General features: G+C 38.0%; 6 protein-coding genes and 1 long non-coding RNA gene across 15 annotated transcripts; 4 read left to right on the forward strand and 3 right to left on the reverse strand.

Annotated features, from left to right (window-relative positions):
* Positions 1-7,998: 7,998 nt before the first annotated feature.
* Positions 7,999-41,649, reverse strand: LOC136244223 (tyrosine-protein kinase receptor Tie-1-like). 4 transcript variants are annotated; one of them, XM_066035779.1, is made up of 5 exons: positions 40,764-41,649; positions 19,432-21,118; positions 19,109-19,383; positions 19,010-19,060; positions 7,999-8,398 (listed from the first exon to the last, which is right to left on the reverse strand). In XM_066035779.1, exons 2-5 carry the CDS (start codon positions 19,761-19,763, stop codon positions 8,103-8,105), a joined length of 954 nt encoding a protein of 317 aa, XP_065891851.1. In that variant the 5' UTR covers positions 19,764-21,118; positions 40,764-41,649; the 3' UTR covers positions 7,999-8,102. The 4 variants fall into 4 exon arrangements, with proteins under 4 accessions (XP_065891851.1, XP_065891849.1, XP_065891852.1 ...); XM_066035777.1 differs by having other exon boundaries at positions 19,010-19,383; XM_066035780.1 differs by lacking the exons at positions 19,010-19,060; positions 19,109-19,383; positions 19,432-21,118.
* Positions 41,650-45,695: 4,046 nt separating this feature from the next.
* On the reverse strand, positions 45,696-60,840 carry LOC136244224 (peroxisomal sarcosine oxidase-like). 2 transcript variants are annotated; one of them, XM_066035781.1, is made up of 8 exons: positions 56,632-56,883; positions 56,429-56,577; positions 50,213-50,426; positions 48,524-48,656; positions 48,270-48,478; positions 47,389-47,538; positions 45,949-46,024; positions 45,696-45,889 (listed from the first exon to the last, which is right to left on the reverse strand). In XM_066035781.1, exons 1-8 carry the CDS (start codon positions 56,737-56,739, stop codon positions 45,759-45,761), a joined length of 1,170 nt encoding a protein of 389 aa, XP_065891853.1. In that variant the 5' UTR covers positions 56,740-56,883; the 3' UTR covers positions 45,696-45,758. The 2 variants fall into 2 exon arrangements, with proteins under 2 accessions (XP_065891853.1, XP_065891854.1); XM_066035782.1 differs by lacking the exons at positions 56,429-56,577; positions 56,632-56,883 and adding an exon at positions 60,651-60,840.
* Positions 60,841-61,948: 1,108 nt separating this feature from the next.
* On the reverse strand, positions 61,949-70,259 carry LOC136244332 (macrophage receptor MARCO-like). Of its 2 annotated transcripts, XM_066035906.1 has the most exons (4): positions 64,930-65,595; positions 63,746-63,998; positions 62,890-63,436; positions 61,949-62,148 (listed from the first exon to the last, which is right to left on the reverse strand). In XM_066035906.1, the coding sequence occupies exons 2-4, from the start codon at positions 63,917-63,919 to the stop codon at positions 62,039-62,041; spliced, it is 831 nt and encodes a 276-aa protein (XP_065891978.1). In that variant the 5' UTR covers positions 63,920-63,998; positions 64,930-65,595; the 3' UTR covers positions 61,949-62,038. The 2 variants fall into 2 exon arrangements, with proteins under 2 accessions (XP_065891978.1, XP_065891979.1); XM_066035907.1 differs by lacking the exons at positions 63,746-63,998; positions 64,930-65,595 and adding an exon at positions 70,194-70,259.
* Positions 70,260-70,397: 138 nt separating this feature from the next.
* On the forward strand, positions 70,398-72,579 carry LOC136244672 (uncharacterized). 2 transcript variants are annotated; one of them, XM_066036219.1, is made up of 3 exons: positions 70,398-70,435; positions 70,665-71,340; positions 71,396-72,579. In XM_066036219.1, the coding sequence occupies exons 2-3, from the start codon at positions 70,670-70,672 to the stop codon at positions 72,423-72,425; spliced, it is 1,701 nt and encodes a 566-aa protein (XP_065892291.1). In that variant the 5' UTR covers positions 70,398-70,435; positions 70,665-70,669; the 3' UTR covers positions 72,426-72,579. The 2 variants fall into 2 exon arrangements, with proteins under 2 accessions (XP_065892291.1, XP_065892292.1); XM_066036220.1 differs by having other exon boundaries at positions 70,402-70,498.
* A 924-nt stretch (positions 72,580-73,503) lies between these two features.
* On the forward strand, positions 73,504-82,136 carry LOC136244333 (major facilitator superfamily domain-containing protein 8-like). 2 transcript variants are annotated; one of them, XM_066035908.1, is made up of 11 exons: positions 73,504-73,749; positions 74,301-74,398; positions 74,571-74,614; positions 75,029-75,269; positions 75,388-75,501; positions 76,082-76,348; positions 77,630-77,747; positions 78,222-78,356; positions 80,473-80,576; positions 81,460-81,668; positions 81,880-82,136. In XM_066035908.1, exons 1-11 carry the CDS (start codon positions 73,682-73,684, stop codon positions 82,111-82,113), a joined length of 1,632 nt encoding a protein of 543 aa, XP_065891980.1. In that variant the 5' UTR covers positions 73,504-73,681; the 3' UTR covers positions 82,114-82,136. The 2 variants fall into 2 exon arrangements, with proteins under 2 accessions (XP_065891980.1, XP_065891982.1); XM_066035910.1 differs by having other exon boundaries at positions 73,708-73,839.
* A 2,737-nt stretch (positions 82,137-84,873) lies between these two features.
* LOC136244335 (uncharacterized) lies at positions 84,874-86,678 on the forward strand. Its single transcript, XR_010695154.1, has 3 exons — positions 84,874-86,188; positions 86,257-86,383; positions 86,460-86,678. It is a non-coding gene; the product is annotated as an uncharacterized lncRNA (long non-coding RNA).
* A 1,173-nt stretch (positions 86,679-87,851) lies between these two features.
* On the forward strand, positions 87,852-100,210 carry LOC136244334 (major facilitator superfamily domain-containing protein 8-like). 2 transcript variants are annotated; one of them, XM_066035911.1, is made up of 11 exons: positions 87,852-87,971; positions 93,680-93,813; positions 93,987-94,030; positions 94,265-94,505; positions 94,732-94,845; positions 95,220-95,474; positions 95,720-95,834; positions 96,062-96,196; positions 96,950-97,053; positions 98,753-98,961; positions 99,060-100,210. In XM_066035911.1, the coding sequence occupies exons 2-11, from the start codon at positions 93,732-93,734 to the stop codon at positions 99,348-99,350; spliced, it is 1,590 nt and encodes a 529-aa protein (XP_065891983.1). In that variant the 5' UTR covers positions 87,852-87,971; positions 93,680-93,731; the 3' UTR covers positions 99,351-100,210. The 2 variants fall into 2 exon arrangements, with proteins under 2 accessions (XP_065891983.1, XP_065891984.1); XM_066035912.1 differs by lacking the exons at positions 87,852-87,971; positions 93,680-93,813 and having other exon boundaries at positions 94,000-94,030; positions 94,207-94,505.
* Positions 100,211-101,563: the final 1,353 nt, after the last annotated feature.

The following is a 101,563-nucleotide window of genomic DNA, read 5'->3' on the forward strand; positions in this document are numbered from 1 at the left end:
AGGATTTCACCTCTAGTTGGGTCTTTGGAATGGGAAAAGTTAGGAACTTAAAGACATTCTCAGATGCAATTTTGATCAAAAATTCATAATTTTTGGAACAGATTTTAATCACATAGCTACAGTAAGGGATTATATTGCATAATGTATACATAGCTATTATATATGTAGCTAACGTCTTTGAGCAGGCTGTAGGACCAGGTGTCCTACAGACCTTCAGCACTTGCACTTAATAAAAATATATATAATTCATTATTTGCTGCTGTACATGTGTGCCCTAGGTTGATGTTGCTTTCTTCGCAGACTTGAGCACTGCTGCTGCAGGACTGCATTTATGACAAGGCTCTGTTTTTTGATTATAACAGTTAATGACCTTAATACATACAATATATACAGTATGGAAATGACTTGGTATAATTGCATGTTAAAAAATAATGTGAAGTCAGTTAGCTAGCTATAAGGTGTGCAATGAGTTCAATAATGGCAAGGGAGACGGCTTTCTGTTTACATGGCTTCTGTTGATGGTTGGTGGCTGAACAACCCTAACATATATAATTACACTCATGAATACAGGCTGCTTTGGTTCGAGATTAACATTAATATGCATGAGTCAGAGAGATCAATGCATGAGTTTAGAGGTGTTGTGAGTAAGAGAGTGACATTTTGCTTCAATGCGTGAGAGTTGAGAGCTCTAGATCTGCATGCCTGCCTTTCAAACTAAATGTAATATGTCAGTAATTCTTGAGTAATAAACCGATTTTGGACTTAACTGGCATATCAAAGTGATATAGCTCTATATGGCTCAAAAAACGGGGGGGGGGGGGGATTGCCCCAAATCCACCATGCTGGATCCGCCATCGAGATGCTCTGCTGCTTCATTGTAACCATCCCATTCCATGTTAGTTGGGGCCTTCTAGTTGGCTATAGTACAAGTTAACTTTCTCTCTGCTCCATTCAACAATAATTAACTTGCAAGTCAAACTTCTTCAGAAACCATTGAAGTTGAGTTGTATGCAAGATTTATTGACCAGAATAGTACAGGCCAAAACCAAATTCCTCCATTAACATCATTTTTGTTATTTGCCTTTGGGTTGTGCATTTATCTTTAAGCAGCATACAGAGTCTCTTTGTTTATCATGCTGCTGTGTCCAGTGACCACCTCGTCTCTGCATGTCATTAATTCCTTTTATGTAGTGCTTCTGCTGCCTAGGGCTGAGCAATTGTGAAATATTGTTACTTTCACGATTGCATGATGCAACATATCACAATTGATAACTATCACGATGTTTTAACTTTGCATGCATCGTATATGTAGCTACAACTTTGTATGAAATATTTATTTTCAGTAAGGTAAAACTGTTCAACACAATTAAGGCCATAGGCAGTTACATTTCAATACAAACAGTATAATACAAACAAACAGTTACAGTTCAATACAAACAGTATAATACAAACAAACAGTTACAGTTCAAACAGTTACAGTTCAATACAAACAGTATAATACAAACAAACAGTTACATTTCAATACAAACAGTATAATACAAACAAACAGTTACAGTTCAATACAAACAGTATAATACAAACAAACAGTTACAGTTCAATACAAACAGTATAATACAAACAAACAGTTACAGTTCAATACAAACAGTATAATACAAACAAACAGTTACATTTCAATACAAACAGTATAATACAAACAGACAGTTACATTTCAATACAAACAGTATAATACAAACAAACAGTTACAGTTCAATACAAACAGTATAATACAAACAAACAGTTACAGTTCAATACAAACAGTATAATACAAACAAACAGTTACATTTCAATACAAACAGTATAATACAAACAGACAGTTACATTTCAATACAAACAGTATAATACAAACAAACAGTTACAGTTCAATACAAACAGTATAATACAAACAAACAGTTACAGTTCAATACAAACAGTATAATACAAACAAACAGTTACATGTCAATACAAACAGTATAATACAAACAAACAGTTACAGTTCAATACAAACAGTATAATACAAACAAACAGTTACAGTTCAATACAAACAGTATAATACAAACAAACAGTTACATGTCAATACAAACAGTATAAATACAAACAAACAGTTACAGTTCAATACAAACAGTATAATACAAACAAACAGTTACAGTTCAATACAAACAGTATAATACAAACAAACAGTTACAGTTCAATACAAACAGTATAATACAAACAAACAGTTACAGTTCAATACAAACGGTATAATGTATCCTTAGAAACTTAATTGTTTCTAACAGGTATGCTTTTAACTAGTAAGATTTATTTACACAATGAGCTGTCTCAAAACTCCATAGGCTGCAGGTTGAGTTGCAACAAGTTCTCCCAAAACAGTATGTGCCAACATTTTGAATTTACTAAGACACATTTGCGTGTGATGTTCAATATAATCTACCAGTCCTACATTCCTCATATACAACTAGTACATAGATAATATCTCCTAATGCATCTGAATCTCACTCTTTGGGATTTTAGACTTCTGTAATACTTATTTGGTGAGTGGACTTGTAAAAATCATTTTTAAAGCCCTCATGAAACTGACACACGTATAAAGTTGTTGTTGAGAGGAGCTTTCAAAGAAGTATTAATTTTGCTCAACATTTGGCTGCTATGCAGGAGGTGAAGGAATTGAAACTGCCCAATTGAGCAATTCATTTTCTTTCTCAACAACATTATATAATTATAGCACATTTCAAAAGTACCATTAACACTGCGAATACACACTAAACAAAAATGTACCAGTCTGTCTCCTTAACATTAAGCAAACACTTTTGTTGCATGAAGAGTAGGTACCAGATTACCAGCAATATATGGAACTAGTGACTAAGCAATCCACCTTTTGCTCCTTCAGAATGGAGATAAGAGACTGAGAGCTATGACAACCTTTCACTTTGGTCAAACAGTCATGAGAATGCATGGTTGCCATAGGCTTAGTATTTGTAAAAATGGTATATAAGATGCCAATTGCCAGAGGGTAATTTATAAATTAAAACAATCAATCAATTAATTGACAACAACTGGAGTTAACACAATTCGCATGACCAATTTTGTAATATATAGGTTACATAAACAGAGCAAGTTCTGTTTGTTTCTAACATAAGAATTTTAATAATCTAAAGAGAACCTTCAGTCTGAGAGATTTCTGAAAATGAGATTTTTACTGAGAGAATTTAATATGAGAGATCTTTAATATAAGAGGCGCATTTAATGTGAGAGATTTTTTCAAGATGAAAGATTTTCTGAAGGAGTTTAATGTGATGGGTCATTAAAAATCTCTCACAGTAAAATCTCTCACATTGAAAATCTCTCATGAAATTTCAACGATATAAAATCACTGAACAGAAGAGAATGAAATTCTTACTGGTCTTTTGTATGTACTAAGTCACAAAAGTTTAAAATGGCTAAAGCTGAAGCTGAATGTGAGCTACTGACTAAGAACAAAGTGAAGAAGAATGTTACCTTTAACAATGAGGACAGTATTGAACAGTACACATCACCATATTGTGACCCATCCTTCATGTCTAGTGAGTCACTTTCCAGTAGAAGTGTCAATAAGTACCAACATGTCTACCTCAACCACAAAGAGAGGATAGTTGTGGAGACATTTTATAACTATTTTGAAGTATCATTTGACCCAACTACAAGTGTAACACATGAACAAATCCACAATTGGTTAAACAGTGAACTGGAGAGACATGGAGAGAAAAAATGGAGTAAGCATGGGAAGAAATGGACATATGTTGTGAAGAGATTGAACCTTAGCTTGTCATTATGGAAACGTCGTGATCAGCCTCTGGTGGCCTCACCAATTACATCATCACCATCATCATCATCATCATAATCATCATCATCATCATAATCATCATCATCATCAGTTAGTAGAATACAAAAGAAACTATTCTGACTCGACTTTTATACACATTTAACATTAGAGCAATAGTGAACTGTATTTGTCTTGTACATTGGTCTTATTATGATAACATTTGTGTTACTTTAATAGAATAGTCATATGCATATGCTAGTTATAATAGCAGATTGTTTCACTTCTCTATTAAACAGCATACACAAATGAATCACATAGACACCATGCAGCCTATATTTTGCTTTTCTTAGTACCTATTGCACTAAGCTGTAATGCTCAAACTTTTTCCTACCATGCTCAATATGTATGATTCAATTCAATGTTTTGGTAAATAATTCACACTTTGTGAATCGATAATAATAACATTTGGCTTGTGAAAATAAGAGTTGTTCTTATCTGCCTTATAAAAAGTAAAAAAGCATTCATGTCTTAATGACTACCTGACTGCTCTATTAGAGTATGTTTATGACATCCATATTTACTATATATATATTCACTAGTATATATATATAATGTATTATACATATTATGCTAGCATTATGCTTAATGCTTCCGGGCAGCATAATCAGCAGGTGTTTACATGACATATCAGAAGTTAATTTTAATCTAACCCATATATCATGCACAACTCACAATGGCTACAATTGTTCTATTGTACCAAGATAGAGATACTCTAATAGAGCAGTCACTCTAATAAAGCAGTCACAGTATTAGAGCGGTGTGTACGGCGAGCTATGTAAGGATTTTTTGTGCTTGGGATTTTTATGTACTTTATGCATAGTTGGTGAGGTGGACAGCTGGTTGTGACTTTTTTTGGTCTCACCTTACCAAACCAGACAATGCAGTGCCTCAGTTCATTTTGACCCCCTTTCCATAAGTCTGGATCCACCCCTGTACTGTATATGGTTACACACAACAAAAGGCAAAATAGTACAAAAATATTTGCTAACAATATTGCTGAATGGTATTAGTCTGCTGGCCACTCTAGTAAGGCATAACTTTTCAGTTGTATACAATGACTGCAAACATATCTAATTCTTGTAGTATGGTGCGTGGGCAGATAAAAGGCTGCCGCCAGTGTTACAAATCAGTTGTAAACTGGTTTACAAATAATTGTAGCATGGCTAAGTACCCCCTTTTAGCCACACAGTCTGGCCACTAATTAGTTCAAAGACTTCAAACGAAACCAAACACCAGACCAACACAGGAAGTCACAATGCAAGACCAATAATGTCCAGGACTGACAAGGAGGTAAACCTCTCTGGATTGAATGAACACACAACACTGCACTCGTCTGAATGAATGGGAAGCAGTACAACCACTGGGCTGAGCCTGGTAATCTACCACACGCTCGTTCACCAATAAATTAAGCTAACCAACTGTACCACTCAACAATGAATATCAGACACTTCAGTTACACCAGTCTAAATGATTCGGAAGCTGGCAATGGCTGGAATGATTGGCATCGATGATGGCACCTCGCGCTTGTGCATAACAAACATGCTACCAATGAATAAACTAGCTAACAATGAATTAACTAACCATCGTTCCTTGTACACAGCGCTCAGTGGTAGCCAATATTAACCTTGCATTCATGCTCCTTCCGCATTACAAATGGGCACCTTTGATCTGCGCACGCCCCATACCACAAATCAGTTAGAACACGCCCATTTGGTTTTCATCTGATTTGTAAACACTCCACCCTCGGGCCTGTAAACACTCCACCCTCGGGTGTCGTGTTTACAAATCAGATACAAACCTCATGGGTGTGTTACAACTATTACATGTAACCACTAACCAAATAATATTGTTGTACTAATGGAATTTTGCTGATACCTACATTCTGAACATATATGCATAGCCAATCTGATAAAGTAAAACACAACTGTGATGCATTGTTGTATGATGTAATATTGTAATTGCATTAACTGTATGATGTGCTTGTATGTTGCACTGCCATTGCAATTATTGAGTTGTAATTTTGCTCTTTAAGTTACTGCGGTTATTATTGCAGTGATTAAGATTATTAATCTATCCCGTGTGAACTGAATAGATGTTCCCAAACGTGACAGCAATGATGACCGGACAAGTATTACTACTAATAGACAGCAACACATTTCAGCAACAATAAAATGAGGTGTAAGAAATAGCGTTCATTTGGAGGGGTACATAGAATGCATCTGTCTGGAAAAATACTTTCAGATTAATTTTGGTTCAACCTACTATCTGCGTAGGTGGATATTCTGGCACAGTGTACTGATGCAATGCAACCAATATAATTATCCTGTTAGCTGATCTGACCATAATTACAACACTATAGTAAATTATGCTATAATCTTTTTGTCACTTCAAGTAAACAAGATATTCAAAAGAAATAAATATACACATGTACGCACAGTATTTTATTGTGCGATTGATATTTAAATAAAAAAACCACACACATTAATTTATAACTTATCACATGTACCTGCCTTTATCAAACTGATCAAGTTTAAAAGGTTCAAGGGTATATTTATTACAAAACCCTTGGGGGTATCACACTAATATACAATTATAGTAAATTACATAAGTAAGTCTCTGTGTCAATCTCATGTAAATCAGAATAGGGTACAAAATTCCATTTGAGGATTGTCTTGGGGGAAAAAGGAGTTGAGATATATTTCTGTTCTGGCTTGATAATGGGAGAATTGATGATTAGCTCTAGTATTTGGAAATATGCTGATGGCAGGTAGTTGTTAATATTTTACCAATAGCTGGAGTCAATTTAAAATGATTGGCTGTGTGTTTATACTCTTTCCGTGAGTTCTACACAATACTACCTGGCAGACTCCTGTAAGCATTCAAGCGTAAATCAGATGGCTGCAAATTTGAGGCTACCCAGGTACAGTCCTGGATTTTTCTCCAACTTTCAAACATACTTATCATACAGTGCAATTAGGGATCATGAAGGTTTGGGCTTTTCTGGCCAAGAATATCACCATAAAACCAGCCTCACAATACCTTCATAGTACCTTGGCAGTATTGGTTAGGTATAACCAAGCCAAAAAGTGCCTTTGGTACACTCAGGTGTTGATTCACGGTAGCTAAATGGCTTTCCTACATTTGTAAATGGGAATTGTACATAGAGAATGGAGAGGCACTTCTCTTACTGTTCCTTGTTTGTAATGCTGTGTAACAGACTGAACATAGTTCAAAGCAAAGTATAATGGCCACTTCCACTTTCGAATCAGTATAATTGATAGTTGGGGCACATGAATCATCTGTATTCTTCATCGTAATTGGATTGATTGCAGAGGTGCTTCTTCTACTGTCCTTCATTTGTAGTACTGTGTAATGGGTTGAACATACATGTAGTTGAAAGCGAAGCATAACAGATACTTCACGTTTGAGTCAATAATTGATAGTTTAGGGCACGCGTTCAGACAAATCATTAACTCCGCCCCATTCTTTCTTTTGATGCAGCATGCGCACTGCTTCACCAATCATAATAATGTTACAAAAAAGTAAACAAATGGAAAATTAGAAATTTAAGTTTGATTAGGAATCATAGAAAAAATGTAGCCATAGGGAAACAAAGGAGGTTGCCTACTCCTGCAGATATACTAGTGGCCATTTAATTCCATAAGTATAGACTGAATTAGGGATTAAATGTCCACTAGTGTATCTGCAGGTGTAGGCGACCTCCCTTGTTTCTTTATTTTTTATGATCCTTAATTGAACTTATAAAATTCCTAATTTTTCCTTATACTTGTATAACATCTTAAACAGGCTGTAGGACACCAGGCCTAGTTATCTTACAGACCTTCAGCATTTGTGCTGTAATAAATCAATAAAATTCATAAATAAATAGCAGTAACATAACAATTTTTTGATGACCTGTAGAGATGAGATGCTCAGTTAATCCCTCCCACACACTACCACTGCAGACTATATACCAGAAAATTCTTAATTTTGCCTTGACTGTACTTGTGTATTATGTATACAATTAGAAGTGCTCTTGAAGTGTTCTATCAGAAGCACATAAATACCACAAGGAACGCTTTGTGAAGCTTATGACCTCTAGGAATAAAATTCAAGACTGTATCTAAACAATCAAAACTTAATTCATTGACTACGTTAATACACGTGCTTTATGCACAACTTCATTGGAAGTAACTAGTTGCATATTACATTCATGTAGTGTGTTTTGTCATAGCTCCTCTCTTATTTGATCAGCTAGCTCTGAACAGGACACATCTCCATGTTGCTCCATGATGGATAGTAAGTTGTCAAAACTTTTGGTCTGACCAGCTTTAAGGGAACTAGCTATCTTCCTCAAAACCGAAGATGATCCTTCTGATGATCTTGCCATTTGTTGGATAGCCTCCTCGTCTTCAAAATTTATCACTCCTCCACTGATGAAGTGACTACTGAGATTCTTGATGGGTAGTGTACTAGTCAAACTGGCATAGTATTTAGTGAACACTTCCAACTTCTTCTCAGCTCCTACAAACAGTTATATATACAGTATGATAGTACTGTATAGTACGGACCACAAAGGTGTAGGCATGGCCCATGAAAAAACATCACCCAAAAACCAGCCTCACTTTCCCCTAATGATGATGAAGCAGTATTAGTTAGGTAAAACTAAGCCCAAACAAGCCTTCAGATTGACCCGAAATGCTTTCAACAAGTTGCTATGAAATTAAATATATTAAACGGAATTTTCTAGTGACTGACTGACTGCCTGACTGACTGATGCCTTCAGACAAGCGTAACTCAATAATGGCTACGGCTACAAGCTTGATATTTTCATCGTTTGATGTCACTTCGACCCGAGAGGTGCATTTTGGCATACCACAGTACATACAATGCATTCTTCATGGACTTACCAGAGTCCTCCTTTGTGTCCCATTCATCTTTGCTGACAGCGAAAAGTGTCAATTTGGCGGTAGCACGTGATGGCTTCCCATCGTAACAGAAATTGTCTGTACTTTTCATAGTGGCTACTTTGATTGCAGAGGTTCTTTTCGAACAGTTCTTGATTTGTAATGCTGTGTAATGGGTTGAACATAGCTGACAATGAAGCATAATGGATACTTCACAGGGGTGGATCCAGGAGCTGGCAAGGGGAGGGGCACAAACAGGCTAAGTTGTAGGTGGTTGGGGAGAGCAGTTAGTTGCTGTATTTTTGAAGCAGCAGATAATCACCTCTTAATAGTGTCTCACTATTGATTTTAGCCATTTTGGCTTTTGCAGATGGTTCTGAAATCATAAAAACCAACAGCACGGCAATAGGCACTTAGTATGCATGAAGTTGCTGGATGACAGCTTGACTCGCAGCTTAACAGCTGCTTTGACTTTGATTTCAGGTGAGTTTGTAATGAATGTAGTAATACTCATGTTTTTCAAATGATTTTAACCCAACAAGGTTTAGCATTTTGATTAAAAGAAGTTGGGTATGGTTCCTTCACAAATTAGGAAGAGTGGGTGGGGGGCACTTACCACAAATGCCCCATCCTGAATCTGCCATTGCTTCACCTTTCAGATGATAATTGATAGCTGGGGCACAAGGCACCATTTCTTTCATTTGATGCAGTATGTGTGGGTTCACCAGTCACAATAATTTTATTTTACAAAAAGTTAACAAACAAGTACACAGATTTTTTTTGGAATTTTCAACTAGAGTAGGGACCATAGCACGTCAATAAAAAGTACTGAAACAAGCTGGAGTAGTGCACGGTATTAAATCACAGTAAAACAATAAGAAGTGATGTATCCCTACTGTGCATGGTATCTTGAGCACAGTAGGGATATAAAATTTCTTATTGTTTTACTGTGATTTAATATTGTGCACTATTCCAGCTTGTTTCAGTACTATTATTAATGTGCTATGGTCTCTTTGCTAGTAGAAAATTCCAAAATTTTTTGTGTGCTTGTACATTTTATAGTTGTAACATGGGCACGAGTGATTTGCTTGATGTGTATGCCCAAAGCTCGAGGGCTGCAGGCATACATATCAGGCAAATCACAAGAGCCCATGTTACAGCTAACATGTAACACTTCCGTTCAGGCTGATAGCCTTGATGCCATACAAGTGTAACCACTGGATTTATTTTATATGGATGCCAGAAAGATTCGATTATGGTTAGGCAACAAGTAACAATGTAGCTACGATTGTTATAATAAACGGATGAGTCCTATGGATATCAAGGAAAAGTTGAGTAGGGAAAATTTCGGGGAATTTACAAGTGTTTTAATGCTTCTCGTTGTTTAAAGACTAATCACAATGTATACTAAAGACCTAAAGGGGTAAGCTTTGTTATAGAGTGGTTAACTCATGTCGTCCGTAATGTGGGCATGTCTACGTACATTCAAAAACATGTCGAAACACTTGTGAATGCACTGTAAGACTAGTTCTCACTTTTAAGTAACATTTCCCAACTTGTAGAATGGCAAGGTTACTGAAACACCTTCATTTGAGTGCTTCTTGTGACAACTCTTCAATTTGTGGTAATCAAGACGTCAGCATTAATTTATTCCCACAATTAATTTTGGTCTGAGCTTGTATAAAACAAACAGAGGGCGGTATCACTACCTCATCCACATCAAGGCTAGTGTTGTTCCAGTTCTCAGTACTGGAACTAAAAGTAATTCCAGTACCAGCAATTTTATTTTAGTTCCAGTTCTAGAACTAGAACTGGAACAATAATTTTACTTTCCTCAATACTGGAACTGGAACTAGAACAATAATTAATTTTCCTAAATACTGGAACTAGAACTGGAACTAAAATGAAAATTTATCAAGTACTGGAACTAATACTGGAACTGAAATTGGTCATAATCATCTAGTTATTATCAATAAAAATAGCAAATACGATGCTCAACACACGACTACAGTTAGTGTGCTGATAAAGGCAAGAACTGATAAGTATTCAATGATGCAAAAGGTTATATAACTAGAAACACTGGGCTGAACTGGAGGATTGGACAACTGGACTCTTGCCTTATATAAATATTCAGGCTTGGAGAAACCATTACCATTTTTAGAGTTAATTCTTTCTTGTTTCTGAGGACAATTTTGGCTTTTAATTTCCATGCTTTTGAGATATTGAACTTAGCTAGCTATACTGCTATAAAAGAAATGATATTTCTACACATGTATAGAATATGCAAATAAACCTATCAACTTTTCCCACCTACATTACTTGTTCATTTTTCTAGAGTTGTTTACAAATAACAACTTGTGTTAATGTTTTGAGCAGGAATTGAAACACGTACAGAATAGCTGTTAAAAATTGTGTTACGATGGCGGCCTCAACTCTCGCAACCTCACTATGCGACACGTGGTAATCAGACTCTTATTAATTCTGCTCATGCGACTACACATACCATACACGTGACACTCCTCCTCTACAAAAAAAAACAGAAAAAAAAAAACCTTAACACCAATGGGGGAATAACAATTGTGTGGCCTAATACAAGACTCAAAATGTAATGTTCATGTGTATATGTCACTGTTCAATCACTCTGTTAAGGTGTTCAAGTTCTAGATTCTAGATAGAGCGTCCGCAATTACATTGTCTTTTCCATGAACATGGTGGATCTGGAGGTTGTACTCTTGAAACAATAAACTCCATCTCAGAAGCCGTTGATTGTTGTTTTTCATTTTATTAACAAAAACGAGAGGGTTGTGATCGGTAAAGACAGCAATAGGGGATACAGTGGTATTCAAATAAACATCGAAATGTTGTAGAGCTAGCAATAAAGCTGATGCCTCTTTCTCAATAGTTGAGTAATTTTTCTGATGTTGATCAAACTTCCGAGAAAAATAACACACAGGGTGTTCTATGTCCTTGTCGTCACTCTGCAAAAAGAACTGCTCCTGCTCCTATGTCACAAGCATCAACCATTAACTGAAACAGTTGTTGGAAAACTGGAGCTCGTAAAACCAGCTTAGAAGAAAGCATCATCTTCATGCTTTGAAATGCAGTTTGACAGCCTTCTGTCCACTGATAGTCTTGGCACTTCCTTAACAAGTTTGTAAGGGGTGCAACAATCACAGAAAAGTTTTTACAGAAACGATGATAATATCCTGCCATTCCCAGGAATCTCATTAGCTGCTGTTTGTTAGTTGGCACTGGATAGCTCAAGAGAGCCTTGATTTTGACATCTACTGGCTTCACCTGGCCATTACCAACACTGTGTCCGAGAAAAGTGACTTCTGCATATCCAAATTTGCTTTTGTTCAAGTTAACGGTCAAATTTGCCTTAGATAGTCGTTCAAAGACAGCCTGTAGTCACATCAGGTGTTCCTCCCATGAGTCAGCATAAATTATAAGATCATCAATATAAGCATCGCAGCCATGTAGTCCATCCACTATTCGGTTCACCATTCTCTGAAACGTTGCCGGGGCATTTTTCATGCCGAATGGCATCACGCGGTATTGGTACAAGCCTTGTGGTGTCACGAATGCCGATAGTTCTTTTGCTCTATCAGTAAGGGGAACTTGCCAATACCCTTTTAAGAGATCTAGTGTAGTCACATATTTGGCTCTGCCAATCTTGGCAATGCAATCCTCTATTCTTGGTAAAGGAAAAGAATCAGCCTTTGTGACTGCATTCAACTTCCTGAAGTTGGTGCAGAAGCGGTATGTTCCATCAGATTTTGGCACTAAAATACATGGACTACTCCAATTACTGCTGCTGGGCTCGATTATCTTATTTCGCAACATATAGTCTATCTCTTTCTTTAGATGCTGTGCCTTAATGGGGTTAACCCGGTATGGATGCTGTTTGTAGGGTCTCGCTGTCCCAACATCGACATCATGGGAAGTACAAGTAGTACAACCAGGTACATCTGGAAATAGCTGATAAAAGGTCAATAATAATTGCTCTATATCCTTCTGTTTACTTGGTGGTAAGTGTTCCAGCTTAGGTGTCAAATTCTGGAGTATCTGTGAATTCATTAGCTTGGGGCTAGCTTCAATAGTAGTTTCACTGGCTTCCGCCACTACAGTACAAACAGTTTTGCTTGGAACCTCTCCTTGTTTTGCCTGGTACAGTTTGTTAATGTGACACAGCCGTTTCTCTTTACGTCTGCCCGGTGTCTTCACAATATAGTCAACATCATTTATCTTCTTGTCAATAGTATATGGCCCACTGTACCGGGCTTGTAGTGGCTGTCCCTGAAGTGGGAGCAAAATCAACACCTCATCACCAACTTTGAACGATCTCTTACAGGCTTTTCTGTCATACCATGCTTTCATTTTCGTCTGTGCAGCTTTCAGATTGTCTCTAGCCATCTCTCTGGCTCTCATCATTCGTTGACGAAGTTGTGTCACCTGCTCTAGCAAACTAACTTGATTTTCTTCATCCAACCAACTTTCCTTCAACAGTTTGAGTGGTCCTCGCACTTCTCTTCCGAACAACAATTCAATGGGGCTGAAACCAAGTGACTCCTGTACAGCCTCACAAGCAGCAAATAAAAGTAAGTGGACACCTTCGTCCCAATCTTTATCCTGCTCATAGCAATATGCACAAAGCATGCTCTTTAGCGTTTGATGGAATCTTTCTAGTGCTCCCTGGGATTGAGGGTGGTAAGCACTTGAAGTATATTGTTTAATTCCAAGCTCATACATAATCTGCTGAAATACACCTGATAAAAAATTTGATCCTTGATCCGATTGAATGGATTAGGAAGTCCCACTAACTTAAAGAACTTGATCAACCCTTTGACAATGTTAGGAGCTTTAATGTTCCGTAAAGGAATTGCCTCCGGGAACCTGGTTGATGTACACATGACGGTCAATAGGTATTTGTTTCCATTCCTTGTTTTGGGAAGGGGTCTCACACAATCTACTATTACCCTGCTGAAAGGTTCATTCATTACAGGTATAGGGACTAATGGGGCTACTTGGGGGACTTGGTTTAGTTTTCCAGTCATCTGGCACACATGACAAGACTTACAAAACATTGCCACATCAGCTCTCAAACCAAGCCAGTAAAAATGTTGTAGTACTCTCTGCCTGTTTTATTGATTCCTAAATGCCCTGCCAAAGGACCTTCATGTGCAAGCCTAAGAACCTGTCCTCTTAATAGTTTTGGCATCACTACTTGATTAACAACTCTCCACTTTTCGTCGCATTGAGCACCTGGTGGCCTCCACCTTCGCATCAGCATTCCTGACTTTTGATAATAGCTAACTGGCTCCTGTGAAGCTTCCGACTCACTTACCACCTGGTCTTGAAGGGCAGCCAAGTCACCATCTTCGTGTTGAAGTTCTATTAACTGATCTCGGTTAACTATCTGAAATGGTTCTTCACAGGCAGTACCATCTCCAGGCTCATGGTTATCATTTAGCTCTCTGCCATGGCTCAGAATGGTGTCAGCCAATTCAACTTGGGGTTCCATCTCATTTCCTTTGCCAGTACTATTAGCACCTGAGGTGGCAGACTCTGTACCATCAGCATCATCTAGTTGAGTTCCTGTAGGCTCACAATCATGGGAAATGCTAGATTGGGCCCGCTTAGCCATGGCTCTTGTCACAGCACAAGATGGGTAAACTACATTGGTGTCACAATCCACAGAGGAATCACTCATACCATCTGGAGTATTGATCATACAGGGTAAGGCCTGCACCTTATCTCCCGCAAGGTCATTTCCCAAAATAAAATCCACTCCCTGGACGGGTAGGGAATGTCGGACCCCTACAATGACTGGGCCTGAAACAAGATTACTCTGTATCTGTATCCGGTGGAGGGGTATGCTCATTACCTCAAGGTCCACCCCTTGTATAAGGACACCAGAACCTGTATAAGTATTGGCTTCCTGTGGTAACTTATCCTTCAGTAGCAAAGATTGACTAGCTCCAGTATCCCGCAGGACAACAACAGGGGTCTGGGCACCCACTAAGCCTGGGATAGACACAGTTGCCTTGGAAATAAATGGTGTATATTCATCAGCGGGTCTACTGGGAATAGTTGTCTTCACCGGTGGCTCTAAATTTGTAACTTGTGAGGGCTGGGCATTTGCCACTAACATGTTGGCTCTGGCAACACTAGCATTTTGACCCGAGCCCTTTAAGTACCAACAATCAGCCATTACATGGCCCTTCTTCCTACAGTGGTAACATTCTGGGCCAGATGGGAAGGAAGCCATCCTGTTTCCATTATGAGGGTTCTGTGGAACATTTCTGTGGGTCCCTTTAAAACTGTAATTATTTGGTCTTGCATGACCATCTGATTTGTGAGAGAAACCTGCTGGCCTATGGTTAAAGGAATTCTTATGAGTAAGAACATAATCATCTGCTAGCACGGCTGCTGACTAAGGGTATCAGCCTTTCTCTCATCTAAATAGGTTCTCACTTCGCTAGGCACACAGTTTTTAAACTCCTCAACTAAAATTAATTGTCGAAGCTTTTCATAATTGTTTTCAACTGTGTTTGACATGCACCACCTGTCAAAAAGATTCTCTTTATGTCTTGCAAATTCCACGTGAGTCTGGTTAGAGGGTTTAACTGTGCTACGGAACTTCTGCTGGTAGGCCTCCGGCACCAATTCGTAAGCCTTTAAAATGGCATTCTTAACAATTTCATATTGTGAGCTATCATCAACTGACAAGGCTGAATACACCTCTCTTGCCTTGCCTACTAGGGAGCTTTGTAACAACAATACCCAATTATCCTCGGGCCATTTAAGGTTTTTGGCAACCTTCTCAAAATGGTGAAAATATTTATCGACCTCTGTTTCACGAAAATCTGGCACAAATTTAATATGTTCGCTAACATCAAAGGGTATCACCGCCCCTGTTTCTGCTGCTCCCGTAGTTCTATCTACCTTAGTTTCTAATTTCTTAAGTTTTACCTGAAAATTCAACTCTTTTTCTCTTAGCTCTAGCTCTTTCGATCGATACTGGGCCTCCCTTTCTTTATCTCCCTCTTCCATTTCTAAACGTTTAAGCTGTAGTAGCTCTTCGCCCGTCATGCTAGGTTTGTCACAAGTTATTTCTTCTGTTACCTCCAACGATGGAATTATCTCTTCATCTACTAGGTGAGTTAACACAGTTCGTTTAATTTGTGATTTTCCCATAGAAGTAGACGTCGCTAAGGCGTAGTGATCCGCTAGCTGCAACAATTCCGTTTTCTTCAATGAGTTCAGCATTTCCACACTTGGGGATGTAGTAAATGTTTCGACACTAAATAACATCGTCGCGTATTGATCACTGCTGATTTTTAATCACAAGTCCGGAGAATTACTAAAGATTACCAACTCCCACGGGTCACCTACAAAATGAAGCACACCACAGCAACAAAGTTCGTGATTGATGAATATACAACCTTCTCAGGTACCGTTCGCGATTGAAAAATGGACGGAACTATCGCACCATGGTACCAGGTCGAACGTGTAGGGTTAGAAGGCCAATCACTGACGACTCGATCGTTATCTCCTCCAGGCTTGAATGTGTGGCGTCGTCCTCCTGTTCCGTTTCTCCTCTCTTCTTTCTCTCTCCCGGACAAGCCCCCAGTTTGTTACGATGGCGGCCTCAACTCTCGCAACCTCACTATGCGACACGCGGTAATCAGACTCTTATTAATTCTGCTCACACGACCACACATACCATACACGTGACAATTGAAGTATTAAATACTTCCATTTACAGTTAAACTCTTAGCTGTGTGTGTGTGTGCGTCCACCATCCTTCTTGTTCTTAACATTTAATATTATTATGCATCCTCTAACACAAGTTATGGGCATTCGAGTAAGCAAAATTAAGTAGCTGTAGTTTATCTGTCGATCTTGCTTTTCTGTATACAAACTGTAGGTTGACAGGTCCACCTACATGTTAGTCTAAATTTAGTGCCGCTGTGGAAAAAATACTGTAGTTACAACCAGTTTCCTAAATACTTGCAATAAAAAGAAAGAAGCTTGTCCAGTCCATGGTCTATCCACTAGTCCAGTCCATGGCTGTCCACTGGTCCAGTTCATGTGGTCTGTCCACTGGTCTAGTCCACGATCCAGTCCAGTGATTGTATACACCCAACGCAACACTGAAGTGAAACCAATAATTCTCACTACCTAGGTGTTTCTGTCATTCTGAAATGTGTTCATATCTAGTTTAATGTTTGATAAATAACTTCAAATCATCCCTCATAATCAAAGCCTTGGATCAATGCCTTGCATGTATAGTTGGTTTTGTAGTAGTTGCTCTGCCTAGATACATAACACAATCAAATCAAAACCCATAGTTTAGTGCACACTGTGCATTGTTTTAGAAATGGAGCACTAAACTAATTATGCAGAACTAAAAACTGCAACTGTAATCTTAAAGGTTGTAGTCCTAGAACTAGAACTGGAACTGTAATTCTAAAAGCTATGGTTCCAGAACTGGAACTGGAACTATAATTCTAAAGGTTATGGTTCCAGAACTGGAACTGGAACTATAATTCTAAAGGTTACGGTTCCAGAACTGGAATTGGAACTGTAATTCTAACAGTTATAGTTCTAGACTGGAACTGGAACTGTAATTCCAAAGGTTTATGATTCTAGAACTGGAACTGGAACTGAAATAACAAGCTGGTACTGGAACAACACTAATCAAGGCCATGCTTGCTTTGATAAAATTGGCTTGCTCTTTTAGAAGTGCAATCACTATCCCAGGATACATTTCAATGTACACCGGTGTATATTTAGATGTCTCCCTGTAAAGAGGCATACATGGCAAATGTATCCTCTGGAATTTCTTTGATCTGAGATGTCAAAGTGTTGCATATATATGTCATACAGTACGATAGTACTGTTATAGTAGGGACGATGAAGGTGCGGGCGTGGTCCACGAAGAAAAATCTACCAAAAATCATCTTCAGAAATCCTCCACGGCCACTTCACAGCATTGGTCAGGTATAAACAAGCCCAAGTGTGTCTTCAGAACGACCCGAAACGTTTCCGACGAGGTGCTACGAAATTTAAAAATATATATATTTTAGCAAATTTTCTACTGACTGCCTGCCTGCCCTGCCTGCGCTGCCCTGCCTGCCTGCCTGCCTGATGCATTCAGTAAAGCATAGGCTATAGATACAGCCTTGTTTCTTTGGCAGAAACACTTCAATTTTGTTGCGAAAAAACCTTTACGATATTAAATACCTATGATGTATACGCTACTATCTTACTGTTTTATCTTTGATCCTTCTTTATCGTGGCCATCGCTCATGAGTACGGCTTCCATCAAAGCACACACACCACAGCACTCCAACATATTGGAATAAATGTGTAGCATAATTGTAGCAAGCACGTGATTTTAACGTTAGGGATATACCTCGGGATATGCTGCTGCCTGTTCAACATTGTTGAGAAACTACATGCGTAAGGATTAGAGTGTTTGCTTTGGTTCGAAAGTGGTTTCTTTTCCGAGTTTAAAAACTGGGTGTATATAGCGCCTCTCTACAGACTTTATGGGTAGCTTTCCCAGAGCACTTTTCAGGCGTACTACAACTGAAAAACACCATAGTAGGCGTCATAGGCTCACGTATCTCGTCGTCTAGAAAGTGGGCGTGACCCATACTTACGCGAACTAAAAGTAAGAGCAGCCCTAAGGCTTTGTTGAGAGAATTAGTGGAAAATAATACTGTAGACACACTATAAAACAGTTGAAAAGACACTTCTGTGAGTAAAGTGTTGTTTACATGTGTTGTTTAAAGCAGTTTGTTAAAAATACACATCCTTAGGAACGTTTAGCTGCGTATTTCGGGAATTGCAGGTTATTCATGAATTACTAAATACAGTTATTCAATAAAGTTTACAAAAAAAGTACACAAACAAGTGTAAGAAAAAATTAGGAATTTTCTATATGAGTAGGGACTGCAGCAATAAAAAGCACTGAAACAAGCCGCAGAGACAAAACACAACTGAATGATTACATTTTAATCCCTACTTTAGCCTGCTATGATGTATGGCTAAAGTAGGGATTAAAATGCAATGATTCAGTCGTGTTTTGTCTCAGCAGCTTGTTTCAGTGCTTTTTATTGCTGCAGTCCCTACTCATATGGAAAATTCCAAATTTTTTCTTACACTTGTATATATATATATATATATACGTATACATTACACAACTGGTATTCACCTGATGGAGAAGGTAGATCACCTGATCCACTGAACAAGTCACCATAGTAACCTGGTGGAAGGTCAGCATCACCAGATGCTGTACAGAAGATGGTATTACCTCTACACACTGCATCAAGAGTGATATGAAGGGTAGAACACTTTGGACAGGGAACCAACAAAGCCGGTCTCTTTGCTGCAGGCATGAACACCTTCATGATATCACCCAGTAATGTAGTAATGTCATCAATTAGTTTCCTCCTTTCTTCACAACAATTCACATCATTTTTCACTGGCATAGTGATGGTCAACTGAATGCTCTTTTTCTCCTCACATCGGCTGATGTAATATTTCTGGTGTGCTCCCAATTGTAGTCCCACCTTGTCATGTCTCATCCTATGATAAACTATTCAACTTATATACACGCACTAACGCTACGCTCACCACAAAAGTTGACTATTCTTTTCCACATTACGACAGATACAATCTGCTATCAACTGATTTAAGAGGCTAACTGGAATAAAGCCATTATCAAACTTGAAGTAGATGATTCTTTCCTGCTTGGTATTAGGAGGGTTCCTACCATCAATGTGAGGAACAAGAGAAGGAACAATGAAGGTGTCACCACTATCTGGTAGGGATGGATAGCCTTCTTCACTGAACCAAGCTTCTCTAGTGATACGAGCTATCAGGTGAAAGCACAGCAAAATATCTACCACCTGTTGTTTAGTAACCTTCACCACACCTGGGTGGTCTGTGTGGAACTTGTCCAACATGTGTTGGAGAAGACTCCCATGGAGAATACCGTATTTTGCAAGTCGTTGCTGAGCTTCATCAAAACCTTTACCTCTTTTGTAAGAACGAGCAGTGATGACATAACTGAAGAGTTTAGCCAACCACCTTGGTGACAAGATCACAAGATTCTCCAAAGACTTCACTCAGCTGAAGTACAAGATGACACGTCTATCATGGAAGTACTTTAACACACCTTCAAGCTGTGAGCTGTTTTCAGCTATGGGAAAAGTGTTTTCTGCAATGATTTCAACCATTGTGGACTTAAATATCACTTGCTCCTTGTACTGTAAAAGTGCTCACTCAATTTTTAGAAAATAGACTGGTTGTTTTTTGTTTAATGAGTGTGCAGCTTTAATAGTGATACTTTTCAAGCATTCTATCTCTTCATCCCTACACCTGTTACTGAGAAAGAAACAGTATTGCTCCAGGCCAGCCTAAATACCTTCACCCATTCCAGCTAAATGTTGAGCATAAGGCTTATCAGAAAGCTCTTCTATAAGTGTAGGCAAGATCAATTCTTTGGCAATCTTCCGAGCTACCTTGATGTCAGGATGAAGCAAATCAATGTGAGTACCAGCAAGTATTACTGTTGGCTGTAATGGAGACAGGTCTCCCTCCCTTCCTTCTACTGAGCAGACTGAATCAACTACCTGAAGCCAGTAGTGGATACTGGAGATGATGGTACCACATTCTGGAGGTAGCAGGAAACCTTTACGTGGAACAACCTTACCCATCAATTTCATGGAGGCATTAAAAGTGATTGTTACGACTCCACTCTCTGAAATGAAAACTGAGTGAGTGTTATGGAAGACTACCTGACCTGGGAAATCCCAGAGAGTAAGATTCAGACTATCAGGATCATAATGGAAAGCACTAGTAGAAATTTCTTGTATGTCTTGCAGATGTGGCTCAGGAGTGTGTTCAACAGAAGTACCATTACTAAAACGAGGAGTAAGCATAGATGACGCAGTATGGTGATCAGAAGACTCTACTGTTAAGGAATACGCAACATTATCAGTGCCATTCAGTGGTATCATTTCTTTTACAACCTCCTCCCTTAGCTGATCAACAAATTGATAATGGAGGAAATCAGTCTTGTCAGCGGGGCTAATTCTTGTCCAATTTTTGCAATAAATTTTGCACACGTCAACTTCAATTGCTTCTGTAGCAGCTTGACTTTCAACATACTCCTCATCAAGGAAAGATGAGATGAGACAAGTCTTACCAGTATTCTCTGCCCCTACTAGCAACACCTGTAGGTCCCTGGGCTCAGCTACTCCTTCTTTCATGGCCAGTGAGTAGGCCAACCTGATACTGTCATCATTAGAATAGTGGTCTATAATATATAGCAACAAGCTTTAAGACACTATAATACATGCTGCTAATGAAATTTCAGGATGGTAGTACTGTTCAGTAGCTAAAGTGATGGGTGCTGTCCAAAGTATACTGCCATTAAATACCATCACAGAAACATACTATGCGATGAAAATCACTTATACGATATAGCCTTAATGTGTAGCTTCAAATCCAGCGTTAAAAACAAGAAAACACCACAGAAGTCAGGATATTGAATTTTAAAATGCCAAAACCCAATTTCTATTCCGCCTGCCTCTGATGCCTGCCAGCTTTCCTGACCGCAATCACAAGGCTATAGGCCAAACAAAACAGCACACAGCCACCAATGCAAGCCACAATAACAAACTCACTGGTGGCATGTGCCTTTTCTGGTTCTGATGAGTATCTGCCTTCTGCACTTTGCCCTTCCTTTTATTTTCAATTACATGCTTGTCTTCTTCATTTAAGGAAACCATACTGAAGTGTTAATTATCTGCATTGACACTTTCCTTAGAGGAGTACATTTAGATGCTACAAAACTATTTGAAGTACATAAGCCACTGTAGGTGGAATTGATTGGTTAGACGTGTAGCTGCACTTATAAAAAGATTACTGATCTGACCACATCTCTAAATGATCAGAACACACTAGAGTTGCAATGATACACTGTGTAGACGCATCGATATATTGCCTCTGGTGTATCACGATACAGTGATATATTACGCGATACAAAGTGGAGTCTAAGTAATGGTCTATGTTTTTGTTTTTTTTGTTTTTAAGAGAAATAAGTGAGCAAATTTTTCTTTGAGAGGCATTACATACTATTCAGTTTCACTACAATGTATAATAATTTGATTGCCAGACATGTTAACAAGCCACAATATGTCGATATATCACGATACGCGATATATTGATATGGTTTGACTTTGTATCGGCACAACGATATTGTCTTTAAATGATACGATACACAATATATCAATATATTGTTGTATCTTTAGAATACACTGTCTCACACAATCAGTGACTTTTTTCTTATTGACCTAGCTGCAGTCAGTTGCAGTTTTGCTTTAAAAACTAACCATGGCAAACCATGTCCTTAATCTATGCATACAGACAAGCAAACAGGATACTCTTTTTTAAGCAGTCATTGACACACATCTATATTTATAACATAGTTATGTTATAACAAAATAAACTAGTTCTATTAATTTTTAAAATTGCAACAATAAAAAGTGATGGTAACTATTACAACAGGGCTATAAAATCCCTACTGCAGATGGCAGTAACATGCCAGTTAGAGCTGAAATGGATAGCAACTTTTAGTATCCAGATATCCTACGGATAGTGACATCATCATTAAAATTTACTGTTAAAGCATGACATATTTTATCATGAACCTGTTTGCTATGCTCATAATTTAGATAAGAAGCAAACATAGTATATTTACAATGGTTGGGATTTAAGTAGTGCAAAAGCATTGTATCAAAGAAAATTAATATGAAATTATTAGCTAAAGGCTTCAAATTACTATCCGGATATCTGGATAATAGTGCTGGGCGATATAGATTTTTCTTATGTCATATGTCATGGCAAAATAATTCACGATATGAATACATATCACGATACAAAGAATACCCATAACAATTAATAGTTTACAAGTTAAAATACTTGGTCTTAAGGTTGAATCTGCGATACCTTTGTCATCTTTATCTATTACAAGTGTAATTGCATTGGCTCTTTGAATTACTGTTTTTATTGCCTACTGCATTGCATTAGCCGTTGTAAACATATCTGTGTATTTACCTAGCACCTTTCAAAATGGTAGAAAGGATACTACATTGGATGTACATGTTACCAGAATATCCAATGGTATAACTACACTCTCAATGAGGGTGCAGTGCAAGGCTTGGCAAAACTAGAGAAACGCCATTTTACAAGCTTAAATAGCACTGGGTAGGTCACATGAGTTCTATCATGATAATAATTTCTAGCTATCATATCACGACATATATATATAGCAACCATCATCAAAATCTTCAAGTGTGTCTATAAATTAAATTCAGTGGTTTTGCTCTTACTGCTTGGGTTGACTGGTCAGCCAGCACAGTTCAGGCTATCAGCCTGCAAAATAGACCTGGCAGTTCTATAACTACCTGATATAGCTGTGGTCTATTAAAGTGTTCTTAACTGCCCAATATAGAACATGTGTACTTGTATGGCAAATATAGAACACTTTTTTTTGCTTTGATCCTCCCACGCAAAGTTCTTTATCATACACTACTACCATAGTAGGGACCACAAAGGAGTAGGCGTGGCCCACGAAATAACATCACCTAAAAAATAGCCTCAATTTTCCCAGACGACGACGAGGCAGTATTGGTTAGGTAAAACTAAACCCAAACAAGCTTTCAGATCGACCCGAAACGCTTTCAACAAGTTGCCACGGAATTTAAACTTTTTTTTACTCAACGGAATTTTCTACTGACTGCCTGACTGACTGACTGATGCCTTCAGACAAACATAACTTGATAACGGTTAAAGCTACGGGCTTGATTTTTTTCACTGTACGATGTCGCTACAGCCAGAGAGGTGCCTTTTGGCATACCGCAGTACATACAATGCATTCTTCATGGACTTACCAGTGTCCTCCATTCATCCTTGCTGACAGCGAAAAGTGTCGATTTGGTGGTAGCACGTGATGGCTTCCCTTCGTAACGAAAATAGTCTGTATTGTTCATAGTGGCTAGTTTGATTTCAGAGGTGTTTTTAAAACAGTTTTTGATTTGTACTGCTGTGTAACGGGTTGAACATAGCCAACAACGAAGCATAATGGCTACTTCACTTTTCAGACAATAATTTATATAACTGGGGCGCGCGGTACCAACCCTTTCGGTATGCGTGGGTTGTAGAGATGCTTTTCGAACAGCTCTTGATTCGTACTGCTGTGTAACAGGTTGAACATAGCTGACAACGAAGCGTAATGGATACTTCACTTTTCAGACGATATAGCTAGAGTGCACGGAATGTAGTATGCATAACCAATGTAGTATGCATAACCAATCAAATGTAGTATGCATAACCAATCATAATAATATTATTTACAAAAAAAGTTAACAAACAAGTATTTCATAAAATTTGGTATTTATAACTAGAGTAGGGACCATAGCACACTGATAAAAAGTACTGAAACAAGCTGGAGTAGTGCACGGTATTAAATCACAGTAAAACAATAAGAAGTGTTATATCCCTACTGTGCATTTCCATTATGGTATCTTGGAGCACAGTAGGGATATAACACTTCTTACTGTTTTACTGTGATTTAATATCATGCACTACTCCAGCTTGTTTCAGTACTTTTTATTGATGTGCTATGGTCCCTTCTCTAGTTATAAATTCCAATTTTTTTGAAATACTTGTATAATATCTATACCAAAACAGCCAAGCTGTAAAAAAGAGTGCGGTCCCCAAAAAGGCCAGAGTGAAAAAATCTGTGAAATCCAAGGTGGCAGCCAAGAAATGGCTGTGATGGTAGGTTAATAGCAAAAATCTTAATTACAGGTGAACTTGCATTGCCTCCTCCAAATTTCACTCTAGGATTCGGCACCAAATTCACCTGAATTGTCATAATTAGAATTTATGCCATTAACCTACCATCACAGCCATTTTTTGGCCACCACCTTTAATTTCACATCTTTATTCACTCTGGCTTTTTGGGGGCCGCACTCCTTTTTTTTACAGCTTGGCTGTTTTAGTTTAGATATCACTTCTTTTTGTAAGCCACAAACCGGCCTTGGTACTTCCTTTTAACTTGTTTTTTTTCTTTACTGCAGGAATTGTCGAACAAAAGAAGCAATTGTGTGTATAGCTTTTTGTCTGATTAAATATTTATACATTTAACACTGGATGATTATCACATACTGTAGGTAATAAAGTGACTTCTTATATTACTAAACTGTAGCTGAAACTCTCATTGTTTGTAGCTAAACTCTTTTCAAGGTGACTTGTTTCTAGCTGAACTCTCTACGTGGTGATTTGTTTCCAGCACATATTTCTACAGTGTGATTTGTTTGCAGTTGATTCTCTATAGGGTAACTTGTTTCTAGCTGATATCTCTACAGGTGACATGTTTCCAGCTGATCTTTCTACAGGGTGATTTGTTTGTAGTTGATCTTTCTACAGGGTGATTTGTTTGTAGCTGATCTTTCTACAGCGTAACTTGTTTCTAGCTGATTATCTCTACAGGGTGACTTGTGTCTAGCTGAACTATCTGCAGAGTGATTTGTTATTGCTGAACTCTCCACAAGGTGATCCTTCTAGCTAATCTCTCCACAGGATGACTTATTTCTAGCTGAACTTTCTACAGGGTGATCTGTTCGTAGCTGAACTTTGTACAGGGTGATTTGTTTGTAGCTAAACTCTCTACATGATATTTCTTTGTAGTTGAACTCTCTACAAGGTAACTTCTTCTAGCTGATCTCTCTACAGGATGACTTGTTTCTAGCTGAACTCTCTACAGGGTGACTTGTTTGTAGCTGAACTCTCTACATGGTGATCTGTTCATAGCCGAACTGTCTACAGGGTGATTTGTTTGCAGCTGAACTCTCTACATGATGGTTTCTTTGGAGCTGAACTATCTACAAGGTAACTTCTTCTAGCTGATCTGTCTACACTCTACAGGGTGACTTGTTTCTAGATGATCTCTCTACAGGGTGATTGGTTTGTAGCTGAACTCTCTACAGGATGATTTGTGTGCAGTTGAACTTTACATTGTGGTTTCTTTGTAGCTAAACTCTCTTCAAGGTGACTTCTTATAGCTGATCTCTCTACAGTATGATTTGTTTGTCTCTACAGGATGATCTTTCGTAGCTGAACTCTCTACATGTACATGATGGTTTCCTTGTAGCTGAACTCTCTACAAGGTAATATCTTCTAGCTGATCTCTCTACAGGGTAACTTGTTTCTAGCTGATCTCTCTACAGGGTGATTTGTTTGCAGCTTAACTCTCTCCATGGTGGTTTCTTTGTAGCTGAACCTGCTACAAGGTGATTTGTTTGCAGCTGAACTTTGTACAGGGTGATCTGTTCGTAGCTGAATTTTGTACAGGGTGATTTGTTTGTAGCTAAACTCTCTACATGATATTTCTTTGTAGTTGAACTCTCTACAAGGTAACTTCTTCTAGCTGATCTCTCTACAGGATGACTTGTTTCTAGCTGAACTCTCTACAGGGTGACTTGTTTGCAGCTGAACTCTCTACATGGTGGTTTCTTTGTAGTTGAACTACAAGGTGACTTCTTCTAGCTGATCTCTCCACAGGATGACTTGTTTCTAGCTGAACTCTCTACATGGTGATCTGTTCATAGCCGAACTGTCTACAGGGTGATTTGTTTGCAGCTGAACTCTCTACATGATGGTTTCTTTGGAGCTGAACTATCTACAAGGTAACTTCTTCTAGCTGTTCTGTCTACACTCTACAGGGTGACTTGTTTCTAGATGATCTCTCTACAGGGTGATTGGTTTGTAGCTGAACTCTCTACAGGGTGATCTTTTCATAGCTGAACTCTCTACAGGATGATTTGTGTGCAGTTGAACTTTACATTGTGGTTTCTTTGTAGCTAAACTCTCTTCAAGGTGACTTCTTATAGCTGATCTCTCTACAGTGTGATTTGTTTATCTCTACAGGATGATCTTTCGTAGCTGAACTCTCTACATGTACATGATGGTTTCCTTGTAGCTGAACTCTCTACAAGGTAATATCTTCTAGCTGATCTCTCTACAGGGTAACTTGTTTCTAGCTGATCTCTCTACAGGGTGATTTGTTTGCAGCTTAACTCTCTCCATGGTGGTTTCTTTGTAGCTGAACCTGCTACAAGGTGATTTGTTTGCAGCTGAACTCTCTACATGATGGTTTCTTTGTAGTTGAACTCCCTACAAGGTGACTTCTTCTAGCTGATCTCTCTAAAGGGTGATTTGTTTGTAGCTGAACTCTCTATAGGGTGATCTTTTCGTAGCTGAACTCTCTACAGGATGACTACAAGGTAAGCTGATCTGTCTACAGGGTGACATGTTTCTAGCTGATCTTTCTACAGGGTGACTTGTTTCTAGCTGAACTCTCTACAGTGTGATCTGTTAAGTTTGTACATGAGCTCTCTCTTGTTTCTAGTTGATCTCTCTATAGAGTTATAGCTAACATGTTTTTATAGCTGAACTCTTTACAGTGTGGTTTTTTGATTGGTTTCTGAACTCTCTACACGGTGACTTGTTTGTACTACAGACTGACTTGTTTGTAGCTAACTCTCTACAGAGTGACTTACTTGTAGCTGAACATTGACTTGTTTGTAGCTGATCTCTATAGGGTAGCTAACTTGTATATGTAGATGAACTCTCTACTTGGTAGTTTCTTTGTAGCTGAACTCTCTACACATGCAGTGACTTGTTTGTAGCTGAATTCTCTACAGAGTGACTTATTGTAGCTGAACTCTCTACAGGGTGACTTGTTTAGGCCCCTATTTGGTGATTATTAGTTTCTCATCCACCGCCCACATCCTTCTTAGGCTACCGCATGGTAAGCCATTATCTACTCTGTGCATGCTCAGAAGAACACGTGATACCAAACTGTCATAATTTGTATTGAATACGATGACATTTTTAAATTAACGCTACAGTGCGCCAGGAGTACTGTTATTTCCTTGGCAAATTACTGCAGTGGATTCTATTTTTGACTGTTTTTCAAGTCAACTGAAATTCTACTAGCTCGATAGAGCACAATTGCAACTAAAAACCAATGTTAATTTGTGGGAGGAAAGAAGGAGAATTTAGACAAGGTCTGTACATCAGTGTATTAATATTATAATGGCCTAATGGTAATGCCCTCCTGCCCGCATCATAATAATTAGAAAGACTGGATGAGAAACTAATAATCGCCAAATAGGGGCCTTATAGCTGAACTCTCTTCAGTGTGTCTTGTAATGTTCTGAATCTCTACAGCGATATATTTGTAGCTGAACTCTCTACAGGGTGACTTGCTTGTAGCTGAATTATCTATAAGATTAACTGTTTGTAGATGAACTCCCTAACAGAATAACTTTCAATGTAATGTAATTCTATAATGGAGAAAGTTATAACAGGAGCTTATAAGCGCCAAAGGTGCGAAGGAGCATGATACTAGTGGTTCCAACATTTGACTAATTACTTAAACCTCAGTCCATGTAGGGCATTCATCCTATATTCACTGCTACTTAGTGGTTTATTGCATCATCACTGTCAAGCTGTTTATCTTCAAAGGAAGCCATGATGAGTCTAAGTAATTGTGTGCTATTTGTAAACTAAAAGAGACTGAACAACTCTTAACAATGAACTAAGTAGCCATATGTTTAAAGCTCTCTGTGCTGTACTGAGGACCAGAAACAGAGCTGTGTTAAAATAATTCTTTTAATTACCCTACCAGTATTACTGACACTCTATGGCCGCATATTAACTGCTAGCACCTGTTAACATAACCAAGCACAGCCCAGGAAATTACTGCTCTCTTTATAAGGACATGCATGTTTCATTAACAAAAGATAAAACACAGCTATACCCTGAGTGTTACACTCTTTCGCACCTTCGGCGCTTATAAGCTCCTGGTTATAAACATAGCTGAATGCTCAATTAGGGTGACTGTTCTATTAGAGTATCTCGATCTCGCATTTGCTACAGGCTTTTGAATCATAACTCAGTGGTTTGTAATCCAATTCTTCTGTACTACTGCACCAGGCAAACCACTTAGAGCAATGAGCTGAAAATCAGTATGTAGCTAGAATAATCATCATAGAAAGTCCTTAGGTGTAAAAATTAATAGTTTTTTCATAAGAATCGATCATGTAATTGTGACACAGGTTGGGTTTTGTGTCATATCTCGATGACTTTTATCTGGATTCCTTTCAAACCACAACAAGGCACTCCTACAATAGTTACTCCATCAACATAGCAATTTTCAGCTTATTCCTTCAAGGGGTTTACCCTGTGGGCGTGACAGACCTTCAACCTAATTTTACGTGAATATTCAGTCATAAATTCGTGAATGTTCATTGGATTCCTACCAAACTTAGTACTGAGATCCACTGTCTTGAGTCCTGTAAGTGTGCCAAATTGCATTCCACTTGGAGCATGCATTTGTGTTTTATGGCAGAGTTTGCAAAGTGTGCAAAATTAAAATGAAATTTTGATTGCTCGTATCTCGGAAATGTCTGGAGCGATCTTCACCACGTTTGGTATGTAGACTCCCCTACCTGGCTGGCACTTCTGTAGCAAATTTGGTTTCAATGAGATAAGGGATCATAGAGCTACATAGGTGTGAAAATCGCATTTTCTTTCTTTCTTTCTGTTAATATACTCACATGTGGCGCGTCGGCTTCTTGGGCCGCACAACACACTGTGTGTCTTGATATAATTATATGCCCAGCACTACTGGATATTATGGATTTCTGTTTCAGCCCTAATGCCAATGTAGGGAGACGTGCACCCACAGCTGGCCAAAGGCCAGTGTGGGTGCACGCCTGGTTTACTTGAAATTGGTTTCATAAAAACATGTGTATCTATCTATCTATCCATCTACCCATATTTGTCTGTACACATCCAAATGCAAATCGTATTAGTGGTAAAAGCAGTCAACCTATGAGAAATAAACTCTAAAAGATGTCCACATTAAACTTCAGCAAATAAGCTTTGCACTAAAATGGTTTCTTTTTGTCGGTTTGAAATATGAGTGTAGTCAAACTTCATGAGCTACCTTTCCATTGGGCTATTCAGGTACTTGACTACTGAGACACACCACAGCAGGACAGCACTAGGAAAAGCATATCTCTTCAATTTCAATGGAGGCATGTCTTCTATACATATGTGAAAAAAAATGAAGGGCAGCCCTGAGGGTTTGTAGAAAGAATTTGTGGGAAAAACATGATAGACAAACTATAAAAGAGCTACTTCTGCATTTAACAATTATAATAATAATGTTGTTTGTTCTGAAGGCACTTCCTTAGCAACATAATTAGAACAATTTACTAATTACAAAATATGAAATTACAATAATTTCCTTAGTTTGATAATTCTCATATCACAACATATCATTGGGATTGGCAAAGTTAGAATAAAAATTACAAAGTTACTGCCAGTAATCATTTTATTAGTAATACTGTGCATTACCAGTTTTTTTTTTTTTTTTGTCCTTAGATCATGAAATGGACTGATTAAATGGTGATTGTCTGAATGGTCTCAGGCTGGATGGACCACTTCTTCGATTTCTCCAATACAAACTCCATACATTTTATATCACTTTGTATTTTCAGTTTTTGCAAGCACTAGACATGATCAAATATCATAAACTTTAGTACCATTTAACTCCTTATGAATTGCTCTATCTGATTCCGCCTGAACAAAATTTGTAATCAGCACGGTTACAGTGTGATGCTGTTATTTAATTAGAATGTGGACTTTGTGACTGACTCTCCATTGGATTTTGTATTGCATAAGTTGCTACTTACTACCATTTATTGTAAATTTGCAACCAGTAAACACTTTGACATCAAGTTAATTTTGATATCATTGGATACAGGAGGCTTATGCATGTGCAGTGGCGGCCAAACACAATTGATACCACCTCTAGAACAAAAGTTATGATAAACAATCTAACTTATCTCCATAGGCTGCTGTACATTAATTTTACGCAAAATAATATCGAAACCAAAACAGCCAAGCTGTAAAAAAAGAGTGCAGCCCCCAAAAAGGTCAGGATGAAAAAAGATGTGAAATCACAGGTTGCGGCCAAGAAATGGCTGTGATGGTAGATTAATGGCAAAAATTTTAATAATGACAATTCAGGTGAGTTTGCGTTGCCTCCTCCAAGGATTCGGCACCAAATTTACCTGAATTGTCATTATTAAAATTTTTTCCATTAATCTACCACCACAGCCATTTCTTGGCCACAACCTTTGATTTCACATCTTTCTTTACCCTGGCCTTTTTGGGGGCTGCACTCTTTTTTTACAACTTGGCTGTTTTGGTTTAGATATCACTTCTTTTTGTATTGCAAGCCACAAAGCCGGCAGTGTTGGAAGTAACGCGCTACTTATGTAACGCGTTACGTAATATTATTACTTTTGTGGTAACAAAGTAATATAACGAAATACGCTATAAAAACAGGTAATATAACTCAAGTTACTTTACTTTCAAATGTAACGCGTTATCTAAGTAATATAGTTACTGTAACGAATCTAATATTGCATAATATTATTACTAAAAGTAACGAAGTTACTAATCTCGTTAGTAACCCACTGAGTAACGCCTAGCCACAAGGAAGTAATGAAGCCTACTAAATGAGGCTTATTCACCAGCTACTTACTTATATCAAGACTTGCACATTGTCCAACAACGCAATCGTGTCACGTGATAAGGTGGTAGTTTCACACGTGACAGCTTAAGGCTATGGACACAAAGTAATATAATATGTAATATTATTACAGTTACTTTATTTTATGGGTAATATGTAACTGTAACTAAATAGTTCAGCTGCAAGTAATATGTAATATGTAACTAGTTACTTTTAAAAAGTAACTTGCCCAACACTGAAAGCCGGCCATAAACTGGCTTTGGTGTTTCCTTTTTAACTTGTTTTTGTTTTCTTTACTGCAGGAATTGTGGAACAAAGGAAGCAATTGTGTGTATAGCGTTTTGTCTGATTAAATATTTGTATGTTTAACACTGAATAAATTGAATGATTCACATAAGTAATATTTAACTGTAGCTGAAACTCTCATTATTTGTAGTTAAACTCTTTTTCAGGGTGACTTGTTACTAGCTGAACTCTCTACATGGTGATTTTGTTTCCAGCACATATTTCTACAGGGTGATTTGTTTGTAGCTGATCTCTCTCTACAGGGTAACTTGTTTCTAGCTGATATCTCTCTCTACAGGGTGACTTGTTTCCAGCTGATCTTTCTACAGGGTTTTGTTTGTAGCTGATCTCACAAAGTGTCTTGTTTCTAGCTGAACTCTCTACTGGGTGACTTGTTCCTAACTAATCTCTCTACATGGTGATTTGTTTCCAGCACATATTTCTACTGGGTGATTTGTTTGTAGCGGATCTCTATATGGGTTACTTGTTTCTAGCTGATCTTTTGAATTCTCTTCAGGGTGACTGCTCTATTAGGATGACTGCTCTATTAGGGTATCTCTATCTCGCACTTGCCACACCAAGTTGGATTTCGTGATATAACTCTGTGGTTTTAAGTCTGATTCTTCTATGCCATTGAAGAGCCCTTCTAAGATGATTACTCCACAGTACAGCAATTTTCAAAGCATTACTCCAAGTGGTTTTTCTGGTAGGTGTGGCAAGTAGTCATTTTTTATTATATCATCTCAATTGCATAATTATTTTACACTGTTGGTTTTTTTGTTGTATCTTTGTGGTTTTTAGCTCAATTTCTTTCAAACCACAAAAAGTTTGAGGTTCAATAATTAATCTATTCACCCACCGATTTTCACCTTCTTCCCGTAAGCGGTTTACCCTGTAGGTGTGACAACATATTGGTGTTATTTTTTGTGAATAACCGCTAATACCTCCTTAACTGTTTATCGTATTTCAGCCGAACTTGGTACCAAGATGTGCCTTTATACCCCCCTTTCTGTGTGTCAAATTTCAAGGCAAATGGGTATGGTGTTTGCGTTTTATGGCAGTTTTAGTAAGTGTGCAAAAAGAGGAAGAAAATATGAAAAAAAACCCAAGAAACTAAGCCAATTTTTGAAGTTGCATATCTCGGGAATGCTTGAAGCGATTTCGCTCAAATTTGATATGTGGAGCACTGAAGTTGGCGGGCATGTCCACAGCAAACATTGTCTTGTTTCATCTTGGCAGCACAGAGCTACAGAGGTGCAAAATCGCATTTTCTTTCTTCCTGTCAATATACTCATGGGTGTTGCACGCCGGCTTCTTGGGCCGCACGACACACTTGATTTTACAGAAAATTTCAATGCAAGACATATGTTTTGATACATTTATGTATAATAGCATTATTACAAAACAGTAGCGTTGTGAACCAGTATGGAAAACCGGTTATTAACCAGCATTGTCTAGGTCAAGCCAATAATTGGCTAAGTGCTTTAAACCAACCACTTGGTAAACCATAAATTACACCCTACATAATTTCAAAGCATGTGTAAATATGTGATTGTACTGTTATTGTAAGGCAGGATGTTGATGGTCACTTTCACACTTTGGTACCACCCTAAGGCTTCCAACAGGCATGTTTAATACTGTAATGTCTAATAATTTACAGCCAGTCAAAATTCAATTCAATTATATTCCCCTTCCAATAACCGGTTATTGCAGTACAAAACAGAATCCTATTAGTTGAAATAAATGTAATATTACATCGTTGATTAATTCCAGCCAGCTATATAAGGCCACTCCAAATTAATTCTCTGTTTCCTGTCTTCTTCTTCTATGCAGGAGGGTGTTATATGATTGGTAACTTTTCAAGCAATAAATTATTTGCCAGAACACAGCCATAGCAACCTAGGTTGATTTTTGATTTCTGGTTGGCAAAAATAAATTTCTATTTTGTATCAATTTGAGAAAGCTAGCTTAAGGTTTTGGCTGGACAAAGCTATATGTATACTCTGTTAGTATTCACCTGAGCTCTTGTGTCTTGTTAACAACTCTTGTTACATGAGCCAATTGCCCAAACATTTAGTAGCCAGTGTTGGGGCAATTACTTTTTGAAAGCAACACATTACATATTACTTGCAACTAAAACTATTACATATTACTCATAGCTCAGGCTACGGGCTTGATTTTTTCACTGTTCGACGTCTCTTCATTCCGATAGGTGCCTTTTGGCATACTGTAGTATGTACAATGCATTCTTCATGGACTTACCAGTGTCCTCCAGTGTCTTCCTATCCCCAGCTTGTTTATTCATCTCTGGAGAGGTTTTAATGTCTGAAGAAGGTACTACACAGGGTGACTCCTTAGCTATGCCTTTGTATTACCTGGAAACCATTCCATTGATACAGCAACTTGCATCAGGAGTTGAACAAATTTAGTATGCTGATGATGCTTAATTGTACATGTGCTTGTGGGAAACTAGGTGCTTTGCGTAAATGGTGGGACCGCCTTTGTGAGTTAGGTCATTCTTTTGGGTACTTTGTCAATGTGGTGAATACTTGGCTGGTTACGAAGGATCACTTGTTTCAGGACTCTATTTCTTCCTTCAGTGGGTCTGGAATCAGAGTTACCAGTGATGGCCGTCCTTATTTAGGGGCTGCCATAGGTTCAGAGAGTTGCATACAATCCTTTGTTGCTGACAAGGTCAAGGGCTGGTCTGAAGAGATTACTGTTTTGGCTAGATTTGTGGAGAGTCAGCCCCATGCTGCTTACTGTACTTTTACACATGGTTTGTCAAGCTGTTGGATATTTGTTTCTCGGACTGTCCCCTTTGACAGTGTGATATCTCTTGAGGACGTAATTTCCCACCTTATCAGGCTGTCCACCGCCTTGTGATAATTTAAGGCAATTTTTTGCTCTTCCTGCTCGTTGGGGAGGCCTGGGTATTTTTATTCCAACTATCACAAGTAACAATGAGTTATCTGCTTCCCGTCAGATTGTTGAGCTTCTTTGTTTCTGCATTCGTGACCATTCTAAGAGCTTTATTGAGGCTATTTCTTTACAACAGTCTAGAAAATCTTCTGTGCGCAAAGCAAAGTTAGAAACCTACTCTAAGACTTCTTCTGAATTGCATCAGCAGTTGGAACCCACACTATAGCATGCAGTGGAGATAGCATCTGTGAAAGGGGCTTCGAATTGGCTTACAACTCTCCCCTTGAATGAGCATGGTTTTGCTCTACACAAGTCTGCCTTTCAGGATGCCTTGGCCTTGTGTTACGGTTGGCTTCCCCTCCGTACTGCAACCCTTTGTGCTTGTGGGGCTTCATTTTCTGTGGATCATGTGCTTTCTTGTCTGAAGGAGGACTACCTTCCCTTCACTACAATGAGATAAGGGACCTCACTGCTACTCTTTTGACAGAGGTGTGCTCCCAGGTGTGTACTGAACCAGAACTGCAGCCTGTCCACAATCCTGATGAGTTCCATCTTTCCACCTCAAATACTCAAAAAGGGGCTCATTTGGACATTGCCATGAATGGTTTATGGGGTAGTCGTTCTGAGAGATGTTTTATTGATGTTCGTATTTTTAATCCACTTGCCCCATCTAACAGTTCTTCATCACTTTCTTCTACCTTAAAGAAGCATGAGAATATCAAGTGTCGAGCTTACGGCCAGAGAATTCGTGGGGTTGAGCATGCTTCTTTTATACCTATCATCATGTCAGCAACAGGGGGATTGGCTCACAAGGCCAAAGTTTTCTACAAGCGTCTAGCTTCCCTCCTATCGGCCAAGTGGGGTGATGAATACTCCATGGTCCTGGGTTGGCTTCAGTGTTGTGTTGGTTTTTCTCTGCTCCGTTCAGCTATTCATCCATTCAAGGTGCACGTTCATCCATTAGTGCTTACACTAGGTCTCCACCACCAATGGATGGATCTAGAGTCCCGCTTGTCAGATTAACATGCTGACTGCGTTATTCTACTTTTTTCTTGTCTTGTTCAGTTGTCCAGCACATGCCTTTCTTTGTGCTGGGGGTGGTAGGCAAGGGCAGTCCATCAAGCCCAGTTTTTAAAAAAATGTCCTTTGTGTCCCATTCATCTTTGCTGACAGCGAAAAGTGTCGATTTGGCGATAGCACATGATGGCTTCCCTTCATAGCAGAAATTGTCCATAATTGTGATAGTGGCTATTTGATAGCAGAGGCACTCTTCAAACAGTTCTTGATTCGTACTGCTGTGTAACGGGTTGAACATAGCCAATAACAAAGCGCAATGGATACTTCACTCAGTTTTCAGACGATAATTATATAACTGGGGCGTGCGGCACCATTTCTTCCAGTATATGTGGATTGCAGAGGTGCTTTTCGAACAGTTTTTGATTTGAAATGCTGTGTAATGGGTTGAACATAGCTGACAACGAAGCGTAATGAATACTTCGCTTTTCAGACGGTAATTGGGGTGTGCGGCACCATTTCAGATGCGGTATGCGTGGGTTCACCATTCATAATAATTAGTTATAAAAAAGTTAACAAACAAGAACACAAAAAATTGGAATTTTCAACTAGAGTAGGGACCACAACACATCGATAAAAAGTACTGAAACAAGCAGAGTAGTGCACAATATTAAATCACAGTAAAACAATACTGTGCCAAAAACAGCCCAGTTGTAAAAAAAGGCGAGGCCAAGAATGCACAAGTTCATGTTCATGGAGTAACTACAACCAAAAGACATGATATCAAAATCTGGCCAAGAAAGCATTTACAGTATAGGCACTTTTATGCATTCGTTTTCTATTCTTCACATTATCACATCCAGCCAGCTGTACATGTGTGCTTGCAATATAAACAATACTACTGAGATGATAAAAGATGATTACACTGCATTGTTACCAAAATTAATATAACTAAAAATTTACAATTGGTTTCTACTTGGCCATATTTTTGCACTGTATATTAAAATAAAAAGATGGCCAAGTAGAAACCAATTGTAAATTTTTAATTTTGGTAACAATGCAGTGTAATCATCTTTTATCGCCTCAGTAGTATTGTTTATATTGCAAGCACACATGTACAGCTAGCTGGATGTGATAATGTGAAGCATATAGAAAACGAATGCATAAAAGTGCCTATACTGTAAATGCTTTCTTGGCCAGATTTTGATATCATGTCTTTTGGTTGTAGTTACTCCATGAACATGAACTTGTGCATTCTTGGCCTCGCCTTTTTTACAGCTGGGCTGTTTTTGGCACAGGATATCACTACTTTTTGTTGAATGGAGAACACACAGTTACTGAAGATTGGCTATTATATTACATAGGAGACACTGCATGCATGCTTGCATGCATAATAACAGCTTCAGTATCAGATTAGCTAGCTAAATCAGTAGCAAAAGCTTCAAGTTCAGTGTTTAGAAATGCTACTAAAAGTGACTTGCTAAGAGAAAACTCGTTCAAACCATTCAATTTCGCTCAAGGACTCACATGATATTTTGCGTGATGTTTCACGTGAAAATAAGAACCGGGGATAGTGACAAAGTCGAGGCTACCATCTTAATGGTTCTTCCTGAAGTGGTGGATTGGTGATATAACTAGTCTCTGTGCGTAAACAAGTGGAGGCGAATCGGCTGCAAGTTGTTGCTGAATGTATGCCTCGGAATGGACATGAAGGCACTGAATGCATCACACTATTCTCCCAGCAAATTGCCGAGTAAGTTCGTGTATAAGTCATTGTAAATGGATATATAACTACCGTCGTAATTTTAGACAGGAATCCCCCACGCCATAGTAGCTTCCTGGGATTATGCTTTTGTAGGCCAGATCCTTGCAGCTGGCTTGTTCTAGCAGCTGTTTGGGTCAGACTGCGAACAAGTTGAGCTGAACCCTAGTGAGAAAACAGCTAAAAATGAAAGATTTTTTCTCAACATTTCAACCAACCAGATGGTTGGTGATGACAACGAAGTTGACAAATGCTTCCATCAAAGGCTACAAGGCTATATACTTTTATGGCTTCCTCTAATGTATGGTGAAATCTTTGGCTAGAAATAATGTGTCAGGTATTTGAATGATTAGCAAGTAAGTCAATACTACAAAACTAATAAGTTAATATTTTTGAGGGCTCAGCTCAATGCGTACATACAGTATACCATAATTACTATGCATCAATCGATTGATGTGATGATAATATGAGCAGTTCTGAGACAACCATGGACCCTACTATATAGTAACTGGGCAGATATATAGAGTTATGTATATACTCTGATAATTGTTGAGTGTTGTAGTTTGCCAATGGTCAAAGCTAAATTAACCATTTTAGATAGCTTTTTGTGATGTTGAAGGTGTCAGGCAAACTCCAGTTAGGAGCAGGCAATAAAAGATTATGAGAGGAACATGCTTAGGCCCGCAAGGTACAGGCTTAGTCTACTTACCCCAGTAGATGCACCATATTATATATAATGCACATATCAACGTATTAGGCATATATAGGGCTATAGTGGGCACAACCGAATGTTAAATGCCCCACGGTAGGACAAACCTATTGTGTCAAATCCCCACCATTGGCTCCAGTTGCAACGTGGGGGATTTGACAGCGTAGAAAAAATACTTGGGTGCTTAATGAATGATTGTCAAATACCCCATAGTGAAGCAGCAGTTTCATGTCAATTTGCCTTGTAAAGCCCCACTTACATCCAAGGGGGGTGGTAGGGTAACACATTGGTAGGTGCATAATGAGTTTGCATCATAAACCTTGTGTTGAAATTTAGTCTGTCTTGCTTTTTTCAGCTAATGTACTTATCCTCAAATAAACTATCAGGACTGGAAAAACTACAAATTGTCTTCTACTTTTATCTATCAACTATCCAATCACTGCTAGTTTATTAAATTTCCTTTGCTGTTGTGTAACTTGTTTACCATTATGCTATAACCATTAGACCCTCCTAGATTATATGCCTCCTAGCAACAAAAATTGTTGTGTCAACAATGTAGGTGAGAACCACAAAAGAAGTCAAATAGTATACTCCAAAATTGGTCATCAATTGCTGCGGTATGCTGAATACATCTTGGGAATGACTATGTTGGATGCTCACTTTAACAATAATCATAATAGTGGAAGTAAGTGTTTGTTGACATGTTAGTCTGACTATGATTACATGTTTTTAGTTAGCTGTGCCTTACCATAGTGTATCCCTTTCTGTATATGCAGGGTGGATACTGATGTTGTGACTGTTGGCGGGTGAGTTTATGGTCAATGGACAAATCACACAAATGGTGAAGAAAAAATAATATGTGGTACCAAGACCCCACTACTGTATTATGAACTCTTGGTGGTACTTCATAGCCAAACACTAGTGTATCTGGCTTCTTGTGCTATTGTAGTCATTTTTTAAAAATTTTATGGGATCATCATAATGTAAATGTTTACTATTACAATATATCATGCTATCATTAGGGTCTACAAAGTGCTGTGACTGAAAGGTGATGCACTGATGCTGGCTTTTTAAGTCAACACTGAAGTTTCACAGGCACTGAAGGACTGGGGCGGGATTAGAGACGTGCACGGGTAATGTAGCAGTAAATTACTTCAACTGTATCACTACAGCGGGTATGAAACAGCTGGCTATAGCTACGTACAGCCCTGCATGGGCCGGAGTCACGCTGACGAGTCAGTGGAGGCATACCGTGGCAAAATTAAAACAAATCAGTGACTGCTCACAATTAATCCAAGAGTTGACAGCACAGTGTCTATCAAATCAGCCAGCTCGCTATGGCTAAAGACCTTGCCCACTTCCACACTGTTTGGGTTTGGGAATTAAGGCGGGCGCCTCACACCTCGATGTCATGGTGGCAAGTTTGAATCTTCAAAAAGCACAAAAGCGATCTCATAAACTAACAAACAACTTTTCGTGAAATTAAATGTACAGATACATTATGTAAAAAGCCCCTGATAGCCGCGGCCTTTTTACAATACGACTTCATGGTTGAAAGAAAATCGCTTCAATGGGATGCGATGACGAAGAAAATGAAAAAAAGAACGATGCACATTTGAATAAATAATTTAATTAACGCATGGTAACTGGGTGGGCGATGGAACAAACTACTCCAACAATTTGCCTGACTTTTCGTGTGGTAGTTACTCATTATACAAAGGTTACATGCCCCTGGTTTCGAGGTGGAATCTTTTAGCAAGCCTGAGATTTCGCCATGTGGATTTTAAAAGATTGAGTAGTCGATCCCTCATGTAAATGACTCACAGTAGTGGTCGCGTGTTTATTATTTTGTGGGCGCGCACTTTGTGCTTCTTGGCCTCACGACTCACTACCGTGAGTCTTGATAATAAGAAGTGTTATATCCCTACTGTGCTCAAGATACCATAATGGAAATGCACAGTAGGGATATAACACTTCTTATTGTTTTACTGTGATATAATATTGTGCACTACTCCAGCTTGTTTCAGTACTTTTTATTGATGTGTTGTGGTCCCTACTCTATTTTTCTGTGCATGTACTTGTAAAATTACTTATAGGTAACATTTTATATTCGTAAGTAAAATAACTTGAGTTATAACATATTTCGTTATATTATATACATGTAGTTGCCACAAAAGAATAATATTATGTAACTCGTTACATAAGTAATGCATTACCCCCCAACACTGTTAGTAGCACTATGAAGCCCTTTGAATGCCAGAACTGTCTATCCAAAAAAGCGCTCTGATACAGGTAAGAGCAAGTGAGTTATGAGGCTTAAAAATACCCATACATTTAGTATAGACCATGCAAACATGTTTACAACATGAAAACTACATGAAAATATGCTTGTTCCAGTACAAAACCATTGGGGAGCAAACACATGTTCAACTCTTTGATATACACAAACCAACTAAGTTGCTATTGGAAATCTAAAGTTTGACAATTTGGTAATAAAAGCAAAGCACAATGATCTCTACTACCAAGAGTTAATATCTTTTATTATTAACTCTTGCTACTACTATATGAAGCAACAACACATTTCATCTTACCTAATATCATATTATTTATCTTCTTGCATACTTCTGAGATTGGAGGACGTTTTTGTGAATCATCATTTAAACATGACATTGCCAATTTTTTGAGTGACTCGTTATTAAACTGGGCAAAATATAGATCTTTCTGTTGGATTCTGTCATAATGAGGCAAGGTAGACCTTGGAGATCTTGGAGATTCAATACCATTTAGCTTCAACCACCGATATAGACTTTTTTGGGTGCACACATGGCAGAGTATGTGGCCAAATAAGTAAACATCAGACGGCAATCCATACACAGCATCTCTAAGATCTATAAATCTCTCCTCTACTACAACATAAGATCGATTCACAACTCCAAAGTCACATATTTTGGCTATCAAATTGTTAGTCAATAGAATATTGTCAGAGTATAGATCATAATGTATTACAGGAGGGTTTAGAGTGTGCAGGTAATGGACTCCTCTACTGACATCTTGTAGTACAGACAACTTTACGTACATGGGGACTTCTCTAGTAATGTAGTGAGGTTGTACTCCATCAGTTCCATCACTAGAACTGGCAGGTCATGTACACTAGGATAATACACTCCTAACATCTTCACTATGTTTGGATGATCAAGTCTACTGTGTAAGAGACACTCGTGAAGAAAATTTTGCTTGCGTTGTTCTGGTTTGTTATGTATTTTCTTAGCAGCACAAGTAGTTCCATTGTAATCCACTGCAAACACCGTAGCGAAGTACCCTCTCCCTAATACTTGAGAATCACCAATTCTTACTCCAGTAAGGATCAGATGTTTAACGTCATCATCACTGGCCACCGCACGATCAGGCCCTCGAGCACTATACTGCTGAAAATACCGGTCCTGTAAAGCGCTCCTCATACTATCGATCTAGACAGTAGTTGGGGTTGCAGTCAGGTGATCGGATAATTTTAATTAAATAGTAAGAGGGCCCGCGCCTGTAGTTGTAATGGTATCATTTTTGTTGCGTTTTTCGTGCTTTTTGTAGGTCTATATGTAGGCTTGTACTTTTACCTTATACAGCTACGGTTAAACTAATCGTAGATTATTACAAATAAACACAAAAGATAATAACAACAACATTTCCCTACTTAGGTGGCCTCCCCAAAGTTGGCTCCGAGCGTGGCGCTTGGCCGGAATCTGGGTGGCCTGCGGATCAAGTCACGATGGGGTTGGCTTTTTTTCACCCCTTCTAGGTATTTGTCCCGTTTCACTTTAGGATATTTAGCTCAAAGATTTTCGCTTAGGCTCCTAGGCTATGGGTAAACACCTCGAACAGGCTCTGCCTTCTGTGTACACCCTCCAGTGCCTAACTGGCAAAGTAGATAATAACAATAACAATAACAAAACTAAGGCCAGGTGTTTCACTCATGGGCCCGGTAGCTATAATGGCAACAAGCGAGGCCACAACAGGAGCTGCTAAATAGTAGAAAATTTTCATTGTTTTCATCCCAGATCAGTTTACAGGTGCATATTCGAGTGCATATTAACTGTGACCGCATACACCAAAATTTCCCTACTCAATTTTATTATTATTATTTATTACAGATGCATTTGTAAGGCTAGCCAGTAACACCTGATCAACAGGTAAAAAAGGTACAAGTAAACTAATTACATACATATATACATAGTGTAAGATGAACAATGGACAGTCAATGGTCAATCATGCAATGTTCATTCACAATGATGAATCGATCAGCACTTACAACATAATCTAGTATGTCCAATCATTAATTACTCAGTTCTTAAATGTGTATAATATATAGCTATATAGGACTTTACATTAATTTTTGTCACTCCTTACATATATATTTGAAGTTGTGGTCTCTGCTGCATGGTATAGCTAGTTGTGTAGTTGCATGGAAGAGAAGAAGAATGAAGCATGCATCAACATTAAGTATGGACCATGTAATTACATTACAATCATTATCTCATCGCTTCCTTCTATACTACTCTAGTACAGAGATGGTAATCTGAGGTGTGATATGCACTCAGCATATGGCAATACCGTACCCTTAAGGAAGGTAGCTCTCTTTTGTACTTTATCTAGCATGTAGGGACCATAAATTATCATCTGCATGAGCACCAAGTCGGAGAAGTTGAGGGATGATGATATAATAAAGCACCAAACCAAATGAAGCCAGAAATACGCTGCACAACAAAGTTTCCTTCACATATGCCGCTACACATGTACAGTGATCATTCAAATTACCATAGCAAAGATGTTGTGTTATCCTATCATAGTACTAGTGTGTATTGACCTGCCGGTTCTGTATAGTGATGGAGCTGTTGAAGTATAACTACAACTATCTCACTACACTATACTGGAGGAAATTCCCATGTATGTGAAGTTGTCAATATTACAAGTCTTAGATGTCGGCAGAGTAAAGTAGTCCATTATACCTGTACATATTAACCCTCCGTTATACATGTGAATTGATCTAAAATCTCCCAACTTTGTAGCTATAAATTTGTGACATTAAATTATAACTGCGTGTTCTTGATTAAGATGCTGTGTAAAATTTTGTTTTTCATTAACCAGTATGTGACCAAAAAGGTATACCTTTTCCACACATTTTACATACCAGCAAACAAAATGATGTAACACTTGACTCCTTACACTGATTAACTTGCTCTTGGTTTCAAAATGCATTCAGATACTGTAGTTGCACTCATGGAAAATTTCAGGCAATTATATGAAACAATCAAAACAATATGAAACTTCAAAAAATGGGTCAAATTTTGTGTGAAAAAGGTACCTTTTCACAAATCCGGTCACATATATGCATACATGTATGAGTCACCTTATAGCAGAAGTGTCAAAAGGTACCAGCGTGGCTACCTCAACCACAAAGTATATAACATTATAGCAACAGTAAACTGCATGTGTTTGTCTTGTTACAATGTACAGCCATGTAATGTGTCTACTGAGATATAATTATAATATTTCTCAATGCTTGCGTTACTCTAATAAAGCAGTCACATGCTAGCTATGTATGTAGTAGTGTACTGTGCCCTTTATTGTACCTTATTGTTATAATGTGTAATGCACCTATCAACGTTATCCCCCACCTCCCCCCTCCCGGGCGTAGTGGGGGAAATGGTGGGGATTTGACTTTTTGAAAAATCAAATTCTCCACCCACTGGGGAACAACTACTGGTCAAATCTCCATGTAGTATCGCTGGAATAAACTTTAGGAAACAGATCAATTCTTATAGCTCGCAAGCTAAAGCAAACGCCTAAAATTTCGAACGGTCAAATGCCCCGGCAAAATTTCTGATCAAATCGGCAAAAATCCCCCACTAATCCCTTAGTAAGCCCGGGAGGGGGGTAGTGGGGCTTAACATTGATAGGTGCATAATGCTTAATACTCTACCTGTGACACCACTATGAACGCTCTTTCAATGTTGATGTAAACTGTATATATTCAGGTCATTTTGTAAGTTAATTGTTGTAATCTGTCCTGTACGCCAAACTCTGTGCTATTGTAGTGAGTGGTGATAAGACAACTGTCTAGTAAATCTACTGAGTAGTAACTATAAAGTTCTACAAATGCAGGATCTATAACATGGCACTGATTATGCTTAATGTTTGATGATCAAAATTATGCCAGTTTAATCGGCAGCAGTATCAGTTGTCAACAAGATGCAACAGAATTCAGTTTTAACTGTTTTGGGTTGAAAAATATTAAAATCATTATTAGGGCAATTTGGCCAACCCCCATAGCCACAATGTTTACCTATGAAGGAAGATGTACCTGGACTATAGTTTGGTTAAACACACACAACAGAAGGAAGTGAAACAGGATGGTGTACTTACCATTTCTTGCCAACATGAAAATTAATGGTCTTAAAAATACAAAAATGTTATGATATCTGTAAGAGCCAGACAAATTTAATTAGCTGTATATCATCACTGGCCACATAAAATTACTCCAAAATTTTCATTATTCAGTAATATTTATATCACATAATATATTTAGCAGTACAGATTCACATGCAGTACACAATTTCAAATAACAGAGCTAGAACTGTGAAACTCTTATGCTCACTTCATAAGGTCGGGATACTCTAATATAACAGTCATGCAGACTTTCATTTGGAAACTCTGTGAAATGTTTATAATGTGGTGAAGCCTGTACCAATGGCATAGCTATAATATTATGATCTTTGCATATGGATTAGTGGTACTATATTGACTTCTTGAATACAGCATAATTTCAAAATGTCCATCTGTCCTCATGCTTTTTTTTATAAACTGTGAATTAACTTTGCCTGGTTTAAGTGCAGCCAATCCAATATAGTAGTAAAACATCCAACAAATTAAATTTTTACTTTCGTGAATGTAGTAACAAAATTTAAGTGAGGTGGTTAAATTGCCAGTTGATAAAATTTGCACAGGGTGTAAAGCACACTCTATATGGGGGTACTGAGGGCATGCCCCAACAAGACTTATTTGTACTAAGCCTTCTGAAATTGAATTTGGTAACAACTTTGACTGAATTTTATATTTGAATGTTTTCAGTACATGACTGCCATATTAGGTAGCAAACTGCTCTATTAGAGCATCTCAGTATAAAGGGAACAGGTCCCAAAAGTGGATGCGCTCTAACCCCTGTTGTTGAATTATAAATATGACACATTATTTTGAAGAAGCAATACTACTACAGTTCAATGATGAGGTTAGGAAATAGTGTCTACTTTGTATATATGTATTTCTAAATCAATCTGCAACGGTATTTAGATTTGTAACTGGAGATATTCTGGCACAGTAACTAGTAACTGCATCCACAAATGCAACCAATGTAGGGTTTCCTACCAGTCGATCTGGCTACAAAGCAACACTAGCAAATTATTTATCACAAACTTTTTGGTCACTACAGTACAAGTAAGCTATATACCAAGAAACGTTTTAGTATGTCAACATTCAATAAACAAAATTAATTCAAATAAAAATAAAACACACACTAAATTATTTATCACATACATCTACAACCGACTTCTATGATGTTTATCAAACCGATCCAGTTTGAATGGTTCAAGGTTATATGAAGGTGGAAGATCTAGTACTAACTCAGATAAGATTTTACCGACAACTGGAGCCAACTTGAAGCCATGACCTATAGAGATGAGATGTTCAGTTAGCTCCACCCACAAACTAACACTGCAGGCTATGTACCTGAAAATCCAGCTCCAATGATGATGTTGTGATGCTTGGGATGATGACCCAACAAGAAACTCTTATCTGGAGTTATCTAGTGAATACAAACTATTAACCAACCACATAATCATACTGTATATCAAACAGTATAGTAGTACTGTTTAGTAGGGTTCCATTACAGTGACACATATCATTAAAATGCCACATCTAAAAACTATCACAGAAATATCATACAGGACAAAAATCACCTTTTATGGGCTCTATTCAACATCAAAATTTAATACAAGTTTAAAAACAGGTGCAGGGGCTGATCTAGGATTTCCCAAGGGGGATGCTAAGCTAGGGGCATTTATAGTGGGGACTAAAAATGTGGCATCTGTTTGATACAACTATAGCAGTGCAGTGTGAGAAGAACACTCAGTACAAGGAGCATGCTTTTTATCTAAGCAGTCTTGGAGCATGAAACACAGATTTTTTTTTTTTGCAAATTTAGCTTTCTGAGATTGAATTTGACACAATAATATTGACTGAACCTTTATTAAATAAGCAATTGTGAGTCAAGTAAAATCACTATTTCTAGCAGTGGTAACTAGCTACCATATAAAGGGCACAACATAAATGCTGCAGTATAAGTTCAAAGTGGGAGTTGGTCATAGTTTAGAGTAGTTGACTGTTCTATTAGAGTATTTTGATGTTTAACAGTAGTTTTACCCCATTGTTCCCCTCTTGTTGATTCCTTGAAGAGATTAGCTCTTCTCTTCACACTCTTTCCATGTTTTCATGTTTAGATGTAACTGTACCTGTACTACTATCTTTCTAGCTAGCACATGGTAAAATTTTGGAGGGGATGCTTCAGCCCCCCAAGAACCCCTACCCCCTAAATCTGCCCTCGAGTTGACCAGATACAGAACTTTTAAAAACCATATAAAATGTAGTGAGATTGAGATACTCAAAATTAATACAGCAGATACAACCACACACATTACAGTCCCTGCAGTTGGTGAAAAGACATGCCTCAAGATGAAGCAACAAAACGACAGCCTTAATCATAGTCAAATTATGCTTGGCTGAAATGCATCAGTAACTCAATCAGTTAGTCAATCAGATAATAGAAATATCAGTTGAATAAAAAAGCTAATTTCATAAAAACTTGAAGGAACTGTTTGGGGTTGACACATTTAGATTACATCTAACCAATACTGGTGAGGCTGGTGTGTGGGAAGAAAAGTCCAAACCTTTACTATACATACTGTATGAAATTGTTTACATCATAAGTATCACTAGTATACTATAAACAGACACTGACGAAAAATATTAGTATATTAGTATTGACAATATTTGATATACATAGTACCTTTGTTATAACGAAAAATATAAATAATAATAATTATATATAATTCCATATTCAAGGTACATGATTTACTGCATCAGTAACAATTAGCTCACTACACCACTTACACTGTACATACAGGATTCAACAATACTAGGATCTGTGCTGACTCCCTTAAGGAATTTATCGATGAATTGTGACACTCTCTCAACTGACTGCGGATTGGGCTTGGCATCCCTTGCATCTGGGTCAACAGTACATCCATCATGGAAACAAACCTATAGGACAGCATGACATGATCATTGTGAACTCTAAACTCATAATTTCAATTAAAACACTCCTAAAACCTTAAGAACAAATACATGGGTCACAACAGGTAAGCCATAATACATTATGAAGGTAAATCCAGAGATAAAAACTCTCTTCCAATGTTAATGTGTGTAGTTTATTAACTAAAGGCTCACTTTTACAGGTCTATGACATACTAGCATACAATATGACAATCACACATGGTATTTGGGGTGTTTACATTATACATTACACAACAGCCCATACATTGCTTCTCAACAAGGAATGCTACTTTAGGTTAGAAGTGTTCAACTTATCAGACCATATTATGATCATAACGAGTGCAACATGTGAAGACACGTGAATACACCAAATGAACAATAATAAAACATAATTATGCCAAATACAGCAAATCATAGATAGGAACAGAAGTACTGACAGAAATAAACGTAATTTCAGCAAAATGTTTGACAATGAAAATTCTTTGCTTGTCAAAAGTAATTTTATATGGTCCTCATGGTGGGAACTCTTCTTTCAAATCATAAAGTATCATGACCAGGTAGTATGTGCTTGCGTGTGTAACATGCTAAAGTACTAGCTGTACTTTGTTGTCTATTTTGTGTTATGCAATGCTATACACTAAACGTCATTCATCCCCCCCTCCCCACACACTTTGTCCTTTCTCTTAGAATTCCATCATAAGTATCATTTCACACCTAACCTTGACTAGTCCTGGGTACTCATAAGCAGGTAGTCCATAATAGTGATCAAAGTCATGACAGATAAATGCTCCCATTGAACGGTTGCTATCACCACGGCCTGGTGTAAACACATCTAGTTGGTCCACCTTCCAGTACAACACATCAATTTTTACCACATTGATGGGCAGGTCTAATCCAAGTGGCTTCACCATTTTGGAAGACCAGGGACCTGAAGTGAATATTATGAGCAGTTATGATGTGTATGATTTGTTACCTGCAGTGATGACCAGTTTCTTGGTCTTGTATTCACCCCTTGTGGTTGTCAAGGTGACAAGCTGATCACCAGGTGTTATCTTCGTGACCTGACAACACTCAATAATCTTTCCTCCTCTTTTGGTGAACAATTTCTAAATGGAATAAAAAGAAACACTGCCTACATGCTGTTGTGCATAAAGAAACTCTTTCCTCGCAATTTAAGTTTCCATTCTCTTAAAACCAGGCATGTGCCTATAACTGGCCAAAGGCATGTGTACCTGAAATTAGTTTCAGAAACCGTGTGTCTGCATGCCTGTGTATCAAGTCTGAAACAAGAATTCACTCTATGAATATAAGCTGTGTGAAAGATAGCTTTCATGTGGTTCCTTGAATGCACCTTTCTAAAAACGAGGCACTTTCCTATGTGATATACAGCAGAGTAGGTCTGACTCATAACACAAATTGTTCCACACTAAAATGTGGCCACAGTACTGGCTAAAGAATCCATGTACGAAAATATGATCGAAAATGCATAAAACAGCTGAGAGACACTTTTTGCATTTAACGATTTAAGTTGAACAGAATAAAAAAAGTAGCGAAGCAAGAGAGGTTGTCTATACCTGCAGATATGCTTTATAGGAGGCTCTACCATTTAGAGAACCTCTCCAGAGGTCTCTTAGTGGTTTCAAAGGCCTCATTGTCTCCCAAAGATCAAAGTATTTTATGCATACTATTGACATTAATTTTAATCCCTATACTTCAGTCTATACCCATGACTGAATTAGGGATAAATGTCCACTAGTATATCTGCAGGTGTAGGGGACTTCCCTTGTTTCCATACTATTTTTTCTATGATCTCTATTCAAACTTAAAATTCCTAATTATTTTTCCTTATACTTGTTTGTGTAAGATTGTTATGACTGGTGAACCCATGCATACCACATCAAAAGAAAGGATGGCACCAGAGTTGATGTTCGTATGAACACGTGCCCCAATTATCAATTACTGACTTGAACGTGAAGTAGCCATTACACTTTGCTTTCAGCATTACAAACAAAGAGCAGTAAGAGAAGCACCTTTGCAATTAATCCAGTCTCCGCAGCACAAAAATATAGATGATTCACGGGACCCTGTGCTCTTACCAATATCACCACAATTTGTGATTGGGGGTGATCTCCATAACTCACTACCACATCTGGAAACCACCTTGGAAAAATCCTGGATATACCTATCAATAGGAACCAACGTCACCTGACAACCTTCATGTGATCAAGCACATGGGCAGCTGAAGATGAGACTAGAAGTTGAACTCTTGAATCAAAAAAGTAAAAAAGTAGTGAAATGTCTATATCTGCAGATATAATAATGGACATTTAATCCCTAATTCAGTCATGATTATAGAATGAAGTATAGGGATTAAATGTCCATTAGTACATCTGCAGGTACAGACAGCCTCTCCTGTTTCACTACTTTTTCTTTGATCCCTTAAAATTCCTAGTACTGTAGCTTTTAGACACATTAATACACTATTGCTATTGTGGATAAGGCTTCCAGCATAGTATTCCATATCTGCTAATAGACTTGCTCATAGTCAAGCAATCAAATCAAAATCAAACCAATTCGAAAACTATGATGGACTTTGTGAAAGAAAAAATGGTAATCCTTCTATGCCAACAACAGATACACAATTAGTACAAACTAAACTTACATGAAAAGCATCTAAAGCTTTATTGGATATTAGTATTCCAGCATCCTCCTCTATTGCACACATGTAATGTGAAGGTAGTTTTAAAAAATCAAATCGACTGTTTGCCTCAGCTGCTGACAAAATCTCATGCCTGAGCCCAAGATTTCTCAAGCCACTGATCACCTCCTTGAGGAAAATATTGATCCCAGCACTAAAATGAACCCCACCAGTTTTTCTAGAATTAAAGAAATACTATCGATAACACAGTTAGGTACCACATACAGGAGCTTATGAATGCCTGATTGTTTGTGGCATTCGATTGCTTGTGAATTTAGCCTGCAATATGCTTATCAATACTAGACTTATAATAGGGATTGGAAATGCACTATAAAATTATTATCATACCGTACGGTAGTACTGTATATTAAGGATCATGGAGATTGGGGTTTTTCTGGCCAAAAAAAATTACCCAAAAACCAGCTTCACAATACCATCCTGGCACCTTGGCAATATTGGTTATGTATAACCAAGCCCAAAAGTGCCTTCAGTCCTAAAGAATTCCAATTATTGTTACAATTTTTTTTTGAAAAAAATTATGTAGTGGAATTTTCTACTGGCTAACTGCCTGCCTGCCTGATGCGTTCAGACAAACGTAACTCAATAACAATCTTTTCACTGTTCGGCATTGCTTCGTCCCGAGACATGCCTTTTGGCATACCACAGTGCATACAATGAATGCATCATGGACTTACCTCTGTCCTCCTTTGTGTCCCATTTCTTTTTGCTAACAGCCCAAGGTGTCGATTCAAGGTAGTGCAAAGCATGGCTTCAGCGCAGTACATTTATAAACGGGAATCGTCTGTATTTTCCATTGTGACTGGATTGATTGCAGAGGCAAACCTAACACTTTTCTTCGTTTGTAACACTGTGTAACGGGCTGAACATAGCTGAAAGCAAAGCGTAATGACCACTGCACTTTCGAGGCAGATAGTTGGGGCATGCAAATTGTCATATTTTTGTGGTAACTGGATTGATTGCAGAGGCACTTCTTCTACTGTTTTTCGTTTGTAGTGCTGTGTAACAGGCTGAACAGAGTTGAAAGCGAGGCGTAATAGCCACTGCACTTTCATACGGAACACTAGTAACTTTAGACGGATAAAGCATGGGATGTTCTATTACATCTTGAATGCCAGCAGTATGAACTGGATAATGAATGAATATAACGCACTGTATATCCATATTGTCAGCAGAGTATTGTAGCTGAAACTGTTTAATTGCGGCTGGTAGTTACATTTGGCCTTGGTGACTAAAGCATACTTACTTACTGACTTTTCTTTGACAGGATAGTCTTCGTCTCCAATACTAACAAACATCCATTCCTTCCATCACTAAGGTCATGTTAAAACAATTTACACATCCAGTTTTTATGCTTTTCCAATATTGCTTGTAAATTATCGTGGCTATTAACATGACGAATGGCTTCCCATAAATATTTATGTTGTCTGAAGACCTCTATAGCAACAGATATCCTGCTGCTGTTGCAGTGATTTTGATAATTCAATTTTGTAGACAAAGAAACAAGTAATCCAGTTTGCCTGGCCTAGTTACAACACAAATGCCACCACTATTGTGCAAAACCCTTGGAGCAGTTGCATAAATATATGAATGTAATTCATTGAAGTGCTACCAATTGTTATGAGTATCATACAGTACAATAGTACTGTATAGTAGGGACCACAAAGGAGTAATTGTGGCTCACGAAATAACATCATCCAAAAGCCTAAGCCTCAACTTTCCCAGGTGACGATGAGGCAGTATTGGTTAGGTAAAACTAAGTCCAAACAAGCTTTCAGATAGACCCGAAACACTTTCAACAAGTTGCTACGGAATTTTAAAAAAAAAATTTATTTAACTGAATTTTCTACTGTGAGTAAGTAACTGACTGATGCCTTCAGACAAGCATAACTCGATAACGGCTAAGGGCTTGACCTTTTCACTGTCAATGTTGCTTCGGCCTGACAGGTGCCTTTTGGCATACCACAGTACATACCATGCATTCTTCATGGACTTACCAGTGTCCTCCTTTGTGTCCCATTCATATTTGCTGACAGTGAAAAGTGTCAATTTGGCAGTAGCACATGATGGCTTCCCTTCGAAATGTTTTGATTGTAGAGGTGCTTTTCGAACAGTTCTTGATTCGTAATGCTGTGTGACGGGTTGAACATGGCTGACAACAACACATAATGGATACTCCACTTTTCAGATGATAATTGATATAGCTGGGGCACGATGCGGTATGTGTGGATTCACCAGTTATAATAATTATTTACGAAAAAGTTAACAAACAAATACACAAAAAAATTTGGAATTTTCAACTAGAGTAGGGACCATAGCACATTGATAAAAAGTCCTGAAACAAGCTGGAGTAGCGCATGATATTAAATCACTGTAAAACAATAAGAAGTGTTATATCCCTACTGTGCTCTTTGTGTACTTGAATGCATAGTGTTTATTAGATAAGAAAGTTTAACTTGATTATAGGTGAATATTCAAACAACATAACTACAAAAAGATTACTGAACTATGTTGAGAGAAATACATGCACGCATCACTGAAAGATGACAATAGTCCCAATTCTATCATACCAACATCTGCAACTTGTATGTATGTAGGTGTATGTAGGTATATGTACACTGTAAAGTTCATTATTATTAATAGTGATATATAATATCAATAAAGGGACAAGAATGACTGAATGCTAGCTTTGTAGAGGAATTGGCAACAAGTAGCAGTGGTATAGTAGCAATAGGGTGTGATGCTCCAAACCATAGATAATAAATTAGAGGTTCGAGCCCTGGTTCCGTGAAGGTTTTTCTTATACCTTTTCATTAATCTGTTGCTTCAGAGTGGCGCTTATTGATTAGAGATTATAAGTGCCTTCTCGAAAAAGGGTCTGGTCTGATTCCACATTTCCCAACACAAGTTTTAAAAGTAGAAGACGCATATATATCTCTAACATGTGACTAATCTCTGGACCAACAGATCTCATTGATTGATTGATTTATTATTTTATACTCACAACAATCGGCACAATGCCGTTCCTCCTTGTTGGACTGATACAAAAAAAACCATCAACAACAAACTAAACATACATGCATATATAAACACAAAGCAAGACAATAACAGACATCACACCACACACAAACAACACTGAATTAGATTCATTGGATAGCGTACCACTGTGTATGTGGCTTGTGCCAAGGGGTCCGACACCACTCAAAAATTGCGTGTAAAATCCCATCAGTTTTTTTTGCAAGGATTCCGGATTCCAAGCCAAGATTTCAGATTCCATATAGCTAGCTACACATATATTAACACTTTTTATGCGTGCACTCACCTGGATTCCAGGCTAATTGGATCACTGGCAATGCCTGAAATGGAGGTTAAAGTTGTGCTATGCCTGCACAAATGTGTCGAGACACATGCACAGTGCTCACAAGACTAAACTGATTGCAACACAGCACACGAGATATATACAGTATAGCATGATTTACTAGAAATATATGGAAATAATTGGACTAAAAGAATATTTGCCAAGATTCAGAGATTTCAAATTCTTGCCCAAGATTCCAGATTCCATTTTGGGATTCCAAGTGATTTGTGTTGGATTCCAATTGCCCCTGGCTTGTGCCTACACGTATGATGACGAAAGCTTCATTAACATCCCACTCAAGGTCTGGGATGAGAGAACCAGTTCAACTATTGGAGACCCTTTTTTTTGAGGGGGCACTTATAATCTCTAACTGATAAACACCAAACAGGGTCTGGCCATGTGAGACTAACCTTTCCGTGTATCTCTCTAAGTTTTGTTTTTTTTAAATTGCAAACAGCTAAAATCAAACTGGCATGGCAATATTATGAAATGCACAATTGACTAGAGGTGCATAATTGCGCCAAATTATGACAAGCACTCACTGTAGGTAGATCTGCGACTGTGGTCAAAGTCTAAGTCAGCGACCACAGTCAAAGTCTTGACCCACCAGAATTTTCACTTTGACCTGTGACTAAAGCCTTTTTCAATCTTGGACCAGTGACTTAGCGACAATATTTCAGTACTTTTCGATTGTGGGTTGGAATGTGTTTACTCTTGATCTTTGAGTTGACACAAATTTGGTGGCCTTGACCTTAGATCTATCTACAGTGCATGCCTACGTGCATAGGCGGTTCCCCCCTGCCGAAAAATAAGTTTTGAAAAATCTTGGGGAAAGACCTTCAGTGCTGGCCACTGCAGTGTTAACAAAAGTTGCAGTATAGATTGGCATTTTTACGCATTTTCGAGGGATTGGCACCTCTAGAAACATTGTTGACAGTGGCTGAAAATGTTGAAATTTATTTCAGAAACGTGGAAATTTTTAATTGGAAATCTGGAAATTTGATGGAAATGTGGAAATGTGACTTTCAACTTCAAACAATGGTTCAGTGGTATGAGCCACAAATCACTAATGAACTAGCTAGGTACATAATTGTGTCCTGGGTGAATCCTTTCTAAGGTGAGTTTGTGTGCCAGCAGGCTTGTTCAGCATGACACAGTTTGAATCACACGTACATGATGACTGCCGAGCACACTGGGTACTGTTTGTGGAGTTATCAAAACTGTATGAGGCATTTCTGCTGACAAACCATTCAACCCAATTTCCGTAATCAACAAAACCGCTTGTTCGCCACTTTGAAAAGAGATGAAAGGTCAGAAACAAGCTCAGAAATGTACGGAAATATATTTGGAAAGGTGGAAATTTATTTTTAATTGTGTAGAAATGTGGAAATTTGCATCCTCAGAGTTCAAATTTCAAAATTTTGTCAATGAGATTTAGAGTGAAGGATCCTTAGCATTTTTATTTTTGGCATAAATTTTTAGGCTGTTTTCAAGCCTTCAAATTGAAAATATCCCGCAGCTTCTGAGGTTGCACCCCTATATTATAACCATACAACAATGGTCATGCTGTGCCCTAATTGTGAGGCCCCTAGGTCAGGTCTAGAATCAAGGGGGTGGCACTCCAATACACCGTAGGACAAGAAATTTTTGTTGGATACAAATTTAGTGGATTTTGTGGGCATCTTGTCGTGAAAATTAAATATTTTGTAGTTTCTATACAAGTTGTATGGAGATTGATGTCTAAACCACGAAAATTTGTTCCACAAAAATTACTGATTTTACCACATTTTAGCAATCCACGAAAATTTCTTGCCCTACAGTACCCCTGTACTCCAATCTTTGTCCTTGGTCAAAGTGGTAAAATAAGCCTTGACCCTTGACTTACACTAAACATCCATGCTTGATTCTTGACCAAATTCTTGCATATTTTCATAAAATTCAATCCAAATAAATTTCCTGTTTCCCGTCCACTGCCCACGTCTGGTCACTGTCAGCTCTAAATATTCCATTATTCCATATTCTTCAATTGTTTTTCAGTTATTCTTGCATACTGACAGGCTTAGTAAAAGCTATATTGAAACAACGTCAGCTCACGTGTCAGCAGTGCTATCAAGTCGGCACAAATTTCACATTTGTGTTATTTTCGCAACTTGAAAAGGAAGGAACACACTTTTGTGGGATAGCTTTTTATAGCTGTACCAGGCAAATAATGGCTTGAAAAGCTGCCAATCTCGTAATGAAATAATGGAAATGGATCGCCTGCCTGCATGCAAATATGCCTGAGGTCAGGATGGGAAATAGGGAATTTATTTGGAGTGGCCTTATGTTGCAACTCTAAAAGTATCAATTGTGGTATACACTTTAAAAACGAAACTTGTCTTTTGATCTACTGCAAATTTCTTGCTTGACTTTTGTTTTGACCAAGGATGAATATCAGAGTATAGGATATATTCAAGGGGGTGTCACGTAGGTACACACTGTAGGTAGATCTGTGACTACGGTCAAAGTCTTGACTGGCCGAAATTTCGCTTTGACCTGTGACTAAGAGCCTTTTTTGATCTTTGACCGGTGAATTAGCAACGATATTTCAGTACTTTTCGATTGTGGGTTGGAAATTTTTACCCTTGTCCGTTGACTTGGCATGATTTTGGTAGCCTTGACCTTTGACTTAGACTTTGACTGCAGTCGCAGATCTACCTACAGTGAGTGCCTGTGTGTCACCCCCTTGATATTGGAGTACCACCCCCTCACTGCCTACGTGACACCTCCTTGTATATTTAATTTCGTAATCGATGCAAACTTACATGTACAACTGTGTTCCAACTTCGTGCTCAATCTCCTCCCACATTTTGAACGCTTCAGCCATCATTTCTGCGAAGTGCTGGGCATGGTAGCCACGTCGCGTCATTCTTGAGGCGCCATGTGAACTGCCCCTGGTGTGCCCTAGCTGGAACTACACAACAGCAGTAATCACCAAACTAAAGGACTGTAGGAGATGATGACAGACCTGTTCCAGTAAAGCCACCTTTTTTATGCCCTTGTTTGCGATGTGATACGCGGTTGAGGATCCTTCAATTCCCGCTCCTATCACTATAGCATCGTAAACGTCCATCATGAAATATATCTTCTACGAAGGTCGAGTGATAAGAGTGGTAGCCTGTCTCATGCTCTAGTCTCGTCCTAGCAGACCCATTCTCCGGGGTGGCGTTTATCGATTAGAGATTATAAGCGCCCCTAAGATTTGTGCACCTCGAGCCTACCGTACGGGCATGGTACGGGCTTGATTTTTTCACTGTTTGACGTCGCTTTGTCCCGAGACGTGTCTTTTCTTTTCGAAATTAATCCCTAATTGATATGCATACATATGACACAATAATTAGGCCACTCCAAGTCATACCTTAGTTTCTGGTCACTCCCAAGCCTACAAATGGATGCGGGCGGGCGGATGATCAGGACTATAGACTCTACTGTGACAATATACTGTATGGTATTATTATTTGCTCAATTTAGCAAATTCATGTTGATTTTATACTTAACCAACAACATAAGTAGTTGTGCTTCGGCAAAAAATGCACTAGGAAAGTTGTTGATGGATCATGGCTAGCTATACACTGATGTATAGCATTTAAGTATATATTTATATATTTATTTATTTAGAATATACTATAGGAAATGTTTTGTTCATGTAGCTACTTATGCTTTCCAGTGAAATAAATGTCTCATTAGCTATGTCAGGAAAGTATTACTATGACTTATAGCTAAGTTGTTCAAATGATCATGATACACAATGAAATTTAACTTCTATTTTCACATCAGAAATTCTTCATTCAAATGTAAAGTCTTAGCCCACTAGCTATGTGTTTCCAGCCTTCTATTCAGTAACCTTGAGAAAAGTAACTGTCAAAGTTTTGAGTCATTGAGTGCTCCAGACTACTGTTTTTTAGTGATCATCTGGGAATGTTTAAACTATAAGGGTTTCTACTTGCCAATCTAATTTTAGTTATGGAAAAGTTTAAGTTTAAGTTCACCGAATGTTGCCGGCTTTCCATACCCCTGTAGTGTTCAGTGATAAGGAATTAGACTAATCATTAGAGGACTACATTTGAATTATAAAGTTAAAGCTATGGCCCATCTGCATGGACTAGTAGTTAATGCACCTATCAATGTTAAGCCCCACTACCCCCCTCCCGGGCTTACTAAGGGATTAGTGGGGGATTTCTGCCGATTTGATCAGAAATTTTGCCCCACTAGTGGGGCATTTGACCGTTCGAAATTTTAGGCGTTTGCTTTAGCTTGCGAGCTATGAGAATTGATCTGTTTCCTAAAGTTTATTCCAGCGATACTACATGGAGATTTGACCACTAGTTGTTCCCCAGTGGGTGGAGAATTTGATTTTTCAAAAAGTCAAATCCCCACCATTTCCCCCACTACGCCCGGGAGGGGGGAGGTGGGGGATAACATTGATAGGTGCATAATGCTACTGAAATTACTTTGGTTACAGAAGCATTAGTAACAGTTATAATCTGAACAGCTATATAATCAAGGACAAAACTAGCTATAGTTAGAAACATTTTATTAGTGTGGCATATATACCTAATATATACCTAATATTAGAGTTAAGAGTAGTGTGACTGCTCTATTGGAATCCCTGAATGCTCTATTAGAGTATATCGATCTTTTGCAGTAAAAAATAAGTGTCTTGCTGGGTCACGTGCACTTAAGCACCTGTAATATTAATAATAGTCCTCATAAACTAGGGTTTCAGGTTTACCATGCGGGCGGGTGACCAGAAACTAAGGTTTGACTTAGTGTGGCCTTAGTCATGTAATGGGGAAAGCCTAGTCTCTGCCTGCACCTCTTTTTAGGGGTCGCGGGCGCCGCGACTAGCACCAAGTCAACTGCACCTAATCGGTTCTCACGAGCAAATCTATACCGGCAGAAGAGCGAGAACCACGTAGACATCGGATAGCTGATACTTGATAGTAAAAGCGAAAATGATAAGCAACATCTGATCCAACCCATAACAACAGCATAATGTTTATTCCTCTTCTCTGAAAGAAGGAAAGCTAAAACGTTTCGTTACCAGACATTTAGTACATTTTTTGGTCGTGTGCATTAGTGTAGACCACCTGTGTAAAATATTCTTATAATACAATCACTTTTGAATGCGATGCTTTTAACATCAATTAGAGTGGTAACCACATCAAAGGGATACTTGAAACATGATAACTGTTGATGTGGTATGGTTTAACTTTCTCAGTACATATAAACTGTTTGTTTTGTTTATTTCTTTCATTATTTCATCATTTACAAGTACATGTTCCTTTGTAGCCTGCAGCTCGTCTATACAAACCAGTCCGAGGCATCAGGAAGCCACAAGCCACCAACTAAACTGATGCATGGAGAGACTAACTGTTTACAGTGTGCATGCATGTGTGCATGTTGTTATTGCATTTCTAAGTTAATTGAACTATAATTTAGTAATGTATCACAACGCGAATGCAGTGTGAAGTGTCTTGTCCTGGAGGAAGCTGGTCTATCACATCATACTTCAGTCATTATTCAGTTTGTTGTTATTGCTAGTGTAACTAGTCAAGCAATTTTTGCTCCAAATTTACACCAGATTTAACCTCAGATGGGTGAATTCTCCAAAAATTTCCTGTGAGGGGCATGCCTCCAGACCCCCCTAGATGAGAGCATGCTAACACATGCTCTATTGGTTTTGCACTCTCTCTGTGCTCAAAACCTCTTAGTTTTAAACAACACCCATATATTATAATCTGCTGATTTTATTACAGGCATTTTTCTAGCTCGGTGTATGTGATTTAATTATACCTTGAAAAGTAGACTCTCATTTGGCACCAGTTTCAGCTATAGCTACTACTTTCGAAGTTTACTTGTAGGGGATAACAGAACACCTATAATTAGTTGGATTGAGCTTTCTAAGTAAGGTCAGTGCTGGATTTGCCTATTAATGACGAATGATGTAGTCAATATGTCAGAGAAGCACTTTCTAATTGGGCACATCGCTGGACATTTATGGACGACCTAGAACCACAAGAAGATGGCTGTATTTAGCGTTGACTTAAACCTACATCTTAATGATGAGTTGAAAACTAACAGATTCAACCTACTTCGTAGGGTGAGTGAGTGTATTGTATGTTAAACCCATACATTTGTGCCTACTGAACCATAGTCAGTATTGCCACATGTAGAAAAGGATGCCAATCCTACCAAATGGGTCGTTAATCCTCTATTTATACATATTTCATTACCTTCACTACAAAGCGGACATTGTATAGTGCTATTTGAAATGTATTTCCAATCCAACACTGTATGTCAATTTCATTTTTAAGCAGTAGGCCCATGACCTCAAATATCTGGTATTGAGTCAGTATTGCTACATGTAGAACATGGTCAATCCTACCAAATGGGTCGTTAAGACTCTATTTATACGTGTTTCATTACCTTCACTATGAAGTGGATATTGTCTAGTGCTATTTGAGACATATTTCCAATCCAACACTGTATGTCAATTGCTTGGTCAGCCATCCCACCAGTTGCTGAGAAAACCAGAGGAGTAAAAGTTCCATGCTCCACATCACGAATTCGAGCTTCTTTTTGGTGTTCTCATGATGACGATACATGGCTCTTGGAGCAGAGCCTATATAGAGGTATGCCATGAGATGCAATTTTGCAGCCCATTTCTGGAGAATCTTTTGATCATGCCACCCTAAACACGGAAGATGGGACTCGCTTAGATGTTTCTATGAACGGTTTTTGGGGTGGTAGATGTGAAAAATCATACGTAAATGTTAAAGTGTTTAATCCTCATGCCCCTACTAATCACTCCGGCTTCCATGTTTAGGGTGGCATGATTAAAAGATTCTCCAGAAATCAGTGGGCTGCAAAGTTGGTTCAACTTGCACCTCATGGCATACCTGAAGAGCTGTCAATCACTAATTTAGTTTTGATTCTGCCTTTTCATCAACTGCAGTACGTACAGTGCATGTATCATGGACTTACCTTTGTCCTCCTTTGTGTTCCAGTTCTTTTCGCTGACACAGTGAGGTGTCGATAGCGCGATGCCTCTGGTTGGCTGTGTCATGTTTTTCGCCCGCATTTCCATAGCGACTGGATTCATTGCAGAGACGTTTCTTTGCTTGTAACGAGCGGAGCATAACTACAAACGAAGCGTAATGGCCACAGGCTCACTTTTTTCAGTGCATAATTGATTGTTGGGGCGCGCGTTCACACGCAAATTTATGGAATATCTGGTGATTGTGTTTTTTCGAAAGTTAACAAACAAGTAGAAGGAAAAATTAGGAAGATTTCCACTCAAAATAGGAAGGTGCTTCATTTTTTTTGTTTTTGGAGATTTTCACACATGCAGATTTACCTTTAGGATAAAGTAAACAAGTGCTAATTCGTCATCAGAACGTTTGCAGCAGTTGCTATCAGCACAATTTAATGTATGTAAATATCCAAAAAGTGGTCACGTGACCAAAAATTGCTTTATATGGCTAGGATTTCCACTGCAAAATAAGTTGATACCTCATCCTTTTTCATTCTTTCTGATGATTTTCATGCAGGCTAACTTAAGAAAACCAAACAAGTACATGATATTATTAAACTGTCTATATATTATTTTCAATGTCAGTGGAGTTTTAACTGTAAATCCACAAAAAGTGATCACGTGGCCAACAATCCCATTACAGCTATAAAGGATGTGTTATAGCACTACAAGATGTAGAAGTCTTCAATATAAGGCAAGAAAATACACTAATTCTGAATTCAGTCAACTAAAATACAGTGATTTTCTAATAAGCTGTCCAATTTAACTATTATGATATTTTTGGTCATGTGACCACTATTTGTATGTTTCTGTGTGTTAAACTTATGCTGATACCCAATGCTACAAGCAATCCAATAATAAATTAGCACTCGTTTGCTTTATCTTAAAGGTCAGTCTGTGTGAAAATTACCAGAAACAACAAAAGGAAGCACCTTCCTATTTTGAGCTGGAAACCCTAGATTAGGGATCAAAGAACAAAAAAGCAGGGAAACAAGGGAACAGCTAAAAAGTTATATACCTGCAGATATACTAGTGGACATGCATCTAATCTCTACTCTTCAGTCTATAACTGAATTAGGGATTAGATGCCCACTAGCATATCTGTAGGTATAGGCAACCTCCCTTGTTTCACAACTTTTTAGCTGTTCCCTTGTTTCCCTGCTTTTTTGTTCTTTAATCCCTTAATTTTCCTTCTACTTGTAGATAGCTATAACAATTAAAACTTTGATTACACTTTCATAACTGTCTTTTTAGAGGTTGCAATTTTAATGTTAAATGTACAGAATTCGATCATCTTAATTATATTCTATTTGTTCATGAGCAGCTGTAGCAGTAGCAATTAGAATTCTTGTGGTGGTGGCTGAATGGCACGACCTCCATTTCCTGCTCCTCCTCCACCTCCTATTCGAGGGCCCTGGGGTCCTATTGGTCCCTGTGGTCCTTGACTTCCTGTAATGGTGAAATATTTGTACAAAATTGAAAGATATACTGTATATATATTGTGGTTTAATACAGCTATATATGATTGTATAAAAATGAAGGCTTTCCACCTTTCCTACATGTAGCTATGTTAGAGGCTGCATGCTGGCAGATCCAGGAGCTGGCATGCAGGAGAGGGGCACAAACAGGCTAAGTTGTAGGGAGAGCAGATTCTCTTGCTAATTGCTCTATTTTTTAAGCAGCAAGGATCACTTCTTAGTAGGTTGATTTTTGTCATCATGGCCTTTGCAGATGATTGTTAAGTCTAGTAAGTATAAAGACTTAAACATGATAATTATTTTAGAGGCACTTAGTGCAGTATGAAGGTAGCATTTCAATCAAAAGAAGTAGCTATGGCTCTTCCACAGAGGGGGAATTTGCCCCAAATGCCCCATCCTGGATCCACCATTGTATGCATAGCCAGTGTTAATTGGGGCAATTATTTTTTAAAAGTAACTCGTTACATATTACATTTACTTGCAACTAAAACTGTTTAGTTACAGTTACATATATTACCCATAAAATAAAGTAGCTATAATAATATTGCATATTATATTACTTTGTGTCCACAGCCTTAAGCTGTCATGTGTGCAACTACTGACCACTTTATCACATGACATGATTGCGTTGTTGGAGAATGCGTCAATCTTTTGAAATACAGCAGTAATTCAGTGTTTCGTTGTATAACAAAATAATAATTATATGTTACACCTTTTTGTCCTTTGTCTCCTTTCACTCCTGGTAGTCCCATATCACCAGGCTCTCCTTTAGCTCCAGTTTGTCCTGTCATTCCGGTATCCCCTTTTTGTCCAGGTGGTCCAACTATTCCAGTATCACCTGTTCCTCCTTTCTGCCCTGGTGGTCCAATAGGTCCAGTTTCACCAACTTGACCTACTTGTCCAGGGGGTCCAACGGTTCCAGTTTGACCTGTTTCTCCAGTGTGTCCTGGCGGTCCTGTATTTCCAGTTTGTCCCTTTGGTCCTTGAAGCCCTGTTGATCCAGTCTCTCCTTTTTGTCCCGGTGGTCCTGTATGGCCTTTTGGTCCTGCTAAACCCTTGTTTCCAGTTTGGCCAGTATCTCCTTTCTCTCCAGGTAGCCCAGTCTCCCCTTTCTGTCCCTTCAGTCCCATGCCTCCTTTAATCCCTCTCCTTCCTCTAACTCCTCTCCTTCCTTGTTGACCACGGGGACCAGGTGGACAATAACAATCTACCAAGTCTCTTCTCACAACATCATGAGGGGTGTCTCCTTTATTATATATCTGAATTAATATATTCACAAATTTGTAGTGGTTAGTTTTATACATGTGCGGCTAGATTTTATAATGTATACTTATGCAGTCGTGAACAGTTACTATACCACGACAATAGTTATAATGCATGCACATGTGAAACTAAGTATAATAGTAATTCTATAAAAATAAACCTTATCCATAATGAAATTGTCACGTGTCAAAATATATACTGCACCAAACAAGGCAAATCCATTTTTATACACAATATATACTCGCACAGTTATGCGACATAGTTGCACGTGCAGGCATTACATCCAATACGCATGAAATCTTTACTTTAACTTGTCCTTGTAGTTTCAATAGCAACTTCTTGTCCAGCTCTACTTGTTGTTGTAGTAGGTAAATTGATGACTGGAAATACCAAGTCACCCCAAAGAGCAACACCAAGGTGCCAACTGACAACACTACACTGACCACTAAGCTGACATTTCTCTCAGTAGTACTAGTCATCTTGATGATTGTACGTAGTTGTGTAATGATTGGAATAGCTTTTATAGGTGAAATGCAAGAATCTCCCAAATCATGTCAGCTGCAACAGAAGTTCAATAATCTTTCTGCTACCATATGAATTAGGGCAGTTAAAGATGAAAAGCCATTTGTGTAAAGTTAAACAAATCTAACAACGATTGAGGAATAGCAAATTTATAGTCAATTAAATCATTTTGAGTAGCTATATAGTGATGCACTGATTGATTGTAAAACTAGTTTAGTGGCCAAATTTCTGTTATTGGTTATTGCAGTACTAGTTGTCTTGTCTGATTAATTCTATACTAACCTAAATGGCTGCAGTATAGTTGAGATGAAAATGTGACCAGATTTGCGAAAAAGTATTATACATACAAGCAAACAAAATGATGTAACACTTGACTCCTTATACTGATTAACTTTCTCTCAGTATCAAAATGTAGCCAGATATTGTAGCTGCACTCATGGAAAACTTCAGGCAACTGTACGCCATGATCAAAAGTTATGAAGCTTCAAAGTTCAAAAAATGGGTCACATTTTGTGTGTACAAAAGGTACCTTTTTGCAAATCTAGTCTCAAATATGTTGCAATATTACATAAACCAAGAGTTCATGAATGAACTCTTGATAAAACTTGTAGATATAGCTAACCATCACGCCAGCTATCAGTAATGACCATTATTGTGTAAATTCCATAGATAACCAGATCTCTTATTGGTGTATCGCCAATCATGCAACTATGTATAGTATTGTTTATATTACAGTGTGAAAAACTGCTGTCAATGCCACACAACCTATATAGACATGACCATCATCTTGAGTTTTAGAGCAACTACATAGACAGCTTTGCCATAAATTAAATTTGGTAAATTATGGTAATCGATAATTTTTATCTGAACTGCCAAAAGATAGCTTGATGTGGTTTTGAAGAGTGATCATGAAGTATTGTAAAAGCACACACATACATGCATATCACTACACCATACAACTTTGTACCTTTAAGGCCAGTAACTGTCATCCTTCTTCATGGCTGCTATTTTGTCATAACTGGATGTATAATTGGCTTAGTAGTCATGTAATCAAATTATTGGAAAAACTACAAGCACACAATAAGAATGCAGAATTTCCTTCCATTAGATGGTTCTTTTGAGACCATCTGGCATTGGATAACTTAAAATGCACATTCCCAATGATGTTTGTGAAAAATTTCACACATCTAATCAACACCTTTTATACAGTATGTACATTGATAAACAATCAATTTATTACTCTCCCTGGGGCCACTATAGATCTGCAAGAAGGCTAAAGTCTGTAAAGCAGGAAGTCAGAAACATGACACTAAAAACTCTGTTGAACATTTCCACTCGCCATTTTCTCTCTGAGCATGCACTAATTACAATATGTGCGAGTATACAGAATTATTAACTGACAGCTGCTAACTTTAATTATAGCTTGTTACCACAATGACTGTGTTCCTTTCCTGGCCTACCAATGCCATGCCCTTGGTGCATTTTCTATGTATAACCAGCATAGTAAGTTAACGGGAATTATAAAGAACTCTGCATGTGTTACTTGCTCCCAGACACTCCTATACAAATATAGGAGTAACTATATTTATTACAAATATAGGAGTTCAAATATATAGGAGTTCTTCCAAATCAATTGAACCACACACAATCTACTGAAACACATCACTTTTAGTATAATCCAATAAATGTATAAGTATGTGATAAGCAGACAGTAAATATGATGATAACTTGGGCAGTTCATTTCTAATACCAGTATCTATAATACATAGGCTGCATGTGTAGATGTGTTTCATCATAGTAATATTCATAACCCAATACATTTATGAGCCTTTTAGTGCACTTCAGTGATGCATAACATTTGGTAAGTTCATTGAATAAAAATTGTTCAGTATTTGTTGAATAGGGACATACGTAAATAGATGTATGGCTTATGTGATGCCAGGGCTTACTGACAGTATAGGTCAATTACATCATCTTAGATCCTTCGTGTAATTTAGGCTTTTAGTGAATTTGTACTGCAGATTGTATAACCTTCCTTTTACTTGGCGGTGTAAGTTTTGGTAAACAAATGTGACCTGATCTTGGAAAACCTACCTTTTTGGCACATTGGTCAATTTTCTGTTTTATAGCTTAAATGAGGTACAACAATTCAGTTAATAATGACAATTTAGGTGAATTTGGTGCCACTTGGTCTTGGCACAAAATTCGCCTGAATTGTCGTTATTAAAATTTTTACCATTAACCTACCATCACAGCCATTTCTAGGCTGCCACCTTGGATTTCACATCTTTTTTCATCATGGCCTTTTTGGGACCGCATCTTTTTTACAGCTTGGCTGTTAAATATATATACACATATGTACACACACACGTGAGGCCTTCTGCCACTCAACCACTACACTGTGACTCCAACAGTATTTTATTTGGGTCATAAATGGGCCAACCAAGGAGGGCATTTAGCAGAGTGGTAGAGTGCAAATGTTGCATCATATGTGATACAATTATCAAACTTTCCACATAAATTGTACCAGTCTTGATACATATATTATTAATTGATATAGTGCCATCGTAGATTTTACCTTTCGTGACTTTTGTAGCCATTTTTATACTGAAAATTCATCATTATTGTTTTATTTCCCTGAGGCATTATTTTACACTGTTAAAGCATCGTTCAAATTAAAGGTCTTGCTGAAAGAAACAACCTAGTTTTTATATGAATTCAATAGGTGATTTCATTCCAAAGTTATAATAATTTATATTAGCCATGAAATTCTATAAAGTTTACTATCCATTGGTAATTTACACCCTAAGGGCAGCAATGTTTTATATAAAGTAATCATAACTTTGCAGTGGAGCAAACAAAAGAACAAAAGTCGTATTGTTACATAGAACAATACCTTTAATTTAAAAGCATGGTTTAACATTAGACAGATAACTAACAAAGCTAACAGTATCAAAGGATTTTTACAACGTAACCTTCATAGCTGCCCAATCTCGGTCAAAGTGAGTTGTTACAAGTCACTTATTAAACCAATCTTAGAGTATGCCTGTGTGGTCTGGGACCCCTATACACAAAAGGATATCTTAGCTATTGAATCAGTTCAAAGACGGTGTGCGAGGTTTGTGTATAATAATTATTCTTCATATGCAAGTGTCACAAACATGTTACAAAATTTGAATTGGCCACCTCTGGCTCACTGCAGAAACCAGTTGAAAGCGATCACAATGTTTAAGATCATGCACCAATTAATAGATATACCGGCTGATACCATACTCATGCCAGCTCCATCTAACTACTCTCTACGAGGTCATTCAATGAGGCTGTTACAGCCAAACACAAGAGTAAACTCATACCTTAACTCATTCTTCCCTTCAAGTATAAAGATTTGGAATAACTTACCCACCGACCTCATCACCTGTTCAAGTTTAAAGCAAGGCTAGCTGAACATCAATTAACCACATAATTAATTTTGCTGATTTATTATCTGTGCTTGTATATACTCTTTGTAAGAGGTTTTGCACAGTAAACAATAATAATAATAATAAACAGTGTAAAATAATACCTCAGGGAGACGAAGACAAAAATGATGAATTTTCAATTCAAAAACAACTGTAAAGGTCGCCAAAGGCAAATCTGCAGAGGCATTATATCAAAAATAAATGTCACCAGGAGTACTATTTGTGTGGAAGGTTTTATAATTGTATCACAAAGTGCACAAAATGTTCCCTTTTTGCACTACATATGCCACTCTACTAATATGGGCACTTTTTACGTTGGAAAAATATATAACTAGCTACTTATTGTTGGGAAATTAAATGTACAATAATATTATATAATTTACACAGGTGTTACAGTATAGTACATCAGCACACAGATATACATGGCTGTCAACCTCCATGCAAGCTCTGAAATCTTGATAACTATAGTTTTGAGTTTCATCATATAATTATCAAGACTGTAGTGTGTTGTATGGCCCAAGAAGAGGGCACGTTACACCAGTATATATTTATATGCTATGGACAGGATCACAGGAAGAACAATACTGCAATTTTCATGCATACATATCTCCATGAAAATCGGACAGTTTTTGCTTTGGAAATGCCCTCCACCTTCGTAGACCACATACCAAATTTGAGCAAAATTGCTTCAAGCATTCCCAAGATATGAGCCTTTTAATTTCTTTATTCTTCTTCTGCTCATTTTTCTTCGTCTTTACACACACTTACAAAACCTGCTATAGATTACAAATTCATTGCTTAATTACCTTGAAATTTGGCACACATAAGATGGATTTAAAGGCAAAATCTTGGCACAAGGCTAACACTCATGCTGTAAGTAGCCTCAAGACACTCCCTGAGTGCTGTATTTTTATCATACACACTAGCATAGATGGTGCTTAAGTGTAATTATATTGTGCTTTCTGATAGTCTTGCTTGGAACATTTATCTCAACTATATATCCAAACCACTTCAATTTTCAGTGATATAAGGCTATCAGTAAATGTATTTCTAGTCATAGGTAGAATTAGTTTGGCTATAGTTTTAGCAATTTACAATGCCACGTATGTGACTAGTTGCTGTCTGAGTGGGGTTGTTTTCATAACATTCATTACATAACTGTACAGTCTGTATCTTCTACATATGTGACCGGATGTGCGAAAAGGGGTCTTCCACACACATCCAATTCTATGAAATTGGAAGACCATAACTTAGTGTTCAAGTAACACATAAAGCTGAAGTTTACTCCATCCATTAAAGCTATGTTGATATTCACTGCTGACCAAATTCCAAGTCATTGTGATCTGAAGTTATGGATTGTCAAAGATGGTAAATTGGATTTGTGTGGAAGACCCCTTTTCGCAAATCTGGTCACATAGCTATATGCTCAAGTGTAATGCATATTCCAAATGTCTACATAACCTTTATGACACATACAGTATAGTTTTGTGAATAATTGGCTATACAGTATGCTGGAACATGAAAAAACTTGTGTAATGAAAAATATATAATTTTTTATTACTTGCAGAAGGAAGTGTGATGATGTAGTATGAACTAATAATATTGTGAAAAATTAGAGTTATTATCTACTTTACCAGTTAGGCACTGGAGGGTGTACACAGAAGGCAGAGCCTGTTCGAGGTGTTTACCCATAGCCTAGGAGCCTAAGCAAAAATCTTTGAGCTAAATATCCTTTTTGCTGAAAACATTATTGAAATCCAGTGAAAAAGTCATTGGTTTTTTGCTATTCATGAAAAATGGATATTTCATTATACTTTTACAATATTTTCAATGGTTAGTTCACAATTACTAAAATGTAATTTCATTATTGAATTTAAATAACTTCTTGCAATGAACACAAAATTGATTTTCATTACATCTTCCTTCTACTGGTACTAAAATCTGTAAATTTCAGTTCCTTGTTCATCATATTTTCAAAACAAAATGTTCCAGTATAGAATATACTGCATGGAAAATACACTACTCGGGGGCACTTAATTTGATCCTCCCATGCATGCAAAGTATATAAAATATTTGAGTGAGCATCATGGTAATGATAGTAAGCAGTTTACTATTATTTGCTTTATTTGGTAATTTGTGGAGGACGTATATGGATCGCAACTCAGAGTTATTATTAAGTTTGTTGTGCAGTCGGTTTAGTAACCTGTACTTCCATATAGGGTATGTTATTACATTACGTTAACCAAACTAGCATGCACTAGCCGTTTACACAACAGGTAGAGCAGATTAACAACTAAGGGAATGGCAGGAAGATATTTTTGTGGCAAATCTTGTGGTTAAAATTTCATCATGCAAAGTGTTCCTTTTGATTAGTACAGAATAGTAATACGCGGACATCAACATGTGAGACCTATTTAGAATCGTACGACTAAACTTTTCTTGTATGATTGGAATCTCAAGATTATTGAATAGTCTAGTCTATATCACTTCTTGGAGGCAGGTTCTAAACTTTCAAAATTGCAACAATCTTTTAGCAAAGTTTCACTCTCCACTAAAACATACAAACCCTATAAATATTTGACTGTAACGTAATTCCCTTTGCTGTGACAATTATCACAGGGAATCAGCTCCATTAACAATTAACTGCAGCATCATCAATCATTATATATACCGTAATAAAGTCAGGTTCCATTACATGCCAAACCTTCTCTACAACATATAATATCAATTGCACATTGCACAGCTGTCACACTTATAGTTAAACTAAACTTACTAAGTAAGGAGCAGCAGTAGCAAGGTATAGTATACGAATCATTTATATACCTGAACTTCCTGTATTGTATTTCCAGTAGATAAATTACATAACACAATACACATGTCCATAAGAGTGCATGCAGCATTGCATGCACTTCAACAAGTCACATGCATGCAAGCCATATAAATATACACTACTTATAGCATTTATGTGTACACTTAGCTTGGATTAAACCAGTTGTTTCTTCCAGTTAGCTGCAGGTTAGTAACTACATAGTTTACTATAGTTGTAGACAATTTAGGCAGCAGCTTAGAATATAACAGGTAAATATGAACTTACTAATAATGAGTGTATAGGACAAAGATATAAAGCTTATGAAAATTTAGCCATGACAGGAAACAAATTAATTATCCTCTTGCTGTATGTATCATTGGAACCATTATAAACTCTGCTAGGATTATTTGTTTACTTTCTGGTGTACATTTACAGATGTGATGGACTCTTCAGCACCTAAGTATGGGTACCCTTTACCCGGCAAGCAGAATACTACACCACAAGAGGTGATGACACAAATGTTCTTTGTTCCTGATGATGAGTGGGAAAGAATCTGCCAATCAGGAGAGTTTGACTATGTCGTCATTGGATCTTCTTACTGTGCACTGGGCTTCATTACTAAGGTGGCAGAGAACAATCCTAAGGCAAAAATCCTTGTGCTTGAACAAGGGCAGTATTTCCACCCCACCCATTTTCAAAATCTACCTCCAGCTTATATACACACATGGAGAGGAGCATCAGAGACTTTTCCCTGGAGCATCACAAAGAAGACTCACCAAGGAAAGTACATTAAATGGCAACATGGAATGAACAATTTTCTGGGTGGTCGGTCGCTGTTTTGGAGTGGATGGACTCCTGAACCTACTGATGAAGAGATGGAATACTGGCCTCCAAAAGTTATCGATACTGTCCATAAATACTTTGGTGAAGTCAGAGAGCTACTGGACGTTGTTTCTGCAGATAAAATCTTTATGACAAGCCACCCTGCCAAACCTGTGTATGGGAAATTACAAGAAACACTTCAGCTGGCACTTGGCAAAGTATCAGATAATGTTGACACCATTACCAGAATGATTCCAGGACCACTGGCTGTCAAAAGCAAAAGCCATAGGTAAGGATAGTTATGTACTTTGACAAGTGTATTAAGGAAACGTATTGATTAATAGGTACCAAGACTTTGAGAAGCATGCAGTCCCAGAAAAACTCCTGGATATAATCCTGACAAAATGTAGCTCTGCAGATAAGGCCCCGTTAAAGGTACGCATCAACTGTACTGTAAAGAAAATTCTACATGATGGGAAAAAGGCTACTGCTCTGGAAACCAGTCAGGGTAACTTCAAGCTTAGTAATGCTAAACTGGTCCTAGCAATGGGCACACTACCTCCTACAACACTGATGCTTAACTCATTCCCAGAGAGCCAGTTTCCACAACTTGTCAACATTGGAGAACGTTACACATGTCACTTCATCACTGGTGTTACTGCCCGACTACCACGTAGCATCCTTGATCACAAATCAGAGCTTGGTGACTTAGAAATGGCTGCAATGTATGTGGCAGGAGTGAGCAAGAAATCTAACCACCAGTTCCATCTCCAGATGGCAGCCATGAGTGACACAGATCCCGTCAAAAATGCTAAAGATGCTTTCCAGTTTTATCCTGACATAGCCGCCTTTCCTACTGCAGACCAGCTGTCAGCTTCCACCAAACACGCAATCATTGCATGTGCCACACTTGGACAGCTGGATCACCACAACAAAGAGAACTGGTACCGACTGAATGATGGTGATGATATCACTACCAATGCCACCTTACAGAGTGTTACAAACAAAACTGATGAGGAATTATGGGACGCTATGGACGACGCTACATTCCAAGTAATTGAACAGGAGATAGCATCTGGAGCAAACCATGTAGAGTACTGGCACCCTGAAGGGAGTTCTGGCAGCTGGAAGAAGACCAGGCCAACTGCAGAAATGATACGTGTACCAGCCACTGTCCATGAAGCATCCACAATGTGGATGGGAGGAGATGATGATAAAAAGGCACCAGTTGGTTTAGACTATCGTCCCAGAGGAGTGGAGAATGTGTACATCACTGGTGCATCTCTGTACCCAACTGGTGCATCCTGGAATCCAACTGGTGTAATGGTGGCCTTAGCTATGCACCTAGGAGATATTCTTGAGCCTAAGAAATAACCGACAGATTTGAAGAACAAGACTGCATAATATTATTTGATTTTGAGATTGTATATGAACACAATTATAGCTAGCCAACTACTAGCATTATCATAATTGAATGCATGTGTTTGTAAAGTTATTACCTGATTTTGCTACACCTTATTAACTTTTATTTTTTATCACAGAAAAACTATTGTGGGAAAGTGCTGATCATAGTGGGAAATTGGTGCACGTTCCGGCCCAATGTGGAAAATATTCCAGTAGTGTTGAAACAATTGTTGTGTACTAAACAGCAACTCTAATCATTGTTGTATCCACAAACAACTCCATACTTATATTTTCTGTACCTTCAAATATATTTACTAGCAATGCCGGAGTTATGCACCAATTTCCTGCGACAAGTTTAAATATGATTGCTGTATGTATGGTGGACCCCTAGTCAGCTCAGTAGCTGGCACAGAGGAAATTAAGGGTTGTTGGTGGCTAGCTAGCAAGTTGCTATTACTTATTAGTGAATATTCAAGCACTGGCTGCATTTTTCAGCCTTGCCAGAGCAACACACATCATATACAGCTAGCTAACAAAATTAAAACTAGACTTTTGATTTCATATAATCATCTTCGTAATTTGCCTTAGAGTGTGTTCATGTGTTTGTTTTGGTGAATTCTCAGCAGAAGCTGTAAGTCATGCCCACCGCCCTACAAGCTAGTTTGACACGAGATTAGCAGCCAATTTGCACATGAACTACGTGTGCCGGATAACGGCTAACAGCTGTCATGGAAACTGCATCTAGAGAGTCTGGTCCGGTCAAGCGTGACCTCGCCTATCAGTGCCAAGTGACAGACACTCGGAACAGATCACGCAGCTGATGATTTAAAAAAACATCAACAACTCTTACTTTTTTCACACGACAGAAAAAAACAGCTGCTCAGGCATCAGTCTTCAACAAGTCTGCAGGCAGCGCGGGTATGACACCTCTACAAATCACGCACGCCCTTCAGCTATCATTAATCTCATGCAATTCGCCTACGCAAATAATTAATTCTGCTTGAAAACTAGTTTCGGAAGCATATAATAAACAATACAAGTTTACAGTAATACAATACTAGTTCTTGATCATGAACTAATGTCCTTCAGAACCCAGTACTCGGCAGACAGTCTCACTACCAGTATCATCACCTTTTTATTTAATGCTCGTCGATCAACTGTGATCACGTGGGTGGGCGCAGCTGTCGAGGTGCTAGTCGGCAATTCCAGTAAATCTTGCAGCAATTATGACATCTCGCGCCAGTGGCTACTTACCTATTAATGCAGACGAAGCTTATAGCTTGGAGGCTGACAGGTAAAGATACCACGGCGAGATCTGCAGCCGTTTTAGCTCACCCGAGGGCTCACCGCTGATCAGTAGCGGGAAGCTCGTGAGCTCGTTGCAGTACGTAGCTAGCTACTCAACTTTTTTTCGTGTTGTATGGTGTACGTGATTGTGGCTCTTTTGCACTGAAATAAAGATTAATGTTTTCAACAGCAGCCAGCTGCAATTACTTGTTATGTCACTTGGTTGACATAGGGTTGCTATGATACATAATTCTATTAAATGTGTATCCGAGGTATTTTGTACTTGTGTGTTCATCATCTCAGTGATTAAGTTACATGATTGATTTTCAGTACTGCTGTGATGCATGTGGTATAGTATGAATTCTTACACATGCAAAGCTTATCTAGCACACAAGCTATAGCTTCAATGGGTAGACCTACATCACACAAACCCACTGATGTTCATCTGATCTAATGCTGCTAGCTAGCTATATAATATATATTTACATTAAGGTTTATTTTGTGTGTCCCTGTACAATAACTGACTGGCATTTTAATTGTTCCTTGTTGTTCCTATAGTTTACAAGTTGCAGAGGATAAGGTAGCGAAACAAGAGAGGTATCGCCGGTACCTATCCTTAGCTATCATCATGTTCAGCATGTTAGTCAGCTCAATAGGTAAGGGATCATTAACATTTCTCTGTACATGAAGGCAAATGATGTGCATGTGCCCCTTTGTCAGTAAAGTAGGGGTGAGGTAGCTTTTTAGTTAGCTAAATAGACCATACACATAAGTGTTACTAGTAATGCATATATTGTACTGATTTACATGTAGTATCTGTTGCTGCAGGTTTTTCCATCATATTTGGATCAGTATGGCCCTATTATCAAGAGGTCAGCCCATGGTGATAATTGTTTGTGGTTTGTTGAGGCTGCATAGATACATAAACCACAGCAGCTGAATTTGTGTTACAGACATACTGGGCAGCTGCTAATTGTGTTAACTAATTATAGAACATGGAAGTCCCTTAATCCAAATATGGCAAATATTGTTTTAGTTGGAATTTTCATCTAAAGAATTATATCACTATCTAGAAACTTTTCTAAAAAGAATCCTCTATTAACTTTCACCACAAATGTGTACATATCTGATAATATAACTGTGTCTAAGCAATATGTACACTGTGTGTAGTTTCAAATAGGCCCTCCTCCCCTTTATCCACCTAGCTTTATATATATACACAGAATGAGTACTGTGTCAGTTAATCGTTGCCTGAACAATAATTCACTTCTACTTCCTGTGTACAGATTGATGATGGAGCTACAGAATCCTTCCTCGGTTTCATTGTAGCATCGTTTAGTTTTGGTCAGTTGTTGACATCACCACTGATCGGGATGTGGTCAAATTATCGGCCAATCAAGGAGCCCCTGATCATAACGTTAGTAGTGTCAACTGTTGGGAGCACGATGTATGCTTACGCTCTGGCTTTTGAGGACTTTGGTAAATGGATTCTGATTGCAAGCAGATTTATTATGGGCCTTGGAGCTGGTGAGAAAACCACAATTATAATATACTTTTGCTGAACAAGCAATGTAGTATGTGTTATATAAATTGGCATGTCAATGCCTTTGGGTAAAGGTATTCAACTATTGAAATCATTTTTCAGGAAATATTGCCCTGGCACGCTCCTACATGGCAGCCGCTACCATGGACACTGAGAGGAACACTGCAATGTCCTTGTTGGCCAGTATGCAAGCACTTGGCTTCATTTTAGGTCCAGGTATGTATGCATTGTGTGTGTGTGTGCGTGCGTGCATGCGCGCACATGTGGTGTTATCACATAATGCAGGCATCTATCAGAGCACCACCCTGTTGACCCCTTACTAATACAGGATGACACGTGACCACAATATGTTATAATACAGGTGTACCCAGCTGCATGTTCAATTAGCTGATGTGTAAACAAAAAAAGCCTGCCCACACCATCACAGCTGCCTGTGCTGAATTCTCCTTAAAACTCTTGCCAGCTCAGCAGACAGCATGTCTGTCTGGTCATGCACACACTAAAAGGTGAATGATGAGATATTCAATCCTGACTCATGGCCAATGTGTTTGCTTTTACATGTAGGGCATAAATGGCTGTTGCCAGTACTCCTTACACTTAGCCCTGTACCAACCTTAATAACTGACTTAAGGGAGAAGCCACCAGTTTACATTATTAAAATCCCCATGGTTAACTAGAATTTTCAGTTGCTAATGCACCGGTACCTAGACAGAATTAACAGCATGCTGGATTATAAGTTAAACTAGTTAAATTAATAATCAATTTATTTATTGTCACTTGTTCACTTAATATCCAGCTCTAGGTTTACTGTTCCAGCCACTGGGGGAAGATGGGATAGAGTGGAGCAGTATTAAGCTCTATTTCAACCTCTACACTGGTCCAGGATTTCTTGGTGCCATCTTGAGCATCATCAACATCTTAATGGTCATCTTCCTGTTTAAGGAATACAACTTACAAGGGATCAAGAGGAGGCTACACTTCAAACGATTGTGGCACCTTTTGGTGGACAAGTGTGTCTACATGGAACACAGAGTAGAAGCCAAACAACTTCTAGAGCATGAAGGTAAAAGCCAATATTATGGTAACATGAGCTGGCTAATATCAGAGCTGTTATAATGCATACTAGTGTATTTTATAAAAGTGATGTCACCATCTTTTGTTCAATGCTACAGATAGGGATTTCCCACATAGCTATGTTGTAATGGCTAGTGTTATTCATATAATCTTGTTTCATACTTTGTATCACTAAAACCCTACTTCATAAACTAAACTGCTAAGTTCGCTAACTGTAACTATAATATACACATGTGGCTGTGACTACTTTGGTTAGAGTATCTCTACCTCACTACTTATCTCAAGTGAGCTACAAAAATTAATAGATTAAGGAGTGTGGTTGCCATCTCTGTTTTCTACAGCAAAACTACAGCTGATTGCATTAAAGGATGTGATTGCCTGCTCTGACTTTTAAAGACATGATGGAATGTTCTAATCATTTAAGGGTGTGTGTCACCATGAGACCATGCTATAAGTGCAGCTACAGATGTCTACTTCCTCTTATAGTAGCAGAAGCAGTACAGTAGTTTGTAGCATCTAAGTACACTTCTCTAGGAAAAGTGTCGATACCAAAAATTAACACCTTGCATCTGGTAATTTACTTGCATCAAGAGTTCATAATAAAGGGAGACCCTCCCTCTATATATTATGAACTCTTGCTTGCATGAAGAGGAAGATAGAAGATAAAGGCAAATCAGAAGGCAGACATTCCAGAACCAGAAGACGTGTATACCACCACTACACCAGTAAATTCATTATTGTTGTATGGCCATGCACTGCTTCATTTGGCCTCTAGCCTTGCTACATGTGATCAGGAAGACAGGCTGACCAAAGCAGAAAAAAAATTTTAAAACTCAATATTCATCCTTTGGTAAACGTTCTCTTGCTTTTAAAATGCTAGATGCACTAATACTCTTCCTTTACATTGTGTAAGATATTTCTGTGATGGTATGTTATGGCAGAATTTTGGCAGTCACTACTGTTTGGGCAAACGAATAAACTTGCATATAACTTATTCCAAGTAATGACTGTTTGTACCAACTTAGCAGTCCAACCATAAGTTTGTGCAGTTTAGAAACCAGTACATTTGTGGTTAGTGTATTTGATGTTTGACTGCATTGCATTGGAGGAATACGATGATATTTACATTTGCGATATTTATACCACTGCCTAGATAGCAGCAAAATTTAGCAACCCATGGCTTACTGGATAATCAGCATGCATGTGAATCCTACTGTACCATTTAATCTTAGTAGTTGCTAACTGCTAGGTGATGTTTGCTCCATTACAGGTAGTAAGGATGACACAGATAACACATCGACTGTGATGTACAGATATGACCACATTGCTGCCTGGTCCTCCATTTTGATATTCTTCCTCATCCTGATTGTGTTTGCTGTGCTGGACACGTATGTGCTGGACGTGTACTTTGTAGTATGTGATGTAATAAGGTTTCAACATTACAACAATTAAACACAGATCTGCTCAATAGACTATATTGTTTCAAATACGATATTATAAACCTTTTAAACTATCGTGGTACATACTATGCTTACTTGCTTACCCTAATACAACATACAAAACATGACAAGGACACCAAACAATATACCGCACAGCTTTCTCAATATTACCTTACCAATTTCAATGTACAGTGTAGGGACATTTTTGGTAATCTAACATGCTATATATCAGGTGGCTTAAGCGGGTATTCATGCTGTGTTTCATGTTTTACTGTATTTTTGCCTAAGACAGAACTACTGTACACACAGCTAGTCGCATTGCATTTAATTCTACTGAGCTACTGTAGTAAATAGTAATCTCCCTGAGAATACAATATATGCCCTGTTTATACATATTACTAACAGTCTCCATATGTGCTACAGGTTGCTGACTCCGATGGCAGAGGATGAGTATGCTTGGGATGGGGATAAGGCCACATTTGTTGTGAACTTTTTGTCTGCTGTTAACTCCATTATATCAATTGCCGCCTTCATGGGGACCAGGTACATCCTGAAATGGTGAGTGACTGTCGCACTGTAGTGAAGTGAACATGGACACACATGTACATGACCACTACAGTACCCCAATAGAAGGAAAGGCTGTTGATTAGAATATGTACCACCACCATATGTACCACCACCATATGTACCACCACCATATGTACCACCATGTACCTCCAATCACCACCACAATACTTACCTATTGTCTGAAGACTATTGTAATTGTATGTTGTATTAGAGTGAATTTAAATCTGAATTTGTAATAATACAAATCTACTGGGATACATGTGCATATTACAGCATGTACAGTATATTATTATTATTATTATTTATCTGATTTGTCAAAAGAGACAGGGTGACACCAAAAGGCAGAGCCTGTACAAGGGTGTTTCCCTAGAAGATACAAAACTAAAAACGGAGGGGACAAATACAGAGAAAAACACAGCTACGAAAACCAAGAAAACACATACACATATAAATTAATTACAACAAAACAGTTTATACACAGCTTGGCGAAACTTAGACGAGCTGAGATCAAATACATCACATTGTATGGCTATGTAACACTACTTGACTACAGGTTTTACATTAACGTCATTGTGTCATATGACCTGTAAGTAATAGTACATGTGATTTGGCCAAAACTGGACCAGCCAGAGTGCTTACTACGGCCCTGCTGATATTCCCCATAACATCAACGCTCTAGATGGATTGCCCTTGCCACCACCCCCAGCACCAGTTGGCATGTGCTGGAGAGCTGTGGCTGGACTCAATAGTCCCTGTGCCTATCAATTAAAATGACCCGTCTCTGAAGAGATAACAGTTGACCTGCAGCCACAAATGCACACTGTAACAGTGAGACAGACAGTGTATCCAGGCCAGAGTATGGCTGTACGTAATGAAATACCAGCAGGATAGAAGTTCAGCCAATGTCTAGAGAAAACTTTTCCCCATGTCCCTTGTAATTTTAAACACAAGAAGGGGGTACTACAGGATTGGTGTAGGGATAGAAACTGGTGTTTTTGTGGATGTTGTGTAACATATTTTCACACTGACCATGACAAAACATGCAATGGATTTTCAGCACTAGTAAAATCTGTCAAGTGTGGCACTTGTCATACACATTTTGGCTCTAACTTTTCCCTTGAGCATATATGATACTCAGCGTAGCTTGAACATTTCTCACCAAGAACAGCCATACAAGTACAATAGTCACTTGCTACAACACCAGATTTCTTATGATTGTCCATATATCAAAGGGACAGCACGGCTTAGATTCATTTCACCCTGGCATGCATTGGACAACAGTCTCTAACTCTGTGGAGACTTGCAATATTGTACCTCCTCCAAATGTTTAAAGAAGGAAATACAAGGTGATGCCTCCAAAGCATAATGCTATTAAACATATAGTATCTGATAGTACTGCATAACTACAGTAGAGCCTCAATCCCCAGACACCACTGATCTGGTATTTTACAGAACCAAAAATGCAGCAAACTTTTGTTTGAAAATATTGCAGTACAGTAAATACATTCTCTCTTAGATCCCCTCTAGGCTGCATTGAGTGAACAGCTAATGATAATACCACTTGCCCCCAAGCCATCAATGAGTGACTTGAACACACTTGTATGTTTCTCTTATATATTAAACATCCAACAATTAAAGCAAGTTACATAGAATGAATTTTGTGGTCGGAATCTTGGATAGCTGAGGTTCTGAATCAGATGGCAGGAAAGCAGCTTATAACAAAGATAAACTACAGGAAATAGTTTGCCATAAAGACATGTACAATAACATTGACACATCCTCCTCTACAAGTCATCTGTCTTTAACAGTATAGATTAGTCCTCTCAAGTAACTACAGCTGAGATAAATCTCGTTCCTTTTGCAATTGGTCGCCTTAGACTGGCTTGTTTGGCTGAGCATAGTTACATAGTTGCCTCATATAGAAACAAGCATGTATTATGTGTAACTGAACTAGATCCTTAAGAGCAGCCAGAATTAATGAGGTACACATGTCAACGGTACTAGTGTGACTGCTCTATTAGAATATCTCAGTATTACTACTATCTCTTCATTCTAGTAGTTCACTATTATTTGTGTTGCTTGTTGTATGGTCATTCATTCTTGACAGGATCCCAGAGAGAACAATTTTTATCAGTGGACTGATCTTGATGATCATAGGAACTGGTATATGGCTACCTGTAGGACCTGATAAACCAAGTGTTGAAATAATAGGTATGTTGTTCAAGAGTGAGCTCTATCAGTTTGTAGTGTTCCTTATAACTAATGATAAATTTAATAGTGTAAGGACGACTCAGTATGGTGCTATTGCTATTCTGCATTTTATAAATGACTGGTTGGTGTGCTCTTGCAGGAGAGAATAGCAGACAGGCAAACAATAAAACTAAAAAAATGTGCAACAGTTAATGGTGGGCCTCTGAGGACTTAAAAATAGTTCTTCGAATTTTAAGGAGAAACTAGAAGCCCAGCCTTCTCGTGAGCAATAAAAGTCAGTTTTAAGATAATACAAACTACTGCTGGTCAGGATACAGCCATGTGTACCGATCCTAGTGTTCACTACATGGTCTGGCATATAAAAACTTTTTCCATGAAACAATTTGGAGTAAAATGGACATTGTAGCTATATTGGTGATCTTTTGAAAAGATTATCTTGATGGTCAATGTATGCCTGGTTTATATATACACATCACTTTTATGAAATGAAAGTAATCATAGTATATTGGTAGTGAAAAACTGTTTACACACCAAATACAAAACGTAATTGTATACCTTTACATGTACAAGTACTGCAGTATACTCACTGTACACGACTCTACGTTAATCGGTTGGCCAGACCAAGCTATGGATTTTCTCCCACCTCAAAACTTATACAGCCAGACAAGCCATATACACATGTACATACCGTAATTCACTTTTTTTTGTTGTAAAATAATTTTTGTTTGCAAGGGACTGAAATACTGTAATAGAGCAGTTATTCATGTAAGTCCTACAAAAAATTTTTTTTGCACAAAAATAAAGTGAATTACGCTGTGTTCTATGACTGCTATTGACCACTGTGTCAAGACAATGTGCCCATTACTTATCTCTTTTATTTTAGATGTACTAAGCAACTACACTGGTGATCCAGTAGATAACAGTACTAGTAAACTGGGTTGTAATTACCGCAAACAGTCATGGTGTTTGGACCAGCCAAAGATTTACTTGTTCCAATATGTTGTTGGTCTGTACATCCTCACACCAGGCTACTGTGCCAGCAGTTTGATCTGTTATACCATGTTCTCTAAGATATTGGGACCCCGACCACAGGTAATGTGTGTTGTGTATGAATAGTGTCTGTTATGTGTATGTGTAGCCATGCATAGGATAATACCAGAAACTTTTGGCGTTTGTACAAATATATACCACTCCAAATTGTAAAAATACTGTCCGTTTCAGTCCTAGTGTGTGTGATGTAGTGTCCACGCTACACATCACATTTTACTGGTTGCTAACACATTTTTACTGGTGTCACTTGTAGGGTTTGATGATGGGTTTCATATCAGCAGCTGGTAGTGCAGGTCGTACAGCAGGACCATTACTACTGGCCAATATGTACTACAGTGAAGGACCAAGGACTACATTTATAATGTGTATTGGAATAATCAGTGTAGCTCTAGCCATTCTACTGGTGTCCTACAGGAGGATAGTCCCACATGATGTGTATAGACTGAAAATGATTACAAAGTCAACTAGTATAAATTCTGATGTGTGATAAAACAAATTGTATAAATGTGACTGTATTATTACATTCTTACTGCATGAAGGACAGTATTGTTTTTGTCTTACTATATAAGCCTTTTCTAGGATGCCTTTTCCCAATTTCTGCAATGAAATACTTTATTTTTTGGTTACTTAAAATTTTAATTGTAACTTGGTGGATATCCTAATCTTATTGTTCTCCTCAGTCTGTGGTGACCTTATCTAATGAAAGACATAATTGTTACTAGAGAAATTTCAACAGGTAAAAGGGAAAATTAGGAATTTTAAGCTGGACAAGGAACAAAAAGTAGGGAAACAAGGGAACAGCTGAAAGTTGTGAAACAAGGGAGGTTGCCTATACCTGCAGATATACTATAGTGGACATCTAATCCCTACTCTTCAGTCTATATATAACCATGACTGAATTAGGGATTACATGTCCACTAGTATATCTGCAGGTATAGGCAACCTCCCTTGTTTCACAACTTTCAGCTGTTCCCTTGTTTCCCTGCTTTTTTGTTCTCTGATCCCTAATCCAGCTTAAAATTCTTAATTTTTCTTTCTACTTGTTTGTTTACATTTTTAATAACAAAATTATGACTACTGAATCCACATGTACCACATTAAAGAAAGAATGGCACCAGCCATTCCATAAAATAATTTTGCATCTGAACGCATGCCTCAATAACCAATTATGCACTGAAAAGTGAGGTGGCCATTATGCGGTTTCGTTTGTAGCAATACTCCGCTCGTTACACAGCGTTACAAACAAAGAACTGTACAAGAAATTTCTCTGCAATGAATTGAGTTGCTACAGAAAATGCAGACGAAGAGCATGACACAGCCAGAGGGAAGCCATACTGCGTTATCACAAATTGACACCTTGCGTTGTCAGCGAACACAAAGGAGGACAAAGGTAAGTCCATGATACGTACATTGTACATACTGCAGTTGGTGAAAAGGCACATCTTGGGACGAATCAATGTCAAGCAGTGAAACAATCAAGCCCGTAGCCTTCGAGTTATGCTTTTGGGGTTAGTTCGTTAGTTAGTTCGTCAGAATAAAATAGAAAATTTTAAAATTTCCATAGAAACTTGTTGGAAGGGTTTGAGGTCACTCTGAAGGCAATTTTGGGCTTGGCTATGCCTAACCAATATTGCCAAACTGTTATGAAGAACATTTGAGGCTGGTTTTAGGGTGATATTTTTGGGCAAGAAAACCCAAAACTGCATGATCCCTAATATACAGTACTAACGTACTGTATGATGCAGAGCCACTAAATTTATCTTCAACAACTATACCATAGATTACCTCAACTGAAACTTTTACCACCATTAATGTATGTGCTTCAGCTATACACAATATTCTATTTTTGATAAAATCACTTACAAACGGTTTCTGATTATATCCAGTCATGTTAGTATCAAGTGACCAGGTCACGTCCAACATGCAGTAGGCTATCATTATGTACAACAGGAAATTTTAATGGTTGAAAAATGCAAGCATGATGTTGGAAATCACAAATACATGGATTTAAACACCCACTTCAAGGTTCTACAAATTATAAGCTGGCTGATGAATCATCATCAACCTTTTCTTCTGTCACATTTTTTTCGTATAGTATGCACAGAAATTATAACAATGTAGCTTTTTTGTAGTTCATGGAATGCATTAATTACCAATCATTGACTTAATCAACCCTTTCCTTCCCTATACTATCAACAATAAACTGATACATTAAATATATAATATGTAGCTAAATCATGAAAAAAATTACATGATTTGAAGGTCAGTTGGAATCTATAGCACCAGCTGCCTTAGTTATTTACTAAATAATTAGGGATTTTAGCTTATACTACAGAGACAGAAAAAATGCTAGAGAATTTATTGTTAGTTTCATTTAAATGTCCTACAGAAAATCAATACAGCAAATAACAAATATACAAAAAATTAGGTCAATTACGCGTTGTAGAAAAAAGTAGGGAAACAAGAGAGGTTGCCTACACCTGAAGATATAGTAGTGGGCATTAAATCACTAATATAGTTGTGGAATACTTGTTTACTTTTTTGTAACATCATTATGACTGCATGGTGAACTTGTGCATACTACATCAAAAGAAAGAATAGCACCAGAGTTAGTGCAGCAAAAAGAAAGGAACACAAAGGAGGACAAAGATATGTCCTTGATGCATGCATTGTACGTAATGTGGTATGCCAAAAGGCACTTGTTGGGCTGAAGTAATGTCGAACAGTGAAAAATCAAGCCTGTACATTGTAAATACGATTTTGTCATTTTTGTAGCCTTAGCCATTATGCTTAGGGTTGGAACAAAGGTTCGGAAGCTTTGAAACCTTCAGAGGTTTTGTAACCTTCGAAGGTGGTTTTACCCCTCCAAAGCTTTGTAACCATGAATACTGGAAGCATGCAAATATCATTCATGGTATATTTGTAGTCCAAGCAGTTATAGCTATGGCTGCAACTAAGTGTGAGACTATGCATAATACGGGTATACACCACATTTATGATAATTAAATACCAACATGACATAATTAACAGAGCTTCAAAGATTCAGTGGCTTTCTTGCAAGAAGCCTCAGAGGGCAAAATTTGACCTTCATTCCAACCATTCCAGCCCTAGTCTGAAGGTGTCATAGACAGTAAAAATTTCTATTGAATAAAAAAAATTTAAATTTTATAGCAATCTATTAGTATTGAAGGTATTTTTGGGTTTGGTATATACCCTGCCAAGCTAGGTGACAGGAAGGTATTGTGAAGATTGAATTTTGGCCAGAAAAACCCAAACCTCCTAATATACAACCAAGATACAACACTATACGATAAATTATTGCTTAAACGCCATGGTGTAACTAATTGCAATATGTTAACCACATTTTAACAAGACAAACTGTTCACATGTATAGTCACCAGTTCCAATGATGGTTCTCTTATGATCCATGCCAAGGTTTAGATAATGTCATTTTTAGTCTTATTATTGTCAATACAAAATATAGCTAGTACCCAGTTTTGAATTCTGAACTGATAGTTTTGTCATCTTTAATATTACAACTACAGGTTTACAGCCAGATACCCCAGAACAGCTAACTTACCAATGTCAACCATGAAAGACATCCAGAAGTAGTGCCAGCCACTTGGAACAGCCACAGCACCCAGTTTAAAACTTTATATTATTGGGTGGATCACGTGATCTCACGTGACACAGTTGTATATGACCCAGTCTGAGAAAATCGGTCTTATCGCCCATGTCAGCAGATTTGATTTTTCACCCAGGACACAAAGCTACATGAATAAACTATCTAATTCCACAATCAAAATCAGCTAGACTTGAGTGGTCTGGTTTTGCTGGCTGCTCTTCCCAAGCCCAGTGGTGATCCGTACGTGTGGTGTGGGGCCTTAATGGAGCTCTGGTCAGCCTGGGGATGACTGTATGTGGCTGTACAGCTCTGTGGTGTTGAATAAGCACCTCTGCTGTGAATTTCCTTTCATTTTAGCCAGTTTTGAGACCTAAATGGCCCAAAACTTGTCCTAATTCATCCCTTGGCCTTTCCTTTCAATTTTTGAACACCATCTTACCCCCCCTCCTCCTACCCAATTTGCAGCTCGCTTGATACAGTCAACCTCGGTTTAAAAACTATCTAAAATGGCAGGAAACTTAGTTGTTGGCTACTTGCACAGTGGATGCTCTGGAAGGTAAGAAATTGGTGTAAACCGTGTGAAAAACTGGTACACATAGCTTCAACCATTGGCGAGCTACAACACACTAAATACTTAAAACCGGCATTTCTCGATACTTTTAAATAGGCAATAAGCCCGACTGGGTCACATATATCATTCGTGTAACAAAAATATGCACTATTATACTACCACACACTACTGAATATGAAGTAGCTATCGGTTATAAAAATCAAGAACATTTCTGTACATTCTCCAGTCCCTTCTGTATGTGTGTTTATACATAAGTCATAGGACAAATGGCAATGATTAGGCTGTAGAAGGGAAAACAACAGGAGTTACTCACATCTACATGCTTGTGTGCATGACAGAATGGAGTACTGTGTCTAAATATATAAGGTACACTTTATTTTTAATGCAATTTACATACGATCTTTTATATCGTACATGTCCTTGGTCATACTCAGTGTGGTTGATACAATGTATGGAAGGTACCATAAGCATACTGCCGCAGGAATGGACTTATCTGATATCCTTCTATCATCAACTTTCTGCTGGCACTGCAATATTTCTGGAGTATAATTTACAGAAAAGGTAAGTTCCTGTAAGGTGTTATTGTTAATTAAGCTTTACAGTGACCGTGTTTTATTATTATTATTGTGTTGTTTAGTTCTAATATTGTGCAGGACCGTAACCAGGATTTGTCAAAGGGGGGTTCAAGTTTGACATGGTAGGCGTTTACGGCAGCGGGGGTCTGGGAGCATAGCCCACAGCTGCTGACAACACTGCAACTGCACATGCTTCAGTTAATTTTAGTAGCTTTAACTAGATACATTTTATCTATATATACATTGAAATAATCAACACATGAAGTTATCCATTGACTATCTACTTATCACTGTTTTGCTCAGTACTCCTCTACTCAATCAATAGCTATTATTCCTTTGTGTCACACTTAAGTGACATGAGCTATCTAGGTCACATGTGACTTCTTGGCTGTACTGTACAATGTTGTGGTTTCTTAGGACAGAGACTAAGTAGGTTTACAGTGCACATGCAAGTACATAGCTAAATACACAAGGCATTTTTCCAATGTGGTTCACATATTTGGTGGTGATTCCCATATTTTAGTATGGTTAGTCCTTTATCAATATTATTATTACAGCTATTTTAGCTTGAATTTTCAGAGGGAAATTTCCAGAACCCCATGCATGCATGCCCATATACGCCCCTGCACATCAGTGAAAGAGCTAGGACTTTGCAAATATACTCATGCAGATTATGAACTTTGTTGCTATATAGTTAGCTGACCAGCACTATCCAATAACTAAACATTTAACTGAACATCAAGAACATTACATGCACACAAGTAGTAACTACTATTTGTTGCCTAGTACCTATACAAAACACAGACCTCTTCAGCATCAAGATGACATGCTTATTAGAACGTTTTCAGTATGAATATCCTCTATATTCATTAAGGAGCCGCGAATTTATAATTTGGATTGTCTACACTTTACTAATGATGTTTCTACATATCTGAAAAATAGGTAGCTATAGCACAGTGTTCAGATAAGCACATTATAGAAGAGATTCAACTTAGTCTTAATTGTTTGAAAGCTTTAACCATGAATGATTAGAGTATTTGAGTGACTGTTGTATTAGAGTATATCGATGTTTTAGTGAATTTTCATCTCCACCCAGGTCTTAGCTGTGTATGGGAGGTGAGGCTTAGCTAAACTTTAGTTAACACCTCAGAGCAGTCTTCAGTGCCCTACATATAGCCCCTCTCTACCTTTCAGGCGCTCATGTCTTATACGCCAGCTTAAAACTTTTTTTTTTTTTAATGGTAGGGGTTCACTTGAACCCCCCCCCCCCCCGGTTACGGGCCTGATGTGTAAACAACTTTCTCAGTAAAGCCAACATATAGCAACTTACCAGTCAAAATGATGTTAAAACGTGCACTAATGAGACAACCCGCTCCACAAAACCACCCTGATCATCAGCCAGCCATGTGGCCTCGTTATTTCCTGTATTCTAATAATTTTACTATGCTTAAAGTATGCGCGCGAAGCAGAGCACCAGGCGCCAACCAGATGACTAGGTTGGAGGTGTGAGTACTGAATTATTTGTTATGTGTGGTACGACGAGCGACTGTTGAAAGGAAGAAAACCTCAATGGGGTGAGCGAGAGGCCAGGCTGAGTATTTCACGCTTGTTTTATTAAATCCGTCAGTAATTAAGCAACGCACCTTCAGGTCACTTTAGCACTGTACAAATTAGTGGTGACAGTGAAGTTGTCAAGAGCAGACATGTGTGGTTTGGCTCCACTACTACAAGTCCAAAAAGTCGTGACTAACACTTTTATGACTACCATGGTGAAATGTGATTGGTCATAAATATTGTGTCAGACATTTGAATGAACAGATTTAGTGGGCCAAGCAATACTACAAATGAGCCAACTTTTAAGATTCCATCCTTGAGTTATGTATCAGGACTCCGCTCAGCGCATACATACTATACAAGTATGTTTATCAACGACAGTAGAGTTGTGGTTATTTGCTGTGTGTTTTATTAGAGTTTTAGTGTAAAATTCATACAAGTGTGTTGTGTGTGAGTGAGTGAGTGAATGAGTGAAGGCAAACTAACTTCTTGAGCTTCAAAAGGAATGCTTTGTAGAGGAAAATTAATTGCAGTATGGCAGTGGTGCAATTGAGTGATTTAAATTGTGGTCATTCAACAGTATAAGAAAAACCAGTGTATTTAATTTAAAAATGAAGTAGGGGCTGAGTGATAATAAGTAGTGGAACAAGAATGAATGATGATAGCTCTGTGGGAAAATCTCTACATTGTATGTCAATTATTTTGTTCAATGCCAGCAGTAGGGATTTTCCCACAGAGCTATGTTATATATCATCGGTTGGATCCCTAGTTTGTTGGTAAATTTGTGCTTTTAAAAATTTTGCTGGTTTGTTTTGTTATATGATAAACACATGTGACTGTTCTCTATTAGATATCAAACATGGCTGTTGTATTAGGGTGACTGCTTTATTAGAGTATCTTGAGTGGGCCTCAGCCAACTGGGCTATGCAGCATGGTGCTTTGTTTTCACCATGCTAACCAATAAGAGGTGTATATTTTATGATCAATTGCCTCACACATATCCCTCAATCATTATTGGTCCAGCTAGATCGTAAAGGTCCTGTTGCTTGATTGTTGTTGGTCCAACTAGTTTATAAAAGGTCCTACTGTGCAGGTACAGTGTCTACCAGTAATATATGTCTAAGCAACAGAGCACTTTAAATGGTGTCTAAATGCGAAAAGTACCAATATGGAAAATTAAATGCCTCAATATGGTTTCCTAGCATGAAGACGACCGAAGATAAAAGAAAAGGTAAGGCACAGAGGGCAAGCACTCGTCAGAATCCTAAAAGGCACATGCCAGTGGTGAGTTTGTTATTGTGGCTAAAAAAATGATGGTCATACGATGGGTTGTCAGTTAGCCTCTAACCTTATGACTGTGGTCAGGCTGGCAGGCAGACAGACCAAAAATTGGGTTTGGCTGGTTTTTTAGGGTTTATGTTATACTGTAGATTTAACACTATATTTGACTTTAGATACCCAAAGACTTTTCTTTTGTCTCTTAAGATGTTTCTAGTGTGGTTTTTAGAGGTGACATTTTAGTGGGCGCTGTTCATTACTGGAGCAATCTCTATTATTACTGTACTGTTTGATTAGAAATTTTGTATTTGAGTAGGGATCATAGAAATGAAATAGTGGACATTTAATTCCTACTTCAGTCAAATAAAAGACAGCCTGTCAACAATGTAGCCATGATTGAAGTAGGGACTAGTATAACTGCAGGTATAGATGACCCCTCTTGTTTCATTGCTTTTTGTTTCTTTGATCCCTACTATAATGTAATTTTTTACACTACGTGAACATAAAATTAATTGTCAATTACTTAAAAGTGAAGTGGTCATTCCGTTTCATTTTATCTTCCACCCGATATAGAGTGTTACAAGGGCTGAATGGTACAAGAAGCGCCTCTCCAGTCACTAATAGAATTATGGATGACTCTTGTGATAGCCAGCACTAAAGCCATGATGCATTGTGTATATGTTAATTCTCCTCATACTTTATTAGCATCTTGGCCGCTTTACTTTCCATATAGCACTCGCGGCAATGCTTAAATGATTTATGGAACTTCTAGTCATGTAGTTTCACTATACAGTCGGACTCGAAACTGACACACGTTGCATGAATTATTAGCAGCCTGAATGTACAAAATTAGTTTAACAAAGTAACTCACGCGTAGTTCACCATAGTTTGGCATAGTAGAGGATCGCATATTTTGGCAGGTATTTTGTCACAATTCACAATCGGTTCTATTGTGACACATGGTGAAGTATTTCCGTGATATCTCCAGGACTTGTCCTCTTGCATTAACAAACATAACAGCAACGTAACCCTCTCCCACCCATCATCGAAGCATTTAGGTATTGCACTGCAAAGAGTGCTTTATTGCAATAAAGTGCTCTTTACGGTGCATTAAAGTACGTACTTTGCGTTGGCGAGATCAAAGCAAAAAGAGCGCTCTATTTTCCGTAGCGCATTCATATGTGCTATATTTTCCATTTGCATCACAATAAAGTACACTTATGGAAAATAAAGAACAGTTACGCATTGACTGGAAAATAAATACGAAAACAAGATCACGTGCGTAATCGCCAAAAGTAGCCAAAAGATACTATTTGCTTGTATTACTGCCATTTTAATAAATACTTTCTTACCACCCTCCGGACCCAATACTTCAAATCCTCCATAATCCAAGAACTTATATAAATGATATCCTAATCACATACTCCCCTTAGATATAAAATTATTTATAACCCATAACTGTACTACATAGACACTTACCGATTGTCTGATGGCTGAAAACTGACGTGGTTTGAATTCATGAAATGGCCGCTCCAAGCAAGACGACAAGAAAGCACTCTAAACCAGTTAAAGCACCACTACGCTTATACAATATGAAAATAAAAGCATGAGGGTGTGGGTGAGAGACTAATATAGCACGAGGCGAAGTATTTAAAGAACTCTTTGTGGGCAATAAAGCACTGTTTGCCCTAAAGTGTACTTTATGAAATTTAAGGTACACTTTTTCCTTTTATCTCGCCCACGCAAAGTTCTATAATGCGTATCATAGCACAAAAATTTGTTGGGGTAATATTGATATGTTGATGAAAACACAGGGAGTAGAGATATTTGACCAAGAAAAGAACAAATAAACAAGAAAACAGTGAAACCTCACTTAGTAGCCACCTCTGGTGTGTCCTTTATAATCCCAATAATAAAGTCACCTTGGAGGCCACATTTAAAGGAAACCCTATATTTATTGACAAGTAGCAAATCTCCATGATCAAGATACATGGTAGTGTGTCTTGCGGCCAAGAAAGCCGGCGCGCCACACCGTGAGTATATTTACAGGAAGAAACAAAATGCTGTTTTTACGCATATGTAGCTCTGTGCTCTCTTTTCGATTTGGAATCATTTTTATACTGCAAACGCCCTCCACCTTCAGGACCCCACATACCAAATTTGAGCAAGATTGCTTAACGCAATCATAGCCTTAAAAATTTGGCTTAATTTCTTGGTTTTTGTTTTCCTTTCTTCGTTTAGGGGGCTCGGGGAGCTTAGATTATTCTTTCCACATACTTTACAAAAACCATTATAAAATGCAAATGTGTAGCTCAATTGTCTTGAGTTTTGTTACACTTTAAGAATGTATTTTGGCACAATCACATACCAAGTTTGGTGCAAATCTGATTAATATTCATAGAGCTATGGATGATTATTTGTGTTCAAGAAGGCCGACTTGTTGTCATGCCTACAGGGTAAACCACATATGGAAATAAATTAAAAATCGGTATGCATATAGGTTAACCATCATAGCTCAAACCTTTTGTGGTTTAAAAGAAATCGCATTGACAGCTACAGAGTTACAAGGCAAAAACCAAACAGCTGCAAATTGTGGGGTCAAAATACTCTAATAGAACAGTCACCGTGGGGTAAAAAATGGTGCATAAAAAATGTCAGGGAAAAAAGTTACTGACCAGCGTTTGGACCAGGGACCTCCATACTGAACACCCAAATCCTTAACCACTGAACCGCTGCTATCACGGCTGATCATGTCACTTTATTTCTATTTTATAAATGAAAATTCTAGCTAAAATCTACTCAATAGTCAAGTTCATAATTTCATAGATCTACCAATGGAAAATCTAGATTGTTCTAGAACATTCTACAAAAATTATGAAAGTATATAGCCATGTTGTGCAGCCAAGTGCAGCCAGTGTGGGCGGGTGATATACACGTTTTACGGAACCAGAAAATGCCATTTTCATGCATCCATTGCAGCCTTTTCACAGGTGAGACACAGCCTTCGATATGCAGCAGCTAATAATAAGGATGGAGCTCGTGTAGACGTTTATGCTTCAGGATTCTGGGGAGGTTAGCAAAAACATCTGAAGGCATTTTTAATGTCAAAGTTAAAGCTATTGCACCTTCATATCGTGGTACCCAAGTAGCTATCCTCACCATAGTTTATCGACGTTTTGAATGTGAGAAACAACAGAAGTATGACCAACAAAATTGAGATGGGTTCTTTTATCCCACTTGTATTTTCAACATAGTGGTGGTATGGGTCATGCTGCTCAGTGCTGTATTTTACAGAAGACTTGCTCTCCTTGTCTCTTCAGAAGGAGTAGTGTCATATAGTTCTGTGTTGTCAGGGTGGTGGCAAGGGGTGCTGGTAACCCTGGGAATAATAATAAAAAAATTTTCATGTATCCGTAGCTCCATAGTGCTTGAACAATATAATTAACTATAGCCTTCTTCATGCTAGGGCATCTCCCGTTCCTAGTTTGAGTCGAATCTTCCCAGCTATCATTTGGGGTATATGCACCTTCAAAATTCATCTTATAATTTCATTTCTTCATATAGCCACGCAGTGTTCGATGATTCCTGTAGTAAAGAGAAAAAGCTAAAAGGAATTATCAAGGTCAACCATTGGCTGGCCTTGGTACTTGCGATTACTGATATCTGCACTAAAACAGCCAAACTGTGAAAATAGGTGTGGCCTTAAAAAGTCTGGGTGAAAAAAGTTGTGAAATCAAAGGTGACGGCCATCAAATGGTTGCAATGATGTTAATGCTAATAGCATTAACATCATTGCAACCATTTGATGGGTGCAATGATGTGAAAATAGGTGCGGACTTTTTAAGGCCGCACCTATTTTCACAGCTTGGCTGTTTTGTGCAGATATGCTTTACTGTAAAAGATCGGGCTATACATCTTTTCTGTGTGTTATACTCTATTGTTCTTGTTCTTGTAGAGTGTGAATAATGCTGCTGTTTAATATATAGTTTTACCACATTTGCTGTTGTAATAGATAGTAATTGTTAAATAAACAATCGGACGTTTCTTCAGACAAGCACTGTTGGTAGCCATGGCACAAAAAAAACAATTGATTCATGGGTGATTATGTCACTTTGTATTATCGATTGTGTAGCATCACCAATAAACTAATTCAGGCATTCAAGTTGCATCTTGCAATCAGGGTTTTTGATAAGTATTTCACTCTGAGCCAAACTGGCCCAACCCAGACATCTACTGCTCCACCAGTAGTATACCACTGGGCCAATCAGCTTATGTTTGATGTGTATTAGTCACAAAGCTGGACTAGTACTGAGAAAATTGGAGCAGAAGCCATGAGTTGTGTGGGTCATTTTGTGTTAAAACTGGGCCAATGGAGCGCCATATTGCCTTATCAAATACCCTGCTTGCAATGAACAAAAACAATTTTATCCATAATGTTTGTTCTCCCTAGAAACATGCTCACTTTCTTATAACAAGGAGCTGTTGTCAATACACTTTGTGTGATGATGGAGGCTAGAAGGGAGCAGCGCAGGAGGTACCTCTCCTTGGGGATCATGATATTTAGCATGCTGGGATGTTCTATTGGTTAGTGTATGTGCATGTGTGAGGACCGTGTTGTATTTGTAGTGTGTGTAGAGTAAATAGTGCTCAGTCACAGTGGTCTGCATTTGTGTAGATGATTTGTGTATGTGATATTATTGGAATGTGTTGTTATTTCAACAAAGTTATACAGTTATCAGTACTGTTACATCTTACAGGATTTTCCATCATATTTGGATCAGTTTGGCCTTATTATCAAAAGGTCAGTGATTGATTGAGTGTGTAGGATGTGTTAGTTGTTGACATCAGTTTGAAGGACAAAATTTGTATGTCCATCATATAAACATTTGCTCATATGTATACACATACTTGTACATGCACAGTATATGGAAATACTCTAATAGAACAGTCACATGTTATTACTTTTTGCATTTACAGTTGCTGTTCTAGAAGTCCAAACTATGCCATGCAGGCTTAAATGTTACTTCCTACACAGATTGACCATTCAGCTTCAAAGTCCTTCCTTGGTTTTATTGTGGCATCGTTTAGTTTTGGTCAGTTGGTAACATCACCACTGATTGGGATGTGGTCAAATTATCGGCCGATCAAGGAGCCCCTGATTATAACACTGCTCATCTCCACTGGAGGGTACCTCATGTACGCTTATGCTGGAGCCTTTGAACATGCTGGCAAATGGGTGTTGATAACTAGCAGGTTTATTATGGGACTAGCTGCAGGTAAATATGTGTACTGTAGTACTCTATATACTGTGCATTTCCCATTGTGTACCATTGTAAACTCATTGGTGCCCATCTATTTAAAAAGACCACCTACTTGTAGTGGCCACCTTTAGTAGGTCCGAAACATAGCGAGGACATAAATAGTAAGCCTTACTCATTTTTTTTCTCTTTATCCTATATGTGGTCGGGGCATCATTTGTATTTTTGTTTTTGTGTGTTCTAGGAAATATTGCTCTGGCAAGGTCGTATATGGCAGCTGCTACCATGGAAGCAGAGAGGAACACAGCAATGTCCTTGTTGGCCAGTATGCAAGCACTTGGCTTCATCTTAGGACCAGGTGTGTAGTGTGTGTGTGTGTTTTAGTGTAGTGTAGTGTGTATGCTGTAGTGCCTGGTTCCTATGTTCTCCATAAAAATGCATTATTGTGTTGTCGTTGATCATGTATACATTATACTGAACTCACACCCTTCATAGACAGTGTACACTTGTGTAGGTGAGAGCATATCACCTACACAAGTGTGGAAACATACATTTATATAAACAAACTTCACAAATTGACTGGTTTAAATTTGAAATAAATTTTCACATTTTTTGACACTCAGAAGTTTTCATGATTTTTTCAGTTTGTGAAACATAAAGATTTGTTTCATATAAACATTTTTGGATACATAATGTATTGTTCGTCATGTTACTCTGTTGTATTTGCAATAGCAATTGGTTTACTGTTCCAGCCACTGGGTGAAGATGGGGTAGAATGGAGCAGTATTAAGCTCTACTTCAACCTCTACACTGGTCCAGGATTTCTTGGTGCCATCTTGAGCATCATCAACATCTTAATGGTCATCTTCTTGTTCAAGGAATATAACTTACAAGGGATCAAGAGGAGGCTACATCTCAGTAGACTGTGTTGTTATTGTGTGTACAAGGGAGAAGAACACAGGCCTTTAATTGACAGGGAAGTTAATGGTGAGTTGTGTATGGACAGTCTTCATACTTTGAAAGTCAGATTTTGCATCATGCATGATAATTTGTACAAAATTATCTCATAGCTGTCATTGTCATCCCTCACATGTTATAGCCACATGGCTGTTGATATGAATGTTGTAGTAGTTAAGTGGTATATGTATTATAAGCATGTTGATACTAGACTTTATTCACTAAATTTCTGTGTCAAAATATTTTATACATACAGTACTTCCTGATCCTTATAGGTGAAGATGGAGGGAGGGATGATCCTGGACCATTATACCATTATGACCACATTGCTGCTTGGTCTTCTATTATCATATTCTTCCTTGTACTAATTGTGTTTGCTGTGATAGACACGTGAGTTGATACCCAGTATGTGTGAATAATAGATTGTGCCTTTGTAGTGTTGTATGTATGTCTGTGTGTGTGTGTGTGGTGTGTGTGATACATCAGTGATAAGGGTAGTGTAAATAATGAAAAATGTCCTCTTCTATGTGTGTAGTGTGTTAGGCTAAACACAGTAACTCATCAAAGTACTAAATCACTCTAATAGAACAATCGGTGTACTCATTATTCCTGTATAGCTTGTTGACACCGATGGCTGAGGATGAGTATGGTTGGAGTGGAGAGAAAGCAACTTTTGTAGTGAACCTTCTGTCAGCCATCAATGCTGTCTTGTCTGTTTTGTCCTTCATGAGCACCAGGTTCATCCTCAAATGGTAAGTGACATATGACCAATACAGTATACACCTGTACTGTGGTCATGTGTACAGAGTAGTGTTCATTGTAATATTGTAAGCCCCTTGGATACACTCACTATCTATATATAGTATGGTACGCAGATAACTTTATAACACACATAGTAGGTACTGCATACCCAGAAATTTTTGTGGTATGTATATTTCACAGTTATGTCCTTAGTCAGGATTTTCACATTTTAAATTTCACGGATGCCTATTGGGCCATAACTTTCGTGTTTTAAATTTCATGGATTACTGTTGTTCTATTCTATTGTTCTCAATTACACAGCTACGAAGGGTCTGCTTTCATAAGTTGATATTTACTTCAATCATCATACAGATTGCTAAACCGAATCTGAACCAAGTAGCACAGTACCAGCAATCTCTGTACGAGGCATACTAGTAGTCTATACTCTTGTAGTAGGCCAGCTTCTTTTGTGAGCCACGCCCACTTTGAAATTGGGAATGTGTGATAACGTTTGTAGGTATAAGTGGAGTCCACATATGCCTACAATACTAGGGAGCCACACTAATTTATTAGTAAGGTGAGTTGAAGTTTGTAGGACACATATAAATTTTCATGTGATAAAATTTCATGGCAATTTTACTAACTGTGAAAACCGTGAAAATTACGTACCACGAAATTTCTGGGTATGCGATATATCATAGACCACCCATGACATGCAAGCAGCAATCTAGGTGCTCACACAGGTAATTCTCTTTTCCTCACAGTGTTCCAGAGAGGGTAGTGTTTATAGGTGGATTGATCCTCATGATTGTTGGCATGGTGATATGGCTACCCTTAGGGCCTGATAAACCACCCATCCAAATGACAGGTTTGGTTCCTTAATGGTGTATGTGTGTTTGATAGCTGCTTTAATTATCATCCTCCTATCAAGAGCTTCACAGTAGATAATTATCCACACAAAAACAGCCAAGCTGTGAAAAAATGGTGCTGCTTTAAAAATCCTGGGTGAAAAAAGTTGTGAAATCAAAGGTGATGGCCAAGAAATGGCTGCAATGATGTTAATGCTAAAAAAGTTTAATAATGGCTGTGTACATTAGTGTTGCACCGATAATCGGTTCAATAATCGGTATCGGGCCGATATTGGCTACTAGCCGATTAATCGGTTTTGATTAAATATCAAGGCTGATGTTAATCTCCACTGCGCTGTGTAGTATAATGATGTGGGGGAGGCTAGACATAAGTTATTTGGCATTTTAATTAAGTTATGTGTTAATGGTTTAGCAAGCCATGCCCATAATAAACTGTCAGGGTTTAGGCCATGCCCAACAATAAACTGAGGTTTTTAGGTTTCTATGTAGTACCAGCCACTTGTCTCAACTGTATAGCAGTAGTAAAATGTACTTAAAACCTGTTTACCATGAGTAACTTTTACTTGTGGTATACATCTAACTTTACATTTTAGCCTAGAATGAGCTGTATATCAATGGTTATGTCACTAATATGAGCCATTTAATAATGATGAGATGAGTGTTAGTGTTATTAGTGTCTATCGGATCGGTTATCGGTATTGGCTAATTCTGTTGCTTAACATCGGTTATCGGAATAATCGGCTAATTTGGATATCGGTGCAACACTAGTGTACATTGTTAAAATTTATTAGCATAACATCATTGCAGCTATTTCTTGGCCACCACCTTTGATTTCACAACTTTTTTCACCCAGGCTTTTTAAAACAGCGCCATTTTTCACAGCTTGGCTGTTTTTGTGTGGATTTCACTTCTTTTTGTACTTTATAAGGCAGCCCATGGCTGAGTTTGAGGTTTGTTTTCACTCACATTTCTGTAGATACAATGATGATTATTGAAGACAAACTTATAAATGTGTTTCATTGCATGATTTAATTCAAAATTTGATAATATTATTGTAATACTATAATAGAGTGCACATTTTTTGAGAACTTTTAATAGAACATGCATAGAATGTTCTAGAACAATCTATTGCTAGATCTATGAAATTACAAACATTTGATTAGAAACTAGAAATTGCATTTATAAAATTGCATTTATTAAAGCAGAAATTATGTGAGGTGGTAAGCCAAGGTAGCAGTGGTTCAGTGGTTAAGGATGCAGGTGTTAGGTATGGAGGTATCTGGTTCGAACTCTGGTAAGGTTTTGTTTTCGACATTTTTTGTACTAGTGGTGACTGCTCTATTAGAGTATCTTGATCCCATGATTTTACACTTGCTTGGTTTTTGCTTTATAACTTTTTGCTGTAACTCTATTGCTATTCAAACTATCAAAAGGCACTGCTATCATCCTTAGCAAAAATCCTACTAGAAGTCCTCCAGTCATAATGCACATAGTTTATATTCATGTGTAGCTTGATCAAGTATAATACAATAGTCACATCAGTGGAAACACTTTCACTTTTGTAGTGGTCTATCCAATCATACAGTAATGTATTTCCTTGGTTAAACGCTGCACCTGTAATAGTCTCTGCGTTGTATATAGTACAAGCTTATCTTATCATTTAGTTACTTTATTATATTGTTCCTCTTCTCTTGATAGATGTACTAAGCAACTACACTGGTGATCCACTAGATAACAGTACTAGTAAACTGGGTTGTGATTATCACAAACAGTCATGGTGTTTGGACCAGCCAAAGATCTACTTGTTCCAATATGTTGTTGGTCTGTACATCCTCACACCGGGCTACTGTGCCAGCAGCTTAATCTGTTATACCATGTTCTCTAAGATATTGGGACCCCGACCACAGGTAATGTGTGTGTAGTGTGTATGTGTGTAGTGTAGTGTAGTGTCAACATACTTTACTGGTCACTACTTCATGTACTCATTTACTGGTGTCACTTCTAGGGTTTGATGATGGGTTTCATATCAGCAGCTGGTAGTGCAGGTCGTACAGCAGGACCATTACTACTGGCTAATGTGTACTACACTAAAGGACCAAGGACTACATTTATAATGTGTATTGGAATAATCAGTGTAGCTCTAGCCACTCTACTGATCTTCTACCGAAGAATGATCCCTTATTCTACATTCAGACAGAAGCACAGTACAAGATTAAAACTGTTAGTTAATTTAAACTCAGATTCTGCAGTACAAGATTCAGCCATAATAGACAAGTCCAATAATAATAATATATAGTACCTACTACCACAGCCAGCTATCTGCTATATCAGCAATATTATTTTTAATGAATCAGTCCTATTGTAATTCATCCCATAATGATCACAATCATTAACTGTTGTATCACTTATTATAATAAAATGATTTATAGTAATTCAGTGACACAGCCGAGGATGAGCCTGGATGCCACTCCAAATAAATTGTCTGTTTCCCATCGTAGAACCAGGCATATTTTCATGCGGGCGGGCAGTCCATTCCACAATAAGATTAGCAGCTTTTCAAGCCATTATTTACCTGGCACAACCATAAAAAGCTGCATAAAAGCAAGTTGCAGAAATAACACAAACTTGTGCCAACTTGATAGCACTGCTGGCATGTAAGCTGACACTGTTTCAAGACTGCTTTTACTGAGCCTGTACAGAATGCAAAATAATTGGAAAATAATGGATGAGTACGGAATAAGAACTGCCAGTAACCAGATGCGGGAGGTGGACAGGAAACTGGAGTGGAGCTACTAACCTGCAGTGTAATACAGTAGTACTGTATTGTTCACACAGGTGGCAGTATTTAAATGTGACTAGACACATGAAACATTCAAGTAGTTAGTTTATTTACCTTTTCACTCTTCTTTCCATGTTTTCTCCAGCTTCATATAAAAGTACTTTTGAGTTCTGTGCAAGTGTCATCTTCACTGACCAATACATTTCACTGTGATCCTTCCCTAACCCTGAAGAGAGATCAAGTATGTGTCCGTGTTGGGCTAAAGATGTTCAGCACAGCCTTGATGAAAAGTTTCTATGTTTGTATACAATATTTTATATCAACAGATGTTTCATATGGTGGGATAAGACTGTGTGTCAATAACTTCATGTAACAAATAATTGTACAGCCTGCTGTTGAGTATGGCTTTCTTTTTGTACCTGTTTGGTATACTTAACATTTTCCGTATAGGGGAGGGTATTAAGATGCCACAAACTATTTTTTAAACACACTACTGTAAGACTAATTAGGGTTTCCATTAGGGTTTCCATTAGGGATAAAGCTGAAACATATCTGTATTATCCAGACATCCTTCAATATTAGAATAGTAATTTGAAGCTATAAGGATAGTTGCACAGTTTCATGATGATTTTCTTTGATACAAAGTCTACACTGATTCGGTTATTAATGTTATACCACAATTTCCAATCATATACAAACACTATGTTTGCTTCTAGTCTAAATTATGAGTAGCATGGCAAAAGTTTTTTATAGTGTCACTATCTGCAGATAGAGAGAAATATTGTAAAAATATAGGAAGGTGTTTCTTTTTGTTGTTTCTGGTAATATTTTCACACAGACTGAAAGTACTAATTTACAATTGAAATATTTGCAGCCTCAACATCACACACTTAAGGTTATCATATGACCAAAAATACCAATAATGGATGATTTAAACCAATAACCTTCTGCTTCACCTCTTCCCCACAAACTGCAGCTGATTATATGTGAGCCCTACACCATAATAATGAATTTAATGAAAACCTAAAATCAAGAGTTCATAATATTGTATATTATAAACTCTTGCTAAAATGCAATGATTTTTCAATAAGCTGTCCAATGTAGCGGGGTTAGTGAATTCCTTGATCAAGGATGCGGCGATTATGCCAGCATAATTTCGGGCATAATGGGAATCAGGAATTATGCTAGCATTTTGAGGTGATTATAAAGTAGGAAAATCTGCAGATTAAACAGAAGTAGGAAAATCTGCAGATTGCACAATTCTGTTTAAAAATCGAGATACTCTAATAGAGCAGTCAGAAACTCTAATAGAACAGTCACGGGGTTGTTTACTCTAATAAGGCAGTCACATGGAAATGAAATGCTCTAATGTAACAACCAGCTAAAGAATTTGAAGCTTAAACATCAATGAAGTTGGCCAATTATCAGGAATAATTGGCAATTCTCAAAAGCATACTATGAATAAGTGATTTTTTGAGCACTGCTCAAAAGCATAATGCTCAATATTTGGAGCATAATAGCCTCATGCCTATCTAAGGTGTAATTATTGTATTTCTTATGTCAGTAAAGACCTTGTAGTACCTCTACTACATGAACAAGTACATCCTGACATATAACTGTTATGGGATTGTTGGCATGACCACTTTTGGATATTTATGCATGTTAAAAATTGTTTGCTTTTCTTAAAGGTCAATCTGTGTGATAATCTCCAGAAACAACTGATGGAAAGG

This window comes from Dysidea avara, chromosome 14 (assembly GCF_963678975.1).
Source record: "Dysidea avara chromosome 14, odDysAvar1.4, whole genome shotgun sequence".
NCBI lineage: Eukaryota > Metazoa > Porifera > Demospongiae > Dictyoceratida > Dysideidae > Dysidea > Dysidea avara.

Excerpts from the sequence above, each read along its gene's own strand:
- LOC136244334 (XM_066035911.1), top strand. The coding sequence starts at position 93,732 with ATGATGGAGGCTAGAAGGGAGCAGCGCAGGAGGTACCTCTCCTTGGGG. Across the intron at positions 93,814-93,986 it reads CATGCTGGGATGTTCTATTG|GATTTTCCATCATATTTGGA; the intron begins GTTAGTGTATGT and ends TACATCTTACAG. Across the intron at positions 96,197-96,949 it reads ACCAGGTTCATCCTCAAATG|TGTTCCAGAGAGGGTAGTGT; the intron begins GTAAGTGACATA and ends TTTTCCTCACAG.
- LOC136244223 (XM_066035776.1), bottom strand. The coding sequence starts at position 41,250 with ATGTACGTAAAGTTGTCTGTACTACAAGATGTCAGTAGAGGAGTCCAT. Across the intron at positions 21,119-40,763 it reads GATAAATAATATGATATTAG|ACCACTATTCTAATGATGAC; the intron begins GTAAGATGAAAT and ends TATATATTATAG.
- LOC136244672 (XM_066036219.1), top strand. The coding sequence starts at position 70,670 with ATGGACTCTTCAGCACCTAAGTATGGGTACCCTTTACCCGGCAAGCAG. Across the intron at positions 71,341-71,395 it reads GTCAAAAGCAAAAGCCATAG|GTACCAAGACTTTGAGAAGC; the intron begins GTAAGGATAGTT and ends ATTGATTAATAG.
- LOC136244224 (XM_066035781.1), bottom strand. The coding sequence starts at position 56,739 with ATGATGGACGTTTACGATGCTATAGTGATAGGAGCGGGAATTGAAGGA. Across the intron at positions 50,427-56,428 it reads GTTGGAACACAGTTGTACAT|AAAAACTGGTGGGGTTCATT; the intron begins GTAAGTTTGCAT and ends CTTTAATTCTAG. Across the intron at positions 46,025-47,388 it reads TTGAATCCTGTATGTACAGT|ATAACTCCAGATAAGAGTTT; the intron begins GTAAGTGGTGTA and ends TGTATTCACTAG.
- LOC136244332 (XM_066035906.1), bottom strand. The coding sequence starts at position 63,919 with ATGACTAGTACTACTGAGAGAAATGTCAGCTTAGTGGTCAGTGTAGTG. Across the intron at positions 63,437-63,745 it reads AACTACAAGGACAAGTTAAA|ATATATAATAAAGGAGACAC; the intron begins GTAAAGATTTCA and ends ATATTAATTCAG. Across the intron at positions 62,149-62,889 it reads AGGAGACAAAGGACAAAAAG|GAAGTCAAGGACCACAGGGA; the intron begins GTGTAACATATA and ends TCACCATTACAG.
- LOC136244333 (XM_066035908.1), top strand. The coding sequence starts at position 73,682 with ATGACATCTCGCGCCAGTGGCTACTTACCTATTAATGCAGACGAAGCT. Across the intron at positions 75,270-75,387 it reads TATTATGGGCCTTGGAGCTG|GAAATATTGCCCTGGCACGC; the intron begins GTGAGAAAACCA and ends ATCATTTTTCAG. Across the intron at positions 75,502-76,081 it reads TGGCTTCATTTTAGGTCCAG|CTCTAGGTTTACTGTTCCAG; the intron begins GTATGTATGCAT and ends CTTAATATCCAG.